Consider the following 128,299-nt stretch of genomic DNA (forward strand, 5'->3'; position numbering starts at 1 on the left):
AGGGTTAGTGTTTTACGTATTTTGACTATAGAAACAATATTTCTTTTTGCTTTATGAGTAATTCTAAATTATATGACTTGTTTTGTATTTTAATACGATTTTGTGCTAAAGCTTTTTTACGAGTTGTATTAAATCGTTTGTGACGAATTTTGTTTAATTTTGTTCATTTATGTTTAAATGGCTTAATTTTCTTTGTTTGTATATATACACGTTTCCTTGTTCTATGAGTTATGTTGTATGTATCAGTATTATTAGTCACCCTTTTCTACACGGTGGATAACAAACTGTGTTAAACGTTTCTTGCTTTTATTTTGCTGTAGTTTATTTTACTGAATCCATTTTGTTGTTTTGTAACATTATTTTATTTCTGTTTTAGTTAACATCGTTTGTTTAGCTTTAAAGTGGTTTTACTGGAGCAAAGAGCTGTTATTTCAAGTTGTTAGTTGCCACAAAGCTACACAATGACCTATTTGCCCACCACGGATATCAAAACCCGACTTTTAGCAATGCCGTCATCCTTCATTGCACCAGTTTGGTGCATAGTTAACTAATTAAAAATATTTGGTCTTGAAATTTGATTGTTGTTTTTTCGATTTTACAGTCTGTAACTTCGACTGTCATGATGTGGTTTAACTGTTTATGTCTCAGCTTCCAGAAGTCACAGACTAACGACTTAAACACGTAATGAAAGTTCATTTTCTAATGGTCTCAATTCTATAAATCAAGTTTTCAGTTTAGATAAGAATCACGTATAACTTTAAATAAAGCGATACAAACTTAGTTCGGAAGAAAAAATTGCTGGAAGAAAATGTTTTTGTGAATAACTTTTACAATCCTGAAATTTTAAAACTTGTGAAAATCTTGCTTTAATTTTTTAATTTTATTTGAATCATGTTCTTCAATATGCCAGGAAAATAAATGTTTCTTGTGGAAGAAAACATTTTCACTTGATCGTTTCAGAACTTCTCTGTCGCTCTGTTTAGACCTTATAGCGAAAGTCACTGGTTGAACAAGCACGGGAAAAATTGCTTAACACAAATGTATAAGAAATGTATAGATGAATATAAAATATAATTTAATATATATGAAGTAAAACTTTCTAGTTAACAGTCTTCAAAAACCATCTTGTTTATCACTTTTTATTAGGATAGAAAGGTAATTTTGATTGTGTGACAGCGAACAAAGAGAAACTGTATCTGGTGTTTCTCGAGTCAGATTTTACAGTTTTATAAACTGAAAAACGTAGGTAGGTTTTAAAAGAATTTATAAGGACATAAAAATCGGTAATCTAAACCCATAGCAAAGGTTAGTATTTTAAATTCTTTCTTAAAGTGATATATCACGGTGTTGTGAGCTTTTCAAATTTTCAAAGGTGTGAATTCATCAAAATATCATACGTGAAAACAATGCTTAAATTGTATTAGTTAAGGCAAACTTTTTGAAGTTTCAATATGTTTTATCCAGTGGTTTGTTTTTCAAAAGCAATAAAAGAAACCGCACAACATGTGCGTGAATGAATGCAAGGAGCGCCTGAGAGTTAAATTAATCCAGTCTGACACGGGTCAGGCCATTTACCATCTTGGGCAGACACATCATTTGACATGCACTAAGAAGAGAGGTAACTACTTGTTTAGAAATTCATGAGCTTCATATTACAGGATATATATCTGGAATGATACAAGCTTCAAATTACAGGATATATATCTGGAATGATACGAGCTTCAAATTACAGGATATATATCTGGAATGATACATAGAGATGAGGCTGAGTTACTAGTAGCAAATAAAGCATTCAAGGTCACATGTGACTTCACTCTGCGTGAGTCTCCTAGAGTGAAGTTACCATTCTGGCCATTTAATTTAAGTTTCATTATTACAAATAGTAAGATATAATTGCTGCAAGTGGAGTGGTACACCTCCACCTTCATCTTACTTAAGAAACAAAGATTACTGTCATTGATGAGTATTTTTGGGATGAAGTTCCGAACAAGTTTCACTTATGCAACAGATAAATTGGAGTTTTATAAAAAATTACATACTGTGTTAAGAAGATTGGATCAGTTTACAGTAGACTGCTTCTGAAGATGCCCCCCGCTACAACTATCGTTGTAGTCTTCGGATTTACAACGCTAAAATCAGGGGTTCGATTCCCTTCGGTGGGCTCAGCAGATAGCCCGATGTGGTTTTGCTATAAGAAAACACAAACGCTTCTGTGGATGAAGTCTGGTATAACATTGTTGCATAATACATATTATTTTATAAACAGATGTCGCCCCCCCAGTGGCTCAGCGGTATGTCTGCGGACTTACAACGCTAAAAACCGGGTTTGGATACCCGTGGTGGGCAGAGCACAGATAGCCCATTGTGTAGCTTTGTGCTTAATTAAAAAAAAAAAAAAAAACACAACAAAAACAATAAATAGATGTTATACTGGATATGCACCAGTTCTGTGTCGTAATTACAAACATCGAATCTCTTCAATTTTCAGTTGAAATAGCTATTAGAACGGCACTGGAGCAGAAGCAATATAGTCCACTGACGTAACTGGCAACACTGAAACCATATTGTGACTGTTGATAATGTTCATCAAGAACTGGGATACATACAAGAAATCAACACAATGTTTTAAACTTCCGTAAAGTTTGCTTACTGGTTTTTTTAGACCTAATAGATAAAATAGGAACAACACATAATTACGTATATACAGAAAAAAAACATGCCCGACAAAATAAACATAAAGATTTTACCAAAATATAAATTAATTTGGTGTTGAAGAATAGAACATTACAACCTTTGTGAGTTCGTTATTGTATCCAGTAGTTACTGGATAGAAGTATGGGAAAAGTAATATTTTACTTGGATCTTTGGTGCATGAATGTAATGACACATTTATATATTTCGTTTGTCATAGATGGGTGAATCTTTGAAATTATTTAAATAATTGTTAACTGAGTATGCTACATCTCATTAGTAGCTACCGTCAAATCGAAGTGACTGATGAAGAAAGCCTATAAGTTCCAACTGGTCTTTGTACTACACCTGTACTTCTGAATGGCTGGTGGATCTCATGTTGAGAGAAACATAATGAGAAAAGTGTTTGTGGACAAGATTTAGTTACTTGATGGATGTTTCATGTCTTCATTGATAATTAAAAATGATCTTTTCAGTTGATCAGATAAAGTAAATTTGAGATTTAAACAAGGAACGTGTGTAATAATATGCAGAAAGAAGGAATTTTTCCGTCAAGTAGAAAGAAGTGATGGAAGCACTGAAAGTGTAAAAGTCACAGCAGTAAAGAAGTGGAAATTTGTAACTGTTTAGGTTTCTAATCACACTATCAATGGCTTGTGTCTAATTACTAGGAGATAACCATACTACTATTGGTAATGGCTACAATTTATGTTCCTTTTGCTTAAAAGCAAGAATACCAGAAAGCATTCCTGCCTTTAAAAAGTACTGTATCAATGATATAATGTTGACTTATTGAGTTAACTTCATCAAGACCATATTTTCTTCATGAATACCATTGATAATGGAAATGGACCTGTATTTCTACAGATAGAAGATGACATGGAACGTATAACTGTATAGGTGAGTCATATTTTGCAAGTCTTTAGCACCATTACGATGTGATTATTGTTTGTTTGTTTTTGAATTTCGCGCAAAGCTACATGAGGGCTATCTGCGCTAACCGTCCCTAATTTAGCAGTGCAAAAGTAAAGGGAAGACAGCTAGTCATCACCATCCACCGCTAACTCTTGGGCTACTCTTTTACTAACGGATAGTAAGATCGACCGTAACATTATAACGCCCCCACAGCTGAAAAAGCGAGCATGTTTGGTGTGAAAGGGATTCGAACCCTTGACCCTTAGATTATGACTCGAATGCTCTATTATTTTGACAAATTAAGAAATAACTATTTACAGCTGTAGTGTTTACGAAACATTACTGTCATTACCTGTTTAGTACCAGTCTGAACAAGTTGTATACGCAACGTTTCATAGAAGTTCAAAGATATAAGGGCAAAGAATTCTTGCAGTGCAATACATTCATCATTCTTAATGTAACAAGATTCCCTATAATAATCGAACCTAAAAATGAAACTCAAAATAACACAAACCACATTCACAAGTTAATATTTAGTCAATATTCCCTTGGACTTCAGTACTGCTTCACATTGACATGGCATGCTTTCAGTGAGTTTGTGTAGAGATTCCTGAATGATTGATTGACTGTCATCCTTCTTTGAGTACTTCAAAAAGTTAATCTGCCGTATTTGACTTGCGATTTTTTTAAATTGTTTTAACTCCGACCATGACCACCGGCATGACCAGGTGGGTTAAGGCGTGCGACTCGTAATCTGAAGATCGTGGGTTCGCATCCCCGTCACGCCAAACATGCTTGCCTTTTCAGCCGTGGGGGCATTATAATGTGACGGTCAATCTCACTATTCGTTGGTAAAAGAGTAGCTCAAGAACTGGCGGTGGGTGGTGATGACTAGCTACCTTCCCTCTAGTCTTACACTGCTAAATTAGGAACGGCTAGCACAGATAGCCCTTGAGTAGCTTTACATGAAAACCGAAAACAAACAATCATTCTTTATCGCATCATAGGCCCTGAATAGCCATGTGGGTTATCGGAGTCTGTCATTGAAAGGCAAAGTTATTGTTGTGAACTTGTAGGCTTCCAGTACTATTTAGTATTATTTGATGGTCTTGCCGATGGAAAACAGGATTTATCTGACAATTAAACACGACAATTACGGTTTATATGGGATGGTGGAGTACATAAAGTGCGTTGTGAAATTTTAGTATCTTCTAAAGACAAAGATGGTCTCAATTTAACAGACGTCAAGATGAAAAAGGCGACGTTTAGGTTGAAATGGTTCTTCAGATCAGCAGATTACAACACATTTCCATCTCTGTTTATCCTCTTTGCCCATCTTTTAGACAAGTATGGTGATTCAAATCTTGGGCACGATGTGTGACATTGTTACACGACACATGATGAATATTCCTACATTTTATTGTGAAGTATTAGAGTTTTGTAAAACGCTCGTTAGGTGTCGTCGAATCTTCCCAAATAACACAGAAATTGTTTTCCGGCAACCACTGTTTCTCAATGTTTTTGTTCCCACTATGGGATTAAGCACATTCTACAATAAAAAATTTATTAGCGCGGGTCTAATTCGCTTAAGGGACTTTACTTACGAATTTGACCCTCGTTGGCTTCCCTTAAAAACTATTATCGAGTTATGTCAGGATGTATCAGAAAGTGTGATACCTGTTCAAGTCAGGCAGTATTACAAAAAGTTATATGATGCTATTCCAGAAGAATGGAAAGTCTTGGTTGAAAGAGAGATTCACACAATTACAGGTACGACAAAACTTATTTTTGAGATGTGTGACTCAGATGGTGAAAATGTTATCCACTTCAATGATCTTCCTGTTAGAAAACTGATTAAGTTAATATACCAGAACTCCATCGCCGCTACTGAAGAAATTACTGCATGGAAAGATATTTTAAGAGATACTAACTGGAAAAAAAATACATAAATATGCTTATCACCCATTTAAAGGCTTTATCCTTGCTGATGTGGATTATTTATTTTATCACAATGCTTTAATGACGAACAATAAACTTGTTCATATGCAAAAAGATGATACTGGTTTATGTACACTTTGTGGTAAAGACACTGAAACAGTGAGACATTTATATTGCCTGTGTCCAATGGTTCAACCATTATGGACATTAGGTTTCGACACTATTTCCTTTATCATTCAAAAATCAGTACCAATGAATCAGAAACAGCGAATTCTTGTACAGGGCTTCCTAGAAGGATTGAGAAAAGAGGACAGCCTACAGTGTATGTTTGGATTACATTAGCTAAATATTGTATTATGACTTAGGAAAATTTGTTTAGCCAAAAATATTCATTTAAATCTGTTGTCATTTTATAAAAATCAGTTGAGAAAAAAAATAAGTTTTGATTATTTCAGGTATGTTATTCGTAATAATGTCAATTATTTCTTTCAATTTTATTGTAAACTTGTACGTCCTTGTTCACAACGTCACATTTTTGTGTGTCCTTTGATATGAACAATAACAGATAGTATCAGGTGTATTCAATTGTATATAACTGTGTATTTGATTTTTGTACTTGTTTTGTATGTAATATGGGTGATTATGAGGCCTCTTTTGGAGGTTTGTAAATTTAAAAAAAATAGTGTTCGACTTATAATCTGAGTGTCCTGGGTTCCAATCCCCCCTGGTGAAATTTTAAAAACTATAGCTTTTAAATTCATTCCTTTGTTTATACATAACATTTGTATTTATTCCTTCAAATTAAAATTCTGAGCCAGTTAGTGTAATGTTACAACTATTTATAAAAATCATCCTTTAAATCTATATCTATTATATGATACTTCGCTTTGCCAAAGCATTTTAAACCGATAACATCTTAGTTTTACTTTCTGGACAGAGATGGCGCTGCACTGTAAGCCACTTTTTTTTTTTTTATAGGATTTTTGCATAAAGTTACACGTAATAAATATTTGCGCTTTGTTGCCTCTAATTTTGGGCTGATAGACCAGATGAAAGAGCTGACTATTAACTAATGTCTTAGTTTAGTCTGATAAAGAATAGCAAGATTTTACTACTATTCTTATAGGGTCCACCTCCTATCCCAAAGCGTGGAGTGGTTTTGTAGCAGCCTTGGATGTACGTACAGTACAGGTATCTAACCACTAGGTTACGGCCGCTCCTACAAAGTAAAAATAAATTTACAAACCTTGTTTATTTCAATGTGAATGTGATTTGATCAAGGTTTAAATACTCGAATGAATATTTAACGAAATAATAACAGCTGAATCTAACTGTAATGATAATTGAAGCATTCTTTCAACGCTATTGTATCTATCAATACAACAATGTTGCACAGGAAATTGCTTTACTCATTCCTGTTAACACTATTCGCCAATGTATCTAAATGCAACGTTCCGGACCACTAGTTTTAAAGCGGAAACAGGACCGCAACTCTTGTTTACCTGTTGGTGTCTGTAATGTAGGTGGAGGTGGGTGGATCAAATACGTTGCATTATATAATCTACATGCTGAAGTGGAACAGCACGCCCCCAGTGGCACAGCGGTATGCTTGTCGTCTTACAACGCTAAAAAAAACCGGATTTCGATACGATATTCGTGGTGGGCAGAGCTTTGTGCTTAACTACAAACAGCAAAGTGAAGTAACACAAGAAACTGGATTCGCAGTCTCAGAAATTCAGGGTTCTTACGATAATAAATTAATTAATGGGTGCACGCCCTCAAACTTGACCAATAGAAAAACGAATAAATAAACACTTCGTTGCATTTCTTTGCATAAAATTACTATTACAAAACAGCAGTGAATGAATCGTTTAGATGAACAATATCACAAGTTCGCTTTCCCTTCTAACACTTGTACTTAGGTTGATGTAGTAATAGAAAATCTGATAACTTCATGAGTACGTTTATAAGTACAATTTATTATTTACTAAATTCTATAAATAAAGTGTAAAAACTTACGTCTTCGATATTCACAAATAAGCAAGAAACCCCAACTTTCATGAGTTAAATACTCAACTGACTGCTTGGTTGATATTAAGATATACCCTTCACTTTTTTTTTTAGTCAAAGTCAAACTATAAAATGCATAATGCACCCATAAAGTTTGGGATGGGATTGGTGAACTGAAAAACAAAGTTTATAGCGCATGCGCAAGGTTGACAGGTAGCGAAGCGTTCTTGCGTGCATTCAAAACGACAGAACACATGCACGCATAGCAATTACAAAACATAATTCAGAGATTTCCAACAAGCATATAACGATGTTGCAAGTTCGAAGCAAGTTGATGTAAATTAGTCCAACATATGGGTTGACAACTCCACGTAGTAATAAGAAATCAAAGTACAACTATGGTTGGATAATTTGTTTTGAATTTAAACTTCCCGTATATTAATAATTTCGACCCACGAAACCTCCAGACTGTTTCCATTGGTGAACCACGACTTCAACCAATACCTGTTAACGCTGCTACGGTAATATACGCGTACAGTGAAGTGTGTACTTTTCATAACAAAACTCGCCAATATAAAGATATTAATTTTTTTTTTTTAATCTCTGATTGACAGCTAATGTGAGACCGGTGATTACACGAAGTATCTTCTGTCTTGTGCTGATCTACTTACTAAATCGTATTGGTAATCGCAAGCTGCATTTTGCTATTAGACAACATAAAATGGGGCGTGTTGGACTCAATCGCATAATCACGGTTATCACACTGTTAGGGTTGATGATGGTGCCGAGCAATGCCGCTAGAGAACTCTGTTATTCTCCCAGTGGAGTTGCCGGAATCGTGATTGCCACTTTTATAGTCACAATGATACTTTGTGGTATTGTTCTGGTTGCAGCATGGTATTTCTGGAAACGTAAGAAAGGTGAGAATTATTTTTAATATAAATTGTTATTTGGTAAAATTATGTGTGTGTTTATGTGTGACCGGTTATAACTTGCGATAGACCCGACCGATTTTCACTAAATCTGGTTTATACTCTTAGGATACCCCGTTCGGATCTTACCCTGCTATGTCATACCCAGTGGGCTCCTATGTCTTTTCAATGCTTCCTATCTTTTTAAGTAATTAACGAACCCGCCGGAACAATTCGTGATGACGAGAAACCCACTTGAAGTAAATATATATCTCAAGATGGCTGATATGGGTATTAAAACTTTTGTTAAAATAAAGTAGAGAACAACGTTTCGACCTTCTTAGGTCATCTTCAGGTTAACAAATGGAATTTCTAATAAAAGAAAGCTCAGTTTTATTATTTAAGTAGTAGGTCAGAGTAACGTGTAATCTGTATGATAGTCGACACATAAAAACCCACAAGCAAGAAGTGACTTATGTCCTGGTGTGATTTTTGTGTATGTTTACTGGTGTGTTTAAGCCCTTTTCATTCAAATAGGGTTTCAGAGTACTTAGCTAAGTTTAGCACTTAAATTTTCTTCGCGTTTCGGATGTGTTAAATGTAACATGATCACATGTTTACTTACATTAGTTAACAAAACACATACCATGACCAACCGTAAACTGGACATTCTCGACCAACTATCCCAGCCATAAGAAACGATACTTTGAAATAAGGGTTGGTTTATGTTACAGCAACGACATGATAATTCGATATTCACTTTCCTGGTAGTTGAGTCTGTTTTTGAATTGTGACAACATTGGATTTATATAAAACTGCAACAAGTGATTCAAGAATTAGCAATACGTACTTTTTCGTTCTCCATGAAAGGAATACAAGTGTTTTGTTAATTTTTAATCACGTGTGTTATAATGTTGTTGTGTTGTCACTGCTTTTTACGAAGTTGCAGTAAGTTCTTTTCCTTCTTGAAACATATCGGCTCTAATTCAAAATACGGTTGGAGCTTTCCAATGACTGTAGCTACAAGAAGGTTATCTACGCTAACCTTCCCTATTTTAGCAGTGTAACACTAGAGGGAAGGCAGCTAGTCATCACCACCCACCGCCAACTTTTAGGTTACTCTTTTACCGACGAATAGTAGGTACGATCGGACATTATAACGCCTCCACGGCTGAAAGGGCGAGCATATTTGGTGTGAGGGAGATTCGAACCTGCGACCCTCAGATTACGAGTCCAGCGTCCTAACCACTTGGCCTTGCCAAACCTTATTTCAATAGTAACTCTACCATTCAGTTTTCTTCTTGTATCGATAAAAATATGTTACTCTCATGTAATAAACGTCGGTGCTATTGCTGCTTCAACAGAACAATAAATTTTTGTCTTATTTTGTAATTTTTATTTCTTTACCTTCGCGTTTAAGGTTTTTTAAGAAATGGCCAGGTGGTTAAGGCGCACGATTCGTAATCTGAAGGTCGCGGGTTCGAATCCCTGTCGCACCGTGGGAGCGTTATAATGTGTGATGTGACGGTCAATCCCACTATTCGTTGGTAAAACAGTAGTCTAAGAGTTGGCGGTGGGGGATGATGACCAGCTGCCTTCCCTCTAGCCTTATACTGGTAAATTAGGGACAGCTAACGCAGATAGCCGTCGTGTAGCTTTGCGCGAAATTAAAAACAAACAAACAAACAACTCTTTGATATGAATATACCCAATACATCACGGCAAGAATCAACACATCTGATTCTCTGTAGAACTGGAATATCCCACATGTGAATGAGATCCATCAACCCCAAGTTGAAGAAGTGTCCCTGTAACTTGAAATGTTCTGGTTCTGTGAACTCTAAAGCACCATACAAAAATAAGAAGAGTATTGAATAATCACCTCAAAAGTCATCACAAAACATCAAGTCTTTACAGGTGCTCTTTCAGTCTTTCTACCTAATGAGGCATCAAACGGTTACAATTTGCTGCCAGTGACAAGATAACTGCTTACGAAGTTCGAACAATGTAAGGTATCGCTCCATGCCATTTTGTTAGATATCTAGGATACTGAACTTCAACTTTCTAATTTCCAATCCTAATTAAACTTTTTTAACTTCTAATCTGCTTCTGAATCTTTAACATCTTAAACAAGTTTTCTGCTTGCTAACTTCTTCACTTCAGTGATAACGTTGATAGGCATCGTGGTCCTCAAGACGTTATCCAGTACTAACTGGTTACATTAATTAAAATGTGTCCTCCGTGTGTGATGTTGCTTTTACTTGGATTGCACAAAAAGGAAAAGGCAAGTGGAACTACTTCACTTTATTAAATCAGAAGGAAAATTGGCCAAATATTTGTGCCTATACTTTTATTCTAAATCATACCTATTTTTTAGTAGAAGAACCAAAAAACGTTGAAAAGCGAGAGTTACAATTCATAGCAAAGTCAGTCAGCTGACTTTATGATTCCAGGGTAAAATCCCGCTAATAGCAGAGCGCTCAGTAAATACACTATAGCTGATTAACATTTGAACGACATTGATAAAAAAGCTATGTAATTATGAAATTTAACCATTTAAAACGTTCTAAGTTATTAATTACATAAACGTTAAACGTAATAAAGCAAGAAAAAACATATACGAAACCCTGTTAATATAAGGATAATAGAACTTAGGCTTAACAAATAGAGATATGAGATGAACCAAAAGCTATGTGTGTGCTACGTAAGTTACTGTTATTATTGTTAAATATCTTATATTTCCCTTATACAGCTATAATACGTGTTTCCAACTTTCTTAATTTTCCATTCTCTACATCTAAGGGCCTCAGTAGCTCAGCAGTAAGGCTCCTGATTTATAACACTAAAAATGAACTTCGATACCTGTGGTTGGCACAGCACAGATAGTCCACTGTGTGGCTCAGTGCTTAACAATAAATAAAAAACAGTATCTCTGATACATTTCTCTCAAAATGATGGACCACGTTATGGACCAAGTAATCTACCTTCAGATCGATTTTTTTTTTAAGTTAAAAATGTCATATTAATTTTAGCTCCAGCCAGATATGACAGCTGAGCTTAAGCCTTTAAGTTAATTTCATTTAAACGTTTCAAACGTAAAATTCTAAAACACGTGCCATTTGGCTTGAAATAATTTGATTGCAAATACACTTTTAATTATAATTACAAATCTCAGTCGTAGTTAATTATGCTAAAGCGTAGATCTTAAAAACTGATCCATTTCAATTCCTGTTAGGATTCAATTAAATATAATTCTCAAACACAAAATTTCATTATATTTTACTAGTTTCATGACTGAATGCATAAAACAATGAAGTGTAAACTTATAACTTTAAGGCATGAAATGAATCATTAGCTTTCACAAAACTGATTGTATCGGCAGAAACTTGTCTTTAGCCAGAAAACATTACACGAAGAAATGCTATTTCTATAGGGATAGCAATAAGATTATATATTGATTCAAGGTCATAGGAAACATTGGTATTGTAGTTCTGACAAGTTTTTGTTATGTTATTTAGTTTTAGCCCACTTGAATTTTATACTGTTAATTGTAGCAACACAGGAACGACTCTCATCACACATTATAGTCTTGTATGATGTTTACCGTATTAAATTGTAGCGGAGGAAATGTAAGAAGAGAAAACTAATTGAAATTAATCATATATATACATATAGATATTTCTAATGCCTAAGCAGGTCATACTCTGCGACAAAACAACTAAATTAAAAAGTCATAGTAATAAAAAATATTAAAAATAGCGTATTAAGAGATAGGAAAATTACATTCCTTATTTTGTTGTTTTCTAATCTGACCACATTCCGTAAATGAAGTCGAAGGCCTGATACCTGTTTATTTAACTATAATGAAATAAAAAAGTAAGTGAATACACCGCAGAAACGTGTTGTGAACTTTGATTAGAAGAACAAAAGTTTAACCAGCTCAGTTTTTTGTTTTTGTTTTGCCTTTTAAAAGAATTGATGAAAACAAATGAAGCACGGATGTGCTGCCATCTTTACGTTTATGAGCAAAAAATAATAAAACTTGTACAATATTTATTTTCTCCCCAGAAACTCTATCAAAAAAAATTCTTTCGCAGTATTTACATGTCAAAGAAGAATATGCATTTTTCGTAACCACTTAAACCATAAAATTTAAGTAATTTTACTTTATTTTATTTTATTATTGTTTATTTCAAATCGTGTCAAATTCGACAGAATTTTGATTTAATGATATAATTTACTTTAATCATTTGGCATATAAAATAATTATATAAATTAATTCCGAATTGCATGCTTCATAAATTATTTTTAGTCATAATTTTTAACTATAAATAATAAAATAGAATTCACTTACTCATAATATCAAATAATCAGTTTTCTTTCTTTTTTAAACTTCGCACAAAGCTACGCAAGGGCTATCTGCGCTAGTCCTCTCTAATTTAGCATGTAAGACCAAAGGAAAGGCAGCTAGCCATCACCACCCACCACCAACTCTTGGGCTACTTTTTACTAACGAATAGGGAGATTGACCGTCACATTATAACGCTCCCACGGCTGAAAGGGCGAGCATGTTTGGTGCGACGGGGATTCGAACCCGCGACCCTCAGATTAACAGTCGAACACCTTAACCCACCTAACCATGCCGGGCCCGATCAGTTTTCTAATTTCTATGAAATACGATTTTCTTTAGGTAAGCAATTATGATATACTAAAGCTACGCAAGAAGCCATAAAAATTGCTGTAAGTGTGAAAATCATCGTAAACACATGTATGATTTTCTCGTGTTATATTCAGATCAAATGATAAACGTACTGTCGATGATATTTTATGCATTACGATTGTTATTAAAATTTATTGCACTTGTTTCTTTAGACGTTTTAAAATAAAATTCTACGTTTTTATTTGTGTATTTTTTAATTCATCAACGGCAGACAGCTTGTTGTTAACTTGTTTTGGACAAAATATTTGAAGTAGCTTATTTCTACATACTCATTAGTAAACTGGCCAATATTTTCCCTGTCACACCAAACATGCTCGCCCTTTCAGCCGTAGAGGCGTTATAAACTTACGGTCAATCCCACTATTCGTTGGAAAAAGAGTAGCCCAAGAGTTGGCGGTGGGTGATGATAACTAGCTGCCTTACCTCTACTCTTACAGTGCTAAATTAGGGACGGCTAGCGCAGATAGCACTCGTGTAGCTTTGCGCGAAATTCAAAAACAAACCCTTTATTTATGTATGCACGTGTGTTTCTCTACCAAATTTATTACATCTTCCTGTTTATCTTTCTCTCTACGTCACATTTTTTTTTCAGTCTCTCCAAGTTTTCATTTATCTTAACATCACGTTTTGCATCATTTTATTCCCGTCTTCCGTTTGATTTGGTCAGTATTTTTTCTCACATCGACCGAATCTAATTTCACTCTGTCACATCTAACTGTTCTGTCAATGCTACCCCACAGAAATGGTAATCATTTTGTAAGACAATGTTAACTATTTTCAGAGATCTTCCAACTAAAACCAACCTCTCCTCCTTTCTCATAGATTTCTCTTCACCGACCCAGATGTTTATGTATCAAGAACGATCCCAATAGAAGACACAAGAAAAGCCGTAATCTGCAAAAGGATATATTGATCAGAATATAACATCAGTTACATTTACAGTATATAAGTTTTCAAAGTGCAATTTTAAACAGTTTTAACGTAATTTGAAAATCGAAACTACCATAACTGCCACACAACGCTGTTAACTGTCCTTCAATAGAACTTACATTAATAATTAACTAAAGCGTTAATTTATCATCCATTAAATAGAAACGTATAATCAATAATTACCATGACTAATACGTGTTTGGTCGCAATTAAAAACAAAACATTGTAATCTGTATCACATGGTTTATAATGACTTGTAAAAATGATCAACTATGAGCTTTTACGCTAAAATTAATGAGACCATACTGTGTTAAACATTCATCCACACTTCTTTGATGAAGTCACAAGTAATGTATTTTTTTCCTGTTTGAATATTTTTTTACATTAAAATATTATTTACTTCGCTAACTCTGGTGTAATATTTAAAATAAACTCTACTCTATAAATCATTTTAACTTCAAGAGATATTCAGAAAAGTCATTGATGTTAGGGTTTAAATAATATTATTGTAGGATGTAAGAATTCGTGTGATAATAAAATATGGTAAATACGTATATCCTTAACTGGATTTATGGCATGGAACTGCAAAAGGTATAGTGTGCTAAGACACTTTAAAGCATTGTGGAAAGACATATTGGATGTTTCTTTCCTTAGAACCTAGTAAATAGCAATAATTGGTTTTGTATTTTATAAATAGGCTTCAAAAACGTGTTAAAATATTGGTGAGTATTGATTTCTGTTAGCTTTGGGTTCACAGCACCTATCAGTTATGTTTTCCTTGATACCTCCTTCGTTTCATTGTGCGGGTCAACACTATTGTGTTTACAGCTTTCTTTCATATAATCCTGGTTTCATTGTACCGGTCAACACTATTGTGTTTACAGCTTCCTTTCATACCATCTTGGTTTCATTGTACTGGTCAACATCATTACGTTTACTGTTTTTTTTCATTGTTTGTTTTGGAATTTCGCACAAAGCTACTCGAGGGCTATCTGTGCTAGCCGTCCCTAATTTAGCAGTGTAAGACTAGAGGGAAGGCAGCTAGTCATCACCACCCACCGCCAACTCTTGGGCTACTCTCTTACCAACGAATAGTTGGATTGACCGTAACATTATAACGCCCCCACAGCTGGGAGGGCGAGCATGTTTGGCGCGACGCGGGCGCAACCCGCGACCCTCGGATTACGAGTCGCACGCCTTACGCGCTTGGCCATGTTTTCTTTCATACTTCCCTGGTTTCATTATGCCAATCATATATTTTGTTGATTTCTTTCCTCTTTAAAAGATGTCTTAACAAAAAAAAAAATGTTTTCTTCTGTGACATTTTTATTTACCTTGCTACTGACCCTTGAAGTTTTTAAACCTTTAGATCATTAGTATAGGTTAATTTTTTTTCTTCTCAGTTCGTTTCTTATACTCAGTGATCCATGGTCTAATTTATTTCATTCTCCACGGTTACTTAGTGTAAGTAATTTCTAATAATTTAAAAAATAATCTTCATTAGATTTTCCTTGGTGTTTTTACGTCTTTGAATTTTGTTCTTGTTTTTGATAACATTAATCCTTTTAATTTATTAATATTTCCAATTCTTGATATTTTAATAACTTTATAGTTTCATGTTTTCTTTCTTTGTTTTATTATTTTTAAGTGCTGTACATGGTTCTGTTATCTAAATGTGTTTGTTTTTTCATCTCACAGTGTTTTTAATACGTTACTCACTACTTTTATCTTATCCTTATTTCTAATGTTCCCGAAGTTTCACTTGTTTCACAGTACTCCCGACGTTTCACTTGTTTTACAGTGTTCCTGACTTTTTACTTGTTTCTCTATTTTTGGTTGTTGGTGATTCGTGACTTTTTGTTATCGCTGTTGTTTTCCAGTCGTCTATTGTGTCTGCTTTTTTCTAATCCTTCGTATGTCCCTCACGAAGCGACTCCTGATTCTTTCCTACTATTTTTTTTTCTTTAGCTTCGTTTCTTGTAATCACTGACCCCTAATTCTCTACCTTTTTATTTCACTTTGATGCTCTTGCTAAATTATTTCAACACTAACTTCTTAATACCAAAGTTATCGTCGTCTTTATTGATTGATTTATCTCTGTCTTTTCCTTAATTATAGTTAGTGGTCCCTTATATTTTGTTAGATGTTGTTTTCTCAGTTTTGATAATCCTTAATGTTTTCCTTAGTAAGGTCCGGCATGGCCAGGTGGTTAGGGCACTCGACTCGTAATTTGAGGGTCACGGGTTCGAATCTATGTCACACCAAACATGCTCGCCCTTTCAGGCTTAGAAACGTTATAATGTGACGATCAATTCCCCTATTCATTGATAAAACAGTAGCCAAAGAGTTAGTTGGCGGTGGGTGGTAATGACTAGCTGCCTTCCCTCTAGTCTTACACTGCAAAAATTAGGGACGACTAACGCAGCTAGCCCTCGTGTAGCTTTGCGGGAAATTCAAACTAAACCATTGTACAAAATTGATTATAGGCCTGGCATGGCCAAGCGCGTTAAGGCGTTCGACTCGTAATCTGAAGGTCGTGGGTTCGAATCCCCGTCGCACCAAACATGCTCGCCTTTACAGCCGTGGGGGAGTTATAATATTACGATCAATTCCATTATTCGTTAAGAAAAGAGTAGCCCAAGAGTTGGCGGTGGGTGGTGATGACTCGCTGTCTTCCCTCTAGTCTTACACTGCTAAATTAGGGACGGCTAACGCAGATAACCCTCGTGTAGCTTTGCGCGAAATTCAAAACAGACCAAACCTTTCTTAATTTCGGTCCCTGTGTTTGTACCAGTTTCTTTCAATACTGATTTCCTGATACCCATATCCTTCATGTTTATAATGATTCTTTTATCGTTCTTCCTTATGTTTGTTTTATTTTTATACTCTGACTTTTTAGTATTTTCACTTTAAAAAACACTGTATTTCTTGACAACGGTGAGCCCTCTGGTTTATATAGATTCAAACTTAGATTTTGCAGCTTAATGTGAATGTTCGTGTTAATGTTTAAATACGTACTTGATTGTACTCATATTACAAAGTACTCTTTCATATTCTTTTGTTCACATCGTGTCTTTCCTGAACTTTTCAGTATAAAAAAACATGAATATATTTTACGTCTGAAGCTATTTTATGGATGTTCACATTTATCTATGCTACATTAAATACATCAATGCTCTTTCGTTACATGTAGAACCCATTACTATGAAGAATTGTAACGGTAAGAGACATTACGAGTTCGATATATACATACATCGGTTTTCTTTACAACAAGCCTTGTGAACGTTTTTTCTTCCTGAAAATCGTCTCACTAATACTTAAATTATGCCGCAATATTTGTGTTTCTATAATCACGTGCCATAAAAGAAATAACCAGGTGCAGCTGATGAGATACGAGAGTTCCAAATTAAGGTGTCGATCACATGTTTTATGTCTGTTATTCGCAGTACTTATTTTTCTGGCTTTTTAGAGTGTAAAATTTTTTTTTAAAACACTGAAACCATGAAGTAATAATCTGACACTTTTAATTGTTTGTTCACGGATGTATTCGTGCGCTTACAAAAATAGATAGACGTTGAAGTAAGTATGCGGTGACATTTTCTACGGATATTCTCGTTCGTTATTCTGCATCTTATTACACAATCACTTCATATTTTCCAGCAGCTACTAAAAGGCTGATTTTTTCCGCAGAAAATTATCTAAACTAGATGTATTCTATGCTTCTCACTTTGTAGCATGGTTCTGTTCTTTACCGACGTGTGTTTATTTCACCATTATTTAAAAACAATTTCCCAAACTTGTATAAAAATATATTATTTCAAGCCCCCCAGTGCCTCAGCGGTATGTCTGCGGACTTACATCGCTTAAAACCGGGTTTCGATATCCGTGGTGGGCACAGCACAGATAGCCCATTGTGTAGTTTTGTGCTTAATTCAAAACAACAACAACGTGTTATTTCAATTTTTACATTTCTGTTTATATGCTAAACAAAAGTCCATAAACTGTCTTTGTTACGATACGCATAAATATGTAGGAAACATACGTTATTAGGATACGAAAGGATGAGGTGCTTTGTCTTCTCAAACGTGGACGTGTTTTGCACACTTGACTCTTCATGTAAACTTAACGTATCGTTCGAAACGTTTACATGGTCCGTTACTCAAGTAGCGTCACAAATCGGCACTTACGAGAGACGAAGTGTGACAGAATAATTAGCGTAAGAAACATTACCTCGTTAACCTTTTCATGGTAATAGATGTAATAGGAGACAGAATGTCGCATTATGAAATATGTCAACCTCAGTTTTCTTCATCTAGCTAACATCTATCAGTATGATGTCAATTAGCATAACATTTAAGGACAACAAATGATATTTTCGTCTGCTTGGACCGTCCACCTGTTCACTGAACTAAACCCAACATTAAAAAACTCGAAGCCAATCTTTATAATTCAAATACTTATCAAAGTTTCCTATAAAGTCCTTTAAATTAACTTTATCTACTGCTTGTGAAAACAATCCATTCCAAGGATCGACCACTCTGTGAGAAAAAACAAAGTAGAAGATAATTCTTATCACTCTTACCACTTAATACGTAAGATGATCAGGTATTAACACTATCAATACAAAAAATGATCAGGTATTAAAACTATCAATGCGAAAAATGATCAAGTATTAACACTATCAATACAAAAAATGATCAGGTATTAAAACTATCAATGCGAAAAATGATCAAGTATTAACACTATCAATACAAAAAATGATCAGGTATTAAAACTATCAATACGAAAAATGATCAAGTATTAACTCTATCAATACAAAAAATGATCAGGTATTAAAACTATCAATACGAAAAATGATCAAGTATTAACACTATCAATACAAAAAATGATCAGGTATTAAAACTATCAATACGAAAAATGATCAGGTATTAACACTATTAATACGAAAAATGATCAAGTATTAACACTATCAATACAAAAATTAGCAGGTATTAACACTATCAATACGTAAAATAGTTAGGTACCAACACGATTAATACGAAAAATGGTTTGGTACAAACATTATCAGTACGAAAAATGGTTTGGTACAAACATTATCAGTACGAAAAATGATTAGGTAACAACATTAACAATATAAAAAATGATTAGATACCATCACTATGAATTTATCTTAACAATTTTAAACACAAAAATTAGATTCCATCTAACTCTTCTCTTTTCAAGACAAAACAAATTCAGACAACACCAGATATCATCTTAGCCGTCCTTCTCTGAAGTAAAAGGCTCCAAACTACACATAAAACTTCAAATATGTTCTAATCAGTGAATGACATGTGCAACGGTATTATTAGATCTCCAGACTCGTGTCTAACATTAGATACAACCTAAAATCTTATTTGGTCTGCCACTAGTAACAGTACATTGCTTGGATGACTCAAAACTGATCAACCACAGCACCAGGACCTTTTCTTCCATAACTTTGTTTAGGTAGTTTCCATCCAAATTATGCTTATAATTTAAACTGTGATCTCCCAAATGCACTATCTTGCATTTATTATAATTTTGTCATCTTTTACTTATTCGTTCAACTTACCAAACAATCCACTTCCGTTTGTAAAGTTTCTTCACACTCGTCATAAATTATTTTTTCAATCATATAATATTTATTAGGATGATTTCGATTAAACCTCTCTCTACTTAATTTCATCTATATCTAACTTCTATTAAAATAGTTACTAACTAAACTTATTATGGTTTCCCAATTGCTGGACAAAACTTTCATTCCATGTTATTAATATATTGCATGGTAGTGAAAAAACACTCAGAAAAAATTAAAAAATGCGATAAAAATATTATTATTTTATAAGATGGCGTAGAAGTTGTAAATTTCTCTGACTTAGTAACCTTTTCAGTATGTAAAGTTATTACTACACAGCTCGTCTGAAATAAATTATTGAGATTATTAATAATAACAAACGTGAGTCATTAGGGTTACATGCTGTGTCCAAACAGTACATATTGTTTGCACTATTATAGTATATTATAGTTGTCCAATAGTTGGCGGTGGGCGATAATGACTAGCTGCCTTCCCTTTAGTCTTACACTGTTAAATTCGCAACGGTTGTCGCAGAAAGTCCTCCTGTAGCTTTGCGCAAAATTTCAAAACAAGCAAACAAACAAATTCTGGTCTTATACCACAGCAGGTAAGCTGAAGCTACATCACTTTTATATAGTTTGTTTTCTTTTTTCTAATTTCGCGCAAAGCTACACGAGGGTTATTGCGCTTCTTTCAGTAGGCGGAAACAGTATCAATTCTCCTTTTCTAAAGACCTCTTAAACCTGATGTGGTTTGTTTGTCGGTTTTTGTTTTTATCTTTCTCGTCACTGTAAGGTTCGTTTGGATAACAATATGAACAACAAAGTTCTATTGACAAATGAACCAAATCGAATTGAACTGAGTCCACTAGAACACGCGGTCCGTTTGGTAAAGGAACTGAGTTTGTTTTATTTGAAAAGCTTTAATGTGAACAATGGAGGTAAGTGTTAACAAAACACGGAAGTGAACCATGAACACGAGCTAGAGTTATTTTTCAAAACGAGCACAGCGTGTTTTATACACAAGGCAAGTGTGAGAAACAAACAAATTCATCAAAGCTAACGAACTGAACTGAGGTCGTTTGAAACAGACCCAGTGTAAATAGTTCCTGAATGTTTGCTTTTAGCAAACTTGGTGATCATTTCTCTGCATATACGCTAAGCCTTATCTATTTTATTCAACACATTTATTTATTATTAGTATACACCGTATTGGGATTTGCACCTCTATTCATTATGTAAGACAAAGCATTATTATTATGTTATTTACTTTCGTAATAAATACAGGTATAAATCCTAATCCGATGTTTATTTGTGATACTTTTAATTAATAACTCTGGAAAACTAGGCCAAAATGTAATGATAGATCGAACTCCTTAATAATTGTTCTTTCACTAATATTTCATGAAGGAACGAACTGTGTGTGTAGATGTTTCTTCTTAAAGCAAAGCCACATCGGGTTATCTGCTGAGTCTACCGAGGGGAATCGAATCCCTGATTTTAGCGTTGTAAATCCGTAGACTTACTGCAGTACCAAGGGGAACATGGAAAAAAATAAATCCTGTAATGTCTTGTAATGGTTATTGAAGGATTATTTCGTGACTGCATTATTACATTTATCACGAGTACTTTGGATATGTGTTATAAAGATAGATAAGATGTATATGTGTTATAGAGATAGATAAGATGTATATGTGTTATAAAGATGATAAGATCATTAGAAAACAATGTTCGTTTAAGTGTTTATTCAGCTATTTTTGCTTCTTACATATCCTTCTTATCTGTTTCCTTATACTGAATAACAACAAGAAAATTATGGATGCTGTCAACCAGGGTGAAAATTTAGGGCGAACAAATACTTTTTGAAAAGAATGTCATTCCGTTCCTTTAGTTGAGCGGAAGGTGTGGTTTATATAACAATAGATTCTACTATATACTCGTTCACAAACTGGTATGATTGCACCGGCTGGTAATATATTTTCTTATCAATAACAACATTTGCTCCCTAGTGGCACAGCGATATGTCTGTGGATTCACAACACTAGAAACCGGGTTTCAATATCGGTGCTGTGCAGCTTTGTGATTAATTTCAAACAAACATAACATTATTGGTAGCAAAATCCCTTTTTACACACAAGTGTCTTTTATTGAAAAATAACACCAATATTATAATTAAAACCCACTAATTAATGCAGAGCTTCATTAGATATTTTTTTCCACGGAAAATGAATTATTTACCTGCCCCGGCATGGCCAGGTGGTTAAGGCACTCGACTCGTAATCTGAGGGTTGCAATTTCGAATCCTCGTCACACTGAACATGTTCGCCCTTTCAGCCGTGGAGATGATATAATGTGACCGTCAACTCTTGGGCTACTCTTTTACCAACAAATAGTGCTAATTGAGCAGTGTAGGACAAGAGGGATGGCTAGCGCAGATAGCCTTCTAGTAGTTTTTCCGCGAAATTTATAACAAACCAATTATTTTACCCAGTTGATTAATTCTTTAAGAGATAAAACCATGAGGTTACCAAACATGAAGCAACATTTGAGCCTCACAGGTACACATATGCCAGAAAACAACATTTAATGTTGATAAAGAATATACCCTAGGCAATAAAAGGTTGGAGGTTATAAAACTATAATGTAGAGTATTATTTTCTCTTTGGTTAAATACGAGCTTGTATCACTCAGCAGTTAAAAGTGATTTTAATAACAATTCTGAGGAAAAGAAGAAACAACTACAGCTATGATAAAATTACACAAGTGTGGAAACTATTTTTACAGAATAACGAGGCTCTTTAATATCTAAGTTTTTGATTTCAAGCACAAGTTTGGTCGCAAACACGGTTATCGGTACGTGTTAGTTTGCTTCATTGAAAAAAACAACAAAAAATAATATAATTAGTTTAATTCAAAAATAAGCAAGTCAGAATTTACGGAGTTCTAGTAATTTATAGATAATTATTTGGAAGTGTCAGGTATCATATGTTATCAGATAACTGTGTTCGGCTGGCAGTCTTCGTAACTTCCGTTCTCATGACCTATTTACCGGAAGAAGAAAATGAGAGAGACAAAAGAAAACAGGATGGAAACGCTTGTTTCTTGTCGGTTATAAATAATGAAGCCACGTCTGGTCGGTCGCAGTGATTTTCAGTTTAGCTGCTGTACAAATCACTAAAGTGTGCAACGTAACTTAGATTAAGTTAACAAACGTTGATTGCCACACAAAAGATCAATGGAAGTTTATTTATCGAATGTTAAAATTAGAGGATATGTCTCGAGAAATGTGTATTTTATACAAATTTAACAGAGAAATAAGATTGAAAAAAACAGCAACCAAAATACGACCTCTACTCTAATGGACTATCTGTAGGACCAACTGCAGCTACAAGATATATGCCTAACGCAGGGTTTAGACACTTCTAAATGACGTTAAAAGTGAATAATATTTGTAGCTGTTTGTTGTTGTGTAATATGGTTATTTCTTTAGTTCTTACTCAGTATATAGCATTCTATTACAATCTTTAGTTCTTACTCAGTATATAGCATTCTATTACAATTGTTGTGTAATATGGTTATCTTTAGTTCTTACTCAGTATATAGCATTCTATTACAATTTCCATATATTACATCTTTCTACATTTTACACTCCGCAAACAGTTTTTTCATCATCTTGACATGCCACTCACTGTTTCTTTACACACCACTCACTGTTTCATTCCACATTTTGAGACACCATCTACAGTTTCTTTCTACATCTTGACAAATTACCCACACTTTCTTTCTACATCTTGACACATTATACACAGTTTCTTTCTACATCTTGACACACCACCCACAGTTTCTTTTTACATCTTGACACACCATCCACAGTTTCTTTCTACATCTTGACACGCCATCAACAGGTTTTTTTCATCTTGATACACCATCCTTGATCTCGACACACCACCCACAGGTTCTTTCTACATCTTGACACACCATCCACAGTTTCTTTCTACATCTTGACACACCATCAACAGTTTTTTTACATCTTGATACACCATCCATAGTTTTTTCTAGATCTCGACACACCACCCACAGGTTCTTTCTACATCTTGACACACCACCCACAGTTTCTTTCTACATCTTGACACATTACCCACAGTTTCGTTCTACATCTTAGTATACCATATACCACCTAAGTTTATTTCTTTATCTTTACACACCACCCACGGTTTCGTTCCACATCTTGACACACCACCCACATTTTCTTTCTAGATCTTGACACACCACTTACAGTTTCTTTCTACATCATGATACACTACCTATAGTTTATTTCTACATCTTAACACTCAACCCACAGTTTCTTTCTACACCTTGATACACCACTCACAGATTCTTTCTACGTCTTGACACACCATTCACAGTTTCTTTTTGTATCTTGATTCACCATCCATAGTTTTCTAGATCTTCACACACCATTCACAGTTTCTTTCTACATTTTGATACACTATCCTCATTTTCTTTTTACATTTTCATACAGCACCCACAGTTTATGTCCACATCTTTACACACCATCCACAGTTTATGTCCACATCTTTATACACCAACCACATTTTTTCCACATCTTTTTCCACAGTTTCTTTATAGATCTTGACACTACCCACAGTTTCTTTCTAGATCTTGACACACCACCTGTAGTTACGTTTTACATCTCAGTACAATACCAGCTGCTGTTTTTGCACGATACATCATTCCCAGTTTCGTTTTACAATTTGACTTCCTACAGCTTCTTACCTTTGGTTTTGTTTTCCAGGAAGGTTTCAAAACATATTTTACATTTGGTGGAATGTGTTAACATTTGTGGACTTCACCTAGAATTCTTTGAGACCCGACAGGTTGACTTGTTATTTGCTTATATAAGTATTACAATATAAACGTTTGTGTTATTTAGGGTCGACTTTATCAAATACTAGCTTTGTCTGATCTGTTAAAAAAATGACAGGTTGAAGTTTTTTAACCCGCTCTTCTTACAGAACGTATTGTTTACTAAATCTTTCCCACATAGTTAAGATAGGTTGCGTCCCAGTAAGCTTATTTGGTTCATACACTTAGCTGGTTTTACCTCTGTAAGCTGTTGTGACCTCCACAATTAAGACTGGTTTTGCTCCAGTAATCCAATGTGACCTATACAATTGAAATAGCTGTTTTTTACGTCTTAAGGTTTGAATCTGATACTTATGTATATAGTTCTGTTGTTAAGAGACACAGACGAACAGAGCGTTACCAAAATACAACTGGCTTTTAGATATATGTTAAATTCTCCAAAACTGAACAATGTCTCAGTACATTACAACATATTAAACACGAATCAGATTTTCAAATGCAATGGTTTTTTTTTCTTTTCTGTATTTGTATTTGTTCATATAGCATCTCAAAATGCTTTTCTAGAGTATTCATTATTTGTGTTGAGCTTGTATGAACAATAAACTTGGTAGATGCACTTGTTTCAATGAATTGGTTATTAAGCCCAGTGTGCCAACACTCGACAACTCAATTAATTAATCGAAGTTTACGATTTTAATTAACAGTATTGCTCTAGAATAAATAACTTTTGTATTTCTATTCGAAACAATATAAAATATGTATCCGGATATTTACCTTCTCAATTTACACCCAACATGTTAATATATACAGACACCCCTTAAAACAATGCAGGTGTTTTTCTGTTTACCAAGTTGTTTTCAACAATTTATTGAACAACTGATGCATCAAGGTAGTTTTAGTATTTGATTCCAAAGTATTCACCGTACTTACCCGATCCCATACTTTCGACGTTCCTTTGCCTATTACAATATTTCTAATGTGTGCGTGTAGGCTTTGTTTTTTTTTTTTTTAAATCTATGATTCACCAAAAAGGTTTCTCATCTTCATGCAAATACATATTTTTATTGCTTCCAGTAACAGCTTGGGTTTGCTTTGTTATTTTTCTTTCGTGTTATGAAATCATACATATATATATATATATATCTTCTTCAGGTTTAACTATGCATTTATTTTTATATCCTAAATAGAGTTTTAAAATATAGGTGTCTAACAGGCGATAATGACTTTTACATGTATTTAGTTCATTCAGTTTTACCGAATTTCCCGAAAGTTGGTGACTGGTTTTATTAATACTCTGAGCATTTCTTATGATTTAACATAATTTTGATGCTATAAAAAACTAAGTTTTGAAATGGGTGGTTTTTTGTGTAGTTTTACAAGCTCAATACAGTTTGGTTCTTACTTTAATATCAAAGCGTTCATTTCAGACATACAAATACATTTTATTACTTAAGCTAACTTAAGTTAAGTAATGTGTCGACTTCTAAAGTACATTCAGATTTGGTCTTTCATCTGATACAGCAGTGACATGATAACTAAACTAAGTGAATAATAACATTAGGATCCAATTGTTAATTGCGGAGAACATTTTGGAAAACGTGAAAGGAAAAGTAACGCCCCCCAGTGACACAGCAGTAACTTTGATTTCTTATGACGCTAAAATTCGGATTTCGATATCCGCGGTGGGCACAGCACAGATAACCCGCTTCCGAGCTTTATATTTAACAATAACCAAACAAAAAATTAAGCGTCTATAACATTCTTGACCATTTAGTTACAGCTAAAAAGAAACAGTAGTTATTTTTTTAAAACTACTTTCGTGTCTCATTGGTACAACGGTATATCTGCAGCATTAAGAATGGGGTATCGATACATCTGGTAGCAGAAATATCTCATTGTGTATCTTTACATTTAATTTTAAGCAAACATATAAGACTAAATTATAATACCAAGAGTCATTCAGGTAACGTTTAAGGAAAATTAATATTATTCGCTAGATAATTCACTAAAAATATTTCTTCGAAAATAAAATGTAATGAAGCATTTGGAATGGTTGAGAAAAAATTTGTTTTGTCTACTGAAAAGTACTGACAGAAAAAGTTAGATGTAACGTATTGTATAATATTATACAGTATATTTTTATTGTATTATATTTTCAATGACACAGTTTGGTAAAACTGATTTTGTATTATAAGGTGAAATTATTTTTTATGCAAAATATGTGCTCCTGATCCAATATTAAACTTCATTTTACTGCGGGAAAAGCTTGATGTTTCAAATATATAGGATGTATTAGAACATTAACTTATTAAGGTTTGAGCTGTATAACTCTAATCATTTTACCAAAACAGGCCAGAAACATATTTTATTTCACAGGATATTCACAAACTCCTCGACACTTTGGGAGCCTTTCAAAGGCCCGGCATGGCCAAATGGTTAAGGCACTCGACTCGTTATGTGAGGGTCACGGGTTTGAATCTCCATCACACCAAACATGCTCACCTTTTCAACCATATTGGCGTTATAATGTGACGGTCATTCCCACTATTCGTCGGTAAAACTCAGCTCTTCATTTTTGTACATTTCATAGGTTGATAGTATCTACTATTTGGGGATTTTATTTGAGTAAAGTCGGCTATTTTAAAATATTGTAGATACATGTAGGATTTGTTTGTTTTTAAATATCGCGCAAAGCTACACGAAGGCTGTCTGCGCAAGCCGTTCCTAATTTTGTAGTGCAAGACTATAGGGAAGGCAGTTAGTCATCACAACCCACTGGCAACTCTTTAACCAACGAATAGTGGGATTGACCCTCACATTATAGCGCCTCCACGGCTAAAAAAAAAGGGGAATCTGTTTGGGATGACGGGAATTCAAACCCGTGACCCTTGGATTAGAAGTCGAGTACCTTAACCACGTGGTCATGCCAGGCGTACATGTAAGAACTTGTAAATACACATGTATCACGTGTTATTACGATTTTATTGCTGAGTTCCAGTAAGTTATTTCAAAAATGAGTGTGTGTGTATTTTTTCCTTATAGCAAAGCTACATCGGGCATTCTGCTGAGTCCACCGTGGGGAATCGAACCCTTGATTTTAGCGTTGTATATCTGTAGACTTACCGCTATACTAGCGGGGAACAATTTCAACACTCTTAACATAAGTGTAGACTGAACACTGTTAAAACATGAGCAGTTGTTTTTCTGTAACAAAAAAAAGGTACTTCACAACAAATGTTTCGTTGGTCCAAATGAAATTATAGTAAGCTAGAACAAATAACATTTGATATTATTATCCGAAGCAATATAAAAAAAAATATATCTGGATAATTACCTTCTCAATTGACCCTTAAAATAATACAGGTGTTTTTTTGTCTTCCAAGGAGGTTTCAACAATTTGCTGAACAACCAAGGTCGTTTTAGTATTTCTACTCATTCTTTTAGTTTCTCAAGTTTGCTAATAGATTCTTAACATGCAATTGTAGATTTCTAATGAAAATTAAATACTTCGGCTTTCACATTAAGATAGTGTGTCCTTTATACCCTCTAAGCCTAATATATAACAGAAAAAATAACAAGTGTTCAACAGAAATGAGTTTAAGTTCTAAAGATAAAAAATTGTTAATTTTGCTTTTAACAATTCGATTATTTTTTTTCACAGTTGATGGTCTCAACACTCATTCTCTTGGCACACAAGCGAAAAAACCAGGTGGAGCCAGTAAATACGCCTTTGATAACCCATATTTTGGTCAAGACGATGTTGAAGGATTGCCACGCGAGACTATGCAAGGTAAAACAAAAGTGTTTCTTAAAGTTTCCTGGCACACGCCCAAAGTTTGTACTTCTGCGACTTTCTGTTTCCTTCTTGAAATTTGTTCTTGACAAACATACGGACGAGAATATTTCGTAAAAAAATAATTTTAATTACAGAATAAGCTCAAAAAGAGAAAGTTAAATTTTTTTACACGAAATGTTCTGTCAGCTTCTATCCGTTTAAGCCCATTTATCTGTTTAAGCCATACAAAAATTTCACTTGCACATAAACAGGTTAGGTAAAAAAAATAGAACATTTTTATGATTTACTACATAAAGTAAATGAATATGATAAAATGGTAAATATTGTTTAATATGTGTTAAAATAAAAAAGTTACATTTTTTCCACGTCACTTGGTAATATCGTAAACATCATTCGTGTAGCTTTGCTCGAAATTAGAAACAAACATTTGGTGATGTTTATACACGCCTTGAACTTTTAAGTGCATTTTAATTTTCAGTCTGTTGTTTCGTAATTTTAAGTAATATGATTTACGTTTGATAGTTTATAATATTTTAACGGTCATTAAGTTTATTAAGCCTAGAAAGGCTAGGTGATTATGGCACTTGACTCGCGAGTTCGAATCCACGTCATCGCGCATGCTCGTCTTATATTGCTGTTGATTGGGCCAGCCACCCGAGTTTCAAAATTCTAAAGTTCACAATAGCACCAACCGACTGGCTAGAATCAAAGTCGAATGAGGGAGTTTAATAAAGTCTAAGTCTCAATAAACATTTATCTGTCATATATATACAATAATTAAAAATATTAACTATGGAAAAATCCTTTTACTTTTCGTTGTATTTGTTTGTGTGCGTTGTTATAAACTATCTCGAAATAAGAATATTTTTGATAAACTCGAGTCCTGTATGGCCAGTTGTTTAGAACGCTGACTCCTAATCTGAGGATCGCGAGTTCAAATCCCCGTCACGCCAAATGTGCTCGTCCTTTCAGCTGTATAGGCGTTATAAGTCACGATCAATTCCATTATTCATTGGTAAAAGAATAGGCCAGCAGTTGGCGGTGGATGGTAGTGACTAGCTGCCTTCTCTCTAGTTTCACAGTTTCATAGTAGGGACGGCTAGCGCTGATAGCCCTCGTGTAACTTAACGCCAAATTCAAAACAAAAAAAAAGGCCCTGCATGACCAGGTGGTTAAGGCACTCTACTCGTAATCTGAAGGTCACGGGTTCTAATCCTCGTCACACCAAACATGATCGCCCTTTCAGCCGTGGGGCGTCATAATGTGACGATCAATCCCACCATTCGTTGGTAAAAGAGTAGCCCAAGAGTTGGCGGTGGGTGATGATGACTAGCTGCCATCCCTCTAGTCTTACACTGCTAAATTAGGGACGGCTAGCGCAAATAGCCCTCGAGTAGCTTTGCGCGATTTCATAAAAACAAACAAAAACAAAATAAGTTTATAAACTCAAAGTTATAACTAAAGATGTAAGTTTTCGTGTTCGAAATATAACTTCATAGAAGTTTTGATACAAAAATTGGTATGCTGAGGGACATCAAAAATGAAAATAAATAAAACATGGGTATCGTATTGAAATTCCAAGCTGCACCAAAAAAGAAACTGTCCTCACATAGAGATAAACGAAACTCGCGTGACGAGCACATGCACACATGTATAAAACAAAACAACGACTCTCTATCTAAGTCACCTTGAACTCGTGATTTTAAGGTTGGAGAAACGTTAAATATACTGTAATTACAGCTTGACCCACGTTGTCTTCTTTAAGGTTCGTGGTTTTAAATTCATGATCTATAGAAAGTCTCGGCTTTCTCACGTGACCAAATTACATCAGCGGTATTCTAATTTAATAAATGCACTTCGCAAAAAAACCTCATGCATTCATTACGTGAAACATTTATTAAAAGTAAAATTCAACGTTCGAAGTTTGTAATTTTTCGTTATATTTTTCTTATGTTTTAACAATGTTGGCTTCAACTGTAGCTCTCAAATCAATTTCTGTTTCATTAAAATAAACAGAATTTTTGTGAGTACTAATAAAGTAGTGTTAACTGATAAATTTTTGGAGATTTTGTTTCTAAAAATGTAGATATCTCGTCAACAATCATATTATCAAAGTTTAGAAAACATAAATAGCTGCTTTTGTGTGTGTTTGTTTTCTGATAGGAAAGCCACACGGGGTTTTCTGCTGAATCCACCAAGGGGAATCGAACCCCCCTGATTTTAGCGTTGTAAAACTGTAAACTTACCGCTATACCAGCAGGTTGCCTTTGTGCACATGCATGTGAATGCTTGACACAATGGTTATATGTTAAAATATTTGCATTTTCTTGGTAATCACATATAACGTTATGAAACAATTGATTTTCTAAAAACCTTTAACCTATCAAGCTAAGTGTTTATTTGCTAAATGAATTCTTTTGTATTGGAATCAATGTTTGAAACTAGGGATGTTTTGTTGTGTTTTAGCCTACCGAAACTCTTTAAATACTTGGAACCTTGCATTAAAAAGGCTTCAGTGAATTAGACGATACAAAGAAAGAAGCGACATTTTATTTATTGGGCGTGTTTCGGCTTTATGAGATACAATCCAAATAATGTAATTTGTAATTGGAAAAATAAAGTTTGAAAATACTATAGTTTTTAGATTGAGATGGGGTAATTATAAACTCAGATTTTTAGAGCATATTTACAACTGGATGTGTGTGTTTTCTTATAGTAAAGCCACATCGGGCTACCTGCTGAGTCCATCGAGGGGAATGGAACCCCTGATTTTAGCGTTGGATATCTGTAGACTTACTATTGTACTAGCGGGGGCTACATCTTGGTATTTTTGTCGTTGTGTTTTTATCTTAATCTAGTGACACCTATAGGAATGTAACCAGTGGCTCAGCAGTAAGTCTAATGAATTACGATGATAACAGTTAGGTGTCGATACCTAGATTAATTAGAGCACAGATAGCCCAAACACCTAGATTTTGAGGAGCTATAAGAATCGCGTTGTATTACGAGAATAGCATGGTCTATGTTTGGTCTATGTCTCTGTAGATATAAATTCGTCGTTTTTCGTACGAGACTCACAATATCTGCACTGAACTGAGGCATATTTAAATAAACGAAGAGTAAAGATACTGGTTTTTGAATCATTTTAAAATCGATTTTGATTCGGTATAAAAACCTGACAGAGACATAGTATGCATTCATTATAAAGAAAGTATAACTTTTCAGTGGTTAAAGCACTTATTGTTAAACACATTTGTTGAAAAGAAATGGCCTTCACATCCAAAATACCTATACTCGAATTCTAGTAATAACCTTACGATCAGATCAAGGTATATTTTAATTAAAACAAGATGAAATTCTCAGTAGCCGCGGCAGTTGAAATTCTTTTTGGTAGAATGAGAATAAATTAATCTTTGAGACCTTGGGCATATTTTTAATACGTCAATCGAAAAGGTTTGACCTTCTGAGTCCATAGCTGTAACTAGATTTCAAACTGGTCAAGAGATGACAGAGTTATGAGTTACAAGTTTATATTTGAGAAAAACTAAAAACTCAAAGCCCTTCTATGTGGTATGCAGCGGCTAAAAATAAAAGTAGATTTGATACCAAATAAGGTTTATTTATAAAGCGTGCGTCTGAGATAAACAACATATAATTACCCTTGTTAGATTACATATATGAAATGCAGATTCTAACGAAAAAGTGGATTTACTACATTCAAAGATTTCAGACAGCTTTTCGTCAAGGTTATTTAAATTTCATAGAAAAAAATTACAATATTAGTTGCATTATGTTTCATATGAACAATGAGTTTTCCACTAGGTTATAGCAAAACAAAGGCTTAGGGATATAAATGTAAGAAATATAATATATAGAAATAGTGTAGTTACATAATGTGATCCTTATAAATTAAACAACTTTTAGCTGAATAAGTGCATGAGAAGCTAAACTATAACAAACAGTATATATAAGTGTTATATAAATGTTATAAAAAGGGAACAACAGCTGGCCCACTGCTGGTACTGAAACCCGGTTTTTTTCGGTGTTATAAGTCTTCAGACTTATCGTTAAGACAGTGGATGGCTGGAAAAAAAACACTTGGTCAGTTCCTTCAGATTTTGGCCCGGCATGGTCAAGCGTGTTAAGGCGTGCGACTCGTATTCTGAGGGTCGCGGGTTCGCATTCCCGTCGCGCCAAACATGCTCGCCTCCCAGCCGTGGGGGCGTTATAATGTGACGGTCAATCCCACTATTCGTTGGTAAAAGAGTAGCCCAAGAGTTGACAGTGGGTGGTGATGACTAGCTGTCTTCCCTCTAGTCTTATATTGCTAAATTAGGGACGGCTAGCACAAATAGCCCTCGAGTAGCTTTGTGCGAAATTCCAAAAAAAACAAACAAACATCCTTCAGATTTACACCATGGAAACTCGAGTGTTTCAAAACTGTATAAGTCGTACGTTATACAAAAAAAACAAACCTGATGTAAGTAGTAATCTAGTGTCTTTTATACAGGTGATGTATGAACGTTTGAGGTTGTGGTCACTTTAAGAAAATCTTAACCTCTTGCGAAGGAATGATATGGTGTAGTTTTTGCCAATGTTCGTAGTTTAGAGTAACTATTGCTGATTTTATACATTGAATGGAACAGAAAGGAATAGGTTTCCTTGAATCTTCTTTCGGTATTGCATTTTTGTAGTTACTAGAATCTTGCTTCTTGAAATTGAACTAATCGTTGGACTGATGTTTTGGGTACTTAAACTCTGTTGTTGGTATTCAAATTGTCAATTTCACCAACAGGTTCGTACAGTTCTAAAGGACGGAATGTTTCTCAAATAAAAAATCAGTCGTCTAATTCGTGGAGACCATCAATTCACGTTAACAAAGAACAGATTTCGCGTCACTAAAGCGTTAAGGAGCGTTAGGAGAGGATTCCACGACAACACATTTCAGGGACTTGCCTGGTTTCTCCCTCAAATCAAATATTACTTCAGATTTCTTCATGATTTTTGGGTTGGTATAAGGTACAACCAAGTGAAATTAATATGAAAGTTCACCCCCCCTTCTGTTAACAGCTTATTTTTTACTAGAATGTAAAACTGTCTCATGTGTTTCCTGTTGACCGATTTTTTAAGGGTAGCTGTTAGTTTAAAGTATAACACATAACTCAAAGCTCACAGGTCGCTTAGTGACTTCAAAGTTCCCTTCTTTTTTCTCAGGAAATTAGCCATGACATCCCGCATGGATGAAGCAGCCTAAACTCAATGAGTGATTTGCAAGATTTATTGAAAACATCTGTAATTAAATAAATGATTATATAATGGTTACTCATGGTACTATTCTTAAAATCCAAGCTGCTGGTTGTTATTAGAATATTTTAATGAAAATTTGATGGAAGTTTGTAATACATTATGTAAACCATTCTAAATGGCTGTTTCATAATTCAAAGATGAGGTCAATGAATTTGAAAATCTGGGTTTAGGAACAACTCGCCGTTCTAATGAAACACGTTTTTTAAAAGATATGGAAAAATGTGAGAACAATTAGTTCAACTCGTCACCCAAAGATGGACCCTTTTGTTTCGTTTAGAGAAATCACCATTTCATTTATTTGTTGTTAAGCACAAAACCATACAATAAACTATTTGTGTTCTGCCCACAACGGTTATTACAATCAAGATTTTAGGGTTCTACGCCTTCAGGCTTTTTCCTGAGCTCTTGGAGTGCAAGACACTATTCAACTCATAATAACTGTTATCGAGAATTACTATTTCAACTCATGAAAAAGGGCATGTGCTACAGTTATTTCTAAAAAAAGTGACCACTGTTAAACTTTTCATCAGTGGAATGTATAACATAAAGCCTTCATAAACTGCGTTCTAAGTTATGTTCTGGGCACTGGTTAAACGCGAAAAAACTCATTTTAAGATTGTTTTGTTTGTTTGTTCGCGCAAAGCTACTCAAGGGCTTTCTGCGCCAGCCGTTCCTAATTTAGCAGTGTAAGACGAGAGAGAAGGCAGCTAGTCACCACCATCCACTGCCAACTCTTGGGCTACTCTTTTACCAACGAATAGTGGGATTGACCGTTACATTATAATGCCTCCACAGCTGAAAGGGTAAGCATGTTTGATGTGAGGGGGATTCAAACCCGCGACTCTCAGATTACAAGTCGACTGCTTTAACCACCTGGCTATGCCAGGCCAAACCCAAGAACTAGCGGTGGGTGGTGATGACTGTCTGCCTTCTTTGTAGTCTTAAACTGCTAAACTAGGGACGGCTAGCGCAGATAGTCCTGGTGTAGCTTTGCGCAAAATTCAACTCCCCAAAAAATGTTATTTTACAAAGTGTAAAAGAGATATATATACCCAGCTTTTGCCCCCCACTAGCACAGCAGTATGTCTGCGGACTTACACCACTAGAAACTTTATGCTTGACTATAAATAAACAAACAAGTACATTTATTTTTTTATATACTGAATCAGTTATTTCACTGTTAAAAGTTTTGTAACGTAAGCGTTTTGGATATTTTCTGCGCAAGTTTTTGGCAGGTTTTGAATTTGTTTTAGTCACGACTTTCCTATTGTTTTAATATAAGTTTCTGAAACGTTTTGGAAGTTATGTTTTTGTAGAACATTTTATTTCATTTATAAGGAGTATATTTCCATGACTTATGCACAGTGTTAACCAAAGTGTCATGTACAAGATCGTTCGAAATTTCTAACAGATTATAGTTAATGTATATTTTCTAATCTTCTTAGAAAATCTATCTTTTCTTTGGAAACTAAAAATACATTCTATACCAAGAGGTTTCACTTTTTCTGCGAAGCTTCCTTACGTGGTACCAACTGAGGAAAATTTGTTGAAGAAATGAGACGTCTTGATATAGAATTTAGTTTTAGTTGTCCCCGAGAAGCTGGTATTATCTGAGGAAGCTTCAGTTCAAGAAGTGAAACGTTTTGTTGTAGGATTTAATTTTAGCTGTCCGTGAGAAGCTGGTACTAGCGGAAGAAGCTTTATTCAAGAAGGGAAAGGGTTTGTAAAAGGATGTATTTGTAGTTGTCCTCGAGAAACTGGAACGAGCTGAGGAAGCTTTATTCAATAAGTGAAACATTTTGTTATAGGATTTATTTTTAGTTGTTCGCGAGAAACTGGAACTAGCTGAGAAACCTTTATTCAACATATAAAACGTCTGGTTTACAATGTATTTTCAATTTTTCTGCAGTCTTTTCAGAAAAAACGTTTTAACTTAATTCTCGTAATTTGTGGTGTTCCAGTAATTTCTTTGCACAAACAATCGAAAGTCCCAGTATAAGAAAGGTTGATAAACTTCATATGTCAGGTCACTGACACGTTGAGGTATTAAGTTGATGTAAAGTAGTTAAAAATGATAGAAATTAACATTCTAAAAGAGTTGTTCAATTTTCACAAATATTAACGTTCACATAATCATGACCTTTAAGCTGTTTTAAAATAATTCCTCTGGATATCTTTGTCTTATGATGGTAATTTATATAACCTGAACAGTTCAATGAAACGTTGTATTTTTTATAGATAGATAGTAGATACCGTACATGCAGATTAGGACTAGTTTTTTGGGCTTGTTTTTGGTTTAAAAGCCCGACATAAAAGCGACAGACAAAAACGCAAGTGATGGAGTTCTTGACTTTTGGCAGCAGCTACAATTAGATGTGATAAAAACCAACTACACTTACTGAACACTCACCATTTAAAAATCACTGTTTTTCTTTAAATAAGCTATCACATAATCTCGTACACTTCTGTGGTTATTAGCTTTTCAAGTATCCAGAAAATCCGCATAAAAAACAAAATATCCATATAATTTTCCAAATTCCTCATTGCCTCCAAACTTAGAAATATAAATGAAAACTTTTTTGATCATTTAGCTTCGAGTATGGGCGATTCAATACATATTTTCGTGGAGAATGTTGCTGGTGATCTTCAAAAGAACTCGTATTAGCTATCATCATACTGCTGTAGATGGAAGTGGTTACAACATAATTATGAGCAACCACAGTCGTCCCGAACCAATGCCAAAAGTCAACCACCGGCTGTTCTCTGACTTTTTGTTTGTTTGTTTAGAACTAAGCACAAAGCTACACAATGGGCTATCTGTGCTCTGCCCACCATGGGTATCGCAAACCGGTTTCTAGCGGTGCGAGTCGTAGACATGCCGCTGTGCCACTAGGGAGCTTTTCTGACTGACCTGTTAAATTATTCGCATTTAGAATATACGGCTGCCAATTACAAAAACAAAAAGACATAAAATAGCATTGGCAGCATTAGAAGCTGAAATAACATCTATATTCACTCTTCTTTCAACGAAATATTTTGAGAAATGTCTTGCTTTGGAAAAACTCCTACGAGATAAAATATCTTTACGTTTCTAATGAATTGTTAAAGAAAGTTTTATGCGCTAAAAGGTTTTTTCACAAACGAATAACCAAAATATATTTTTAGACCAAATATCTTTGAGAATTTTCGGAGGTAACATTCCTTCCACTCTGACTGTGACTTGGTATTAATTTATTGATGGTTTACAGTTTATCACCCTCGTCGTATCTCCAAATGATTTCTTTTATTTCGGAATATTATGCATTCATGTGGGTGTTTTCTTTCGCTAAGTTATCCTTATCACAAATACGTAAATGAATTTGTCATCGGTTATATGATTTATTAAGTATCGAAAATTTTCATTAGGACAGAAGAGTTGTTTCACAGTCAAGTAAAATAGATATTAATACCAAATTTCCTATCATCCTTGATTTATAAAGCAAGCCAAAAATTAAATTATATTCTAATTCGGAATTTTAGAGACAAAAAAAGCTACGTCATATATATAAAAAAATGTTTCCATATATGACATGTCAAATTCTAATTTAATGTTCACTTGTAATGGCTCCCCGCTAGTCCAACGGTAAGTGTACCAGTTTACAACGCTAAAATCAGGGGTTTGATTCCCTTTGGTTAGCTCAGCAGATAACCTGATGTGGCTTTGCTACAAGAAAACACACACACTTGTAATGGCTCTTCATTTACGAAAGGAATTAGAACCTAAATTGTTTGTTTTTTATTTTCGCGCAAAGTCACACGAGGGCTATCTGCGCTAGCCGTCCCTAATTTAGCAGTGTAAGACTAGAGGGAAGGCAGTTAGTCATCACCACACACCGCCAACTCTTGAGATAATCTTTTACCAACGAATAGTGGAATTGACCATTACATTTTTAACGCCCCACGGTTGAAAGGGCGAGCATGTTTGTTGTGACGGGGCGTTCGAACCCGCGACCATCAAATTACGAGTTGAGCATCCCACCCACTTGGCCATTCCGAGCCACACCTAAAACTGAATCGTGTTATGAGTTCCAGGAGAAACCTCTTTAACACAACTATAGATATGTCCATCCGACGTTATGTATTCTTAAATAATTTTAATTGTCACTAGAAGCTACTATCGTCCTACTGTCAGTGACGTTAATCAAATGTAAAGTTATTTTAAAATAAGGTAAGCTTTCCAATTCCCTTTAGTCTCTGAATTTTTACTTCGGAACAAGTTTTTGTATAGGATACAAAATACAAGCTCTAATTATTTTACATCATTGCGCCTGTGTTGTTTTTTTAATTATAGAATATAGTTTTTTATCTGAATTCTGATGATTCTGAATATTTTGAAATCAGAAGAAAAAAAGAATAAATTTTTTATTTAACTTAACATTACATTACGTAGCTTGGTTGTGATATAAGTAGCAGTTGGTAAGTCAGGCTATGTCCGGTTTGAAGGGTCCGACGTTCGAGATGTCGTACCGCTGAAAACGTTCCGCATTCTTATCCTTAGGTGTGTTAGTCAATCACGTTTGGCACTTCACAAAATCAGGACCCGGCATGACCAGGTGGTTAAGGCACTCGACTCGTTATCTGAGGGCCGCGGGTTTGAATCTCAGTCGCAACAAACATAATCGCCCTTTCAGCCGTGGGAGCCTTATAAACTGACGATCTATCCCACTATTCATTGGTAAAGAGTTGCCCAAGTAGCTGCCTTCCCTCTAGTCTTACACTGCTAGCGCAGATAGTCTTGGTGTAGCTTTGCGCGAAATTCAAAAACAAACAAACAAATAAAAAAGTCAGACAGGTGCTTCAGCTTGTCTTTATCCCTTCTGGTCAGTAGTTCAAAGTTAGGACAGACGATTGCATAGAAGGTGCCGTTTATATTAAATTATGAATGTGTCCCTTATATATAACATAAATATATATATATATACATATAAAACTTAGCTTTGGTTCTTTCAATAGTTGAAATGTTGAAATCGTTCTTTGATCATGAATGAAATATTTGTAAAGTAAATGTTATCAGATTGCTATAATCGGAATATATATCAATTATAAAGACAACTATACTTTTGAATAAAAATATGAAAACGTAGCTATTTCGGAAACATTGTTTTAAATATCTTGCTCTTCTAAGCGAAACAAATTATTAAAAGTATTCTTGTAAAATTTAGATGTTTGATTTAAATATGAAAAAATGTATAATTATTAAACTTCAAAGCAATACTGTCCTATAGTCATTCAAAACAAACCTGACTTCCTTAAGTAACAAATAAGTGGTAATGATTATTGCGTTTGTTTCACAAAGATGATTTATAATAATAATAAATTATCACAAAATTTTGCTCTTGTTTTACAATTAATTATTTCATACAATTAGTCTATTAAACCATTCTTATCATTTTCTTAAACCTTTTCAAGTTTTACACTGAGAAAACTTGTTGATTTATTAGAAAATTTCAATGGTTACAAACAACACACCCGATCATATATATCCATTTTCTAAATCATAGATAAATAGAAAAATACAACATACGTAGTGGCTTGCACAAGTTAAAGGTTTAAAGATACCGTATTTAAACCTCGATAAAAAAATCAATGTGATATACGTTGTATCAAAACGATTTTGGAGCTTATCCACGTTATTAAAGTTCATGCCTCCCCATCCACTCATGCTCTGTTTGACGATCTTACATATTAAAAAAAAAGCTGCAGTGTTCCTTTGTAATTAACTCATGTCCAAAGCATATCACCCGTCCCACTTTCTTTCCATAAGCCATTTAATGTACAAGGAGGATGGATTCCATTTGGCAGTCTGATCTTAAAGAAATCTATACATGTTGCACCTGACGAGTGGTGTATCTTCATATAGATTATCATGAATACTCGTTTCATTCTTCAGTTGCTTAAGACTCGCAACAGTTGAATATATATGTTGTTGAAGCATCTTGAGTACACGTGAAATGTGTCACTTTTCGAAATATATATTCTTGATTATATTGCAAACTGTTGGACCTTTGGATCATGGAAGACCTTTGCCAGATTTTTATGTTTGTGAATTTTCACCTATTGTAAGACGATGCAGGTCTTTTTTATGGATGGTCTTGGAAACACAAGCTGATCCACAGTCATTCGTTTTATAACGCAAATAAATACAAGAGATATTCTCTTCATAAAAATTCTAAATAAACAAATATTTATGATCTGAGAATACGAATATTTTGCATCATAAAAAGTTGTTACATGTCTTTCCCAAAACTGACCCACGGCCAGTGACATCACAGTATAAAACATTTAATACTGATATCGTTCACTCCACCACTATTTAAAATCGGCTATGATTGTCACGTGCCTTGCTGATTTACATACGCAAATCGTGTAAATATAGAACATAGTAAACTCAACCCTCTGTAAAACACACATACGCATACAATACGTATATTACAATCTCATGCAAACACACACACTCATGTATATATGCATAATTTCACTGCGTGCTGTAAGGTAGAACATAACTTTTAACACAATAATTGTAGAATTATAAGTTCTGACATTTCAAGCTAAAAAATAAATGGTTTTCAAGTAAGGTATGATAATCTAAACACTTTTTTTTTTTTTTTTTTTTTTTAACAGACCAGACTCCAACGGGGTTAGTGTCCGACAGAGGCCGCAATACCAAGGTCAGTAAAACCGAGATATCTAGTAACCCTTCATTGATGGGAATTTCCCAGGTACGGGTAAAGTGAATCCTTACATGAAACAAAATTCTAAAGACACGTGCAATCTCGTTGGTGACAACCAAACATTCTAATGAAATAAATAAGTAACAGATAACACACTTATGTATATATTATAGGTGTAAGGGTGTAATAAAATTATAAAATATTACTTAAAACAGAACTACACAAGGTCAAACGAACATCCTACGATAAATAAAATGATTTGTGAGTAATAAAAGAAACAATGAATCTTTATATAAAGAGGTAACAATGATAAATTCAAGAACACAGAAACAAATCAAAATAACATAAGAACAGAATATAATTCCTCAAGAACTGCAGGACTAGTTTTATGAATAACACTTGATGAATGATTTAGCTGTTTGCACTTTGAATGTGTATTAAAGGCTAGAGCATAGAAATACACTTTGATGTTTTACTGTTTTATGCAAAATAAAAGGTTCCTCCCAGTGGGACAACGATATGTCTGTGGATTTGCAACGTTAGAATCCAGGTTTCGATACTTGTGGTGGGTAGAGCACAAATGGGCTATTGTGTAGCTTTGTGTTTAATTACACTGCGCAACAACGTTTTTGCTTCTTGAACACTGTTTGGTGTTCCTTATAGATTTTTGGCTGCTGATCACGAAAATCACATCCAAATTTGCCCATCACGTACCGTTTCATCAAAATCTTCAGTTTTGCTACAATGGAAAAACGATATCAGGGCAACTGGAATCCGTCAATGCTTGCTGACTACTGTTGGACACTGCAACGTGATGCACCGGACATTGAATACAAACGAAAATCAGGAGCAAAACAATTTTAATTATGTTGAACTTAATAGCGTATAAGAAACATAAACGTAATTAAATACGTTATTGCCGGTAAACAGTTAACTGTCTATTTCTCAGAGTTCCTACGTGATGAAGCAAAATCAAAACTATATTTGTGCATACCCACCAGGTACCTGTCACAATCAGCAAAACTTTTCAGGAAGCAAAACTTTAAAAAAAAATTGTTGTGCAGTGTTACAAACAAACAAAAAATTACGGCTTCCTTCATTGTCTTTTGAGAAACATAAAACTAAGAAAAGAAGTTGTCTTGTAGAAGTTAACATTAATATCGATAATTGAATGTGATCTACAAGCAAGCACCATTGTTATCAAATCACTTCCTTCCTGTAGTTCTCGTTCAACTATTAAATCTATCTGAAGACTAACCAGTGAAAAACATCCAGACGATGTGGAACGCATGAGAGACATGAAAACAACTCTCTAAATAATATTTTTATTGCAGGAATTGAACAATAATATTTTAAGACGTTGCTTCAACAGTTACTCTTCAGTTTATCTGAATCTGTTGTTATCAGTGTTGAGAAATTGTTATTCTCAAATGTGCAAGTACATTACAAGCATTTTCTATTGTATTTGGCAAGTTTTCCTATATCAGTTTTAAAACTAATTATATAAAGGTGCTCAAAGAAATAACGTTTGCTTATCAACATATGCAATATATTTAGGTAACACTTTTCCGGTGGCTGAACTGTACATCAGCGTGGCTTATAACGTTAAAAATTGGGTCTCGATACCCACGGTGGGCAGAGCACAAATGGGTTATTGTGCGCCGTTTGTGGTTAATAACATCATCAGTACAAAAAGTAATTTATATAAATAACTGTCATTCTTGATTGTAAAACAGTGTGAATTTCGCACAGGTTTCAAGTATTGGAATATTGGGGTTGATACAAATCATTAGGAATTTGAAAGCATCTTTCAGTGCCAATAATTACATGTTTACGTATTGTACTTATTTTGAATTAACGAAAGTCTGATGTATCTTTAAAGGTAAATTTTACAGAAAAAGAAAACTTTGCAGTCAAAAGAACTACTCATACTGATTAATTTTGCAGGTTCATATTTTTTATAAAAAATATGTGCTAATAAATGAAACACAGAACTTGGTGCAGAAAGAGCCCTTTCCGAGCGGCAATCCGAATGTTTTAGTTTTTACGTTTGCCGCTAGGAAAAGTACTGTGACGTAATGGTTGCCAAACAAACCGCCAACACCAGCGCGTTGAATGTAAATAAACATGGCCAGTGCATACGGAGAAACAGTGGCAGAGTTTGTTTTGACTTTGTGTTCTGAACAGTGTCGAGTAGCACCATATCAATTCGAACCTACTCTGAACGAACCTAGAACAGTTACTTTTGACACAGATCTGACAAGTTCTAGTGATGAGAACAGTTCCACGAGCGAGAGTAGCGGAGCTGTGAGTGATACTGATAGCGCTCAGGGCGGTCTCGAGTCGGTCATACCTCCAGTGGAAGAACGGTAAGCCTAAGTCATGACAACAAATATAGTCTGTAGTATTTCACGTGCAATTTTAATCATCTCGAAACCTGTCTGGTGTTTATAAATTATTGGTATCACAGACTGGGTTTTATTTGTTTATACTTTGCCGACTATGGTAACTAATACTCGACCCTTCCACAATCATTGTACCGGGTATTTATGACTCGTAACAAAATGAATTTCAATTATATGTCATAATTCTGTTTATAAAATCAAACTAGATGTAGCAGTCTGAATAGTTAATATAATATTTACCATAAATGTATAATTTATATGACATATTCCATATGTTTGTGCAAGGTGTAGGTGTGGTTTATGCGAGCAGATGCCAACCAGGAGAGCGTTTGTTGTCGCTCATACGACAAGGTGTAAAACCGATTAAAAGATTAAGAGTGCATTATCCAGACTCGAGGCTTTGATGAAAATTGCCTGAATATCGATGTCTTGGAAGCATCATACTATGAATTTGTTGACTTGAATGGTCCCTTCCGTGATGAGGAGCCAAGTCACGAGTGTATATTTTTCAAAATGCAGTTAAACCTAAAATAGTATATTTGAGTTTAACCTACAATTAAAGATACTGTTTATCCAAAACTATGATCCTACTTGAAACCCACGGAATCCAAAACAGTGGTATCCGACACAAAACATGAGCTTTCAAAGTGATCTTTACAATGCTTTGCACGGTGTAAAGGAGTCCAGTTCTTCCTATTGACCATCCGCAACCACTGTCGCCATGTTGCCGGTTCCTTCTCCTTGCACGGAAACGAAAAGAAGCTTTTGCCCGATTCCAAACCATTTTTACAACCATAAGCAATGCAGTAAACCATGTTATCATAAAACAAACATAAAGTAGCAATATCAAGACAAAAATAGTCTCACAAAGTATGTAATCCGAAAAAAGCACCGATAGATTTACATAAAGCACCAGCACTGAAAAAAACAAAATGGTCAGCGCGCAACGAAGCGTGTTTGGCAACTATTACGTCATAGTTGTAAAACGTTACGGAAACAGCCGAACAACCGAGAGGAACTTGAGTTTGAGGACCCGCATATTTTGTTTCATTTTTTACTCAAAACCTAAAGAGCTTAAAGATATGGCAACCACGCAGGAATTATACCTAACCAAAGTACAGTTTCTAAGACAATTATTAAATTTGTTAAAAATTCACCTTTAAAAAATAACATGAAGTTTAGCTTTCGTAAAATCTCTCAGTCCAAAAGAGAATAGAAGAAATGAGCTTGCAAACAGAGTGTGGTACCTCATGAAAGATCAACGAATTATTTCAGAAAAACGCACTTTTATTATATCCTTCCAAATAAGTCTGGTATATTTTTTCCTCAAAATTATCTAGCCTCTAGTAGCACAGCGGTATATTTGTGTACTTATACAGCTATAAATCGAGTTTCGATACCCATGATGAGCATAACACAGGTAGCTCTTTGTGTAGCTCTCAGTTTAATAACACACAACAAGATATTTCTCCAATGCTGTAGCGACTAAGTCATAAGATTCTTCCCCATGTAGAAACTATGTGCAATTAAACTCAAATAATATATATATATATAGTAATGTTTAAATACAACATTAACTTCGCTCCTTGAAGTTCTAATTAAGAGAGCAAACTATACAGCACTACTAAATAGCTTAATGTACCCTGTTCAGTAGTATTTATAAATATCTTAACCACCAGCTGATATCCGGTTGATTGAAATGAACAGAACAACAGGCTGGAAATCTAAATGCTAAGACGTGTTCTAATAAAAGACACACGATATCTGATCACGTTGTTTACTATTTTATAATGCACTGAATTCTGCGCTAACCGAAGTGGAGATGCACACTGAATACACAGTGGCCTCTATGTTGGCTTTATTTGCAGGACGGCTTTGCCTCTTCAAATGTGTTGAAGACCAGAATATCCAAGTCAAACCAGTTTCCCAGCATTCCTAAACAACCAAGAGCTGTTGACGATACCTGTGTTGGACTGGTATGTATTTATATTTTTATTTGGTCCCCATACGTTACTGTGAGATCTGTATGTATGTAAACCAATATTTCATCTTTCATCATCGTGTAAAGTCCTTATTAATGTGCATTGTTTAAATATAATACATTTTTCTTAAAAATACATATAATTTTGTTCATCACGTCGATTTTAGGGTAACGATTACAATAAAACCGAAATACTTCAAGGCAAGCATCCGTGTTTTATGTATTTACTTTGGTATTTTCCACGTATTTTTAAATTGACTCTTTGGTTCAAAGGCCCGACATGGCCAGGTTGTTAGAGCGTTCGATTCGTGATCTGAGATTCGCTGATTCGAATCCCTGTCACACCAAACATGCTCGCCCTTTCAGCCGTGGGGGCGTTATAATGTGACGGTCAATCCCACTATTCGTTGACAAAAGAGTAGCCCAAGAGTTGGCGGTGGGTGGTGATGACTAGCTGCCTTCCCTCTAGTCTTACACTGCTAAATTAGGGACGGCTAGCGCAGATAGCCCTCGAGTAGCTTTGCGCGAAATTCGAAAACAAACAAAGGAGCAGTCTGCTTCAAAATCTTCAGTGATACATCAACTTGTGTAATTATTTTTATTTCTAATATTTTTATAAAAAACAATTGACAATATATATGTAGTTTTATTTTATTTTCCAAAACCTTGTACAGGAGTTGGAGCGAGTTCTTGTACCATTGCGAGGGTATGACTTCACGGGCCTAGGTTTTAATATCTGCGGGAACATGAGAGATGGAATATTTGTAAAAGATATTCTTAATAGAGGTCCTGCAAACGAATCTGGAAAAATCAAAGCAGGTAAGATATTTTAGTCGCCAAATGTATTTTCATATATAAATTAAAACTGTAGAAAGTGGAATATAAAAATATGTCAACTGGACATACGAAGGTCATTTAGTTTAAACGTTGACGAATTATTTCTCTAACAACTATAATGAGTTTAATTACTTTTTAAAGAGATTTTTTATACGTTTATATTTCATCACATTATGACCGTGTCCGTTTAACATTCACTTTAGATTTTCAAAAAATATATAACTTGATTTCGTAACAGATAGAACCGAATACAGTGATACTATTTTTATTCGAGAAAAATTTAGACTATTACAAGAAAAGTCCTTTTAGGTGTGACATTACAGGGAGACCAAAAAGTGAGGTGTTTTTTTTCAAATACATGAGCAATAATAAATAAGCACACAATTGTTTAGCACAACCGAAACTTTCAAATGCGAATTATTTTATCGTTTAGGATATCGAATTTTCAACATAAAGTTTATTTATTTCAAACACTTATCTTTCTTAATACTGTTGTAAATGTTAAAATAACAGAAAGTAATAAATTTGACTTTAAGAGCTCAGAACATTTAAGTACAGTTATGCGTATTAGCAGTTTATAAGTTAATTTAATTAATACTGATTAATGTGAATAATTTAGTCTCTTGATGAATATAATAAATACATATTTTTTATTTTATGTTTTTTTTGCTTTATTTTTGAATAAAGCCTCATTGTTATATCTGCTGTGTTGAGCCCCGGATTTTAGCGACGTAAGGTCGTAAATTAACCGTTGTCTCACAAGAGGACTCTTGCTTTAAAAGCGATTTATATTGCACTTTTATCGGTTATTTTTTATATAATTTCACCCACTTTCTGAAATAAGAGTTCCGTGCAGTCTATTAAAGCGACATCACGAGAGATCTGGTCGAAATAAGAGTTCCGTGCAATCTATTAAAGCGACATCACGAGATATCTGGTCATCGTAAATGTTTGCCTCTCAACATTTATGTATTATGCAAAGATGAATGTTTTGTTTTCTTAAATTGTTAAAGGGGCACGAGTTAACCGTGTGGCCTGTTACTTTCGTATTCTCCCACTTTAAGCTGTGATCGCGCAGTAATTGTGACAGTAAATTCCTCAGTATGAATGGTAGGTGGTAGTGTGTTTTTGATCGACTGCCTTCACCCTGGCCAGTAGGTTCTCAAACGGAACAGCGGTAAATCTAAGGACTTAAAACGCTAAAATCCAGGGTTCGATTTCCAGCGATGGACATATTAATTCACCCTATGTGGCTTTGCTCTAAACCATTATAAATTGACCTGTAGTCAAAATTAAGAATGGCGGAATATACGCTTAGTAGATTTGTCATAAATATAAAATGAAATAAAATTTGAAACTGTTTATTTCACATTAATGTAACAAAACTTTTTTGGATCTGAAGTTTGAAGAATAATTTCATATATGTTGTAGTATTTAAAAATGTTTTTGAGCCACTGTAAGCGAAATGCGCTTAGTACAAACTACTTGTAGTTTTAATTTAAAAAAAATAAAGTCACAGCTCTTAAGAGCATTCAAAAATAAAAAATAAAAACATTTTGATTACATTTATTCTGGTATTTGAAAAAAAAATGACTTTCACTTGGACAATATTATCATAATCCAAAATATATGACATATTACGTTTAGTCAAATAACAGATTGAAAATGATTTCCACTTGAACAATAGGATCATAATCCAAAATATATGACATATTACATTTAGTCTAATAACATATTGAAAAAGTAAAGAAATTGTGATTATCCTACTTTTTGCTTATTGAACTTGTGATTAGTAGTTACATACACGCTAACCTTATGTGTATTTTCCTTGCGTAAAAAACTGGCTGAGGTAATATAACTGGTTATTATTAACGTTTGAAGAACTACACACACACACACACACGCTGGGCGGAAGTGCAAAATCTTTATTGCTATGCATATTTCTTGAGTATTTTTGGGTGTCGTTGAACAATAGTGATTGAAATTCATGCGTTTAAAGTCAACAGAAAAATGGTATCTTTATAAATGTTGTCTTTGTTTCATAATACTTTTGTTGGCGTGTAGAGCTATTTATAGGTCGAGTAAGCGAAACCAAGTTATTGTACCTATTCAATAAAAAAAACATTACGGTCTGAAACAAATTATTTAGAAAACATTTCTATTGAAATATGTTTTCACAAAGCTCTGTATAAAGTGTAACGTTTGTGCCTCAATACATGTATAATATGTATACTTACTACACACGACTATATATTTGAAAAAGATATGACAGGTATTTGTCTTTTTTTACTAATTACATCCTTATAGTTTGGTACTATCTATAACATAAGCTCTTAAAAATCCAGCATTATATTCTATTGTCTTCTGACTGTATTATTTCCTACGCAGGTGATCGAATCTTGAAGGTCACAGTGTCTTTCTCCAGTATAGTATACGAGGATGCTCTAACGATATTAAGTTATGCTTCTCCTTATGATGTCCAGCTGGAGATTGAGAAAACTTCTGAAGGAACCCAGCCTATGGCTGCAGCTGGTAGACGTCTCACATCATCTAGCTTTAACAGTGGAGGACAAATACTTTTCCATCCTCTGTACCGTAGCCAGTCTATTGACGATCTTACTCAAATCGGAAAGGATTCCGTTTTCAGCCATCTGGCAGGACAGTTGACACTAAGAAATAATTCTAAGTTTACATGCAGAGCAAGGAACTTTCTGGAACAAGAACAAGAAAATTCGCTTACTATTCCAACTGGTTCTTTGAATGAAAGAATGCTGACAAGCACAACAGGAAAAGACGACAATTTTCCGAAACAACAATCAACGAGATCTTACCAAAGAAGCAAGAGAAGTTTGCTTTTAAGTGAAGAAGGCATTGACCACACCAGAAGGTCTCTCCAGATGTCTAAGTCAAAACAAGACAGTACTGATGACCTTGCTAAAGCAAAGTCTTGTTCGTCCTCAGAATCTAAATTGTCATTAAGCTCATCTTCCATTTCTGCCAATGACATCCTGTTAGACAATGATAAAAATAAAAAACAATATATTACTAATAAGATTATGTCTGAAGAAACTGACATGCTTCGTAATCGGAAAGTTCAAACCACTGCTCACGTTCATCAGATCATGATTCAACGTCAAAATCAACCAGGGAATATGTATTACAAAGACCAAAAATCCACAACTAATAAGTCTGGAAATACATTTTTAAAGGACAGTGGTTTATCTAAAAAAGACAGTTATACAACAAATTTACAGAGCACTGATCAAAATATAGATGTTGATTCGTCTCTAACATCTGACAACTCTGAAAGCTCCTATAAAAAATCTTTGGAAAATGCAGATGAACAATTACATTTCAAGTCTTCATCTCTGGGAGATTTGACCGAAATTATAAGACCACTTAGCCAGCCACACATATCTTTTGAACGTGCCGTATCTTTAGACCTTAATAAAGAGGGATTAAGTAATGGTGATCTTCAGCATCAAACAAAGATGTTGGAAAATTGTATCTTCATCCCGTCGGAATATAAAAACAATGTCAATCCGGAACACTCGTTATGCAAAGACTTTTCTCGACGGTCATTGACATTAACTTGTGCTGACAACACAATGGGAAGTAGTTACACTAGTTCTGGAAATTTTATGCAATATCCTTCAGTTAGAGAAATAACGGAACAAACACACTTTACCCAACCAGTCTCCATTCGGTCAAAACATCAACCACCTTGCAAATCCCCCGAATTGCATGAAAACTCCGTAGACCATACCTGTCAGGAAACCAAAGAATTAAGCCAAGTGACGAATAAAGAGATGCTACGTACAGTCGTAGATGCAACCAGATCCGCATTAGTATCTTCTAGTTTCAAAGACGGGCTCAAGTGTACAATGTCTGGTGCCATTTCAAGTAATACCGCTAAAGAGTCGACCATGAGAAAAGAACATTCGTATGACGATGACCTGCTTTTAAATCCAAACCAATTCAATCATTCTAGCGATAAAAAACTTATGCAGCAGTCAGAACACGGAGGAAAGATTGAGGAACCACTTCTGCTTGATTCCCTTGTTTTTCCACCATCTGCTCAAAACACATCAGTCTCTCCCAGAGTACCGTTTCCAACTCCCGACACACACGAGAAAGAAGTGATAGAGATCAGTAGAGATGAGCTTGATAGTGTTATGATTTCCCACCGAGAGTTTCTGTTGAAACAAGTTAATAAAACTGGGTTGTGTGGTAACTTGAACTGGAAACCAACGCATGAAACAGCCAAAGACATTGAATTTGAGCCTTGGTTTGTAACTGATATAAATCATAATTGCAACGAAAGAACAAACGAGATTTCTGAAAATTGATAGATACAGCAACAACATTCCGATGACTGTATTAGCTCTGAAGCCTCAGGTTACGTGGCGAAATCAGAAGATAGAAAAAAGAAAGCTTTCGCTATATCTTCACCAACATCATCTACAAACCGTCCAGGAAAGAAGCTCAGGTCAACGTTTAGACTTTCCTCCGCCTCAGCTAGGGCGTCCACTTTGACAGGAGGTCGATATCTGAAACGAAGCTATTTTTTATAGATTGATATTTGCGTGGTACTACTTTCTCAATGTTAAAAAACACAAGAGAAAAGCAAAAAATTCTTGCCGCTATGTTTTTCGTTCCGTAATGTTTGCAACATTTCATGTGCCTTTAGCATATAATTAGAATTAAGGGAATTTGTTTTATGTGATACGAAAAAGTAAATCCCTGTTTTGTACAAGAATATTACGTTAATAAGGTGACCAAATTAATCGGCGATACCCACGATTAAAATAGTATGTCAAGAGCTCTTTCGCAATTTGCCCTTTATTAAATATTCCAAAACACGTTTTGTTACATTCCAAAGATATTTTCTCTCACTATAGTGTATCTCAGGATTTACCTTTAAAATTTATTTTCGTTATTTTGGACATCGCCATGTGATTTTCAGTGGTAACTATTCGACTGAAATGTAAAGTAAATCTATAACAGTATAAATAACCATCTTTTTCTTATTATTCTGTTACCATATTCTAACTGAGATATAAACTAGATACCTCAGTTTGACTTCTGTAAAGTTGCATATGATAAAGGCCATGTTACATACAGTTGCGTATGAAGTGTATGACAGACTGTAATACTTTAGCGTTCTCAGTTTTCACAATGTAAATGAAAAACTGATTTGTTGTCGTTTGTTACACCAACAATAAAACAGATACCTGAAGTTCAATTGTCTTATGGAATGTATTGTTGCCCTGTTTAGTGAATGAACAATACTTATTCAAGCGTTGTATTAAATCATATCAAAATTTATTTTATGGCTGATTTTCGTTTAACAATTCTTCTATTGTTTATGTTCGGATGAAGACGTGTACTTATTGCAGTAAGTACGTTTAACAGAATAATTCACTTATACTGATTTTTATTAAACATGAGCAAATAAATAATTTGAAAGTAAAGATAGGTTTTCTTATATGTTTTTGGGGCTCCAGAAGAAAACAGATATATTATCATTTAAATGTTAACTCTTAATGGTCATTACAGCTTTGTTTATTTTTAATTAACAATAAGATAATTGTGTTTGCAAAGAAACTAAAACCAGTGTTTTTCTGCAGGTTGTGTTAAACCAAATCTTTTAGGAAGTTATAATACTTTTTTGTGGTGGTTTGATAAAAAAGTTAAATATCAGTGAAGAGTAGGGATATCGTGAAACTACTTGTCTTTAGACCGTTTCATTTCTATCAGGTCATCCCTTCAGTAATGTCCGATTTGAGGTTCAGAAAACGAAAAACGATTTCAAACCTTTGTACTGTTATTTAATCAATAAAGTATGTTCCATTATTATTAATTACTTCCTGTCAAAGATTCACAAGTATCTGAATGTCACTTATATAAAATTTTTGTGGTCTTGAGGAAAAGATTGTAAAGAAGGTAGTTTTAACATTTTCATGTCTTCCAAGCTCTTTTCCATCAAGATAGTTTGGCAAACTTCGGAAAAGATGATAATCAGATGGGTCAAGGTAAGGAGAATAAGGAGGATGTGTAAGTTTTCCCCAGCCTATCTCTTCAATCTTTGTAGATGTGAACCTTGCTGTATGGGGCCGTGCATTATCCTGGTGTAACACAACACCTTTACGATTGATCAAAGCAGACCTCTTTTCCTTCAGTGCAATATTCAAGCACTCTAAATGTAACAATAGAAGTCTGATGTAATCGTTATATTGAGTGACACAAACTCAAAGTAGATCACATCAACAATATCCCACCAAACGCTTAACAAGACTTTCCTAGGATGGAGGACAATTTTGGGCTGTGCTTTAGCTAGTTTACCTGCACTGCGCCATTGTCTGCAGCGTTTAATATTTTTAAAAAATATCTATTTTTCATCTCCAGTGATTAACCTGTCAAAAAAGGTGAATTACATTCACAAGAGTGCAGAGAAGTGCAAATGTCCACTCTTGCTTTAAGGTTAGCTTCTGTCAAATCATGGGGGACCCATTTTCCAAGTTTTGATACCTTTTCAAGCTGTTGCAGATGACTGTGAACTGCTGTATGGGTTGAATTAAGCTTCCGTGCTAGTTCTTCAACTGTTACAGCACATTCTTTATCATGTGCAGCCAACAGCATGTCATCATTAAACTCAACAGGACGACCTGAACGTGGTGCATCACTTAAGCTCACCTGATCTGAACTTCTGAAACCACCTTCGACATTTTTCTTTCATTGAGAGACTCTGCACCATAAACAGCTTGAATGTCTCGTGTAATTTCTGCTGCACTGTTGCTTTTTTAAACTCATAAAGCATTATATGCCTAATGTGTTCCTCAGACTCATCCATCTTCATAAGGTTTTATTTAAATAATTATCTGAAAATGAGGAGTTGGGTTAGTTACTTTTATTTGTCTGAACATTTTTATACACGTTCTACTACATATTTTAATCATTAAAGCCTTCTACAAAAGACAGAAATGATGATACACTTTCTGTATTAAATTTTCAGACATTACTTATGGGATGACCTGATGTAATATGTTGACGTTTTACATATCTTTTAATATACATGAAGTTGTGAGTCCTAAAACTTACGACGCTAAAATCCTTGGTTTGATTCCCCGCGTTGTGCATAAAAAATAGCCCAATGTGGCTTTTCAAAACAAAACAAAACTTAAAGGCTGAGCGTGGTATAGTACTTTACGTACTGGATGAAAAGGGCTATGGTTTGAGTCGCGATGGCTTTGAACACTGTTCGCTGTTTTCAGCTGTGGTTGCAATATACAGTTAACAGCCAATCTCATTAAATCGGTTCAAAACTGATTGGACGCCTTCCTTCTGATCAGTAGTTAAAAATTAATGTTAAAAAGTTAAAAACAAACCTGTAAGCTTTAGCTGATTGGGGCAGTGAATGACATATATAATTATTCACTAAACACTTGCAACTTTGATTTTGATTATTTCTAAGATTAAATGTGTGCATTTAAGTATTTGTGTTTTAAAATTTTCCCTCTTAAAGCGCTTCTGGCTGCTCCCGTTTGCTTCCTTTGATTTTAATGGTCCGATATCTTTCTAAGCCAGACCTCGACAAATACTTTCCGACCTAGGATCCAGGTCCGATATAGAAAAGTTATGGAATATATTTTGAGTCGTTTGTGTGGTTATAACACGGAAAGTGCAGTTTTACACTAAGAAACAAAGGGTTCATTATTGAACTGTATAAAACAACACAAGTTTAACTTGAATATGAACAACTATTAAAAATAGTAGACCAAATAACTATAACTTAAGTGTATTCTTGCAATAAATAAACGTAAGATGAAAATGATCACTGGTGTTGATAGGACAAATAGGTTATTTCAGAATAGGTCTGGTCTACTTATCACAAGAACACTGTACAATGAAAATAGGTTATTTCGGAATAGGTCTGGTTGTTTATCACTATAACACTGTACAATGAAAATAGGTTATTTCGGAATAGGTCTGATCTACTTATCACCACAACACTGTACAATGAAAATAGGTTATTTCGGAATAGGTCTGGTCTACTTATCACTACAACACTGTACAATGAAAATAGGCTTGGCCTAACTTCATTGCTGTATGTACCGGGAAATAGGGTCTAGATATACTTATTTACTTCAAAGCAACGAATGAATGCTATCAAGTTTAAACACGCACACGATTGGGTTAATTAAATATGTGTGTGTGTGTGTGTGTTTTCTTATAGCAAAGCCACCTCGGGCTATGTGATGAGCCCACCTAGAGGAATCGAGCCTTTATTTTAGCGCTGTAAATCCCTGGGTCAATTGAGGGAAAAAGACAAAAATGGCGCAAAATTAGAAGCGTGTTGAGTTACCGCATTAATTTTAAAAAATGGAGTTCTGAACACACCATTAAATTCCCAGAAAGAAAGTTTGATTTCGGACTCGAAGAACGCAAAAATATAAGTGTTCTAAATCTGAGTTCTGTTTAGCACATCCCTACTTACTAACAAAATGGGATTAGATAATAGGCGTCACAATGAATTTTTTTGTCGTTGTGGCTACTTGGCCTCCGCAATTTCTCGAGGCCTGTTCTAAGCAAATGTGCAAGTTTGATTATTAACTGCTGTTTTTGCGCAATGAGCTACACTCAACAAACTGTCAAAATCAGGTGTGAGAGAGGCTAGAACCGTCCAAAGATTAAGGATAAGGTAAGAGAAGCTGATAAAAACAGGAAATTATTTCAATGAATAGCTTAACGAGATCTAGTCTTAATGAATTGATATGCATTTTCATAATTGTACTTTGTGCCACTTTAATCAAAAAAATCAAATAAAAAACCAATTATAACCACAACTTGACAAATAATTAATACAACTTCAGATATCGTAAATATTAACATTTTAAAAACAAATGTTTTGTAAAAGACAATTCCGTAAAAGCTGATATACTTAAATAATTTCAGTTTCTTCCAAATAATCCGCGGCTGCTCGAATAATAATCATCAAGTCCGAAATATGTCGCCTGATTTGTTGCCACTGTTTTTCTTTATCCATGGGGTCTAAAGCAAACATAAGATCTTGCAGTTGAGGAAAACCAACGTTGGAATACGAATCGTACTTACTAGGAGCAAACGCTACATGCCTGGTATGGAAAAAGAGAACAAAAGAAAATGATTTAATTAATTTCTATACTAACTTCAAACGTATACATTTTGTGTTGTAAGTATTTGAAATGATTTAATAGAATATCACTTCTTAAAGTCCACTATCATTAACATGCACGTGGTCAACTAAACATCTAATTGGAAAAGATTACCGTACACATACCTGTATTTTCTAAGAAATGTATTAACTGAGCGATTCACGTACCACGTGGATAAAATTTCATTATTTTGTCCTTAAATAGTTTTTTACAAATATTGGTTGTCATAATACTGCAAGTTACGTTCCTTTAAGAAATTATTTCTCTTGGACGAAAAGGTGATTATTCTTCTAAACATAGTCATCCAATAAATATAACACATCAACTCTAAATTTAAGCCTTCTAATAACCTTACGATGAAAAGCTCAGTAAAAGATCAAATGTAATTGACTCAGGAAATAGATTCTATCTATATTTGTCTAATATATAAATTCCTATTTATCTCAACAACACTAAAAACAAACGAAATTATTTCCACGTGCCTTTCGCTGAGTAAGCATAACGTAAGAATAACTGAAGCCTTGGTAGACTTAAAAAATTCTAATATAAAATTAAAAACGTGCATTTCGATCCATACTCTTTGATTTAAAAAAAATTCAAACTTGGAGGTTCATTGCTTGACAGGAATAATTGTACAGTTATTGGTAACTGTAAAACACTGTTTTGTAACAAGAATGCGGATAGTGTTGTATGTAAAGATATCGTGTGTATATATTTACAAAATACACATGGGAAGTATCCGCAAAAAATAATATAAAATATTGTGGAATTTTCTTCATTTGTTTAAAGATTAGCAAAGTATTATAATTTTCTTGACTTTAATATGAATATTAATATCCAAATGACAATAGAGTACATAATATTCCGTATTAAGAAATTTTAAAATAACTTAATTTTGACAAGTAAACATATTTCTATAAGATTTGAGTTCCATGAACCTGTGACAAAAATGAGAACTGATTTTTGTATCCAATTTAGACATTCACGGCAAAAATTACCTTACAAAGTATCGTGGTGGTAAACCTTCAGGCTTAATGAAGATCCTCTCTATCATCATCATCTGGTCATTAGCTTGGCGGACCGCCAGGGGGCTGAAAACAAAAATAAAAATATAAAGTTCCTGAAGAAGAGTGTATGTCTATTTTCTTACAACAAAGCCACATCGGTCTATCTGCTGAGTCCACCGAGGGGAATCGAGCCCCTGGTTTTAACGTTGTATTTGTTTTTGAATTTCGTACAAAGCTACTCGAGGGATATCTGTGCTAGCCGTCCCTAATTTAGCAGTGTAAGACTAGAGGGAAGGCAGCTAGTCATCACCACCCACCGCCAACTCTTGTGATACTCTTTTACCAACGAATAATGGGATTGACCGTCAAATTATAACGCCCCTACGGCTGAAAGGGCGAGCATGTTTGGTGCGACCGGGATTCGAACCTGCAACCCTCAGATTACGAGTCGAACGCCTTAACCAACGTGTCTCTAATTTTCTTACAGAATGATAATTTTTCGAAAACTTCTCAGATCATAGCTTCACAAAATTTTACTTACCACAGAAAACTTTTTTTTTCAAGTACATTTTAATACGACTTTTCAATCAATCGCATGTATCGCTATAGTTTTTAAAAAATACGGTTTTAATAATTGAAATGCAAGTATGCTTCATTTTGTACATATTATATTGAATGCAAAATCTTTACTGTTAAAAGTCTAATATATTCTTAACAACCGACCTCTTAGTGTGAGTTTTGTCGAACTGAAAGCCTCGCCATAACCAAAATTCATGATGGCGACCAACAAAGTATACTGAAATCACATTATCGTATTCTACATAACATTTTTGATTTGATTAAGTATCTGTTCTAAAGTCAAATATTTGATATACATTTTCTCAGAAACAACTTCTACTACATTCGCCTTGAAAATCTATTGAAGACTATTCTCAAAATTTTCCATTAAACAAACATTTTAAAGTACTAAACATAACAAATGAAAGCAATACTTTTCTACGATGTATAACCTATATTAAAACCGCTTCAGACTAAAGTGATTTACTTTAATCTTATATTATGTATACAATAAAAATAAACAACATACTTGGTCAGGTCAATATCCTCTAATCTTTTGTGCCAACTGTCAGCTGCGAAACTAAAGTTACGAATTGCTCTTTGTAGGAAATCTGGAACAACCAATTGAAAGTTTCATAAAGCACTTTTCGTAACGATGCCACAACTACAAAAACAGTATTTCATCATTATAATGATGCATCATATATAACGACCTTTCTTTTTGTGCATAACATTTCTGTGCATAATTTAGCAAAGCTGCATAACTGTGGCATGCCCAGGACGATTATCGAAACCAGATTTTTGGCGTCTTAAGCTTGCAGATTTATCTCACAGCCTTTGGGGATCGCTATAGAAATGAAAAGGCTTAATAAATCACATTCAAATATTCTGGCTAATCTTTTGTTCTTCAGACAGGTAGACGCATAGTAAATGAAAACAAAATGTTTGTTTGATATACGGTTATAATTTCTTACAGTTCAATTGAAGTTAATAACCGTAGGTAATGTCTCTTAAGAAGTAAATATTAATTTTATTTATCTGTTTCACAATCTTCAATCTTTTGAATGCTAATAACATTATGGCTTCAAAGAACAAAAAAATCAATACCTAGTGTAACGTTGTTGTCTTTAAATTTCTCAATATATTTTTGTTTGACTTCTTCCAGTGATCTCATTAGCTGCACGCCATAATCTCTGAGGTTATAGGGTAGAATAACAGAGCCACTTAGCTGGTGTAACAGCAGGCCACTAAACTGGGCACAGTTCTGATGATACGTAAATTTCGGGTCTAAAATTTTGGCTTGCATGTCAAAGGTGTCGAAAGCTGTATGATATGCAGGGTACATAGAAACACCAGTCTTTTTCTGTAACAAAAATCCATAAAAAGACTCTTAAAAGTAACAATAGATACATGATTTAAAACGTTATTTGTGTCCCTCTAATCTAGTCAAGTAACTATATATTATTACTTCAACCGACTGAAACTTTTCCTTTTGTTTTAGTTTTTTATTCAAAACTATACGTCATGTATTCTAAGTAAATCTTCTACTAAAACAGTTAAGCCTATATCGTTAATTTTAGCTATTGTAATGTAGAAAACAAGCAAATAAAATGGAAAAAAACCGAGAACAAACATGAATCAAATATAGAGAAAGAAATTGTATGAGTGTAGCGAAATTACCAAAAATTACAAATAAGAAAAACAAGACACAAATAAATAAAATATGTATATTACTTATGTAAATACTTCTGTCTAAATAATTAATATTATATATAATAGAAATTAAAAGAAACAAAACGTATTTGTTCAGAGGCAAAGCGTACATATATAAATGTAGGGAAATTAATAAGTAATGAGAATTCAGGCATAGGGGAACAATGAAGAGTTAGATTACATTTTAACATACTTGTTTATTGCATCATAAAAGCAAACAAGGGAAAAAATCATATCAAATTTTGTGATATTACAATTCTCTAAAACCATCGTTAAAATCGTTCAATCCTAGAGTAATATTTGAAAAGATGGTATAACTAAAGACATTTCAAATTGGCTATGTTTTAATATGACATTGAACCAACAATTAAATTACGAAACATTCTGCACTGTTTGTTTTAGCACATCGTTAGGCATTGAACTAGCTGCACTGCTTTCAGCACGAAAAATCGAAACCCGTATTTTAGTATTGTAAGTCCCGTAAACTTAACTCTGACTCACGCATTAGGTGTATATCATTATGCATTAGTCACTTAGGAAAATATCATTATGGCAGTTTTTGAATTGTGTCAGCATTAATAAATGTCCCCCGCTGGTACAGCGGTAAGTTTTCGGATTTACAACGCTAAAATCAGGGGTTCGGTTCCCCTTGATGGATTCAGTAGATATCCCGATGTGGCTTTGCTATAAGAAAACAAAGCACACACACACATTCATAACTACCAAGTTTGGCCGAAGTACATACATAATTAAATCGCTACAGTGAAGATAACCGAGATGTCAAAATATCCCTTCACCAATTTCATTGCAGATGGTTCGTAGCCATCTGTACTTTCTAGAATAAATACAATGTAAATCTATAAGAACTGTCATATTTTGAAAAATTGCTTAAATCCTGTGTTATCAATGGAAAAAACACACTGAATTTTGTAGATACAAATTAATTGATATTGCCATTATGTACGCCCAACCCCCCTCCCAGTGGTGGGCAGAATACAGACGGCCCACTGTGCACCTTTGTGATTAACCACAAGCAAACAAGTCGTTATGCTCCGATCATTTTCAAATAATAAATATTGGCCTTGGCTCTGAAACACGAGTTATAGTAGGACAAAAATTATATTATAATATACATATTAATTTACTATAAACATAAACACGCATATAATTTTGCTAGTTATTGCTTGAATTTTTGAGAACCGAATTCAATATCGAGTATTAATTTTATCTTCAATTCGAACGTTAGAAAACATTAGACAAGATAACCATTGAATCTTGCGTCCACTCATCATTATTTCTTCCAGAGATCTGGATACTTGTTGACAAATAAACAGAATTCAAATTATTACAGATGAAATAACGTTAGAATAATTTTAGTTGTATTGCTCTGTAGGGGGACAGTAATCACATGCAAACAGCCATGATAACCATACAAGCTGAAAATGAAGATTATATTTTATTATGTGAGCTATTTTCATGTATAGATGCCACGTATCACGAGATAAACAAACACGTATCCCAAGTACTAGATTTGTTCCATGTCTACAGTTGGCTTATTTTTCGCCTCTATTTTACTCCTTCCAGGTGTCGCCAGAGAAAATGGAAATGAAGATAATATAAGCCATTTTCGCGTCTTGCAAACCCGTATTCCAAGTACTACACTTATCCCTATGCTTACGTTTGGATAGCTTTGGAGCTCTATTTTTAACTCTATTAAGATCCCATTTAGGTCTTTTTGAGGTTCTTATAAGCAGTAGATGGGTCCTGCTTCTGTCTTATCTTTATAATATAGCTATTACTGCTTCAGTTTCAGTTTGTTATTCTCGCTAATGGTCATTTTCAACACAGTAAAAATAGGAACTGATCTCTGTCTTTGTAATTATCTCTAACACCCAATATTACTCTGAAGTCTAACTATTTAACCTTTAATAATAAAGCTAATGAGGGGGGGGGGTATAATTCCTTGTTTGTTTTTGATTTTCGTACAAAGCAACACGATGTCTATCTGCGCTAGCCGTCCCTAATTTAGCAGCGTAAGGGTAGAGGAAAGGCAGCTAATCATCATCACCCACCACCGACTTTTGGGCTACTCTTTTACCAACGAGGAATGTGATTGACTACTACATTATAACGCCCTTCGCAGCTGAAAAGCAAGCATGCTTGGTGTAACTAGAATTCAAACAAGCGATCCTCAGATTGCTAACCGAGCACTCTAATCATGTGGCCATGGCGGGCTTAGATCACAATACTAAATTTAGGGTTTAATACCCGCATTGGGTACAGCGAAGTTAACTTTAAACTTAACAGTCACTTAAGAAAAACAACATCTGTTGTTTGTATGGTTCCTGAAATAACCGAGTTTTGTTGGTTTTTATTTTTGCCTACTTTTATTATTATTATTAATGTTTTTAATGAAAGTAAATCAAAACTGGCGGTATTACACACTAAAACATTACCTTGAGTAAAGTCTGTTTTGAAAGCATATAAAGACAGCAGGCTAGAAATCCACCGATTCAACAACTGGTTCGCCTTGGATTTGGAAACAAACTAGAAATTACAAGTTTTCTTTCTAAAAGGTTAGTTGGGTTTTATCACGATCAACTCAAAATTACCTTTACACTTCATAGTGTATTCTTGATAGCTACCAAAAAAAAATCAGAAATTGAAACGTAAGAAGTTTGTGCTAAATCAATGGAAACGTACAATTCTAAAGTATTTTATGTGTCTATTAAAAACACTTTAAATATTGATAGGTATGCTCGCCCTTTCAGTGGTGGAGGAGTTATAATGTGACATTATATTTGTTGGTAAAAAAGTAGCCAAAGAGTGCTGATGAGTGGGGGGTGATAACTAGTTACCTTCCCTCTAGTCTTACACTGCTAAATTAGGGACGGCCAGCGCAGATAGCCCTCGAGTAGCTTTGTGCAAAATTCAAAAGCAAACAAAACAGTTAGTTTCCTGATTTTCTACCATTTTTATTCGTTTGTTTCAATTTCCATGGCTATTAATTAATACTTATTGTACTTTGAAATAATGTTCAAGTGTTTCATACCTATTTTATTAGGCCTATTGTTTATTTACTTGAAGTATAAGTAATACTTTAAATATTGTTATTTTCCTGTATATTTACGTATAATAGTAATATTTTTGTGCGCCTTGGTATGTTACGTAATCTTTTAATCTTTAAAATTTTTAAGATCTTATGTTAAAATTAAGTTGTTTTATATTATATTTCTTTACTTCACACATTTATTGGTGAGAGAGTTTTATTTGGAAACTGAATACTTTGGAAAAATGGAGAATTATGTATTCCAGTAGTCATCAACCCCTTTATAATTACAGGTCAATTTCTTTTCGAAATATTTAGCATTGAATCGGGTCAGTGATAGTCATATATTTCTGAACACCGGTACATGTATTTAGATTATGTTTTTATTTGCATACGAGAAACAAAACTAATAAGTTCGACAAGTTTCAATATTTTTCCCTAAAATTGATCTTAAAATTCTCTGTAGCTGTGACTCACGGGTTGCAATAGTGAAGTCAACTTTTTGGCGGGTCAGCCAGAACATTGCGACGGGTCATAAATTGTCGACCACTGATGTATACCTTTGTCTTAGACTAAAGCCATATTTGAAAATCTGTCTTGCCCACTATGAGGAATCGAGCCCCGGGTACTTGCGTTGTAAGTATTTAAATTGACCCATCGGGGAGACGAAAAATGTTCTGTCGCTAGTGTTATGAAAATAGAAGAACGTTTTCCAGTACAATAAAGTTTGTTTTCAGTTTGTTGTTTTTTATGCGCGTACGTTCGTATATAAGCATGTTTTCCAACTATATTTGAAGAAACTTGTATTGTCGAGTGATATTTGGATTTTACGAATAACACAAAATATCAACAAGTTATTGTACTGTATATATATATATATATATATACACTCATGTGAAAAAGTTAGGACATCCTATGAAAGCCTGTGTATTTTTGTAACATTTTTGGATATATAGATATTTAATCTCAATTTCAACAATACTGAGAGATTATAGGAATATAACTAAACAATTAAAACTGAAGAAAAGACTTTTCAAGATCTTCTTTACATATAATTCTACAAAAATGCATATTATAACTGAAGAAAAAGTTAGGACACACTATCCCCTAATAGTTAGTGTTACCCCCTTTGGCTGAAATAACTGCAGTGAGACGCTTCTTGTAGCCATCTCCCAGTCTCTGACATCAGTCTGAAGAAAGTTTGCCCCACTCCTCAATGCAGAATTCTTTCAGCTGTGAGATGTTTCTTGCATGTACAGCGCGTTTAAAGTCACCCCACAGCATCTCAATGGAATTAAGATCTGGGCTTTGACTCGGCCATTCCAGGACTCTTCATTTCTCAGTTTTCAGCCAGTCCTTGGTGGATTTACTGGTATGTTTTGGGTCATTGTCGTGTTGCAGGGTCCAGTTGCGCTTCAGCTTTAATTTTCGTACAGATTGTCTCACATGATCCTCAAGCACCCTCTGATACACAGTAGAATTCATGGTGGATTCTATGATTGTGAGCTGTCCAGGTCCTGCTACAGCAAATCAGCCACAAACCATGACACTTCCACTTCCATGCTTCACAGTTGGTATGAGATTCTATTTCTTGAATGCTGTATTTGGTTTACGCCATAACATGTCCTCTGTTCTGGTGTCCAAATAATTCAATTTTGGACTCATCTGTCCAAAGAATATCATTCCAGAAGTCCTGGTCTTTGTCTACATTCTCTCTGGCAAACTTCAGTCTGGCCTTGATGTTTCTCTTGGAGAGAAAAGGTTTCCTCCTTGCACACCTCCCAAGCAAGTTAAACTTGTGAAGTCTTTTTCTGATTGTAGAGGCATGCACTTTCACATCAAGAGTAGCCAGAGCCTGCTGTAGGTCCCGTGATGAAATATTAGGGTATTTGGAGACCTCTTCTAGCATAATGCGGGCTGCTCTCGGGGTGAACTTGCTTGAACGATCAGACCTGGGCATGTTGGCAGTTGTTTTGAAAGCTCTCCACTTGTTGACTATTTTCCTGACAGTGGAATGACTGATTTCAAAATATTTTGGGATCTTTTTAAATCCCTTACCAGACTCATAAGCTGCTACACCTTTCTTTCTGAAGGCCTCAGACAGCTCTTTTGCTCTCATCATGGTGCTCACTCTCACTTCAACAGTCAGGAGCACACCAAACTAAATGACTGAAATTCAAAATGTTGAGTAACAATCTTCTAATCATGGCACCTGGTGTGATACACCTGTGTGTGAGTTGAGCCATTTTAAGTGAGAATAAATGTGGAGGCGTCCTAACTTTTTCCTCAGTTGGAATATGCATTTTTGTATAATTACATTTACAGAAGATCTTGAAAAGTCTTTTCTTCAGTTTTAATTGTTTAGTTATATTCCTATAATCTCTCGGTATTGTTAAAATTGAAATTAAATATCTATATATCTAAAAATGTTACAAAAATACACATGCTTTCATAGGATGTCCTAACTTTTTCACATGACTGTATATGCCTAAGAGACTAATGACCATCTATTCGCAAAATTCCTCTTACAGACTAAGTCCGATTTTGACGAAACTTAGTACGGTTTCTCAATATCGTAAGGGCCTGACATGGTTAGGAGATTAAGGCACTCGACTCGTAATCTGAGAGTCGCGAGTTCGAATTCCCGTCACGCCAAACATGCTCGCCTTTTCAGCTGTGATGGTCAATTCCACTATTCGTTGGTAAAAGAGTAACCAAAGAGTTGGCGATGGGTGATGATGACTAGCTGCCTTCCCTCTAGTCTTACACTGCAAAATTAGGGACGGCTAACGCAGATAGCCCTCGTGTAGCTTTGCGCGAAATTCAGAAACAAACAATATCATAAGAAGAAGTTCTTAAGAATGTTTCGTTAAAATTGGGTCTCTTACACACATGATATTCATGGCATTGTCAAGAACTGGATCACCTGACAACATGTTCATACTCCTAAAAGAGTCAGGTAAGATAACTCACAGTGTTGTATGTCAAGTTCTTTAGTCAGTAATAAGTTGTTTTAAACGTTTATTTATATTATATTGGTTGAGGTTATCATAGTAAAGTAACTGAGCAGAAGAATCAACGATACCTATGGCACAAAAAACTGTCACAAACGGCGTCTCTATTTCATGAACAATAAGCATTATGCTTGAATTATAACAAGATAAAGTAACGTACACGAAACTGTTGTGTAATATCTACGTAAGATCAAATTACTGAATGGTGAAATATCCAATGTAATAACATACTAAAAACCAAAACGTAAAACTGTTAATTTGTATAATACAAGACTTGTACTTTTAAAGTGTAAACCTGTTACGCCAATTTTTCCTAGATATCAATTATATACAGAATTGCCAAATCTTTCTCTTTTAAGAATAATTCTATGTTTATTATCGCATTAATTATTGTTTTGTAAGCTCATATTAAGTTCTTTATGAGTTTTTATTTCTTTATTAGTCTATGCTTCAGAGTTTGTGTAAGTCTTGAAAACCTACAAAACTTATTTTAGATCCTTTTATTCTGCTGTTAACTCTGTTTATTTTACAAAAAAGCCATGTTGAGCTATTTGCTATAACAAACGCTGAGTAACGAACGCGGACTTTAATGTTCTAAGTCCATCAACTTATTGCTTTCCGACTGGGGAAAGCGTGTATTTAACTTAATCTATATACGTAATGTATTTAACTTAATATATATACGTAAGAAGGATTTTGTATTTTTTTGTTTCAAAAAAGTACTTTTCACGTGGATTATTAACAAACACTGTTTCAGTGATTACGTAATGAACCTCAAAGTTGCTCATACGTTTTATATAATTTTATTTGTGTATAATAGAGAAATTACTCTGTTATTCATATCAGATAGAACGTTCATATTGCACTTTAAACTTAAAGCACTACCTCTATGTCTCCCCCATACTCTTCATGAATGTAAGCTTAATCTCGTCATCAGAGTCTCTTACCTTGTCAAAACCCCACTTTATGTTGATGGAGGGTACTCCAGCATAAAAAGCAAATGGTGCGTGGTCAGAACCTGACCTCAATATCTGGACTCTAATGCGGAATTAGATAAAGAATAGAGAGTTTAGTTCATCGATACAAGTTTAAAAGTTAGTGAATACAAAATAGAAATGAAAATTATATAATTATACATTTGAAAGGGGATTGTTAATGGCTGTATCTACCCAGAAAGTTTGTAGACAACATTCCTAGCTGATGAAGATCTTGCTTCAAACGTCGTCCAAAAAAAAAAGTAACTTTCTTCAGATTAACATTTCTTTCAAACACTTACTTATTTATTCTCAATTAATGTTGATCCATTTCCGAGAAGATTGAACGTAATGTACTAATCGCAGTCAGATATTTCTTAAATTATCACGACGCATGATAAAAAATGTCATGGCTAATGCACGACAGGAAGACATTAATACACAATTACTTATTTTAATTACAACATTGGTGTTATATAACATCGCGGAGTAAGATAAAATAAACAAAAGATCACAGATACGTTTGAACATAGACAAGATTGAGAATGACTGTACATGTTGCAAGTTGGGCTTACTCTGGTTCAGCGTCCGTTTCGTTTGTAGTTGCGGATTTCCAAGTCTCATATAAAGTTTTCTGTGGGTTAACGGGGTCTGGAACCTGTGAATTAATAAGTTAATGACACTATACTATAAAATAATAATAATAATCTATTGTCTTTCAATGTCAAGGTTAAATCATAATCTTATAATAATGGACTTAACGCGTATGTTAATATCTATATGTAACCAAAACTACAGAGAAGTCTTTAAGCATTAACATATTGATACAGAGATGGGATATTGATTGTTTAAAAACATCTCTACACTATTAGGATGTGTTTCAAGCTTAAGAAGATGATACGAAAGAAAATTGTGTTAAAATAGAACAAGATCTCGATACCAGAAGTAATCATTGTTACTTGTTGCGACATCTATAGAATTGTACCACAAACAGAAATCCATGAAAATATTTCACTCTTTAGGTATTCCAGATTCAGACAATTAGAAAAATAACTATGCTATGTGCAATAACCATTTCTTTATAACACAAGTACTCAAATCACAACAAGAACGTGACTTTTACTAGAAATGTAGTGAGGGTTTGATTATATTTTTATTATATTATTTTTATTATATTTTTATTATATTATTTTGATTATATTAATTTTTAAATGAAGGACTGAGAAACTGGAGTTCTTATAAAGCTAATATTTTACTCAATAAACGATAGCACCTTTAACATATAAAAACATTATAGTTTATATCAGTAAAATGTATGGATATTTTAAACTCCGTACCTTTAATTATTTTAATGCAATAAGTTATGTTTGAATAAAGAGTACAATTCGAGCTATTGTTTCCTTGTTATTGTTATTAATCGTTGTATTTTTCTAGAAAATGTTCACTTTTTTTAGAACCTTTCGAATTGTTATGAATACTATGATTATTGATTACTAGCACAAACAGTTTCCGCTAGTAAAATATATTGGAAGAAATAATTTTGGTCTACGATAATGGTAACCATTTTATATTTGCACATTTTATCTAAAACACACAATATGTTAGTGTTAATACAGCTGTTAATATGACTTAGTTAATCAAAAGGTTTATTAGTAAACCGATTCACCTTTCATATAACCAATACAAAGACTGTTTTATAACTATTTATATGATGACTTGTATATGATAACACAGTGATGAATCTCTGCAGCGGTTTACCATGAAAGGCACCACAGGGAACATGTTTATATTCTGTACATTCAGTTCAGACCGTCTGACGTGCAGTCCCGCTAAGGAAAGGACTTATAGATGGGGGTATTTCCACAGCCTTACCGAGGATAAATGTTCCTATAACTCATAACTAGTTTGGCAAACGATGTAGTGCCAAAAGAAAAAACACTTTGGTAAAGGATGTCGCCAGCGTTCTCCATGGAAACAAGAAAGATCGTCTAGCAGAGTGTTAGGACAGCAGCGAGTTCATGATCCAGGTTATAAGCCTCTACAAATTAACATATTCATCCACAAAGGAATATTTTGGCTACAAAAACAATAAAAACAAGACTCTCCAACTTTGACTCAAATATTTATCGTGGTAAAGCATGGCATATCTCTAGGTTCCATTAACGACATAATATTCAAAGATTTGAGGTTAATAAAAGCTTTCAAAGACACTGCGAAATCAACAGCTCTTTTCATGAGGAGGATTGACAGTGGGATCACAGAAATCCCATTTTAAATATGAATATTAATCATATCTTCCGATGTAGATTCAAAAACAGTTTTGCATCTTCAGTCTGCTTACATACGTTCGTGTACAGTAATGAGACACTGGAGATCTTCTCAGCACACATGGTCTGAGATTTCCCAAAACGTTCTCTATAGAAATTTTCGCAATATAAATTGCGCAGGTGAGGAATACGGCGTAGTAATTATCAATAATGGTCATCACAAGAAAATCCATTACATGATGGAAATAATGATTTCAAGTTCAAAATGGAGCTCTAAACAGTACACCGTAGTGGTCTGCTTACACTTGAAAAACAAAAACCAAAGTTAAAAATAATATGTTCAACATATTACTTCTACAAAAGCCTTCAGATAAATATTTTGCAACTTTTTATTTTACTATTACATACTGTCATATAGCTATATTTAAAACAAAATGTTTGCCATATTTCTGGTCTACCCATTGCAATTTAACTTTTCTCTTCTCTAGAAAACACCACACAAATGTATATCATGTTTTAAAGGCAACATTCTAGTTTCAGAAAGCTGAACGAACACATGACGGCATGCAGCTGAACGTACCAAATTACATGAAACGTTTGTATTATCGTTTCAACTTAAAAACGCAAATTAAAATTCTTATGCGTAGGAAAAAAACCGAAATCCTAACATGCACATATTATATTCATACATAAGACTGCATAAATTCCATAATTCGAGAGAATTTGCGCCAACTTACCATTCTCGTAGAAAAATTAAGCTTATTTCAGTTTGTTCGATTTGTTATTGTCGTGAATTTGTTATTTTGTATTAACAAGTCAAACTAATAAGTTGGATGTTTTTCATTTCATGTCGAAAAGTTCGATTCGTTTCACATCATATCTTTTAAGAACGTGAGAACACGTTGATTGTGAAATATATAATTCCGAGTTTTGAATAATTAACTTATATATTCAACTGCTCTTAGGTTTAACATCATGCTAGTTAGGACTACAACGTAGAAATGGATTGCGAAGAATATTTTCTAATTTTGCTCAGAATAAATACATATCCAACTGTTTTCTTCCAATCACAGAAATATAAAACTACTATGGAAGATCGTTCAGGATTCCTTTCAAACCAACTGCAACAGTAAACTCACCATTTTTGACGTGCTTCTAAGCAAACTCGCCAGTTTAGGGCTTGCTTGCGCCCGAAACGATGAACCTGATTGAAAGACAACGTAAATATTAATCTATCTAAATCACCAGAATTTATTTTTTATGTTTTTATTGGTAAAACAGCAACTATAGATCACACGAATTATTTTGAGTAAAGTTTGAGATTTCTTTACTGTCGAACCGCGAAATTACACACTGTTCCCACGCTGGTATTAAACGTGTTCTAACATTATGAATAAACTTTGAATTACAGTGTTATAAGGTCTCAAACGTATCTCTGAGCAACAAGGATCCATTAAAGAACTCCCTACGTTTTCTTATATTTGGTCTAGTCAAACTTAGTTTGAGAGCTGTTTAGTCAGTAACTTCAAGTAAACGTAGAAACCAGCTTCTGGTGTCCAAGCAATCCAATCTCAGTAATCACTGTTATACGTAATTTGATATTTAACTTTGTACTAATGACTCCGAAATCTTGAACTCAGCTAATGCTGAAGACATTACACTTAGTAAAGAGTATCTCATCATATATTGACATTTCCTGTAAATTAACGTGTTTTTTTACCCTAAACACTTCAAAAGACAATCAGATCCGTTGTGGGATTACCTGTTCTTTCATTACTAAATAATTCTAAATCAATTCCTAAATTCAGACACAAACAAAATTAAGTAACAACAAGGTAATAATAACTAAGTTTAAACACAAAATAACAACACAGTGTTCACTAAAAAACACTTAAAATGTTCAGGAAAACAATCAATCCAGGTGAAATGCTGCTCCAGTTAAAGACAATCAGAAGGACATCAGCTGTAAACCTGTAGGTTACAATAGCAGTACTGAGCAGAACACAGAAGCTAAGTGTGTAGTGTAGTGATTTTTTAAGATAAAATAAACATAAGCAGGAGCTAATAAAAAAAATAACACGAAAATTCCAAAATCAAAGTGATCAACTAATAGATCAATAGGAAACCCATGTGATCAGAGGATGTTTTGTACTGTGCACAGTCTTCCAAGAAATAGAAGCATGCAATACTTACACATAGATTATATATTTCATGAATAATGAATATGAACTGGCAGGGTTAACGTACTAACCTCCAGAACAACTGTCTACGTTAATGTAGGCCACGGCACGTTCTCCAAGTTTATGAATATGTTCCTGTATTAGCAAGTACAAGAAAAACCAAAGACTCGAATGACAAATGTATTTTCAAAAATATGACATGAACTGTGTCGTACTTAAAATATCAACAGAAAATGTAACATGGAAATATGTTTTAAATGTACGATACAATCACAGTGTGATAATTAAAATGAACACAACAAAACATTATAGAATATAATACTCAAAGCTTAAGACATCAACGTATATTTGTAGATCACTAAGCATTAATAATAAGAATACTTCCTTTTCTAAATGGGGCATCAACCCCACCAGTCAATGTGCACAGTTAGAAATTTGTACAGCTCTTAAACAAGTTGATGAATCGGTACTCTAATGTGTGGTTTGAATTTCCCGCAAATTTACACGAGGGATACCTGCCCTAGCTGTTCCTAATTTGCAGTGTAAGACTAGAGGGAAGGAAGGAAGCCCAACTCTTGGGCTACTCTTTTACCAACGAATAGTGTGATTGACCGTCACATTATAACGCCCTCACGACTGAAAGGGCGAGCCTGTTTGGCGCGACGGGGATGCGAACCCGCGACCCTCAGATTACGTTTGTTTGTTTGTTTTTTGGAATTTCGCACAAAGCTACTCGAGGGCTATCTGTGCTAGCCGTCCCTAATTTAGCAGTGTAAGACCAGAGGGAAGGCAGCTAGTCATCACCACCCACCGCCAACTCTTGGGCTACTCTTTTACCAACGAAAAGTGGGATTCACCGTCACATTATAACGCCCCCACAGCTGGGAGGTCGAGCATGTTTGGCGCGACTCGGGCGCGAACCCGCGACCCTCAGATTACGGAGTCGCACGCCTTAACACGCTTGGCCATGCTGGGCCTGGAGAAAGAGGTAGAGTGTGTGTTTTTCTTATAGCAATGCCACATCGAGCTATGTGCTCAGCCCACCGAGGGGAATCGAACCCCTGATTTTAGCGTTGTAAATCCGGAGATATACCGCTGTACTAGCGGGGGGCCAAAAACAAATAGCAATAGAAGATTTATAAAACATAAAATATATTCAGCATTTATAATACTTTTTTATAAATTAACAATAACATTTAGCTACATTTTACTGAAATATGATTTCTTTTGCTTCTTTCTTTTTCAAAGAAGAAGTCAAATTGCACCATTTTACCCCTCTTATCACGCAAATCCTTTGATTAGGTACGTATGCTTGAACCTAACTCTCTTTTTTAGCCAAATCTCGTAGTATCACACGTGCACTGAAATATGCTCACAGAGCATGACGGGGATAGGTGTGATACCATATCACAGTAGAGGTCAGGATAGAGAACGTAACTTGAGGTTTTATTGGTCTTTACTACGATGTAATGTTACATCTACATACCAAGAAATATTATTATATGTAACTTAAGATGGCGTTATGTGCTTCAGTTCTCTACCTTGGTATTGCAGACTACTATGTATAATATTAGCAAACATTCCATACAATGAGTTTGAATAAGGAACAGTTAAGATATACAAAAAATCAAGGCCATACTAGATAAATATTTCATATTCATTTCGTTTGTCAATGAGCTACCAGTTTTTCTCAAATATTAAAGTAAATACCCTGGTGGACATAACCTTTCCAAATCATACGTTGTAAAGGGTAAAGGTAAGTAAATTTAATACAGTTAAAAAGAGAATTTACATTTTGTTCACACAAGAAAATAAAACATTATATGATTTCGTAATGCTTATGGACTTTGCGTTTTATTAATTGAACAGAATAACATAGCACGAGCAAATTATTTTACGATATTCATACGTTTCTAAGCTAATTTGTAGATTAACGCACAGAATGTTCCTTTTTTTATTAAATATTAATGAATAATATTTAAACATAAATGTATGGTGCCTTACAAACAAAACCTAACGTTTTAGCAGAAGTACACAGGCATGATTTTGTAAATAAACAAACCTCCACCCACTCAGTAGATCCACTCAGTCCAAACTCTTCTGCTCCCCAGCTTCCAAACACTAGGGTGCGTCTTGGGCGCCATCCATCCATCAGTAGACCTCCCAGCACTCGAGTAAGCTCTAGTAGCTGAGAAGTACCCGATGAAGGGTCAATTGCTCCATGAGTCCAAGCGTCAAGATGGTTTCCTACTAAAACATATCGATCTGTAAAAGACAAAAAAAATTAGAAAGAGTCATTCTCGTGATAATGCTTTCTTTGGAATGGGAGAGGGGATTAATGTATGAATGTTAATTTTCAGAGATCGATTTATGTACCCCTAAATATCTTCACACTTAACAAGAGATAAGCTTCATGTGCAGGCTTTTTGAAGGATTTCCTTTCATAACATGAGTAGTATACATAGACCTTCCCCGATGGAGATAGTTAAATAGCTGTTATTTTAGACCATTGGTTGTAATATTTATACTACAACTCTTTATATATATTTCTTCTTGGGCCAGTGACCTCATGGATTAAAAATGGTTTACCACTTTCACAGGCTGTGCTGGTAGAATACTAACAGTATTCCTCAGGTCAAAAGTTCAATAGTTCATATCTCCCTACATCCTAAGAGTGCAGATTATACACACAACTAGTTCAAAACCAAGCCAGCAGCGTTGTTATGCATCTAAACCAGGTTAAGTAAAACAATGAGAAATCTGTGGGAACCTTTTTTTTGAAAAAAAAACGAACTCTTTGCATGATTTTACAACCTCTGAGAAAATAATTTATAAGAAGATCCGCTTACTGTCAGCTTCCTGTTCCCAACCCCAATCTTCTGGGCTCGGCAATTTATTTTTGTCATTTCATGACTGCATTTACCTGTTCTGTAATAGAAAAAACTATAAAACTATCCTGTTGTAACACTGTTTGTTTGGAAATAGATGTTGGCACACAGGAAAAATGGAAAATGCTTCTGTAACATATGGGAGAGCATTTTGTGCACTCCAAGATGTCCTCTTCCTTCTACCATAGTGGCCCAGCATGGCCAGGTAGTTAGGGCATTCGACTCGTAATCTGAAGGTCGCGGGTTCGAATTCCCGTCGCACCAAATATGCTCGTATTTTAAGCGTGGAGGCGTTATAATTGATTGTTAACCCTACTATTCGTTGGTGAAAGAGTAGCTCAAGAGTTGGCGGTGGGTGCTTGTTGCTAGCTGTTTTTCCTCTAGACTCGCTCCCAGTGGCACAATGGTATGTGTTCACACTCACTCTGCTAAAAGCCAAATTTCGATACTCCTGGTTGGCAGAACACAGATATCCCATTGTCTAGCTTTGTGCTTAATTTAAAACAAACCCTATAGTCTTATACTGTTTGCATGGCCAGGTGGTTAGAGCACTCGACTCGTAATCCGAGGACCGCGGGCTCAAATCCACGCCACACCAAACATGCTCGTCCTTCAGCCGTGACGGTCAATCCTACTATTAATTGGTCAAATAGATGTCCAAGAGTTGGTGGGGGTGGTGATGACTAGCTGCATTCTCTCTAGTCAGACACTGCTACATTAGAGACGGCTAGTGAAGATAGCTCTCGCGTAGCTTTGCGCGAAATTCTAAACAAACAAAACAAACTCATACTGCTAAATTTGAGACGGTTAAAGCAAATAGCCTTCGTCGAGCTTTGCGCAAAAAATTCCAAATAAACAAACAAAATGAATCTACCACAGGATGCTCATGCCATGTTGCACCCTGTAAAGCTGTGAAGAACGATTAAGCCTTGAATTTATCATTACCATTACTGTCTATATTATTATTGACAAGTATATATCTCAAGTGGTTTGTCACTCCAAAAGAAAAAAAACACACATTTCTTCAGAGAAAAGTGACTTGAATGTTACTACAAATAGGAATTACAATATCGGTGTCCACGGACCTCATCATGACCTTGCGATGACTTCTATTTGAAGTCAACAAATAGTGTGCATGGGAAGACTTGTTCCAGAAACAATGGTACTTCCCTGTCCAAACACGTCACTTCAGTCATGTATAACGTAGTCTTCTTCCTTGAAATAGAAGATTCCGCCAGAAGACAGCTGTGCCAATTGTTTAGACGAAATAAAGAGATACAAACCATTCTTATTGTTCTCAACTCAAATAACGCCAAGTGTTGGGAAGAAATGTTGAGGTTTTGACTATAACGCAATGTCCATTCATTTCTGGTTTTGTATCTTATAAGATATTATAGTGTACGACGTGCTGTACATGGCGATCCATGCTGTGTTATACTTTACCATATGATACCTATTAGGAATCTATAGTTCAAATTCCACTATTGGAAAAGTATGACAAGAGAAAAGCATTCTGTAATTTCTGGTACAGTTTCTCTATAAAAGAGACAGTCAGATCCTATTATATAGTCAAGGTAGAATTATTGGTTGGAGCTGTTGGCTGTGGTTCCCGGTGGCTCAGCGATGAATCAGAGGGCTGCTTATAATGAGAGAAATTAGTTTTCGATACTCGCGATGTGCAAAGTAGTGATAGACCATAGTGGGGCTTTGCTAGATAATTCTAAAACGAATTTGTGTGATACGGACATGAAAACTGAGTAACCGTGACTTAGTGAAAAGTTAAATCCATAATATTAAGGTTTATTCTTCTCGGTTTTCATTATTTCATGCTTTTGAACATGAGTTTCTGGAAATATGTTCATCATTAACAATTCACGTGAAAATAGTTCTTGAAATCACTAATGATTCTATTTATGAAAAGTAAACGACAACGCGGGAAATGGTTGGTTTTATAGGATAAATAGGCTCGGCATGGCCAGGTTGGTTAAGGTGTTCGACTCGTAATCCGAGGGTGGCGGGTTCGAATCCCGGTCGCACCTAAGCATGCTCTCCCTACCAGCCGTGGGGGCGTTATAATGCAACGGTCAATCCCACTATTTGGGTAAAAGAGTAGCCCAAGAGTTGGCGGTAGGTGGTAAGGACTAGCTGCCTTCCCTCTAGTCTTACACTGCTAAATTAGGGACGGCTAGCGCAGATAGCCTTCGAGTAGCTTTGCGCGAAATTTGAAAAAACAAAAACAATAGGATATATATATATATATATATATATTACTTATATATGGACAAATACACCAATAACGTTGTGGTCCTAGATCAGTATTCAGAATCTAATTTTCAATCAGTACATTACATATATAAATTCAACAACTTAGGGTAACTTACCCGGTTCCACACTTCCTCGAATCACTCCAATAACGTTATAGATAATCTTCGATGTGTACTCATTGTTGACAACCAAACGAAGTTTTCTGAAAGTTGGTGAAACAAATCCATATTAATATTTTAATTAAATCTGATACGCCGCGTATAAAACATTCAGTAGTTTTATACCACACAACAAGAAACTATTGAAGTTATTACTGTGAATATCCAATTATCCTTATTTCTTCCAAGGCAAAAATAAACGTGGTACGAGAGGTTGAAAAGGTGAAAAACTCGTAAGGTAAAAAACGCAAAAACATTGTTTAAGTCAGTTCAAGAAAAACAGCTTACACACAAACAACATTCAAATTAAAGTACGTGAATAACATTAAACACAGTCAATATATTCTGTGTTGTTGTTGTTGTAGCTCTATAATAACATAATTGCACGTACGCGTCTGCGTGCTAAAAATATTTTAAAGCGAAAGTGTGCACTAGTGTTAACAAATTCACCATCACAGCATATCCCTTTACCTGGCGTTACTTTCTGGTTTAAATCCAGGACCGTATCGATAAGTTATGTTCAGCAAACCTTTCCAGTTGTCCGGTACAGCCTGACCATCCATCAACCTACGATAAGAAAATTATAAAAATTTATATTTTTGTAAACTAATACAAAATGTTGTCTTTCATTGCTTCATATGTTTTCTTGTTGTTTTTGAAAGATAACATGTATTCTAATCCATGCATTAATATATATAAAAAACAGCTATATAATTGAGTGAAAATAAACGTACTTGAAAGAAAAGGTAATATTGTGGGTGATAAAAATAAGAAATTTAAGAGAAATTTTCTAACTTAAGAATGTTCTGGGCGTCACCATAACCGATTGGTTGACACGGGATCCTTGGCAACTTAACCTCCTCCGGTTTATACCTGAAAGCGCCATCTGTGAAGCGAGAATATTTAATTTTACTACACAGTCCCATTATTTCTGCAGAAAAGCGATAATAAAAAAGTGAGTAAAATAATTCTAGACGATATTAAAACATAACACTGAGATAATTCTTAAAATATTAAACTTTAAATATTTTTATTCAGGTGGTAAATCTATAAGATATAAATAAGCATCTAAATGAATGAAAACAATATATATTTGAAATTACAAAACATAACGATATAACAGGTTATCAATGTTCTGCCCACTACGAGTATCAAAACTCGATATTTTTAGCGATACAAACCTCCAGACCTGCCGCTGATCCACTAATGGCTCAGTTAATGGATGCGAGAGTTTAGACAAATACATATGGTAGCGTTAGTTAGACTATCTATATAACAAAGCGTGCTGAAGTTAAACACTGTCCAAAACTTATTTTCAGTAAGTTTTCGCCAGCCATAGCTAGGTGGTTAAGACACTCCACTCGTAATCTGAGAGTCGCGGGTTCAAATCCCCATCACACAAAATATACTCGCCCTTTCAGCCGTCGGGGCATTATAATATGTAATGTGAAGGTCAATCTCACTGTTCGTTAGTAAAAGAGTAACCCAAGAGTTGGGGCAGGTGGTGATGATTAGCTGCCTTCCCTCTGGTCTTACACTGCTAAATTAGGGATGGCTAGCTCAGGTAGCTCTCGTGTTGCTTTGCGCGAAATTCAAAACAAATCAAACTAGTAAGTTCTATATGTATTTTAATTATTGTTGAAAGACAAAGTAGAATTGAACGCTTACATAACGAAACGTTAAATCAAAAAAATAAAACAAAACAAAGTACATAAACAATTATTATTGTTTTGCTTGTTTTGTTTTGGATTTCGCGCATAGTCACATGAGGGCTATCTATACTAGCCATCTATAATTTTGTAGTGTAAGGCTAGAGGGAAGGCAGTTAGTTAGTCATCATCATCCACCGCCAACTCTTGGGTTATTCTTTTACTATCGAAAAGTGGGATTCACCAAACATTATAATGCCCCCACGGTGTGACGGGGATTCAAACCCGTGACCCTCGGATTTACTATTGACAAACTCGTCAAAACTTTTAAAGTTTAGAAGCCATTTTATTTATTTGAATCTTATTTCTACACTGAGACAAAAAGCAAATCATGTTGAAACAATTACAGATCATGTACAACAAGTAAACATTTAACATCAATTTTCTATAATCATTCGAATCCAAATATGTTTTGTGCAATGTATTTTAAATAATATTTACCAACAGACGGGTAATTCGGTGTGACAGGGTCTCCTTTAACTAGCTTAATATTTCCTCGCTGTATAGCAGTTTCTGGAACCCACCATGAATTCGGAAAAACGTTCTGAGGTTCAGTACCGTTTCGGGCAACTTCGGAAGGGTCCGAAAACAACACGACTCCAACTGCCCCACGGATTTGAGCATTTTCTACCTGCATGTACACAAATATATCAAAAACAAACAATCTGTTGCATTTGGTTAAATGTTGTGTTCACCACTGCTATCAAAACCCTTATTTTTAGCGCAAATAAGCCTTCAAACTGATCGCTATCTATTAGGGGTCATAACTAAATTTAATTTTTGCATAATTTTCATATTAGAAATGTTCGAGTAGCTTAAAAATAAGTTAGATCAATACTGCCTTGGAAGAGCTTGTATGCAAAAGCAAACGAGAAATTTTCTTTCACTAATTCACTGTCATTGCACACATGCATTGGTAAACCAAACTCAAAAAATCAAACCAACAGACTTTCAATGACAACTCGAGATAAGATTAGTTCTTGCGTTTCGGTCATTAACTAGCTTCAAAATCTGACTCATTACAAACATTAAAATTTAAATTTCTTTCGAACACGCTACATAAAGATGACCCCAAAACAAATCGTTTTTACTTTAAAAATATTAAGTATATTTAGCCAATATCTTATAATATGTGACACTGTCACAAAGTTTAATTTTCAGGCTAATAAACTCTACATGTGTTTATTGTGTTACCTTGTTTCCACGATATATTTTCCCGTAGCGAGCAATGCAGATCTTTCCTGAGACATTAATACCCAGTTTCTCTAGTTCTTCAAAGTCTTCAATTGTACCATAATTGACGTAAACTGGCAAAGCCTACTAACAAAATGAAACGTTGAATGTATCTATTATCAACATCTTGTGATTGAAACAAGCTAACTACGCAAGCTAGAACTAAAATGTAATATGACTAATTTCATATACTCTTCTAACTACGGGTGTGTGACGTAAGTAAAACAAAGACATGTAATAATTAGAATGGATTAATTCATTGGTTTGGTATTTTATCTGTTAGTGATACGTTCTGCCGTAATCCTAAAAGCTTAAGAGAGCTATATTATTCTTAAATCCATGTACTATGCTAATAAGGAAAATGATATTGAAAATAATAATAGATATAAATAAGAGAAGAATGAAAGTAATTGTATATATTAAACACTTTAACCTATACTTTTAATTAAATTAGTATTACAGAACTGGCCCGGATAAGGCACTCGACTCGTAATCTGAGGGTCGGGGGTCCGAGTCCCCGTCACACCAAACATGCTCGCCCTTTCAGGCGTAGGGGGCGTTATAAGGTAGTGATCAATCCCACTCTTTGTTGGCAAAAGAATAACCCAAGAATTGGTGATGGGTGGTGATGACTAGCAGCCTTCCATCTAGTCTTACACTGCTAAATTAGGGACGGCTAGCGCAGATAGTCCTCGTGTAGCTTTGCGCGAAATTCAGAAAAAAAAGTATTACAAAAATGGAGTTTTATTCACAATATACATAAGACCTGCTTGTTTCTTTCACGCGCTACCACCGACTTCCTCTCTTTTTGTTTAGAATTTCGCGCACAGCTACTCGAGGGCTATCTGCGCTAGCCGTCCCTAATTTAGCGGTGTAAGACTAGTCATCATAACCCACCGACAACTCTTGGGCTACTCTTTTGCTAACGAATAGTGGGATTGCCCGTCACATTATAACGCCCCCACAGCTGAAAGGGCGAGCATGTTTGGTGCGACCTGGATTCGAACCCGCGACCCTCGGATTACGAGTCGAACGCCTTAACACATTTGGCCATGCCGGGCCACGATTTTCTCTCTGTAGGTAAACTTACACTCATGGTTCTCAGTAACTTGGAAATTATTATTTCTGTCAAAAGCGATAACTAGCCCTACGAATAATTAGTGTAAGTATAGAAATAGTAAATAGCCTTACTAATAAGATAAGTGATACTTAGAAAAATACTTTAAATAGAGAAACGAAAACAAACAGTCAATTGTAAAAAAATTGATTCTAAAGTATGGCCTGTCTAATGATTATCTACATTTACAGATCAGGTGTTTTTCTGGCCTGTCTTATAATTATCTGTATCTACAGATCAGGTATTTTTTTCTGCCCTGTCTAATGATTATCTGTATCTACAGATCAGGTGTTTTCCTCTGGCCTGTCTTATGATTATCTGTATCTACAGATCAGGTGTTTTTTTCTGGCCTGTCTTATGATTATCTGTATCTACAGATCAGGTGTTTTTTTCTGGCCTGTCTAATGATTATCTGTATCTACAGATCAGGTGTTTTTTTCTGGCCTGTCTAATGATTATCTGTATCTACAGATCAGGTGTTTTTTTCTGGCCTGTCTAATGATTATCTGTATCTACAGATCAGGTGTTTCTTTCTTCATTTTAACTCCATTCTAACTTCAAACAAATTTGAACCTAATGTACGAAACGTCCTCGATGTTGTGTCAACCGACTAACTTTTTTTTTCGTGGTATTAAAGTTACTCTAACGAATTGAAATCTAAAGTATGGCATGCCTCATGATTATATACAGCTACAGATCAGTTTTTTTTTTTTTTGTTTTCCGTGACATTAACACCACTCTAATTTGAATATGAATTTATAACTCGAAACATACAAGTTCACATTAGTTCGGTAACATATAAAGCAAATTTTGTGTTTTGTCTGAATGTAAATTCATCATAAAATTGGCAGACAATAGTGACCTGCCACTTGATCAAATTTGGAACAAAATAAGTAAAAATAGTCTTTGAAATGTTATAAATTTCATGCAACGCTGCAAATAATTTACCGGTTTTTTGTTGACAAATTTACAATAACGAGTTAAAAACGAAATTTATAATTTATTTTTGGTATTAAACGAGAGCTATCTGCGCTAGCCGTCCATAATATAGCAATGTAAGACAAGGTAAAGGAAAGTAACTAGTTATCACCACCAACCGCCAACTCTTGGGCTACCCTTTTATCAACAAATACTGGGATTAAGCGAACATTATGACGCTTCCGCAGCGGAAAGAGCAAGCATAGTTGAAGTGAAGGAGATTCGAACTTGCAGATTTCGAGTTAAGCGCCCTTTACCACCAGACCGCCTCACAGCGGTTATCGAAATCTGAGTTTAGCGTTTATCAGTTACTGAAGTGTATGTGAATAGCGTGTGTTTAATGTGATGTTTGACATGTGTTACATTATAGAAAGTAATCCTGCTGCATCCATTTAGTACTAGTTGTTTATTCTGCAAACTGAATAAATGAATCTTATATGAAAAGTGTACGTGAATGAAAGATATTTGACATAGAGGAAACGTTTCATTTATTCGAAATTCACTGAACTTATCAACAAGTAGCATAATAACATACGCATATTTATCATAATTAATATAATAAATGCAACAGGAACACGACACTTTTATGTATCATAGATATATCATGTCTAGGACCAAGATAAATAGATATTTACCGTCACATCACCACGAGGTGCGTATCCGTTGAAAGCTGGAATAATGTCTTTGGGAAAGGCTGTTGGATCTTCAAGGTTTCTCGAGCTGAAAGTAATCCTCTCGTTTTCGTCAATAATGTGAACCTACAAATGTTAATATATTTTGTAGCCTGAAACGGATAAACGAAGCGCAGAATTGTTGTACAGTGATAGTCCATAAGTATTTTAACAGCATATCTAAGAGGACACTGAAGTTACCTAGAAAACGGACAGAGTTAATAACGATTAGTTTATAGGGATCTGGATCATTTTAGGGATCTATGAGGATCAGGTTTGATTATGCACCTTTTCCTCCTACCCTTTGCACTAATGTTTTGTTGTACTGCTGAATATCACGTAAATGATGGTCACTGTTATAATTATAACAACTCTATCAGGACCATGTCCATCTACGTTCAACGTCCACTACATTCACTCATGTATACTTTGCTTCATTTATTGTGCTGAAGTCTTACATGTCACAAACTGTCTCGTATAATCCAGTGCTGATTAGCTCCGTAGCGTACCATATATTTATTTAAATAAACACACTCATTTTTTTAAACATTTATTACATAAATGATTAATTAGGTAAGTCTAGCAATAGGTGGTTGGTTGTCATTCTTATACATGTTTTGGCCCCCCGCTAGTACAGCGGTATGTCTCCGGATTTACAACGCTAAAATCAGGGGTTCGATTCCCCTCGGTGGGCTGAGCAGATAGACCAATGTGGCTTTGCTATAAGAAAAACACACACACACTTATACATGTTTTAGGGTAAGAGATACCTAGAGTCGAGCAGTGTTTATAAATAACAATTCAAAAAACCCGCTGCACCTTGCATTTCAAAAAAAAGATCGTAATTTATCAGGGTTAACTGACCCTTCCAAAATCTTCGAGTTATGGAGGATTTCTGTTGCGTAAAGTATTACAGAATTAATAAAGATCAATATTGTAATAGATTTACTGTTATACATTTATTTTAGTGTCTACTACTTGTTTTTGTATATTTTTCATTTTTTGCAAGTAACGTATATTATTGACTATGTATTGCGCAGGTCCAGTCCGTTCTCGAAATTCGTAGAATATTCTTGGGTAAATATCAAACATTTACTGGGTGTACATATAATACCGGTGATTGACATTATTTTTGCAAGCGAACTTTAGCAAATGTTCTGGAGGCTCGAGAGACTGATATATAAAAACCGATGCGCCAAGAGACATATAGTATTATTATTACTGGACAGCTACAATCAGTGTGTTATAGGCCGCGAACGCTATGATTGTGATTAACGCTAATAATCGGAAAACTACAGAATTTGAACAGGAACGATTATAAATTCCGAACATTAAAAGCTACTCAACTTCAATGAATTAGCTTCGGACATTAGTATTTCTACGAGAACATTAAATATCTTCGCTGTAAAAATTCAGCTTGTAAGGGTGTGATACCAATCAAGGTAGGCACCTTGAACGAGATGTGGCAGTGTCAACTCAGAATGTATTTGCTCGTCGTGGACCTAGATCATGGATAAAACATTCAATTCTATACCGGATACAAGACTCGGTATTGTCTGTAAGTTTGTAAAACGTTTGTATATATAGTTCATTATTTGTAATAACCATTAGTAATAACTGTTATCATAAATAGTACTGGTTTTCGTTTGTATATTAAAATATATTTATTTTAAAAAAGGAAATTTAATCTTGTTGGTAAATATCATACATTTTACACATATTAACATTTATTTTATTTTATTAATTTGGGGTTGTTTGAAGTAATATTACGTAACATACGTAATATAACAAATCGGGAACTCCTCTGGAATAAATTAAACTACGTAACATAATAACACTGAAAATAAAACTACACATAAAATAAAGCATAAATATTTTTTTCTTTCGATGTAATATTACATTCCATAATACTTAATTTTATACACACTGTCATACTGCGCGAAATGTAGAAATGGTTCGCGAACAACTATTTTAAACTACCTTATTAGGTTTGTCTTTATCCGGATAAGACAGTAAGATATCATAAGGCACCATGTGAACTTTTTCTAGACCTTGCGACTTCCAAGTATCACGGATGTATCGTGCTAGTTCTTTATCTCTGGCAGTCCCTGCCAAATGCGTCTGTTCCGTCAGATAGCTGGAAAATAAAGAGGAGATAACGTCATATGTTGAACCTTATAAATATTTTAAAATTTTTATTCCGGTAGATACACAAATGCTTGTTTATTTTTCTCTACATATTGCCAAATCGAGTTGTATAGAGATGTACGTAAAAAAGGATGACGTATACATCTGACGAACAGCACGTATTGTATTCTCAAGAGTCATATATAGAATGAACCACTCTGAAATCAAATAATAAAATTACCTAAGGTAAAGTGGCATAAAACTATCGGTGCCAATGAGCACTGAAAATAAGAAAATACTAATAGTATATCAACTAACCAATCAGAGGCGTGGCTTGGGGAGGGCAAGGGGCAGTGACACTCACTGAACAAATCTAGGCATATTCCTTAAATATTATTTTTCAGCCTTTATATATAATAAGAGCCTGGCATGGTTAAGGCATTCGACTCGTAATCCGAGGGTCGCGCGTTCAAATCCCCGTCATACCAAACATACTCGCCCTTCCAGCCGTTTGGGGCGTTATAATATGACGGTCAATTCTACTACTCGTTGGTAGAAGAGTAGCCCAAGAGTTGGCGGTGGGTGGTGATGGCTATCTGCCTTCCTTCTAGTCTTACACTGCTAAATTAGGGACGGCTAGCACAGATATCCCTCGAGTAGCTTTGTGCGAAATTCCAAAACAAAACAAAAGCTTTGTATTTTTTTCCCGTCAATATCCTCGTCGACCTTTATGTCAAGCGACACCTTACCAAAATTATGTAATTCATTTCCCTTCAAACATTAATGTATACACACACGCATTCAAAAGTGATACCTAATACTACACGTTAAGTCACCATAAATATATTCATTTTATTTATTGTTTATGTTGTTTATTTTTGAGTTAAGCACACAAAAGCTACACAACGGGCTATCTGTGCTCTGCCCACCACGGGTATCGAAACCTGGATTATAGCGTTGTAATTCCGCAGATATGCCGCTGAGCCACTGGGGGGCTCATTTATTGTACAACAGTGAGAAGTGAGTGTTACTAATTGAATCCATAATTTTTCTCTGGTTGGTTCTCTGTTTTAATAAGCACGTGCGGCATGTTAGTTTTAAATACGATAGAAACACACTTAAAAGAATAAATGCTTGCTATATTTTCCAGTTTTTAATATTTGTATATAAATGTACAATATAAACCTGGTATATTTCTCTGTTGTCTGAATGCTTCCCGCCCCACTAAATGCCTTTGAACACCACTCTCTGCGGGGTACGACTCGGTAGTTTAGAGACCTTAACATGAAATATTTTCAACTGTAATTTCCTCGACTCAAAAATGCCAATGAAATGACCTCAAAGATATTGAACTTAATCGTGCAAAAGAAATTTGGTGAGGCCTAGCATGTTCTGGTGCTTAGAGCGTTCAACTCTCAACCTGCAAGTCATGGGGTGGAAATTCGTAAGCGAATTTTTAGCCAAGGTTAAGTGATAAAATGTAACATGTCGTCCCACTGTTCGATGCAAAAATAAGCAAAAGTTGGCATTTAGTGATGTTGATCTACCCCCCCTCCTTTCTGTATTTACAAAATTAGGCACAACTAGCACAGAAAGCGTGAACTCGAATATTTTGATTGATTCACGTATGTAAGTATTTATAATTTACATTCGTTGTCTTACAGTAAATATACTCTTCAAAAAAAGAAACGCAAAAGGCAAAATTTGAGACATATTGTTAACAAGTTTATTCCGGGTAGTTCTGTATGACATGTGTGAAACTTTGCACATTCATTGCTGAACATCCAAAGTCTGCAAAGGCGAAGTTTACGCTCACTAGGTGAAGTTTAACGTCACTCAATGTCAATAACGAGTATGCCCTCCGTGAGCATCAATAACTGCTTGGCATCTCCTGCCCATGGAAGCGATGAGATGACGAATCACATCATGTGGAATGGCTGTCCACTCAGCCTGCAAAGCTGCTGCAAGCTGAGGTAGAGTCTGCTGTTGAGGTTGTCGCCGTCGCAGCATCGGTCCAACTCGTCCCAAAGATGTTCGATGGGGTTTAAATCTGGTGATCTGGAGAGCCAGGGAAGAACTTTGATGTTGTGGTGTCTCAAGAAGACAGTGGTGAGTCGGACTGTGTGAGGACGGGCGTTGTCATGTTGAAAAACGTCGTTGACGTTCACCATGATGGGTTGCACATGGGGCTTAAGAATCTCGTCGACGGTTGCGTACGGTCTGATTGGAAATCCTACGCAGCCCTGGTATGGTTGAGGCAGTAGACGTCGCAGTGGTGGTCCTATCCCGAAGGTGACGTAACCGGATGTAGCGATCTTGTGCGGGCGTGGTCACACGAGGTCTGCCTGATCGTTGACGGTCACAAGTTGATCCATGTTGTTGGTGACGATTTCATAGCCTTGTGATGGTGCTTGGGTGGACATTCACAGCTCTGGCAACATCTGATCGAGATTCGCCTGCTTCCAAGCGACCAATGGCGTTGTTGCGTTGTGCTTTAGTCAGTCTTGGCGTAACTGTCTTGCGTGTCGGTGGCTTAACACTGAGCTATGGAAACCGGAACCCGTCACTTTTATAGGGATTTTGCACATGTTGTACTTGCAGAACATACAGATCTCTCAAACAAATTTATTGGACACGAATGCGTTTTGGCGAAAAATCCGATGTTTTCTCCGTTTTCAAAGTGCACAACTTTTATTGTCATTTTGGTCTGACAATCTGTGCCTTAACATGTGTAACATCACATACTCTGAGCTTGTAACGTTATTACATATATTTCTCTTTCAAATAACAAAAATATCCCTTTTGCGTTTCTTTTTTTGAAGAGTATATAATGATATTTATTCAGTAAACATAAATCTGTATTTGCCCCAACTAAGCATTGATTCTGACATACTTGACTGTTTAATCTAACGCTTATCCATCCCCGTCGCACCAAACATGCTCGCCCTTTCAGCCGTGGGAGCGTTATAATGTAACGATCAATCCCACTATTCGTTGGTAAAAGAGTAGAGCAAGAATTGGCGGTGGGTGGTGATGACTAGCTGCCTTCTCTCTAGCCTTACACTGCTAAATTAGGGACGGCTAGCACAGATAGCCCTCATGTATCTTTGTGCGAGATTCAAAAAAACAAACAAATAAACTAACGCTTATCAATATTAACTGTAGTAACTCGTTATAAAGTCTAACATACAAATTTACGTTCATGTTAAACGAGTATGTTACAGATTTATCATTTCTATAAACTAATGTACAAACATTGTACAAACTAGGATATTTTAAAAACTGTTTAACTTCAGTAGCCAGAATATTTGTACATAAATGTACAATATAAACCTGATAATTTCTCTGTTATGTGAACGCTACCCGCCCCACTAAATACTTTTGAACAGCTTCTTCTGCAGGGTACGACTCAATGATTTAGATACCTTGATATAAAACATTATCAACTGTAATTTTCTAAAAAGGTTTACATCCAGATGAACAGGTATGCAAGAGGTATTCTCTAATTCAAACAACAAAAAAAGGTTTTTTTTAACACGACACTAAGAACTTAAGAAGTACAATAACACTATGCAACACAAATTTTGTTCCTGGATAGTATATGTTATTTCTTAATTGCTTATGTTGTAAAAGTACAGAAAATGGCCATTATTGCCTTCAGACTTTGCTTTTACGACCTGGATAATGAAATTTAGATATTGACCTATTTTCTATGTAAAAACGGGCAAATTTGCAGATTTTCATTTACATAAGGTCTGAATAAAATAATATATGAATCAATATTTATATTTATTTATACTAAAGTTATACAAAAGTGAACAAAAATGTTTAGAAGTGAGTAGTTTTTCGAGATTTGCAACCGTAATGTAAATCACTTTCACGTGTCAGTTCCCAAATATACTCTCTCACCATATTTTCATTATACGCTCCCAGATCACAAAAGCAAAGTTTTAAGAAAAAATAGGTCTTTTCCATTTACTTTAGGCATAAGCAATTGGGAAATAACACTTTCTGTACAGGAACAAGTAAAAGTAAAAATGCTGTTACATTGTGTTGCCTTTTATCGAGTGAATATAACGAGAGGTGACTAAAATTACAGATATGCAAAATGTTTTGCCGGATACAAGAAATTGCCTAATAGTTTTAATTAAAATGTCGTGCAATATGCATCGATTCTACGACTAAAGCGGAGAAAACTTCTTAAGATTCGTTAATATATTTTTGAAACGTTGAACTGCACACCATGACGAGAAACCTCATCAGTTGATCTACGGGAATAACATTCATATACAAGGCAACCTATTCTTTCATATAAGCTAAACTATCTTTCAGGTTATTTAGCTTGAATAAAAAGGACAGCTAAAATCGATCCCCATAGTGGATCACAGCAAGTAGCTCGCTGTGGCTTTGCTCTAAAGCAAAACAAACAAATTTAAATAAAAGAATCATAATTAAGTTCATATACGTTTTCTTATTCTCAAAGGGACCAGATGGATCAAAGAAGACATCCATACACTGGTTAAATAGCTTACTAGTTATCTGTCTTCTGCTGGTACAGCAATACGTCTACGGATTTACAGCGCTAAAATCAGGGGGTTCGATTCCCCTCGGTGGACTCAGCAGATAGCTCGATGTGGCTTTGTTATAAGAACACACACACACTAGGTATCTAATACAACTATTTATAAATATATATGTGGGTGTGGATGTTATATGCTTTCATTTTATAAATGAGGGTTATACTTTGGAAAAAATTTGGAGTGACTGGAATGAGTCAGACCTCGACTGTTGAAACTTAAGATAACCAAAACACTTTTAAATCAATAAAATAAACATTGTCCAAAGTTATCATTCAGTTCATCGTCTATCACAGAGTTATACTAGTTTCATCTTCGTCAATGACCTGAACAAGAACAAGTAAAAAAAAGGCTAAAATCATCATAATTATACTGATACTAAACGTTTGAAGTTGAACTTTCAGTTTAGGGTCAAACGCAGCCGGGGTTGCTAAGATATACATTTCTCTTCAACTTGCTCGTGATGAGAGGTTATTTTAAATAAATACGTAAAAACCAAACACAAATCTGGCACATTTGAAAAGCAGAATGACACAGAGGAAGCTGAAAACATAAACAGAAGAGAAAACTTTGGACGTTACTTAAAAAAAAAAAACACCAACGACTAATATATGATTTATAGCGGTGTTGGATCTATATATCCGATGTCTATATTACTCTATGGTGGGAAAACGAAAAAACTCTGAGAAAATCCGTTTTCACTGGCTGTGTTTTTGTGGCAAAACAAACAAACAAACACCTGAAAGGCTACACATGTCACTTACTAACATTAATTTAGGCCTGGCATGGCCAGGTGGGTTAAGGTTTTCGACTCATAATCAGAGGGTCGCGGGTTCGAATCCCCATCGCACCAAATATGCTCGCCCGAAAAGCCGTGGGGGCGTTATAATGTAACGGTCAATTCCACCATTCTTTGATAAAAGAGAAGCCCAAGAGTTGGCGGTGGGTGGTGATGACTAGCTGCCTTCCTTCTAGTCTTACACTGCTAAATTAAGGACGGCTAGCGCAAATAGCCTGCGAGTAGCTGTGCGCGAAATTCAAAAAAACAAACATTAATTTAACCACAAACTATGCACCAGAGATTTTGCGTCAGGAATTAGGTGACCAAATAGAAGACTAAAAAACACTTCTTTCGCACTGAAATTGCACGAAAATTGTAAGACAATAATTATGTGTAACAATTTCAACACTGCTACATAATTAAATATTATGAGTCCTTTGGGCTCACGTTTAAGCTCTAAACCTTTTCACTATTGAATTCACTGGTTCGAATGCATTCTAAAGGTCCACTTTTCAAAAGCGCTCGGGTTATAGGGTTTTTATTAATTTCTATCAAGACTTTTTGAACCTACGTATTCTTCTAACGTCATGAATTTATTGGTTCAATAATGGATCATACAATCCTTTACAACGAATGACCAAATTTCATATTTTAGTTCGTCTATAAAAAAAAAAAGACATGGAAAATTTCAACTGTTTTCTAGCTAGGGGTGTCGCAATAAACAAAAAATTGTATTTAGAGAAATGAAGGGTAAGCCAATCATTCCTGCCGCTCATCTCAACAATTGCTTGAAACGTGAATGGGTGCAAAAGGAGTGTGGCACTATTCCTGGTGATGAGCATAAGTTCGAACCAAATAAGCCAAACACACAAAGTCTATCTGACGGCGACTACTGCATTAGTAATTTTCCAGCTTAAATTTCGGTGTGTTGCCACTGTATGCCTGTTAGTGGTATTAATCCATACCTGGATCCACATGACTGTCCAGTAGAGACACTGAACTTTTGGAGTATCAGTTATAATTCTGGTTAACTGTGTATGGTTTGGTTTAAATTTCGTGTAAGATTACATGAGGGCTATCTGCGCTAGCCATCTCTAATTTAGAAGTGTAAGGCTAAAGGGAAGACAGCTAGTCATCACCACCCGCCGCCACCTCTTGGTCTACTCTTTTACCAACGAATAGTGGGGCTGACTGTCACTTTATAAATGCTCCCATGGCTAAAAGGGCGAGCATGTTTGGTGTGACAGGGATTCAAATCCGCGACCCTCAGATTATGATTTGAGTGCCTTAACCCACCTAGCCATGCCAGGCCATATCATGGAATGGATCTACGAGAAAAGATGGAAAATAATCATATCAGTGAATGGTTCAGTAAAGGAAAGACCTTATTTATGGGCCAAATGTTAAATGGCCAGTGGCCCAAAGTGAGCGATACAGTGAAGTCTGGAACAAGATGTGAGGCATGTGAGGATATACTTGTATGCTTGACCAATAACAGTGAAAAACATGACAGACTCACACTTTTGACAGAATTGCAGAGGGGTTTGGTGTGAATACAATTTTATGGATTGTAGTTTGAATACATAATGTCTACACTACCTCCAACCTTGATTCCATAGTTATTTTATAATTCTTACTTGTTGGTTTTGAAATTTCTAATTTCTTAATTATCTTATACTAAAAGAATAGACATCTTCCAAGTGTTGAATACCAAGAAATATCCTTACTTGACATCTTTTATCATTATCGTAGAAAAATGCCATACCCTGTTAATTTTTAAACACTCCTAGGCCAACACCAAATACCACTAGAGCCTTGTTTTACTTGTATTTACTAAATAGAATAACATTCAATTAAAATTATCGTTATCTCATTGTTGTTGCCAATCGACAGCACGCACAAGTTAGGTGTAAAAAAGGTCGTTAAAAATACAAGTTTCAGAATTTATTTTTTAACTTTTTCATGCCTTACCCATAAATTTTCATTTCAAGAACGATCAAAACGTCTCTATTTTTGTATATTTAAGTTATAGAAGAAAACAAAGCTGCTTAATTGTTGTTAACGAGAAACGTTAAGGTGTTTTATGAAATCAAAGAAGAACTTCATAGAATTCCCATTCGTTTATTAATTTAACATAATTCTTCTTTTTTAGTTCAGTACTAACACGTTTATAGAATCTTAGTTTAAAGAGACCCATTACTTTAACAGCCACTTCTTAAACTTTCAAACTTAACATACGTTGCTTGAAAAGAATTTGTACTATAATGTTAGAGACCTGAATTCATCATTAAAAAGTGAAAGATAGGGAATATATAGAACTGAGAAGACGTGGGATATCAGAGAACCTGTAAGTAATTAAATGTTGGACTTTCTTTAAGACAAACAATATTCTCTTCTCCCAAATGTTTACTCTCGTAAAACGTTTTTCTTTCAAAACTCACCGCAGGTTACTCTTTATATTTTCTGGGCTGACGTCCTTAAGAATTCTCTGTGTTGCATCATCGTATGGGTGATAAGTAGAAAGTGACAAGAGATCTATCACTTGAAGCTTAGCTGCCTGTTCTTCGGTTAATCCAGAAGATATTCCATAATAACCAATTAGGAACCCCAGAATAAACACCACAAGGATCACGCAGAAAAGTATGACCACCACCGGCTTTGGCGCCATTTTACCTACAAAATATACACAAGTAGAATTAGATGACTTCAATTAACCAACTGTTTTGTTTTCGAATGAAACTTTGCCAGTTTTCATCTACTACGCTTTTCTCGAAGTAAGTGAGGTTATCGTAATTTGAACCTGTTGAGGTGAACACGTGCTTAACTAAATCATGTGATCAACCTCAGCCAATTACAAGTTGCTTTGTTTGTTATTGGACATTGGTGTAAAGTAATTCAAAAAATACTTGTGGTGTGTAACCCCAATTGAAATTAATAGACTGGAGGAGAGACACCCTATCAACAGCACCCATCGCCAACTCCTGTGCTACTTTTGTTTGTCCAAATATTGCTACTGACCACTATCTCCGTAATGAACTCGTGACTCCAAACTATGGATTTTTTAATTTGTTGTTTTGTGGGACTATAAAATGAGTCCACGCTTCACCCAGATTATTTTTTATATCTTCTTTATCTTAGAATATGTGAAGTGAACAAAATCGTCAAGACGGTCATTCCACAACGAATAAAACAACAAATAAACTATGTTTTCATGTACAACTTGTTTGTTTTTAGTTAAGCACAAGGCTACACAATTAGGTATATGTGCTAGCTGACTATGAGTATCAAATCCCAGTTTACGACCTTATAGATGGGCAAACTTAACGTTGTGCCACTGGGGAACGATTTGATAACCGTTCATACAAGCAATAAAAAGACAGTAACAAACGTGTCATCGATTTTTATTCAATTATTAATTTTACCATAAGGAAAACAGACTTTCAAAAGTTTCACCTCCAGTCTAACGTTTCATGTTTGTATATGACTGTTATATTTCTACATTTATTTAAACTAACCTTCACATTCACCCATTATCTAAGCTATAAACGAGATACATCTGATGAGTACTCCTTGCACACGTGTTTAACGAACCAAATACACCAGCTCTTTCTGTTTATCATCCTTTTTCACGACTTAAAACTATTAATACTAACTAGAGAAATATTCCTATATGTATTACTGGATACATGCGTTGCCTCATGTATTTATAAAATAATATTTAGTGCAGGTTATACTCAAAGAATTGTCGCCAAGTTAATTGTTTCCTAGTTGTATCTAGGTGTTTATGAATTTCCTTTGTTTGTTTGTCGAAACGTTTCATTTCGGGCTATAGTAATATTCTGAGAATGAAGTCACCTGTTTTTATATTCACAAAATCACTAACACGCAGCCTAATGTTGTTAAAATCCGCACTCGTCATTCTCTTTCGTCTCGTGCATTTTGCGTTGCAAACCACATCAAAATTACTACGTCTGCGTAATCCTAACGAGACGCTGCGCGAGACAGTGAGCGGCACGTGACGGCTTGTAGACTGAAATCCCCTGTATACTCCACTCATCTACATCTAAACATCGTGGAATGGAATTAGAACGAAGATACCTGGGAGATCTAGGAACGTCTTTAAAAGTTCCATAATAAACACCTGCTATAATGTGATTTACAGTGTTAAAAAAATAGAGAATGTAGAAATTCTATATAGTTATTGTAGTGGCTTCTGAATGTAGCAAAAATTTCCCATCCTGTATATATACACTGCTGACCAAAAACATAAAAAAAAATATGCATTTTGCGTTGTTAGACTCAACCATTTATTTGAGTAGAGCTTCGAAAGATGAAAATAAGAAAAGGAAAAATAAAAAAAAAAATGTTTTTAGCATTTAATACGGAAAATGTAAACACTATGAAATTAGCCTAAATACCAGCTGGTCAAAAGTTTAAAACCATACTGAAACGAAGCGTTAATCGGTAAACACGTGACGAAATTTAGTCATTTGTGTTCAAGCATTAGCGTTGGCAACATCTCCCACTGACATTTCCTGTGTTACATTGGGTAAAAACATGGCAAAGGCTAAAAAGTTGACAGAGTTTGAACGTGGCAGAATTGTCGAGCTGCAAATGCAAGGTCTCTCTCAACGTGCCATCGCTGGTGAGATTGGGTGTAGTAAAACTGTTGTTGCAAATTTCTTAAAAGATCCTGAGGAATACGGAACGAGAATTTCAAGTGGTCGTCCCAAGAAAATTTCGCCGGGGTTGAGCAGGAGGATTCAACGGGTTGTCCGACAGAACACCAGCCGATCGTCGAACCAGATTAAGGCCCATACGGACGCAGAATGCAGCTCAAGAACAATAAGACGACATCTACGAGAGAAAGGCTTAAAAAACGGAAACGTCTTCAAAGGCTATGCCTCCTTCTACACCACGAAACAGCTCGGTTAAACTTTGCTGAGAAGCACCAAGCATGGGACGTAGAAAAGTGGACGAAGGTTTTGTTCTCTGATGAAAAAATTTAACCTGGATGGTCCAGATAGCTTCCAACGTTACTGGCACGATAAGGATATCCCTCTGGAGCCATTTTCTACACGACACAGTGGAGGAGGTTCCATCATTATCTGGGGTGCTTTCTCCTTCCATGGAACAATGGAACTTCAGGTTATACAGGACATAAAATAGCAGCTGACTACATTGGCATGTTGGAAAGACCGTCTTTCTTAACTGAAGGATCTCGCTTGTGTGGAAATGACTGGGTTTTTTTAGCAGAAAACGCTGCAATCCACAATGCCTGCAGGACAAAGGACTTTTTCATGGCGAATAATTTGATTCTTTTGGACCATCCAGCGTGTTCGCCTGAACTGAACACTATTGAAAATGTTTGGGGGTGGATGGCAATGGAAGTCTATAGTAATGGACGTCAATTCCAAACAGTGCATGATCTTCGTGAAGCCATCTTCACCACTTGGAATAACATTCCAGCCAGTCTTCTGCAAACGCTTATATCGACCATGCCAAAGCGAATGTTTGAAGTTATTCGCAATGACGGCCGTGCAACTCACTACTGAGACCTCTTGTTAGGCACTTCCTACCCTGTTTAGGACTTATTTTCAGTACGGTCTTAAAATTTTGACCAGCTAGTATTTAGGCTAATTTCATAGTGTTCACATTTTCCCTATTAAATGCTAAAACGTTTTTATTTTCATTTTTCCTTTTTTCATCTTTCGAAGCTCTATTCAAATGAGTGGTTGAGTCTAACAATATAATATGGATATTTTTTCTTTATGTTCATTGGCCTTAAGATTTTGGCCAGATGTGTGTGTGTATATATATATATATAAAAATTTGGAATTTCTTTAGATGTTGTTGTTGTTTTTAATTTTGCACAAAGCTACTCAAGGGCTATCTGTGCTAGCCGTCCCTAATTTAGCAGTGTAAGACTAGAGGGAAGGCTTATCATCACCACCCACCGCCAACTCTTGGGCTACTCTTTTACCAACGAATAGTGGGATTGACCGTCACATTATAACGCCCCCACGGCTGAAAGGGCGAGCATGTTTGGCGCGACGGGGATGAGAACACGCGACCCTCAGATTACGACTCGCACACCTGAACACGCTTGGCCATGACGGGCCTGAATTTCTTTAGAATTGTATAGAGATGTTTTATTTAATTGTATAGAGATGTTTTATTTAATTGTATAAAGATGTTTCATTTAATTCTGTAGAGATGTTCTATTTAATTTTATAGATATTTTGTTTAGCGGCATTTCTAATGACTTTACGATGTCGACTATTCAAGGTTTCCCTGGCGACGTCCTGTTTTGTGGAATTGGCTACACTGTAGCTGTTCCTTAAACCATAGTTTCGTGTGTTTTTTTAAATACCCTTTATTTTAAGCTTGTGTTAAACTCTTTACACATTTAAATATATTTACAAGGTTTAGACAGTTGAGGAAAAAAGGACCGCAACATTGCAAATATACAAAACTAATTCAGAAAAATCAGTATTAACGGTCGGAGTGGTGTTCTGACTTAACAGAAGTAACAGTTGTCAAGTCAGTAATGGTTTGACAGAATTAACAGTTGTCAAGTCAGTAATGGTTTGACAGAAGTAACAGTTGTCAAGTCAGTAATGGTTTGGCAGAATTAACAGTTTCCAGGTCAGTGGTGACTTGACAGAAGTAAGAGTTGTCAAGTCAATGGTACACTTGACAGAAGTAAGTGTTGTCAAGTCAATGGTACACTTGACAGAAGTAAGAATTGTCAAGTTAATAGTACATTTGACAGAAGTAAGGGTTGTCAAGTTAATGGTATACTCTTGTCTTATCCGACTAAAAACTAAGAAGTACCAGATACTTCCACAGAATAAAATATTCCTTGCTATCATGAATAGCGAACAGACTTTTGTAACATTTCGTGAAACTGTTTTTGGCATTTTATTGTTGATCTGGGGAATTATCTCCCGGGTCTGAAACTTCGTAACAAAAATCAAAGGGGTTTCGATAATTGATGATACAGCAATAAAAAGTTATACATGCGGGGTTATACTACTGTTTGAATGTTAAAACCGATTATTTTAACGTTTCTCCCAACAAAAGCAGAAGAAATTCAGAAGGCTCAAGAAAAGGTAAAACCTTCCGCGTAATTTTTACGGAGACAGTTACTAAAGGACATAACCATAATTTCGATATTGTGTTATAACGACTAGGGGTGTCGCTACGCATGGCCTGGTTATATTTGACAATGCTCCAAATCTCCAGTTAATAAATGTAAATGTAGAAAATATCCTCGTCTATGAGCCCGTAATCTTTCAAACAGCTAGCGACATCTTTTATCACGACGCTAATGTAAGAACATCCCCAACATTAATGTTGCCTCTACGTGATCTTATTACAAGTATTTTCACGTACACATGTTGCTTAATACGAGTATGAAGCAATCGTGGCCAACCGTCAAAGTGTTCCAAACAGAATGTACGACTGACGTGATAACGTTTTAAAAGTTATAAAACACTTGCTCAGCAACCTACTTTAAACGTTAAAATGCATGCAAGGGAACATCTTTCTGCCATGTATGTTATCGTAAACAATCTGAAATCACGCTCACAGATTCATAAAGAAGCAAAACATTCTCCAAAACATTGTTGGCATGGTTACCTGTAAAACGAAATGTTTTTCAACAGATTTGTCAAAAACGGTCAGATTGTTTTTTCCTCTTCCAAAACATACGCGAAGTGCGCTTCTAACTCTAAACTTTATATGCTGGCAACATGTGCTAGAAATAATGTAGCAGATTACTATAATCAGATCAAGCGTGTAAAAAAAGTAATCAGAAGTTAGCTTACACACAGAACGTGTGTTATTGTCAAATCCTTAGCTAGAAAGAGTTTCTAATTATTTAATTTGTGTGCACATTTCTTTCTAATAGGTTTTCATTTCAAGATAAGCACAATATTACACAATGGGCCATCTGTACGTCGCTCACCGCTGGTATCGAAACCCGGTATTTAGCCTTATAGCATAGAATAACTAATGGGAACAAATAGCTCTATTAGTGTTAGGAAGAGATTAGTTTGTTTGTGTTTTTTTTTTCCTGTAGGAATGTTGCATCTATACGTAATGAATAACTTTAGCACATAAAAATTGAAGCCGAATTTACATACCTGACATATTGATGAAGAGATTAGAAAACTGACAAACGGCAATAGAGACCGATTTCTATAAACTGTGAAGACAGTTGACAGCTCTATAAGGTTCTCGACAAAGTCCTTCACTTGCAAAGAAATCAACGAGTTGAAGTTAAACACAAAACTACTGAACACTTGAATAGCAAACCGGTTTGGTAGGTAACCACCAATCAAAGCGAGGTGAACTTCGAGCCAGTCAAAGGGTTTGGTTTGTTTTGAATTTCGCACAAAGCTACATGAGGGATATCTGCTCTGGCCGTCCCTAATTTAGCAGTGTAAGACTAGAGAGAAGGCAGCTAGTCATCACCACCCACCGCCAACTCTTGGGCTACTCTTTTACCAACGAATAGTGGGATTGACCGTCACATTATAACGCCCCCACGGCTGAAAGGGCGAGTATGTTTGGTATGACGGGGATTCGAACCCGCGACCCTCGAATTACGAGTCGAGTGCCTTAATCACCAGTCAAAAGGAGATTCGCAGTTTGTTATGCAGACGTGTCCGAAAATCGAGTCGTGCAGTACCTCTGCTAGCAACTACCAAACTCTTACGTCATTCTCTTAGTTCCCTCTAAAGTCGACGACGAAACATCTAACAACGACTGTGGATTTCCATTACAAACAATAGCAACTCACCCTCGGTGGGCCGAGCCACACACGGCATCAACTAAACTTCACCCACAACTAGATCAGCGACCGACATGGGAGTAATTGCTGCTACAGGTTGATAAAAGGAAAGGATTCACCAACGATACTGACATGCCCGACAAAGTCAAAACAACCGACTTACGATATGTGCTACATCTTCGGGAAAAAGTAACTCTGGTATACGTGGCCAAGATCATAAAGATTATAACTGTTTATTTTGAATTTCGCGCAAAGTTACACAAGAACTGCATGCGTTAGCCGTCCCTAATTTAGCAGTGTAAGACTAAAAGGAAGGCAGTTAGTAATTATCACCCACCGCCAACTCTTCGGCTACTCTTTTACCAAAGAATAGTGGGATTGACAGTCTCATTTTACCGCCTTCTTGCGTTAAATAGCGAGCATGTTTGGTGTGACGGGGAATCAAAACCGCGACCTTTACATTACAAGTTGAGCATCCCAACCTCCTAGAAGAATGGTCCACGGTTGCTTCAAAATTTAAAACAGATCAGATTAAGATACACCTCCTAAGAGCAAGGTTACAACCTCGATCCTGTGTGATCAGGGAAGTGCACTACACAAGAAACACAGACAGAAATCCTGTGTTATGAGGGAATTGCACTACACAAGAAACACAGACAGAAATCATGTGTTATCAGGAAAGTGTACTACACAAGAAACACAAACAAAAATCCTGTGTTATCAGGGAAGTGCACTACACAAGAAACACAAACAGAAATCCTGTGTTATCAGGGAAGTGCACTACACAAGAAACACAGACATAAATCCTGTGTTATCAGGGAAGTGCACTACACAAGAAACACAGACAGAAATCCTGTGTGATCAGGGAAGTGCACTACACAAGAAACACAGACATAAATCCTGTGTGATCAGGGAAGTGCACTACACAGGAAACACAGACAGAAATCCTGTGTGATCAGGGAAGTGCACTACACAAGAAACACAGACAGAAATATTGACACAACAAGGAATCAAGTTTATCAAAGTAGAGATAATTATCATGATATAACAAACATAACAAAAAACCTACAAGTTTAGTAACAGTAGAAACAGATAATGCACAAGGCATTACAAAACAAATTAATGTATGTATGTGTGTGTGTGTTTTCTTATAGCAAAGACACATGGGGCTATCTGTTGTGTCCACCGAGGAGAACTGAACCTCTGATTTTATCGTTGTAAATTCGTAGACTTACCGCTGTCCTAACGGGAGACAAACTAATTAATAGTGGTATCATTATGTGGTACCAACGATATACAGTGGAACAAACTAAAACACCCTCCATAGTGGTGACACATGTTACCATTGTCAAAGGTTTGGGCACGTCTCGAGGGCTTACCAGGCAGCTCCAGGTTACGGGGTGGGGGAAGGATCAACACATTTCACAATACAAAAAAAAAGAGCACCCTATGTTGTAACTGTGGCGAAAAACACACGGCAAGCTACAAGGTATCCCAAAAGTATAAAACCATTAAATCACGAATATATAAAATAAAGAAACCCAACACACAAAAACAAACACAAACACCACAAACAAACCAGAAAAAACAACAGCACTAGTACCAACATCACAGCTTCAGAAAACAACCACTTATGCCACAACAGTTAAGAACACAAACAACTAGTGAAAAGAAAGAACACACACAAAAAACAAAAGTAAAAGTAAAAGTTGAAAATGCAGCCAATGTTTCGGTAGCAGAAATATACTGTTCACTATGTAAAAACTAGATACCAACGTGTTAAGTTTTAGTAGTAATCATAAGTCGAATACAGTAATAACCGATGATCTCAACAGGAAACATCTTATATTTCACTGTAAATCAACTAATATTAACGGCAGAATTCTATATAAGTACCTATTACAAACAAACACTGTTCTACTAAACGATGCAGGCCCGGCATGACCAGGTGGTTAAGGCGCTCGACTCGTAATCTGAGGGTCGCGGGTTCGAATCCTTGTCACACCAAACATGCTCGCCCTTTCAGCCGTGGGGTGTTATAATGTGATGGTCAATCCCACTATTCGTTGGTAAAAGAGTAGCCCAAGAGTTGGCGGTTTGTGGTGATGACTAGCTGCCTTCCCTCTAGTCTTACACTGCTAAATTAGAGACGGCTAGTGCAGATAGCCCTCGTGTAGCTTTGCGCGAAATTCAAATACAAACAGACTAAACGATGCTACTCCGACACGTATTTCATATGCATATGGTACCAGAGATCCTGGATCTATGCCTGTGTTCGTACAATATAAGACGAAAATTTTTAAATTTCCAAGTAGGTCAAGATATTGACAACAACCTGTCTGTTATATCTTCAGTCTCACCCCACACACAAATCAATGAATAGAAAAATAAAAATTTAACTACAAGAAAGCAAATTGGACTAAATATCAAACAATACTAGAAAAAATTCTATCGAAAGAAACAGTAAACAACACATCCGAAAGAGATGATAATTGTCACACAATCAGTGAGTGCCTAAAAATGCAGCAAACCATACCGCATTCAAACTTAAAGAACCAGTAACAACACAAACATGGCAACCTCACTTATAAATAATAGAAAGAAGCTACGAAGACAATTCATACAAAGCAGAGATCTCGCACTAAAAACATAATTAAACACACTAAGAAACAAAATAATAAATGAAGTCTGACAACTAAAACATGAGAGCTAGGACAATTTTTGTTCACAACATAACGACAAAACTAACTCAAAACAGTTCTGGAAACACTTAGAACGATTAACTAACGCATGAAACTAAGACAATAATCACCCACCATTAGAAACACAAAATAAAATACCATACACTAACTCTGAAATGGCAAAAATATTTAAAGAGCACCTGGAAACTACGTTTAAAATACACCAGCAATTAGATATGAGCATCTATTTCAACAGTGAAGTTAGTAACTCCATAAAACTTCACGTATACACCAGAATTCCCAGTCAACACCCAGAACATAACAACAAAGTTAGATGAAACAGAAAACTCCATTACACACCATAACAGAAGAAGAAGTAAAACTAGCTACAATACCTACAAAAAACAAGACAACAGAAGATGTCATACGAGCCATTATCCTGAAAAAGGGAATCAGAGACATAACAGCACTCTTTAAATTATCACTCAGTTCTGGGTAAATGCCGGTTTCTTAGAAGCAAGCAATTGTTCTTATGTTCCGTTAAAATGAAAAGTTAGCAAATAAATCAAACAACTACCTCCCGAAATGTCTGGCCAGCTGTATAGGAAAAATTATGGAAAGAATAATTAGTCATAGACTTTCAAATTATCTAGAAATAACTTTACAATTCTCAAAATTTCAAGATGAATTTAGAAAATTTAAACAGACCACAAATCATATGGTGAGATTAACAGAAACTATTTTAGATAGTTTCGATGAACACGAATGCATTGTCGACTGCTTTCTCGATATCGAGAAAGCTTTCGACGCAGCGTGGCACAGTGGTTTAAGATTTCGTAGAGCCGAAATAGAATCTCCCTGAGGATTATTTGCTGGCTTTCCAACTTCTATTCATCATGTATGTGAGCAATATGCCCTTACAAGACTCGAACTTTGGGTATGCATCACAATTCGTGAACGCTGTTGAAGTCTGAAAAAGTGCCATCACCCCCTCCATAGCAGCGACAAATAATATAGAAGAATATTGCCAGAGATGTCTTATAAAAATAAGTATACCAAAAAAAAAATCCTCCAAAATTATACGTGAATGGAATACATCTACAGACCACAACTTCCTAGGCTTAATCTTTGACACAAAACTAACGTGGGCGAAACGTACGAAAAATGCATTAACAAAAATATGAAAACGTACTAATTATGCAAGAAGTCAAAGGCCCGGCATGGCCAGGTAGTTAAGGCGCTCGACTCGTAATCTGAGGGTCGCGGGTTCGAATACTTGTCACACCAAACATACTCGCCCTTTCAGCCGTGAGGGCGTTATAATGTGATGGTCAGTAACATTATTCGTTGGTAAAAAAGTAGCCCAAGAGCTGGCGATGAGTTGTGATGACCAACTGCCTTTCCTCTAGTCTTACACTGCTAAATTAGAGACGGCTAGCGCAGATAGCCCTCGTGAAGCTTTGCGCGAAACTCCAAACAAACCAAACCTAACTGCCAAAAACCAGGAACCTCACCAGACAATATAATTTGTGTAATGGAATCTACTTTATAAAAGTGCTCCAGTTGACGTTTTTCTCATTGTTGGGATTTTAGTCTTAGAGACCTGGGAGGGTCAGGTTCACTTGGACTTCTTCCAACTGTTTCTACTGTTGTTTTACTTACTGTCGAATGGGCCCGGCATGGCCAAGCGTGTTAGGCCGTGCGACTCGTAATCTGAGGGTCGCGGGTTCGCATCCCCGTCGCGCCAAACATGCTCGCCTTTTCAGCCGTAGGGGCATTATAATGTGACGGTCAATCCCACTATTCGTTGGTAAAAGAGTACCCCAAGAGTTGGCGATGGGTAGTGATAACTAGCTAGCATCCTTCCCTATAGTCTTACACTAGCAAATTAGGGACGACTAGCACAGATAGCCTTCGAGTAGCTTTGTGCAAAATTCAAAAACAAACAAACAAACAAGAATATCTCCCCCTCAAGTTTATAAAAGGTAACCAAAGCAAAGCGGGAAGACAGTCTAATATTGTTGCTTTGATACAGCCAGTATACTATAAGTTATAGTTGTGATCAACGCTCATTAATGTGGAAAGAGTAGATATATGACCAGAAACGCTTATAGATTTCGAACATTACAAACTGTTTAACTTCAGAGAATTAACGTTAGTATTTCTACGAAGACATGGCAGAAAAACTCACGTGTGAGCAGCGAGAAACAGCTTACCTGTTAAGTGAGCTATACCAACATCAACATAGAATAACACTATGTAACACAAATTTTGTTCCTGGGTAGTATGTGTTATTTCTTAATTGCTTATGTTGTAAAAGTACAGAAAATGGCCATTATTCCCTTCAAACTTTGCTTTTGTGACCTGGATAATGAAATTTATAAATTAACCTATTTTCAATGTCAAAAAACGGGCAAATTTGCACATTTTCATTTACATAATGTCTGAATAAAATAACATATGAATCAAGATTTACAAGTATTTATACTAAAGTTATATAAAAATCAACAAAGGTGTTTAGAAACGAGTAGTTTTTGAGATTTGCGACCGTAATGTAAATCACTTTCATGTATCAGCTCCCAAATATAGTCTCCCGTCATGTTTTCGTTATACGTTCTCAGGTCCATTTACTTTAGGCATAAGCAATTGATAAATAACACTTTCTGTCCAGGAACAAGAAAAAGTAAAAATTTTGTTACATGGTGTTATTTGTTCATCGTAAACGGTGGATAAAACATTCAGGTCCTGACCAAACAGAATATTCAGTATTGTTTGTAAGTTTATAAAACTTCTGTATATGAATCATTATTTCTATTAACTGTTATCATAGATTGTACTGCTTTTTTCATATTAAACTACATTTGTGTTAACAAAGAAAATTCTGTGTATCTATCTCGTTGGAAAATATCATAAACGTAACACATATTAACATTTAATTAACTTCTAAATTAAAATCAAAATTTACAGCTATTATAAATCGCAATATGTAACATAATAATTCAGACACTCGTCCGAGATAAATTATAACATGTGATCATGTACAAACTAATGTATTGAAAACATGCGAATCAATATTACTCCTTGAATTGGACATGGCACGAAAATGGTTTGTTCATGAAAAGTGTGGATAACGGACAAAACTTAACATAATATGAATATTGTAACAAAGTAACAAGAGTTATTACCTAAGATTAAGTAACAGTGTAAACAAAATAACAATTCTTGATATGAGAGGAAGAGGTCAATGGTCCAAACCATGGGCCGAATTCCGATAAAGAAGTAAACTGAAGTGATACGTAAACGTGTTATGAACTTATTACCCTTTAGAGTGACGTGTAATTATTCCAAATTTTTGGTCTCATACTTTCCACAGTGTCGTAGCAGCTACACGTTGGCCAGAAACGTTAGTTAATTTTAAGCCCTTGTTCAGTTCCCTTCTCTGTTCTCATTGGAGAGACGTATACCTGGCACGCCGGAAAAACCCAGCATATTATAAGGTATCCAATTCCTTATTGTTGAAACCTTCTTTGTTAAACAACTATGAAGTTGAGCTAAATGGTTGGGTAACAGTGACCAATACTGCCCAAGAACATGGGGTCATGTGGTACTGCTTTCTTCTAGAAAAAAATGTGATCGTTCTATTTAAAGTCAAACTTGCTTCCTAAGTTCTGTTTCCTATGAGACTGTCCAGCGAGAAAACTCATTTTCGAGGTCAACATGTGTAGTCAAACAGATATTTGTCTTAATAGAAAGAAAGCTACATAAATATCTAATGGAAAGAACATCTTCACTCTCATGGAAATTGTATCGCTCGTTAAAAGCTTTGAGATGGTATCTTAAAGCCGTCCATTGAAAAAAAAGAAAGCCTACAGTAAATAGGTACCTCCACCACCCTTGGATAAACCTAGTCGAACCATGCTAACGAACCACTTCCATGAGAAAAGACTTCAAGTCAACCACACTATCCTTTAGTAAGTGAGTAGGACTATGCAAGCCCACTGCAAGTTCCATCAACAGGATACCCTTCACAGCTGTGGTTGATATTTTCACTTGGATAAATGGGAATCATTCAAATCAGAAAGAATGAAGCATCTACTTCACTTTTAGCAATGTGGGACATTGCCAGAAGAATGTTTTGCACCTTGTTGGACACTGTCAAAAGAATACTCTGCAATTTATGGGACTCTGTCAGAAGAACACCCTGTACTTTGTGGAATATTGTCAGAGGAATGTTCTGAACCTTGTGACACCACAAGGAAAACAACGTAGTAGACCTCTGCAAACCTACAACATTGGTACTCTAATGAGTTGGAAGATACGCAAGGGTATCGATACTGACTATCTGATTAGCAGATGATGGCCAACGACGAGTGATTGGTGATGTGATTAATGCTTTAATAAATAAATTAAATCCAGATCATTCTCCCTTATCAGTTTGGGAGTACACCATAGTTGACTGTTACCAAGGAGTCTGAGAGTCAGCCCAACACTGTTGTGGCTGGGTGGGGCCTAGTATCTTCTGACAATGGTACGAGGACAAGAAGAAAAGTCCCTGGTGAACACAGAAGCAGTGAGAACCCTTGTGGATGTTGTAGTCTCCAAAGTCCTTAGAGTAAAACCATTAAAAATGGACATTATGCTGAAAAATAGCAACAAAATGAATGTGAGGAGGTAGTTAAGCTCTGACTTAGTCAGGGAAGAGTCACTCTAAGAACAAAAGTAATGATTTCTGATGGTGGATTTGAAATAGACATACATGAGATGTACATCTTTTGAAGTTGTTGGTTATTTTTGCCGGTGTTACAGGTAAACTGATACTCTGTTAATAGATCATTCAATTACCCAGATTGAACTTAGGAATAGTAGACAGCATGCATGAGTGTATATAGCAAGGGAAATGATAGTATCTTCTTACTCACAAGCAGTGTTCAATGGGTTGATTGTAGAGGGTCACATGTCTCAGTGCGATGTAACACAGGTATAGAGACAATACATAAAATTAATAAGTTCCTGTCCAAGAAGTGAGTAGCGTTCGTGTAAGAAATGACTTACCTGAAAGAAGATTAAATATCACTGCTGCTTTGTAATTATGGACGATTGGTTTTCTAGTTGGATGTTTTTATAGCCATAAGATTGGTAAACAAATTCAAAGTGGTAAAGCAAGTAGCAACACTGGTGTCACGTCTGTCATACTGAAACCACAAACATATATAGGACTACCAACACTTCTGAGGACGTTGACTGATGATTGTGCTGACAGACAAAGTCCAATGCTTGCCTGATAAAGTAACTTTTACGCCAACTCCATTGAAACACCAGGCAGGTGACAAGTCTGAAATACAGAATATGCTCCAAGAAGGCAAATTAAAACCTTCAGAGAAAGTTTGGTAATCTCCAATAGTCATTGTCAGAAGAAAGAATGTAGTTCAAAATTCTCTGTGGACTTCATGTGGGTGACACACTGGGACAGCGGTAAGTCTATGAATTTACATCACTAAAATCAGAGATGTGACTCCCCCTCAATGAACGCAACAGATAACTTGATATGGCTTTGCTATAAGACAAACACTTACATACCTTGTCATTACCAGAAGCAGATCAATGTTTGTACATGTTAAAACGTTTCTACCTGTTAAACATCTTGGATCTAGTGAGGAGTATGATAAAACTTTCCAATTCCTGAAGCTAGTATACCTCCATCAGGACTGTGAGTTTCTCCTAGACACTGGTGACAGTAATACTGGAATAAAAGCAGTGAGGTTACAGTGTAACACGTGATTGGGTATGTAAGATATATGCTAACAATACCTGAATACAGATACTGAACAATGAAGAAGGAACTGCTTGCTGTGACAATGTTAATGAAGCGCTTGTATGATATAATGTTTACCGTTTCAGTAATTCATGTTTCGGTGAAGTGGTTAATCACCTTTAAAGATTCATAGGGATGATCACACAATGCATAACAATTTTGAAATTTTCCCGTAACTCATTTCCTGGGTCTGCAACATGAAAAAGCAGATAGATTATCTTCCTGCATGGTAAAACATAGCTGTTTAGTGGAATATCTTGACTATAGATTCTGCGTGGGAGGTAAAACACTATTGTAAGAGCCATAACAAGAACAACAAAATACTTTATGGTAAAAAATTCCATTAATGGATGGATTCCAAAGCTAATGTCTCAGGAGCTTCAATAAAAGTAACTGAAGATCTAGATTTAGCATGGTTACTCCTTGCTGTACATCAGTATGAAATGCAAATTGAAGAATTAAGCACGAATATGTGCAATCTATGATATCTGTTTGATGAGTTACAAGTGTAGTGAGATGTGTTTTACCATTGTTACTAATCAATATGTGCAATCTATGACATCTGTTTGATGAGTTACAAGTGTAGTGAGATGTGTTTTACCATTGTTACTAATCAATATGTGCAATCTATGACATCTGTTTGATGAGTTACAAGTGTAGTGAGATGTGTTTTACCATTGTTACTAATCAATATGTGCAATCTATGACATCTATTTGATGAGTTACAAGTGTAGTGAGATGTGTTTTACCATTGTTACTAATCAATATGTGCAATCTATGACATCTGTTTGATGAGTTACAAGTGTAGTGAGATGTGTTTTACCATTTTACTAATCAATATGTGCAATCTATGACATCTGTTTGATGAGTTACAAGTGTAGTGAATTGTTTCAATGCAATCTATGATATCTGTTTGATGAGTGTACGTGCAATCAAGTGTAGTATGCAATCTATGACATCTGTTTGATGAGTTACATGTGTTTTACCATTGTTACTAATCAATATGTGCAATCTATGACATCTGTTTGATGAGTTACATCTATGACAGTTACAAGTGTAGTGAGATGTGTTTTACCATTGTTACTAATCAATATGTGCAATCTATGACATCTGTTTGATGAGTTACAAGTGTAGTGAGATGTGTTTTACCATTGTTACTAATCAATATGTGCAATTTATGACATCTGTTTGATGAGTTACAAGTGTAGTGAGATGTGTTTTACCATTGTTACTAATCAATGAAAAGGTTTGTCAAACTATATATCACCTAGTGAGCCACAGAACACTGAACCATAAAATTCTTGAACAGATTCTCTTTCTATGACTACCTGGAGTACCAGGCTTATATTTCATTTGCTGTTACTTCTTTGCCAAGGAAAGTAAGAAAAGTCACCACCATATCTACGATGGATTCTTGTTAAAACATTAAACAAAGACAGAATGGGTCCAAAATGCATTTTAAATGTACTTGAGAATAATAAAAACCAAAGAACAAAAGTACTGATGACTCAGATGGCTCATTCAGTGGTACCTGGTCAATCGGAGAGCCTCAACCTCAAGGGGTGGAACCAACAGTCGACCAAAGAGGTTATACGCTATTGCAATCACTGAGATTTTTCTGTTAGCTCAAAATAAACTAAAAGTGGGATTTATCATCCAAGACCCTTATAGTGGCTCACTATAGAACAAAGTTCAGTGCTAAAATAGCACTATCAAGTGATGTCCGTTGTACAAAGGCCTGAACTCTATAACAAGGAAGAGGACTGGTTGAGACAGTGAATAACTCCTCTATTGAGATACAAACAGAAGATCCAGTGTCCATACAAAAACTACCCAAGACTAAACGAAACCTTGTGACGGTCTGTACAGAACTTGTAGTGCTCACCACTGTCAGTGAGAAAATAATTGCGGTGCTGGAAGCTTTGGTAATAGGGATTCAGTAAGTAAGGATAAAGACTAGTTCATTTCCTAAGTTCGTGTACATAGTGTATTATGGAAGTGTTAACATATTTATACATTATATACATAGCACCACTTACCTTTCCCCCATAACAGTAGTATATACTCTGATATGTATTTATTTTAACTGAAACTTGAGTGGATAGGAGGAAGTCGTCTTAAGCATCTGTAGGTAGTTGCAAAGTGAGAACAGAAGTGGCGTTGAAAAACAAGGCATAATAAAATAAATAATATTTATTTATAAAAGAGTTAAAAATATATAATATTTTTACAGAATTTGTTTCAAAAAATGTACTAGTATATGACGTAAATACTCCACTGGTTATATTATTGTTAACAATCATTGGGCGTACTGCATAAGTGCACAAATGTAACTGTGACACTAGAGGTTTTTATTTCAAAGTAAAATGAGTTACGAAAATCAATTCTAAATAAGACTCAGTTTGATGTAGCATATTTTGTTTCTTTATAAATGCAAATACAGAAGTGGATTATATATAGCAACTGGGTTGGAAAGAGTTGATAGCTCTGCGGTTCATTTAATTATAGTACATAACGTTTCTCACCTGAACAGCATTTATAGTTTTGTAGTTGATTTTCATTAGTTTATATAATGTCACTTACCAAGGAATAATTCACTGCTACTCGATTGATTTTGATTATTTATCCTAGACTTTGACCACTAATTAAATGTTATACTGCATTTCTGTTTCTGAACACCATCTAGAACGTACCAGAAGTTCTTTCGATGTCTTCCCACCTTGTAAGTAGGGTTATGAAAACAAAATGTGATCCTAATTTTTATAGCTTATTCGAGGACACACAAAGGAGGTGAGTTCCCGCACTATAAGAGTACATTATATTTTATTTTAAAGTGTTTTGTAGATGATGTAATAGTAACAGATGAGAATGAACTCATTCCTTTTACTGAGATCTTAAACAACAGTATTTACTGTCTGCTGTATACGATTCTGTGAACCAATCTGACATTAATATTTCAGTTAAACGGATAGTTATAAACATCGAATATAAAAGAACCATTGTGAACACCTAGTTACACTTAGGTCCAACCATCCACTTCATGCATAAATGCAAGTTAGAAGTTCAAAATGACCAAACCTTATTTCTAGCAACATACACAATGACGTTGTGTGTTTTTTTGATAAAATATAAGGAGACACCAAACTAGAAAAGTTAACCTTTTAAAACTTAAAATCTGCTCAAACACGTGATAGAAATCCCAAGTAATGCAAGTAAAGACAAGAATGATGGTCAACTGAGTAAAAATAGCATTTATTTGGCTTAGATAAAGCCGCGTTAAGGTATCTGTTATGTCCACTTCAGAGAATCGATGCTCGCTGTCTTACCGGAATACATAATAATAGTACAAATAAAACAAAACAAATATCTTTCCAAGACATACATAAAATATAAAGTAAAAATAACCTAGATTATTCTCAGTCATATTCAACTAAGACAGTTTTATTTTTCTAATAGGGTGGCTGGTCATTAGAATGGGTTGAGTTCAGATATTGTAGAGACAGCAAACGTAAGTGAGTTTAAGAGAAAGCTTAATACGTATATGAATGATAAAGCTTATTTCAATTTATTCGTTTAATAGTTTTAGTTTAGTTTAGAGAATCGGACAGAGAAATGATTCCTTGTTGTTCCAAAACATTATATTATCTTAGTTTTTGTTTTTCCCATATTACAAGATTAAATACTATAGTTCACGTAGCTAGTTTAACTATATAATTAAAAGTTTATTTATAAAAATACATTTTTCAGTTGTACTAACAAATTTAATTATCTAAACAAAAGATATGGCCCGAGAAGCCGACTTGGGATTTTACCAACTTTTCAAATGAATCTTTGTTTGAGATACAGATATATAAAGACTTTAGTTTTTACTCTTTTATTTAAATTATATAATTTTATTTATTCTCTAAATATTAATTACAAATGTTAAATATTTTTATTGAAAATAAGCTATGGTTAAGTATAATTTTACATTTAATTTATTAATTTAGTGTTTTTGACATCAAATTCCAATTTTGTTTCAATTTTGCGCAAGGAGGATTCATAAACCCCAAAGAAACAGTCATAGAGATTGTAATGCTAATATACTGCCTCTCTTGAGTAACATCAGAAAAATCTAGACACGTTAAAAGTTGGTTAATATTAACTTATGTAAGCAAACATCAATTTGAAAGTACTAACTATTAATTTCAATTCATATTAAAAATAGACTCATTATGATTTCGAAATTTTAAATTTTGCTAAATACGGTGTATTTCTATTTCTACGCTTGTTTGAGTTTGGTTGTGCATCCCAAATGATACGCTGTCTGTAAAGCTACCATTGTATGTAGAGATTTCCAGCTGTCCTATTTTTCCATTCTGAAGCACAACTGACGGTGAACTCCAGTTTGTACATGGATCGAAATCGGAGATAAAGATACAAAGTTTTTAAAAACTTGTTATATTTTACGAAACACATGGACACCTTCCATCCCAGATTTTTAAACTGTTGGCTAGACTTTGCTTTTGGAAAAAAACGTCCTTCAAACTTTTATTTGAGCCGTAGACTATTATTTAGCACCTATGAACTTCTGTCTAGAATAATACAATAATACAATACAGCTGATGACATCATCATCACACTGTTCTCCCTCTTAGAAAGAGTGAACAAATTATTAGTGTTCATTTCTGTTGTTTTTCACATCTATTGTTACGAGCAATTTAATACGATACATTGTTTAAACAGTCGTTTTATCAACAAAGGAGAGCAGTCAAGATTGTTTAAGCATTTACAAATATTATCGTAGAGTGAAACAACAGCATTAAGCCTATAAATACCTTTAAAGACAAGTAATAAACGGTCATATAACATCAGTCAACGTTTCGTTTTACAGCTTCTTCAGGAGCGCGCACTAAAAGACAAACTCTAACTGACGGTACAAAACATTTTTAGTTTAAATAATAAGTATAATTACAATCATTGACATTTTTCATAAGACATTAAGAGCTTATATAGTTTTCCAACTACTGCAAGACATTGTTGAGTAAAAAAACGATCGCTTTTACCACGTTTTGTTGGTGAGTTAATTACGTGAAGCTAATGAAGCTGATCATAGTTCTAGATATATAAACACAGGTAACCGTACATGTGTTTTGGACATATCTTGGAGTGAAACGTTACGCATGATCCTCTGGTAATGCAAAGTGTTTCTTAATAAATAGAGCAAATTATAATACGATCTTCAATTACTGGTAACTAGGTAGAACGGTCTGCAATGGAGTTCGTCTCTTGCTGGTTTAAAATATTAGCGTTTCCAGCCTTCTGATTGGACCAAACTGTGTTTCATGCTGCTATTACCGAGTGGATTAGAATTGTGATTCCAACTGTTTCAAAACCAAATTTAGCCACTGCTGGTACAATAGACTATTAGATAATACATGTTTTATATATTTCTCTTTCTCTTCTTGCATACTAAAATACAGTGTTACCTTGTTCTCCTCTTTCTCTTGTTTTATAGTAAAGTACAGTGTTGATTTGTTCTCCTCTTCTGATGTTGTATAGTGAAGTACAGTATTGATTACTCCTCCTCTTTCTCTTGTTGTATAGTGAAGTAAGTGTTGATTTGTTTTCTTCTTTCTCTTGTTTTATAGTAAAGTACAGTGTTGATTTGTTCTCCTCTTTTGATGTTGTACAGTGAAGTAGAGTATTGATTACTCCTCCTCTTTCTCTTGTTGTATAGTGAAGTAAGTGTTGATTTGTTGTCTTCTTTCTCTTGTTGTATAGTGAAGTAAGTGTTGATTTGTTTTCTTCTTTCTCTTGTTTTATAGTAAAGTACAGTGTTGATTTGTTCTCCTCTTTTGATGTTGTACAGTGAAGTACAGTATTGATTACTCCTCCTCTTTCTCTTGTTGTATAGTGAAGTAAGTGTTGATTAGTTTTCTTATTTCTCTTGTTGTATAGTAAAGTACAGTGTTGATTTGTTCTCCTCTTTCTCTTGTTGTATAGTGAAGTACAGTATTGATTACTCCTCCTCTTTCTCTTGTTCTATAGTGAAGTAAGCGTTGATTAGTTTTCTTCTTTCTTTTGTTGTATAGTGAAGTAAGTGTTGATTTGTTTTCTTCTTTTGATGTTGTACAGTGAAGTACAGTATTGATTACTCCTCCTCTTTCTCTTGTTGTATAGTGAAGTAAGCGTTGATTTGTTTTCTTCTTTCTCTTGTTTTGTAGTAAAGTACAGTGTTGATTTGTTCTCCTCTTTTGATGTTGTAAGTGAAGTACAGTATTGATTACTCCTCCTCTTTCTCTTGTTGTATAGTGAAGTAAGTGTTGATTTGTTTTCTTCTTTCTCTTGTTTTATAGTGAAGTACAGTGTTGATTTGTTCTTCTCTTTTGATGTTGTACAGTGAAGTACAGTATTGATTACTCCTCCTCTTTCTCTTGTTGTATAGTGAAGTAAGTGTTGATTTGTTTTCTTCTTTCTCTTGTTGTATGGTGAAGTAAGTGTTGATTTGTTTTCTTCTTTCTCTTGTTTTATAGTAAAGTACAGTGTTGATTTGTTCTCCTCTTTTGATGTTGTACAGTGAAGTACAGTATTGATTACTCCTCCTCTTTCTCTTGTTGTATAGTGAAGTAAGCGTTGATTTGTTTTCTTCTTTCTCTTGTTTTGTAGTAAAGTACAGTGTTGATTTGTTCTTCTCTTTTGATGTTGTACAGTGAAGTACAGTATTGATTACTCCTCCTCTTTCTCTTGTTGTATAGTGAAGTGAGTGTTAATTTGTTTTCTTCTTTCTCTTGTTGTATAGTGAAGTAAGTGTTGATATGTTTTCTTCTTTCTCTTGTTTTATAGTGAAGTACAGTGTTGATTTGTTCTTCTCTTTTGATGTTGTACAGTGAAGTACAGTATTGATTACTCCTCCTCTTTCTCTTCTTGTATAGTGAAGTAAGCGTTGATTTGTTTTCTTCTTTCCCTTGTTTTGTAGTAAAGTACAGTGTTGATTTGTTCTCCTCTTTTGATGTTGTAAGTGAAGTACAGTATTGATTACTCCTCCTCTTTCTCTTGTTGTATAGTAGTGTACGTGTTGATTTGTTTTCTTCTTTCTCTTGTTGTATAGTGAAGTAAGTGTTGATTTGTTTTCTTCTTTTGATGTTGTACAGTGAAGTACAGTATTGATTACTCCTCCTCTTTCTCTTGTTGTATAGTGAAGTAAGCGTTGATTTGTTTTCTTCTTTCTCTTGTTTTGTAGTAAAGTACAGTGTTGATTTGTTCTCCTCTTTTGATGTTGTAAGTGAAGTACAGTATTGATTACTCCTCCTCTTTCTCTTGTTGTATAGTGAAGTAAGTGTTGATTTGTTTTCTTCTTTCTCTTGTTTTATAGTGAAGTACAGTGTTGATTTGTTCTTCTCTTTTGATGTTGTACAGTGAAGTACAGTATTGATTACTCCTCCTCTTTCTCTTGTTGTATAGTGAAGTAAGTGTTGATTTGTTTTCTTCTTTCTCTTGTTGTATGGTGAAGTAAGTGTTGATTTGTTTTCTTCTTTCTCTTGTTTTATAGTAAAGTACAGTGTTGATTTGTTCTCCTCTTTTGATGTTGTACAGTGAAGTACAGTATTGATTACTCCTCCTCTTTCTCTTGTTGTATAGTGAAGTAAGCGTTGATTTGTTTTCTTCTTTCTCTTGTTTTGTAGTAAAGTACAGTGTTGATTTGTTCTTCTCTTTTGATGTTGTACAGTGAAGTACAGTATTGATTACTCCTCCTCTTTCTCTTGTTGTATAGTGAAGTGAGTGTTAATTTGTTTTCTTCTTTCTCTTGTTGTATAGTGAAGTAAGTGTTGATATGTTTTCTTCTTTCTCTTGTTTTATAGTGAAGTACAGTGTTGATTTGTTCTTCTCTTTTGATGTTGTACAGTGAAGTACAGTATTGATTACTCCTCCTCTTTCTCTTGTTGTATAGTGAAGTAAGTGTTGATTTGTTTTCTTCTTTCTCTTGTTGTATAGTGAAGTAAGTATTGATTACTCCTCCTCTTTTTCTTGTTGTATAATGAAGTAAAGCGTTAATTTATTCTCAACTTTATTTTGTGGTGCAGTGAAGTACAGTGTTAATTTGTCCTCCTCGTTTTATTGTTTTTAGTGAAGTACAGTATTGACTTGTTCTCCTATATCTTGTTTTATAATGAAGTACAGCGTTGATTTGTTTCCTGTTTTTATCGTTTTATAAGAAAGAACAGGGTGATTTGTCTTTCTCTTTATTGTTTTATAGTAAAGTACAGTGTTGATTTGTTCTCCTCTTTCTCTTGTTGTATAGTGATGTACGATAGTGATTTATAAAAACTAAATAAAATATTAATATACATATGTTAAATGAATAAAAACGATTTACGTTTCTTATTTTCCAGGTGGGGTAAGTGTCCACTCTTTCTCTCCACGTGAGGTCGCCCATGTTTCCAGGTGTTAACAGCCCATATTAAAAAGAACTCACAAATTAATTTATTATACATGACTTTCATGAATCACATTTCAACTAATCCTTGTGCGTTGTAATGTGATCTGTCTAGGTGTTCTGGCTTTTATAGAGTGAAGGTTTCTTCAACAGTGGAAAACTTAAATGACATAATGCAAGTCTCCGGTCAGAAAAGTTGGTTATTACATAATTAAATTATCATTCATCATCTACTTGAAATTAAATCATGATGACTACTTCAGCATTAAGAATAAAGATACATTTTTAAAAGTTATCAAAAGTCAATGATTTCCAAGTAACAATTTACAGTCTATATATATCAGATATTCTTCTCCGGCTTCAATAACTGCAAGACATTTCATTTCACTCTTGTGTTTACTACTGTATAGCAAACGACAGTATAGAAAAGTAAGAGACTTGTGAAAAATGTACCCGACTTTTTGTTGTTGTTGTTTCAACTATTTTATTCATTTCAAGTAAATTTTATTTACATTTGATATAGAAATTACTTCACTTTGTTCTTAATGTTACACAGAGCAGAAAATATTCACTTTTCTCACCTTTGACCTCTGGATGCAAAGAAGAACGGCCTTTTACATCTTAAACTTTCTATATTGGTTCAGTATAATCAAGATTAGACAGATGCCTGCGCTTATATAATGTTAAGTATCTAATAATACTTCACTGTTCATAATCGATAAAAAAGAAAGAAAAACATTTACGTCAAACAAATAATGTTATTTCAATCATTTCAAAAGTTATTTGTCTCAAATCCCAATAGATGGTGACACTTTCGCGGTTACAATACTTCACTCACCTTATAGTATAGACCTTTGTTAACCTGAAAATGACCTAACGAGGTCGAAATGTTGTTCTGTACTGTATTTTAATTGATGTGCTAATACCCATACCAGCCGTCTTGATAATACACAAAGCGAATGCTTTTCATTGGCTAAAACGCGTGTAAAAACTAATAAGAAACTGCTAAGAATTATAGGAGAATAGACAGAAGTGTTACAATAAAAATATCTTGAAATACCATTGTGTCGTTAACATAACACAGTGACACAATTTAATTATCCAAATCCTGGTTTGTTATCACTTGCTACTAGACATTGCTTTTGGCATCGAAATAAATAAAAAACTAAATTATTAGATGTATTTCTCTGATGCTGAATTTCATCTTAAGATAACATAAAAACAAGATAAATACAAAATGGATGTCGTGTTTGTAGTGTAAGAGAAACTAGACTGTTAGATGTATTTCTTCCGTGTTGAATTTCGTACATAGGTTACATAAATCCAAAAAAAATAAAATATGTATATCATGTTTGTAGTGTGCGTAGAAGCAACGTGTTTAGCTTCACTTTACATTTTTCTAAAACACGAAAATTAAATATAAGTTCACTATTGACGTCACATTGTCCACTAAGTTACTAAAGATGCATCTCTTTTGTCTTTCTTCCTGTTTGAAAGGATGTTACACAAGAAAAGAAATCAAGGATTGTGTTATTAAAGGCCGAAGGAAATAACAAAAAAGAAGTTTTGTCAAAATAATTTCAAACAGTCGATGTTCAGTCACGTGACATCCTTTTGTTCTTTATAGAAACCTTTCAAATTATTAGAATCAAATTAACATTATTTACATGTACCAAATAATATAAGTAATATTAAGTATTATTAATATATCTACATTTAACCAATAGTATAAGTAATATTAAGTGGTTAAGGCACTCGACTCGCAACCCAGGGGGTCGCGGGTTCGAATCCTTGTCATACCAAACATGCTCATCTTCTCAACCGTCCGGGCGTTATAATGTTTCAGCCAATCCCACTATTCGTTGGTAAAACAGTAGTCGAAGAGTTGGTGGTGATGATTAGCTGCCTTCCCCTTAGTCTTACACTGCTAAATTAGAAACGGCTAGCTCAGATAGCCTTCTTGTAGCTTTGCGCGAAATTCAAAACAAACATACAAATACCCCTTTTGTCTCGTAGAAAGTGTAGCAAACAACAAAATCTAACGAAGCAGATATTTTAACATATTGCAATATATCAACATACAAGTCTATTGTTATCATTGTTACTCACAGCAACATTAAATAGAAAGTGTGTAACTTCCTTATTGTTAAATATAAAAACATAGTGATTTAAGTAATTACTCAAAAATACGAGGGAAAATAAAAGCAATGTTATTGTTTACTTTGGAGCAAACCAAACTGGGAATCGAACTTCAGATTTTAGCTTTGCAAGTCGGTAGTAGACTTACCACTGTCCCAATGGAGGACAAAAAATTACCCATAATGCCGATTTGTAAGCGCATACGAATCCCTGTTAGGTACACTCCTTTTTTGTATGTTTTTATGCCCTCTAAATCTCTGTGCTTATTTAGCTGAAAATCGGGTTTCGATACCTGTGGAGGTATTTTGTTTTACCCATCATCATGTCCCAGATTGAATAAATTACGAGACTAAGCTAAATAGTAAATAAATATTTGCTGTAAAATTCTCATCAATGCTGTAAGTGTAGCTACCAGTTTGGCCACCAGTTGTGGTTATGTTCCATTAAGTAGCACAATAAATTCTTTTCTGGCCTCACCTTTATTGTTTTTGTTTGTTTGTTTTTGAATTTCGCACAAAGCTACTCGAGGGGAATCTGTGCTAGCCGTCCCTAATTTAGCAGTGTAAGACTATGGGGAAGGATGCTAGCTAGTTATCACCACCCATCGCCAACTCTTTGGCTACTCTTTTACCAAGGAATAGTGGGATTGACCGTCACATTATAACGCCCCCACGGCTTAAAAAGCGAGCATGTTTGGCGCGACGGGGATGCGAACCCGCGACCCTCAGATTACGAGTCGCACGCCTTAACACGCTTGGCCATGCCGGGCCCTCACCTTTCTTACACACATAAAATGTTTGTGATATAAGATCTGCCTCAGTTTATTTGACTAATTTTCATAAGTGTTATTTTTCTGTTCCATCTTTACATAATAAATGATGCATTTTCTTCTCTCTCTCAAAACATTTAAGAATAAAAATGGAAGTGGTAATTGCTCAGTAGCAGAAAACTTAAGTCTTGACAATATCTATAAAAGATATTCCATAGCTGGTTTTCTTTTTGAGATAGTTGTTTTTCCCATAATGACGTTTTTGTATGGCTTGTTGGTTAAACTAAGATATTATAATTTTTCTTAAAATATTTCGTCGAAGAACATTCGATGTATTATTAATAACAAGCTCGCTATTGCTGACTAATTTACGTCTGAGACAATGCAGTAACGATGTTATTAAATGTAGCATTGTCTAAGAGGAAATTAGATACGGAGTACTTCTGCAGTCAATGATAAACGTATCTTATCTAAAGCCGTGATAATACAGTAACCATGGCTAGCATACAAACTAGAATTAGAGTACTTCTACAAATGTGATCAAGTTATTTGAGCTCTTGATAGACTTAAAAGTTAAATTGGACTACTTGAAAAATTTGTGTACATTCAGAAATAATGACCAAGTAGTTAGAGGTAACAGTGGATTTAACGTTATACATTTACCATTACCAGTCCGTTTCTTAGTATGATCCACGAAAATAAGTCCATGTCATACTAAAGAAACTTCATCCAAGTATTACTGGAAGTATATAATATCACCTTCAATACAGAGAAACTTTAATTACAAATAGTTTGGTGAAAATAAAACCCGAAATACATAAATTAAATTTATTCTTTGATAACTGGTCAGTTTTATCTCTTTTTTTTTTTTTCTATTACTAGAATATTTTTTGTCATACGTGATTACAAGAAAAGTGTTTAACCTTGTATGATGGCGAAATATTCTTGTCAATGTGTGTGTTTTCTTATAGCAAAGCCACATCGAGCTACCCGCGGAGTCCACCGAGATGAGTCGAACCCTTGATTTTAGCTTTTTAAGTCTGTAGACTTAGCGCTGTACCAGTGGGGGGCGAAGTTTATTATGGAATGTTAGTAAGTCAAACATGGATATTAGGAAAGAAATTTACACTATGCCAATCGAGATATTAAAGAAACAGTGAAAAGAGCCCTGACAAATTTGATGAGCATTTACGTTAACAATGTAGCACTGTTTGAAAAATATTTAATGTCAAGAATTTCATCTCTATATTATAACAATACATCTGTAACATTCTAACTGAGGGACTAGAAATTAGATATTACAATACACAGAAACTACGGCTCATTTCATGTGAAATCAAAGTCGAAGTAATTTACGATTGCAAAAATGCATTTTAAAGTTGAAAAATAAAGGGGGAAATCTCAATAGCTGCGGTACTTGAGATTCTTATAGGCAAGATTAGAGTAAATTAATCTATAAGTCTTTTATTTTTTCTTTATGTTGGTTATATTTTTGTGAACCGAGCATTAGGCAGGTTTCTATACCATTAAATTCTTTACTCAACAGGATCACTACCAACCTACTTTCAAATTGAAATTATTTTAGGCATGAAATTCGAAAATATTACTCCCAAACGTAAACTCCTCTGATCTACATCTGGCAGGCTATTTGAAGCTTGTAGCTGCATCAGTCTTATGTGTATATTGTGCGGTTTTCCTACGCCATTTGTTCTTATGCATGTCTAGCCGGTTTTATTGTCGAACGCCTTACTCTCCTTAGTTGCCGAAAATGCTGACCATAATGTACGTTTAGTGCACAGTTAACGACAAATTCGTGCCACTCGGATCCAGTCGCGCCATACATCACCACCCTCCGCTCCCTTTAGTCTGAGCCTCGATTTTACAACAGGGCTCATTAGACCTGTGTTTGTGGCCCTCATTAATCCATGAAATTTCAGATTATCACCGCCCTCTAATAAAGTGCTGGTGCTTTGTGGTGAAAAAACAATATATTCTTTTATCATAGATTGTAAAAATATTGTATTTTCTTGTATAATTAGAACACAAAAGGAGCGATTTCAACGGCGTGAAGCCTCTACTCGAATTATATTGCTAGTTTTTGTTTAGGTGTTTTTATTTAATAGATGTACTAATAGACATTATATCACACCGTGTTTGCATTTTGATGAGCCTTAACAGGAATATAATATATTTGTGATTGTTTCAGTATTTTTAGAGAAACTTGAATTACTTGTGTTGTAACTAGCACACATTATTGTCCCAGCGATGTCCAGGCGGTCTGTTGGCTCGGTAGTCACTGTGAGTTTCGCGCGTTCGACTTAAATACATTGCACAGTTCAGTCCAACTTCCATTCTGTTCTATCTTCGTTCGTTGTACGTTAGAGTTTTTCAATAAAGACTGTATTTTAGCCTGTTAAATCATCTGGGAAACAGATTCCAATTATGACATGCAAGCATCTGAAATTTTCCGATATTAGACAGTTCTACAAGTCCAGTTACTGGTACTACAAGTGACAATCCAGATGCAGATAACCCAACAACCTCAAGCAAAGGAATAGAAACTTGGCATACAAAGAAAATGCCATGTTCATCGGAGGACGAGTCTGAAAATACTTGTGCAACTATTGCACATCATGAACCAGTTTGTGCAGTAATGAAAAATCTTACACTCCACAGATACAGTGTGGAAAGCCATATCATCCAGAGGCCAGTGGAGTATACCTTCATATCCACCGAATTTTGCAACTGGAAAAAGGCAAAACAGAAATTCAATGAACACCAATCCTCTTCTCAGCACAGATTCGCTATATCTCCAGAAGGTTCACTTGATGTAACTCCAGTGACTGTCCAGCTACATGAGGGAAAAAAGCAGCAGCAGGAAGAATGCAAAAGAAGTCTAGCCAAAATATTCAGAAGTTTACGTTTCTTACTGCGTCAAGGTTTAGCATTACGTGGACATACTGATACGGAGGGGCATTCCTGCAGTTAATGAAGCTCCTGGAAGAGGAAGATCCTGAGTTGACGGCCTACCTGTCAAAGAAAACCACATTCATATCATCCCAGGCTCAGAATGAAATAATGGAGATGTTCAGCCATAAATGCTGAGGAACATAGCACACGAAGTGCAGCAAAGTAAAATCTTTGTATTAATGGTTGATGGCACTGAAGATGTTACAGGTGCCGAACAGAAGTAATATGTGTACGATACGTAGATGAAAACCTTAACGTCCATGAGACATTTCTTGGTTTGTACAGTGTTTCCAATACAACTGGTGAAACAATATCCTCGAATATACTTGATGTACTGGCCCGGCATGGCCAAGAATGTTAAGGCGTGCGACTCGGAGGGTCGCGAGTTCGCATCCCTGTCGCGCCAAACATGCTCGCCCTTTAAGCCGTGGGGACGTTATAATGTTTTGGTCAATCCCACTATTCGTTGGTAAAAGAGTAGCCCAAGAGTTGGCGGTGGGTGGTGATGACTAGCTGCTTTCCCTCCAGTCTTACACTGCTAAATTAGGGACGGCTAGCACAGATAGCCCTCGAGTAGCTTTGTGCGAAATTAAAAAACAATACTTGATGTACTGACTATACTCAATTTACCTCTGTCAGGATTAAGAGCACAAACTTATGATGGAGCCGCTAACATGAATGGTGCGTACAGTGGATGCCAGGCAAAAATAAAAGAGAAGCAAACGTCAGCTTTGTTTTTTCACTGCGGAGCACACAAGGCTAATTTACTAATGCAACATGCAGTTGAAGCTTATGAATGTGTTCGAGATTCTATCCAGTGGGTACATGAACTTGGTGTTTTGCTTCTGAGGTCAGGCAAATACAAGACAATCTTTGAAAATATTGTATCGTCAGACAGCCACAATGATCCCGTTAAATACATCCGCCCACTGTGGCCAACACGCTGGTTGTGCCGCCTATCTGCAATTACATATGCTAATGATCACTACAGTGACATTGTTGATTCTTTGTCTGAAATAGCACGTGAAAAATCAGATGTAGCAGTGAAAGCACGAGGTCTGCTGGACAGATTTGACAAAGGAAAGACAGTTTTAGGACTGTTGATGGCTCAGCATCCATTAGCTGCATTAGAGGAATTAAACCGTGCATTCCAAGCAAAATCAGCGACAGTATCTGGCATGATTGAAACATCTGCAATGACAGTTGAGCAACTGTGGGTATTGCGAACAGAGGAAAATTACAACAAGATATTTGATGAAGCTGAGAAAAAGGTAACTTCCCTAGATCTGGTGCCTATTGAACTACCACGCATTTGCAAACCCCCAGAAGGATCACAGGTGATGGCTCAGCACACTATTCTACAACAGCTAGAGATTACTACAGAAGCCAATATTTTGAATTTGTGGACACAGTCATAGAACACCTGACCACTAGATTCAATGCAGACAATAATGACTTGAGGCAATATCTGGCACTTGAGAACATGATCACATCTGGCAAGATTGACAACTCGGTTATAAACTTCTATCCAGAAATCTCTGCACAACGGCTCGAGTTTCAGTTGCCCATGTTCAAAGGAACAACAAAAGCAGTATCTCTGAAAGGTGCAAAGAATGGTTAATGTAAAATGCATGAAACAAACAAGCAGATGTTTAGTGAAGTGTTTCTTCTCATGAAAATTTTGCTTGTATGTCCAGTATTCAGCTGCGAATGTGAACGCAGCTTTTCTGCATTAAGACGGTTGAAGACGTGATTAAGGTCAACTATGTCTCAGTGCCGCCTCAACCATGTGGCAGTTTGTCACACTCACAAAGATGAGGTCGACAAGATAAATATAGAAGAGCTTATGAAAGAATTCATAAACAGATTATCACAAAGGAGGTCTACGTTTGGGAGCATGTAGACTAGAGGACTAAATGAATCTTACTTCAATGAAAAGTATGAATAATTATGTGTTACATTGTATTGATGTGTAATTTTCAAGAGTTCGCAAAGACATTTTAATCATTTTTATCAAACAACATGAACAGTTTTTCAGTAGATATAACCTTATCAAGGGTAATTACTAATTTTATTAATATTTAAAAACGTAATTCATGCAATTAAATTTATTAGTAACCTTGTCAAGTACAATGGCCATCTTTTATACAGTGCAGTGTGCAGGAATAAATTCATGTGGCAGTTAATTTAAATTGTCTTTATTCTATTAACATTTGGAAAACTGTTTACAGCACCTCACTTATACAAACCTGCATGGAAATCTTGAAGTATCGTGGCAACAAGATTACTCTGTGACTGCATATTTACAGCTTTCAGGTTCATGTAATCAGAGATTACCAATTTGCAAATTGAACAGTCCACGTAAGTGGTTGCAAAAATCATCCCCCCCATCGGGTATAAAAAATCTACGCCCCTGCTTAGAGTAAATTAATCTGTGAGAACTTAGGCGTAGTCGAATACACCAGTCAAAAGGGTTTGACCTCCTGAGTCCAAAACTGTAATTAGATCTCAAATTGGTCAACAGACGACGAAACTACGACCCAAATATCTGTACTTGAAATAAAAAAAAAAGCAAAAAATTGGTGTTATTCTCTGAGTAGCTATTTTGCGGCTCTTAATTAGAATCTGATCATGTACGATATGATAAAAATTTTCAGCCTTGCTTCTCTTGGAATATCTCATATCAAAAGAACATTAACATCCATATAAACTCTAACTAATATGTAGAAGCTTAGTTAACCAATAGAACAACTCAGCTACTTCAATAACATGTTCGTTACTCACTACTTTAATATTTGGAGCATCAAACTTTACGTTTATTTCTTTATGGTTTTGTTTAGCATTCATTTATCATTCCTTCTATCAAATAATTAATCTGTAAATTTTTAGTTACGGTAAACTCACTTTCTAGCTGATCACGTTGATTTTAAATTTGTCTAAATTATAAGCCTTACATCAGCTTCCCCTAACGGTGACATACAAATATTATTGTCCTTGCAAAATATTACGTAAATTTATGGTTATCTGAAACGTAATCTCGTGATCTGATTACTGACTAAAATTCCTGCCATAAACTTCGACAAGTCATTCCACTAGAGATAGTTGACGGGTATTACATAATGTTGTTTGTGATTTTATAGTTGTGTAGGTATGGAATATTGTTATTTTGGAAATAAGTTTTTTATCCTCTGTGTGTGTGTGTTTTCTTACAGCAAATCCACATCGGGCTATCTGCTGAGCCCAGCGAAGGGAATCGAACCGCTTATTTTAGCGTTGAAAATCCGTAGACATACCGCTATACTAGCGGGTCCCTAGTCCTCTTTCCTGATTCCTTTATTTATTGGAAAATTAACCCTAATATTTATTGTATATTGTTCCTTGATGCCAGTAATAAGTCCTGTTCAGATTATGTTTTACGAAATGCGTTTCGGAAAAAATATAAATTTCGTATTGTAATAGTTCGAAAGTTTTCATTTTTACCTTCTGTGGCTATTAAAGTGCAATAAACTAGATACACACATGTGTAAATACACATGTAATGACCTCATTCTCTGTCTCATACAACATCATAAAATATACTACTAATGATAAAACTATAATCCTATTTTTAAGTAAAATAATATTTTATTATTACTGTGATGACGTGTTTTGTAAATGCATATAGTTGTTAATCATATAGTTCTGTATAGATATAATTTATATGTAAACGCAGCGCTTCCCAAACTTTTCTAACTACGGACCGGTTTGTTTCTTTAATTTTTCGTGGGACCCGGACTCCTCACGTACCCACTTAGATAACACGCCAAGACATGGCTAAGTCTTAACATCAAGCTGAGAGCAACATTTAAATCAATACATCATCTATTATACAATATACAGGTGTTTTATATTAGTACTGTGTAAAAATAAATTGTACTTCACTCTTATTTAATTTTTACATTAACTGTATATTTATTAATGATCTTTTAAGTAAACAAACGTTGAGAAGCCTGATTCGTATTTATAAGTCGTGACAAAGGGCATAAAAAATCTCACTGCGTTTTCTGACAAATTTGCAAACTCAGCACGACAGCTCGGCCAAAAATTAATTAACGACACTTGACTAAAACTATCTTTCAGTGCGATGTCATAGGACAGTTCAATAATAGAATCAATTTCTGATTCAATGTATTGTAATCCTTCCTCATTTTCCGTGTCAGCAGTAAAATGATTCATTATCCATATTTTACTCCTGTCAACTGGAGGAAAATATTCCTTGAAGCATGATTTTAGCCACAAAAGATGCTCTTTGACTGATGAGGAACTATCATCTGGAATGCTACCTTTTTCATCTTCGTTTTGTAATTCTATTAAAGTATCATATCTGCTTTTATCTTTTCCTAGACTTTAAAAATATTCTTGTTAGCAGTTGGTAAATTTAGATTTAACGCATTTAATGTGTGTGTGTGTGTTTTTCTTATAGCAAAGCCACATCGGGCTATTTGCTCAGCCCACCGCGGGGAATCGAACCTCTGATGTTAGCGTTGTAAATCTGGAGACATACCGCTGTACTAGCAGGGGGCTTAACGCATTTAAGAATCCAGAAATATCACATAAATATTCCACCTTAGTTAAACAATGCATATTATGAAGCCTGTCTCTAAATTCAAATATTGAATCCTTTACTAATGAGGGATGTTGCTCCAAAAACAAGATAACTCCATTCTTCATTTTGATGAATCTTCTCAAGAATTTCACAGTGTAATAGGAGATGCTCGTGTTCACTTCCTAATTCTTTGCTCAAACCAGTAAAGATTATGAAATTCAATGAACTAGCTTTTATATAGTTTATAAATTTAACTCATTCTTACATATAGTTGAATTTCAAAGTAAGGGCAATTTCTTCACAGCTAACACCTCTCTGTGAATACTATAATGCACCCATTCACAGGCTGGTGCTACTGCTCGGATCCTCTGGAAAAGTTCTATATGGAAACCTGCTGTTGAGCGAACACCATCGATACTCAATACAACACATTTTTTCCATTTAATACCATTCTTAATTATAAAATTATTCATTAAATTAAAATTTCATCAGTCATTGTTCTTGTTGGAAATGGTTTACAGAACAATAAATCTTCATGAATTGTGTCCTTGTAATTTAGAGCTTGCAAAGCACATTAAATTGGTATTATCTGTTTGTGATTTTATTTACTTGTAATGATAAAACTGATCACAGTGAACTCAACGTATAAGAGTTTCATCAATATTTTTCACCCTCTCTACAATTCCACCTTCACTGTATTATAAAATGGGGACAGTAAATTCAACTGACTTTGTGTTTTTTATAAACACGAGATGTAATTATTTTTACTGCAGAGAGTATTAACGTTTCACAAATAGCATGTAAATAACCTATCTCGGCTATTAGTTTTGAAATGTTATATTAGGCAATAACCAAGTCTTCATTGGAAGATCTCGTGGAAAAATAGTGCGAAATTATTTGTTTGGTAAAAAAAATATTTCATTTTTTCTTATTTATGAAAAAAATCTATTGGCTTATTTGAGTATTCTGGATGTTTGGTATCCAAGCGGCGTTTCAATGTGGATGGTTTCATGATAACGTTGAATAACAAAGAACACACAGTGACAAGTAATTATTGCTACCACCACTTATAAAACCATACTTTAAGTATTCATCACAATACTATCTAGTCCAATAGGTATTTGTTTTCTTTTCTTTGATACCAAGCTGCATACCACTTAAACGTTTATAATTAGGCCTATTATTTTCACTAACTTCAGTTTCACTTGAACTTGAGGTTATATTCTGTGATGCTTGTTTTTTTCAGCTATCTACCCATATTGGAGAGAGGTTTTCTTAAAAATGAACAGATTAATTTTTTTTATTAGTATAAACTAAGTCACAAACAATTTTCTCTCTCCTCAGAACAAACAGACGCTTCTAGCACTGGCCACTAGCAACTTATCTGTTGCCACCTGGAGTTACCAGACGTAAGAACTCACCTCTCACATACTTATCAATTTCCATTAACAGAATAAGGAAATTTAACATATTTGAAATAAAATTCCTAAAACTTTGGTGTCGAAGAACCAGTTAACTTGAATGAATAAATCACTCTTCTATGTAAGACAAATTCCGTTCTTTGATCTTACCTGCAGACAGAAATGAATGTTTTGGACTCATCAAAACACGTGTCTGGGTAACATATGGTTTAAATTTACGGCCCGGTCAAGGATCGATGGATCAAGTTGTCCTGACTGGGATCTAGAGATCTAATGCCTCGGATTCAGGTGTGAGGGGAAACGGAAGTACCCCGAGAAAACCCACTTTCACGGCCATGGCGCCGGATAATCTACCCTGACAGTGCCCGAAAGTTGCCAAAAAGGATATCAGTGTTAATAAGACATACATGAAAAAACACATACGAATTAAGGCAGCAATATAGAAGTAGCTAGTTGGTTGGTGAACTGGAAGACGTATATCTCCATAGTCGTAAAGCAGCGAATTAAGGCAGAAATGTAGAAGTAGCTAGTTGTTTGGTAAACTGGAAGACGTATATCTCCATACTCGTAAAGCAGCGAAAGCGTTCAGGTTGAACTTGCGTTCCCACCTGATAATCAGAGGTGGTGAGGGCGATCGTGATGGTGGAGGTGAGTCTTCTGGTTGTTCTTCTTTGGTGTATTGTTCTTCTTCGGTCAGGGATGATTTGTGTCTTCTTGCAATTTTAGTTTGTGTCTTCTTGCAATTTTAGTTCGTGTCTTCTGAGTGTTTGTGACCTGGTTGTCTGTTGCAACTGATGCGTCAGGTAATTATAACTTGCGTGGTTTAGGTCTGGTTTGTGATTATATTACACGGGGTTATCGTTGGAGTATGACTAGATTTGTTACTTTTCTTCTTCTGGTTAGGTCTTTGTTGAAGGTTAATGTAATCGTTGGTTTCAGTGTCGTTGTCTTTTGTCCCAGTAGCAAGTACTGAGGTGTTACTGGCAGTCGAGGTTAGCGGTATCGATCAAGTGGTAGGGTTTGCTGGATGTGGAGTTCTATGTTTGTCAGACTTACTCAGATGAAGTGGGGTTGATCGTCGGCTGAGACGTTCGACTCTAAAATGAAAATAGCATAATACACAGCCGTGGTTAGATATGTTCACTGCCGCTTGTTTGTGTTGAGTCACTACTTTTATGAAATGAGTTGGTAGACCTGTGGTCCTGGAGCGGATTCTTTGTGCTGCATGGAGTTTCGAGGACGTGGCTATTTTCAGAGAGTGTTGTATTTCAGCTGAAGTTATAGAAAGATGAACGTTCCTTATGAATACAGAGTACAGAGTGCTAGAGCTTTTAGTGGAAGAGCACTGGACGTTAATGTTTGCGTTCCACGGTTTGCACAAATAAGCGTGGTCCTGTATTGTGGAAGGCTAGAGTAATAGGGTACCACGACGCAGTATTGTTGTTTTCCTTGGATCGACTGAAACGTAGGGTTACCGCGGGTACGGATGACGTCGACGTAGACCGGAAGCTGTACATTGAAGACATCTTGACATTGAAACATTCAGACGTCTGACCTGTGGCTACTACACTGTTTCGAGAAGTGGCGGTTCCACTTAACGTGCTGGTCTTCATAAGAGAAATGTTTAGTGAATCACTGATCTGAGGTGGCAGTTCCAAACAATGTCCATGAAGAACTTCAAATTCTAGTAAAACGAAAATGGTTTCCTGTACCTTTTAATATACATGTAAGTCTGCTTTGACATTTAATTGAAATAGATTAGCAAATTTCAGGTCTGTCTCAGCTGCTAGATTTGAAAACCTTAAGGTATGATCAATAAAACCATATAAATATCGATGAAGTATAATAGAAAACCCACCACTATAAAATCTTTTTGTAAATGTTCATATAAATACAGAATGTTTATTCATTATGATATAAGCATTCAAATCTTTGCCTCACGGCCCGGCATGGCCAGGTGGGTTGAGGCGTTCGACTCGTAATCCAAGGGTCGCGGGTTCGAATCCCCGTCGCACCAAACATGCTTGCTCTTTTATCCGTGGGGGCGTTATAATGGGGCCGTAGTTATTATTAAATAAGAGTAAATACACATGCATATATAATTATATTCTCTAATCACTTATGTATCGTGATGTTCATAAATATTTAAAGGGCTAATTTTTCTTTCTTGTAATTACTTCCAAAATGAACACAAATATTCCACTCTCGAAACCCTCAATGTTCTACAAATAATATGGCCGTTTTTCAGTAACTTATTATTAAGAAGTTTCTCACGGTTAATTGCGCCCTCTAAAAAAAATTAATATAATTTCCTACTTTCCAAATTATTGGGTTATTTCCTTTTTTCACGAATGAGATGCGTCATGTGAGCCCCGATGTTGAACTGAAGATTTTTTTTTTGCCAGTGCCACAATAGCCAACAAGATATAGTCTGGTACGTGTAACGTTAAACATTTTTTACTGGTTATGAAAACAATAGGAGAAAAGTTCTTATTATATATTTCAACTACGTCATCACACCGATTACGAGACTCTGAAATGGAAGAAAGGCGTATTAAATCACAGCTGGAGCTCCAAAAATTATAGGCGTCCAGATCGTAGAACTGGTTTTCTATTGCAATATAATTATTATTT

At 35.2% G+C, this 128,299-nt stretch overlaps 2 protein-coding genes across 2 annotated transcripts; one reads left to right on the forward strand and one right to left on the reverse strand.

Annotated features, from left to right (window-relative positions):
• Positions 1-8,135: 8,135 nt before the first annotated feature.
• On the forward strand, positions 8,136-50,857 carry LOC143252292 (uncharacterized). Its single transcript, XM_076504204.1, has 6 exons — positions 8,136-8,474; positions 28,238-28,366; positions 40,340-40,386; positions 44,663-44,770; positions 45,450-45,594; positions 48,001-50,857. Exons 1-6 carry the CDS (start codon positions 8,276-8,278, stop codon positions 49,959-49,961), a joined length of 2,589 nt encoding a protein of 862 aa, XP_076360319.1. The 5' UTR covers positions 8,136-8,275; the 3' UTR covers positions 49,962-50,857.
• On the reverse strand, positions 45,414-96,372 carry LOC143252293 (N-acetylated-alpha-linked acidic dipeptidase 2-like). The gene is made up of 19 exons (XM_076504205.1): positions 96,223-96,372; positions 90,514-90,745; positions 82,568-82,724; positions 80,552-80,674; positions 77,783-77,905; positions 77,030-77,219; positions 75,675-75,765; positions 75,351-75,446; positions 74,838-74,923; positions 71,631-71,833; positions 69,640-69,703; positions 68,528-68,592; positions 65,697-65,779; positions 65,095-65,185; positions 57,479-57,734; positions 56,901-56,982; positions 55,805-55,897; positions 54,554-54,746; positions 45,414-45,576 (listed from the first exon to the last, which is right to left on the reverse strand). Exons 1-18 carry the CDS (start codon positions 96,227-96,229, stop codon positions 54,554-54,556), a joined length of 2,235 nt encoding a protein of 744 aa, XP_076360320.1. The 5' UTR covers positions 96,230-96,372; the 3' UTR covers positions 45,414-45,576.
• Between the last annotated feature and the right edge of the window lie 31,927 nt (positions 96,373-128,299).

The sequence above is a fragment of the Tachypleus tridentatus genome, chromosome 6 (assembly GCF_004210375.1).
Source record: "Tachypleus tridentatus isolate NWPU-2018 chromosome 6, ASM421037v1, whole genome shotgun sequence".
NCBI classification, from domain to species: domain Eukaryota; kingdom Metazoa; phylum Arthropoda; class Merostomata; order Xiphosura; family Limulidae; genus Tachypleus; species Tachypleus tridentatus.

Bases quoted from the DNA above. Each gene is read 5' to 3' on its own strand.
- LOC143252293 (XM_076504205.1), bottom strand. The intron at 80,675-82,567 runs GTAGTTTAAAAT...TAACATTTGTAG, and splicing joins ATAAAGACAAACCTAATAAG to GTTCACATTATTGACGAAAA. The intron at 77,220-77,782 runs GTAACACAATAA...GTGTACATGCAG, and splicing joins AAATATATCGTGGAAACAAG to GTAGAAAATGCTCAAATCCG.
- LOC143252292 (XM_076504204.1), top strand. From the start codon at position 8,276: ATGGGGCGTGTTGGACTCAATCGCATAATCACGGTTATCACACTGTTA. The intron at 28,367-40,339 runs GTAAAACAAAAG...TTTTTTTAACAG, and splicing joins GCCACGCGAGACTATGCAAG to ACCAGACTCCAACGGGGTTA. The intron at 40,387-44,662 runs GTCAGTAAAACC...CTTTATTTGCAG, and splicing joins ACAGAGGCCGCAATACCAAG to GACGGCTTTGCCTCTTCAAA.